The 121,896-nt window shown below is 42.3% G+C and overlaps 3 protein-coding genes and 1 pseudogene across 5 annotated transcripts; 2 read left to right on the forward strand and 2 right to left on the reverse strand.

The window, feature by feature from the left end:
- Positions 1 to 56,725: 56,725 nt before the first annotated feature.
- Positions 56,726 to 75,241, forward strand: LOC143638498 (KATNB1-like protein 1 pseudogene; annotated as a pseudogene).
- A 1,129-nt stretch (positions 75,242 to 76,370) lies between these two features.
- On the reverse strand, positions 76,371 to 91,972 carry Ppp1r3f (protein phosphatase 1 regulatory subunit 3F). 2 transcript variants are annotated; one of them, XM_077107295.1, is made up of 4 exons: positions 90,972 to 91,972; positions 80,478 to 80,533; positions 79,755 to 79,834; positions 76,371 to 78,158 (listed from the first exon to the last, which is right to left on the reverse strand). In XM_077107295.1, the coding sequence occupies exons 1-4, from the start codon at positions 91,961 to 91,963 to the stop codon at positions 76,854 to 76,856; spliced, it is 2,433 nt and encodes an 810-aa protein (XP_076963410.1). In that variant the 5' UTR covers positions 91,964 to 91,972; the 3' UTR covers positions 76,371 to 76,853. The 2 variants fall into 2 exon arrangements, with proteins under 2 accessions (XP_076963410.1, XP_076963409.1); XM_077107294.1 differs by having other exon boundaries at positions 79,755 to 79,837.
- Positions 91,973 to 104,032: 12,060 nt separating this feature from the next.
- Positions 104,033 to 110,587, forward strand: Foxp3 (forkhead box P3). Of its 2 annotated transcripts, XM_077106896.1 has the most exons (11): positions 104,033 to 104,245; positions 104,757 to 104,861; positions 104,951 to 105,089; positions 105,517 to 105,604; positions 105,677 to 105,781; positions 106,641 to 106,728; positions 106,922 to 107,002; positions 108,902 to 109,052; positions 109,399 to 109,475; positions 109,937 to 110,038; positions 110,217 to 110,587. In XM_077106896.1, the coding sequence occupies exons 1-11, from the start codon at positions 104,033 to 104,035 to the stop codon at positions 110,364 to 110,366; spliced, it is 1,299 nt and encodes a 432-aa protein (XP_076963011.1). In that variant the 3' UTR covers positions 110,367 to 110,587. The 2 variants fall into 2 exon arrangements, with proteins under 2 accessions (XP_076963011.1, XP_076963012.1); XM_077106897.1 differs by lacking the exon at positions 104,757 to 104,861.
- Ccdc22 (CCC complex scaffolding subunit CCDC22) lies at positions 110,218 to 121,288 on the reverse strand. The gene is made up of 17 exons (XM_077106895.1): positions 121,139 to 121,288; positions 119,918 to 120,095; positions 116,818 to 116,950; positions 116,013 to 116,119; positions 115,808 to 115,874; positions 115,540 to 115,718; positions 114,884 to 115,078; positions 114,309 to 114,371; positions 114,094 to 114,213; positions 113,566 to 113,685; positions 113,367 to 113,483; positions 113,166 to 113,267; positions 112,977 to 113,084; positions 112,373 to 112,468; positions 112,091 to 112,150; positions 111,936 to 112,010; positions 110,218 to 111,557 (listed from the first exon to the last, which is right to left on the reverse strand). The coding sequence occupies exons 1-17, from the start codon at positions 121,186 to 121,188 to the stop codon at positions 111,444 to 111,446; spliced, it is 1,884 nt and encodes a 627-aa protein (XP_076963010.1). The 5' UTR covers positions 121,189 to 121,288; the 3' UTR covers positions 110,218 to 111,443.
- Between the last annotated feature and the right edge of the window lie 608 nt (positions 121,289 to 121,896).

The following is a 121,896-nucleotide window of genomic DNA, read 5'->3' on the forward strand; positions in this document are numbered from 1 at the left end:
AAATAAATAAATAAATAAATAAATTATAATGATTTAATCATTATGATTAAGATTTAACCTAGATTGATCCAACCATTCCATATTGTCTATATAGATCAAAGCATCACATTGTACCCCATAAATGTATATGACTAGGATTTGCCAATCAGTAATAATATTAATACTAAAATTTTTAGGAAAATGTAATTTATGTCAATATAATGGAATACCATTCACGCATAATAAAGAATAGAGTACTAAAATATGGCACAACATAGCTAAAACTTGAAAACATTGTACAAAGTGAAAGAAGTCAGACACAAAAACCCCAAAAGGCCACATGTTGTATGATTCCATTTGTATGAAATAGCCAAAATAAAAATCCATAAGGACAGAAAATATATTTAGTGGTTGCCAGGGACTGATGGGGGAAGGGGAGAAATGGGAAATAACTGTTAATGGATACAGAGTTGCTTTTACAAGTGACAAAATATTCTAGAATTAGAGGTTACTGACGGTTACACAACATGTTTGTGAATACACTCAAAAGAGACTGAGGCAGGAGGATTGTGAGTTGAAAGCCAGCCTCAGCAACTTAGCGAGGCCCTAAGCAACTCAGAGAGACCCTATATCTAATAAAATATATAAAAGGGCTGGGGATGTGGCTCAATCCCTAGTTTAAAAAAAAAAAAACTTGGATTTTTTGTACACCTTTTAAAAATAATTTTGTACACTTTTTTAAAAGATACTAAATTGATGCAGTGTCAAACACCTAGAATCCCAGCGATTCCAGAGGTTGAGGCAAGAAGATCACAATTTTGAGGCCAACCTGGGCAACTTAGCAAGACCCTATCTCAAAATAAATAATTAAAAGGACTGGGGCAGAAGATCAGTGGTAAATCTCTTAAATAGTGTGCTTGAGGCTCTGGGATCAATCCCCAGCACTGCAAAATAATAATATTCCCTTCTTTAGGGGCACATTTTCCAGTCACCTCTTATGATGACTGAATCATGCCTTAACTTTTGCAGCCCTCCTGAACATACACCCTCAGAACACTCTATACAAAACTGATCTTTTGATCTCTTGTCTGCAACCCGTGTTCTTCTGTAGACACAGCTTCAATGTCTTCTATATTAGCCTATTCATTATAACTACCAGATACAAAGGAGGCCCAAATAGAGGACATGAGGTTTTACAGGCCACTTTGTTATCATAAGGACTACAAAATGCCCTAAATTTAGAAGCTATGTTTTCCCCCCACATCCCTTTCTGCTTTGTTCTCTCTGTGGACTTAGAAAATGTAATTGCCATAGCTTCTGATTAGTTTTAATCCATGGGGTAAACGTGAACGGCTCTAAATTGCCATTCTAATGCCCCTTTAGCTCTCTCTGCTTCACCTTCTAAAAGTATTTTGCCTGTTTGATTTCTTTCAGTCTTCCAAAAGTGTCTGATCTACTAATCTCCAACAAGCTGGTTGACTCTAAGATGGTAAGAGCTTCATGTTTTACATTTCTTATTGCTGCTAACATTTTATTAAAGCCTATTGGCAATGTCTGGGGTTGTTTTGTTTTGTGTTTTGTGGCAGTTCTGGGGATTGAACTCAGGGGTACTCTGACACTGAGTTACATCCCCAGCCCTTCTTATTTATTTTAAAATATTTTTAGTTGTAAATGGACACAATACTTCATTTTACTATTTTTAATGTGGTGCTGAGGATCGAACCCAGTACCTCACACATGCTAGATGAGCACTCTACCACTGAGCTACAACCACAGCCCCTATTATTTGTTTGTTTGTTTGTTTTGAAGCAGGATCTTGCTGAGTTGCTGAAATTGCACTCAGTCTTGCAATCCTCCTGTCTCAGCCTCCCGAGTCATTGACATTATAGGAGTGTGCCACCACACAGGTAAAACTGATGTTTTTAAAGTTATCCCAAGAGTCAAGTATGGTGGTGCATGCCTGTTATCGCAGCTACTCAGGGGACTGAGGCAGGAGGATCAGGAGTTAGAGGCCAGACTGGCAACACAGCAAGAATCTGTCTCAAAAAATAATTACTAGGGCTGGGGTAGTAGCTCAGCAGTAAAGCATTCACCTAGCACATTCAAGGCCCTGGGTTCAATCCTCAGAACCACATAAAACAATAAATAAAAATAAAGGTGTTAAATAATAATAATAATAATAATAATAATAATAACTAATTAATTAATTAAAATTTAAAAATCCTCCCAGGCAATTCCATTAAGCAGCCAGGTTTAATGAAAACTGCATTAAAAACACACCTATTAACTGGGCAAGGTGGGGCACACCTGTAATCCCAATGGCACTGGAGGCTGAGACAGGAGGATCATGAGTTCAAAGCCAGCCTCAGCAACAGTGAGGCACTAAACAACCCAGTGAGACCCTGTCTCTAAATAAACTAAAAAATATGGGCTGGGGATGTGGCTCAGTGGCCAAGTGCCCCTGAGTTCAAATCCCTGGTTACCCCCTCCCAAGAAAACACCTATTAGATGGTCAAAAATCCATACCAGTGACAATACCAAATGTTGGTGAGGATTTGGAGCAACAGGAATACCTATTCATTGTTGGTGGGAATGAAAAATGGTATATTCACTTAGAAAAACAGTTTGGCAGTTCCTTATCAAATTAAACATAATCTTACCATATCATCAAGCAATAATTATCCTTGGTATCTACCCAAAAGTGTATGAAAACATGTCCTGGGACTGGGGTTGTGGCTCAGTGGTAATGTGCTTGCCTGGCATGCGTGAGGCACTGAGTTCAATTCTCAGCACCACATACAAATAAATAAAATAAAGGTCCATCAACAACTAAAAATCATTTTTAAAAAAAGAAAGAAAACATGTCCACACAAAAACCTGCATACAGATGTTTATAGCCATTTTATATGTAACTATTAAAATTTGGAAGCAACCAAGACATATTTCAGTAAGTGATTGGATAAACTGTGGTACATGCAGACAATAGAATATTATTCCATGCTAAAAAGAAATGAGCTATCAAGCCATGAAAAGACATGCAATGCAAGAGTAACCTTAAATGCATATTACCAAGTGAAAGAAGTCAGTCTAAAAAGGCAACATAATGTATGATTTCAAGTATATGTATGACATTCGGGAAAAGGCAAAACTATGGAGAAGGTAAAAAGATCATGAGTTATAAGGGAGGACAGGGGAAGAATAGACATTTAGTAAATCAGACAAAGGGGAATGAAGAGAAAAGAGGGAGAATAGGAAAAGGAAAGAAGTGGAATGAATCCAAAATAATTTTCCTTTGTACTTATATGGATACACCATAGTGAATCCTACCATCATATACATCCATAGAATGGGGTCCTAACCAGAATAAGATATATTCAATGCTTATATAACTATATCAAAATATATTCTACTGTCATGTATAACTAAAAAGAACAAAAAAAAAACCAGACCAGTTGTTATCAAGGTTTGGGGGTGGGAGAGATGAGTAAGCAGAGAGCACAGGGGTTTGGGGGGACAGCAAAGTACTCTGTATGTAAGGTAATGGTAGATACATGTCATTATACAATTGTCCTAATACACAGAAAGTACAAAAACCAAGAGTAGGCTTTGGTAAGGTAAGGTAAACTATGGCCTCTAGGTGATAATGTTGTGTCCATATAGGTTCATGGATTGTAACAAATGTACTATTTCTTGAGGGGGAGGCACTGTTAATAATGTACCACTCTGGTGAGGGAGGCTGTGCACATGTAAGGGGTATATGAACTACCTCTGTACCATCTCTCAGTTCTGCTGTGGACCTAAAATGCTCTGTAGCCCCTGTCTAGCGTGGACTACTGAACCAAAGTCACTCGAGTGAATTTGGGGTGACAAAAAAGACCACACAGATATGGAATACCTTTTTCTGAGCTTCAGGACAGTTTCCCTGGCACCTGGCCTCAGGATCCCACAAACGGGGTGGGTGGGGGGGCAAGAGAAAGACACGAGAGGCTGACAAGAGAGAGGGGGCACATTCTGAGGTTTGCCTTTTATTGGGGGTGCTGTTCCATGGACATTCTATCCGAAAAAGGGCAAGGGGCAGGATTACAAAGGAACAGGTGGGTGTAACTCAGTCCCACTGGGTGACGATGCCCACTCCTGGAGCCACACCTCATTATCTGAGCAGAGGTAAAGTCCAATGTATTGTGGGATGCAATAACTGCTCAGTACCCCTTTACTCGGGACTTAAAGGTGTGCACATAGCTCCTATCCAGAGTGGCTCCCGACATTGCTCTAAAAAATAAAGTCTGTTAATTTTTAAAAATTAATAAATAATAAAGAAATAGAAAAACTATTGATTCCTGGGACACCACCTAGACTCATTGACTCAAAAGTTCCTGAGATGGAACCTGGAAACCTGCATTGTTAAAACAAGCGCTGTAGTTTAGCTGGGAAATTTTTATACCTTTATCTTATTTTTTTAAATATTTTTAGTTGTAGATGGATGTAATACCTCTGTTTGTTTATTTTTATGTGATGCTGAGGATTGAACCGAGTGCCTCACATGTGCTAGGTAAGAGCTCTATCACTGAGCCACAACTGCAACCCCTTAGCTGAGAAAGTTTTAAAAGACATTGACACCTAGGGGTATGAATTGTTTTGCACTAGATCACACAAAATGGGGAATATGGATGGTACGGGAGGCTGTATATGTGTAGGATAGGGGTATAAGCAAACTCGCTGTACCTTCCTCTCTGTTTTTCTGTGAACCCAGTACTTCTCTTTGAAGAGTCTATTTTTGAAAACTGTGCTAAAAAATAATTTTTTTAATCTTGACTACTAATTACAATTATACCAAAGTAATAAAAGTATGAAGTTCAAAAAACCAAGTGGTGTTTACCATGAGGCTTTTTCAAAAACCAGTTTCTTGTCCTACTCCTGCCCATTCCTGATTCTCACTCCCCAGAGGCAACCACATTCAACCATTGTAACTATTTCCTTAAATTCTTTACCTCTATTTGTCTCAATGATAAAAATATTTATTTTCAATTTTATTTATTATTAGTCGTCATTCTACATATTCTCATAAGGGAGCTGGCTCAACTTCAGTGGGATAAATGTAACTCTCAGGGTCTGTGAGAACACATAGTCAAAAATGGGGTGATTTATGGGCTGGGGTTGTGGCTCAGAGGTAAAGCACTCACCTCCTATGCAGGAGGCACTGGGTTCAATCCTCAGCACCACATAAAAATAAAATAAAAATATTGTGTCCACCTATAACTAAAAAATAAATATATTTTTTAAATGTGGTGATTTGGTTGAGGGGTCAGGGAAAACTCCAAAATGAATTGCCAAGGATTTTGGTGAGCTCTCAGATTATGGCAGGTGGCAGGGTATCAAGTGGCAGGGTATCAAGTGGCATGCTACACATTGGTTGGTGATGCTTGGAAATCTAAGCCAGAATCAAAGGCATCTTACAACAGGGAGAAAGACTACGGATACTAGGCTGGATGCTGAAACTCAAACCTGACTCCAACTCCATGGATAGTCAGATTGGGGAAAGGTATTAGGATATACTGCAAAGAAACAAATGGAGAACTCTAATTTGCAAACACTCAGAGGAGAGAACAGGTTGTCATGGAAGACTATCAGGCTTAAGATACCAAACAGAAGCCCAATTCTGTGGAATGGATTTGAACCAGAATCCGTTTGAAAGCAAGAAAGCCCAATGTTGAGGCAGAGGCCCAGACTACAGCCCCTACCACAGGCTACAGGTCCACGGAGGCTCGGGGATGCCATGAGCCCAGGTCAGCCCTCAGAGGGTGGCAAGGACAAGCAATTAAATAAGAATTTTTCAGTTGGATGTGGTGGCACGTGCCCATAATCCCAGCTACTTGGGAGGCTGAGGCAGGAGGATTGTACGTTTGAGGCCAACCTCAACATATTAGTGAGGTCCTGTCTCAAAATGAACAAAAGCAGAGGGGCTGCCTCTCAACACTACTGATGAAGGGATTGGAGAACAGCAGCAGCTGGCACTGTGGACCTCACAGTGCATCTAGGTGTACCCTAGCTGGGCCTAAAGATTAAATTACTGATGTGGATAATATCCATCTGATAATGTCACAGCAATTTACAGGTTGTGAAGCATGTTAATATATATATATATATATATATCACTTCATCTTTACAAATATAAATGAGGTAGGAAACACTACTCTCATTTTTCAAATGAGGCAACTAAGGCTCAGAGTAGTTCCTTCACTTGTCCTCATCACACAGCCCACAAAAGGAGGGAGGTCACAGAAATACCTCTGCCTTCTCAGTGGCTAATATGCTGATGGTACACTCAGTTCTCCTTCAGAGGATGATTAAATAATAGCATTTATTATTGCACTCTGGCAGGCACTTAAGGAAACCTTTGTGGGAAAAGTTGCAAATCAATCTCTCACACCACTGAATTATATAGCACAGTTGGTTTCCTGCCCCAAATGTACAAGAAGTGTGCTTAAATGGAAAGCAGATCTGAAGATGTATGTTGGGTCTGGAAAAGGCTCTGTGTGTACACAACCATATGGCCCCATGCTTGTCACCACGGTGTCAGATTCCACCATGAGAATGTAACATCTTGGGATAAGAGTTTACACTTTCCTGATAACATTAACTCAAGATTCACGTTTTCAAATATCATCACTCCCACAAATGTATGAAAGTGCTTTTTTTTTTTCCACCTGGCCCTGGGGATTTAACCCATGGCCTCCTGCACTGAGTTACATCCCCAAACCTTTTAATTTTTTATCTTGACACAGGGGCCTCATTAAGTTGCCCAGGCTGGCCTCCAACTTGTGATCCTCATGCCTAGGCCTCCCGGGTCTCTAGGATTACAGGTGGGTGCCACCATGCCCAACTGAAAGGACTTATTTAACTGGTTGTCAATCCTGAAAGTTAGCTGAAGACAGAATAGGAAAATCATGAGAGAAGGCCATGGGTGCACGAAGAAAAGGAAAGTCCTGGTCCTTGTAGCCCAGTCCCAGGAGACCAGGTGGAACTGCTGCAGGTGGCAGGAAGCCAAGGCATGCCAGGAGGTGGGGAGGCTCAGAGAGGGGTGACAGAGGAGGAGGTCAATGGGCCTCTGTCAGGACCACAGGCCAAGTGTCACAGAAAATAGAACCCAGAGCAGGTCACCTGAGTTCAGGCTGAAGCGCAGGCACTTCTACATGAGTCAGAGTTTTCTGTCTCCATATCTGGAATCTTCACTGCTTAATGAAAATTATGCTGAGGTAAGTTATGATGTGAATGAAATAAATTGGTATATATGGAAACCATTTGCAAACTTTCAGATGCTCTATAAATGCATATAGATATAGTTGAATGACCAGGGCTTGCTAGAGGTCCTAAGCCCTTGGGGAGGTGGTATATGGGTGTGTGTGTGTGTGTGTGTGTGTGTGTGTGTGTCCACACGCGCGTGCACAAGGGAGGGAGAGAGAGAAAGAGAAAAAGAGAAAGAGAGAAAGAGAAACTTCCACAGGGTCTGTATGTCATTCATTCCACAGGGACATACAGAAGCTGCCCCTGGCCCAGGGACATAGGCCAGTGCTGGGCAGTTTGGAGTATAACTGCCTGCTGTTGTGAATTTACACAAATACAGAATTGGGTCCTGCAGAAAATCCCTACAGGTCAATGTGTCACCAAAAGGGGTGTGGAAAGGTCCTCAGAAAGGGGGATCTCAGGGCTGGGGATGTGGCTCAAGTGGTAGCGCCCTCGCCTGACATGCGTGTGGCCCGGGTTTGATCCTCAGCACCACATACAAACAAAGATGTTGTGTTCGCCAAAAACTAAAAAATAAATGTTAAAAAATTTTCTCTCTCTCTCCCTCCCTCCCTCCCTCCCTCCCCCCCTCCCTCTCTTTAAAAAAAAAAAGAAAGGGGGATCTCAAACCAGCAGCCTTTTTTTCTAATTTAGAGACAGGGTGCTCCCTAAGTTGCTGAAGCTGGCTTTGAACTTGAGATCCTCCTGCCTCAGCCTCCTGAGTCACTGGGATTACAGACATGTGTCACCATGCCTGGCCCCTGGCAAGTTCTTCACAGAATGAAACTTCAGGTCCGGTCATAAGAGGCACAAGTAAGAGATTTATTGAGGGAGGCAAACAATATAGCAGGATACCCATTGAAAGGGAGAGGGTTTGTAGGTGCCCAAGAGGAAGCTTGTGCACTGAAGAGTGAGATGTTCTTGAGCAACTAATAAAAAAAAAGTGAGATGTTGGGCTGTGGCTATAGCTCAGTGATAGCGCACTTGCCTAGCATGTGTGAGGCACTGGGTTTGATCCACAGCACCACATAAAAATAAATAAAGGTAATCTGTCCATCTACAACTACAAAAAAATTAAAACAAAAAAGAATGAGATGTCCATTGGGACGGTCTCAGGCTTCTTCTTTTTTTAATACTTTTTTACTTGTAGTTGGACACAATATCTTTATTTTATTTATTTATTTTATGTGGTGCTGAGGATCAAACCCAGGGCCTTGCACATGCTAGGCGAGTACCGCTGAGCCACAACCCCAGCCCTCAGGCTTCTTCTTTTAAAGGAAACTTTGTAAGTGGCAAACATGAGAAGCATATGGTGGTGGCATCAGCCTAATGAGCTCAATTATTTTTTGATTGTGGAGCACAGGGTGGGGGTCATAGTGGTCTGGTTCTTCTCAGAATCTTCAGATTGACATTACCTAGGGAGTGGATAGTGCTTGTACTGTACCATATCCTGAGTATCTAATAGTATCTGTCTAGGCTACTTTTAGTCAGTCTAAAAATACATTCTGTAAACCAACAAAGTACATAGGCACTAATTAACTGGACCACAGTACTCTACAATTTATTGGACCTTTTAAGAATTTAAGTCCTGGAGAAAAACAGGTCTGGGAGGTGAAGGTAAGGGCACCCATGGAGTTTTTAGATTTAAAGCTACAGTCTTTCTTTCCTTCCCTGTTTGTTTCCTTTCTATCTATTCTTATTTTTTCTATCTATCTACCCCAAGTGAAGTCCCAGTCTTGAAAGTTCTTAAACTCTGAAGCATTGGGATCCATATGCTTGAGGTTTAAAAAAAATAGAGCCCAGGGTCTGGGGCTGTGGCTCTAAAGCACTTGCCTGGTACCTGTGAGGTACCAGGCAAGTGCTTTAGCACCACATAAATATAAAATAAAGGTACTGTGTCCACCTACAACTAAATACACACAGCACCACATAAATATAAAATAAAGGTACTGTGTCCACCTACAACTAAATACACACACACACACACACACACACACACACACACACACATATATATATATATATATATATATATATATATATATATATATATATATATATAAATAGAGCCTTAACCCCTAAATTGGCTGATTGAAGGGATTGAATAAATCCTTCAATACCATCATGACCGATAGTACTTACAGATGTGTGATTTTTGTTGTTTGTTTGTTTGTTGTAATTGCTTTTTGTACCAGGGTTTGAACCCAGGGGCATTTAACCACTGAGCCATATCCCAAACCTTTTTCATTTTTTATTTTGAGATAGGGTCTCACTAAATTGCTCAGAGCCTCACTAAATTGCTGAGGCTGGCCTCAAACTTGCAATTCTCTTGCCTTAGTTTCCCAAGCTGCTGGAATTACAGGCATACACCACTACACCTGACAAACATATGGTCTTTTTTTCTTAAATATTTATTTTTTAATTTATTTTAGTTATAGGTGGACACAACACCTTTATTTTATTTTTATGTGGTGCTGAGGATCAAACCCAGGGCCTCTACCTCTGAGCCACAAACCCAGCCCCAAACATGTGGTCTTTAAGAATGATGTTTGAGGGCTGAGATTGTAGCTTAGGGGTAGAGTGCTTGCCTAGCATACATGAGGCCCTGGGTTCAGTTCTCAGCACCACATAAAAATAAAATAAATAAAGCTATTGTGTCCATCTACAAAAATTTTTTTTAAAAAAGAATGGTGTTTGAGCTAGATGTGGTGGCACACTTAGTAACGCCCTAAGCAACTTGGTGAAACCCTATTTCAAATTTTTTTTTTTAAAAGGCTGGGGATGCCACTCAGTGTTTAAGTGTTCCTAGGTTAAATACCTGGAGCCAAAAAAAAATGATGTTTGAATTCTGAGGAAACATTACTGGGAAAGTGCAATGATGACAACATTGAGAACAAATGATCAGAAGAAATGTGGCTCAAAAAAAGACTCCACTTTGCCACAGAAGTAGTTAAAGACATGCCATCTCAAAATATGCCAAATTGGTATATTGAATATTTCAAGGTGAAATCACTTGAGGGACTGTAATTTTAGAAAGGGCCATTTGGCTTGCCTTTCTCTACATGCAGCAGACCATAAAGATTCTTTAGGGAGGGATGTCCTTCAAATAGCAAGGGTGCAAAATGGCCTCATCACCAAGTGACTGGTAATTGAGGATGCAGTAAACCTACATTAACTAATTCTTTGGAATAACCTTTTTACCCGCTTCCCACCATATGTCCCTTGGTGACATCCCTAGATTTTACTATCCTAGTCCAAATATGCATTTGTGCTGTCATTACTTTACACATTTATTGTTCTTTGTCTAAAAATTATAAAATCAGCATGCCATGGTCATTTCTTCAGGCTTTATTCTCTTTGAAAAAATTTGTTATCCATGTAAAATTAGTAAAAACTCATGAGCTTTTCTCTTTTTAATCAACTCTTGTAGCCAGATATGGTGACCAGTAATTCCAGCAACTTGGGAGGTTGAGACAGGAAGATTGCAATTTTGAGACCAACCTCAGAAATTTAGTGAGATCCAAAGCAACTCAGTGAGATCCTGTCTCAAAATTAAAAATCAAAAGGGCTGGGGATGTTGCTTGGTGGTTAAGCACCCCTGGTTTCAATCCTCAGGACCAAAAACCAAACCAAAACAGTTCTTGTATTGCTGGGGACAGACAAGGCAAGACACCAAATGGGAACAGGAAGAGGTTTATTTAGCTATTGCCAGGTTCAGAGGGTACAACTTTCACTGTAATCAATTACTTCCACTGAACCCTGAGTTTAGATAGTTTCAGAACTTTATACCCAGCATGTAAGGGGAGGGGCTCAGAAGTTCACACAAAAGCAGCTTTTTCTTTCACCTTTCTGGGCAAGTTAACTCTTCAAGGACAACACCTGAGAAGGGGAGAGTTTCTTCTCCCCTTTCTTTCCTCCCCCTGCCAGCTGTTACCATGGAGCCCAATCTGTAACTTATCTTAAAAATGTACACATCTCTGTGAAGCTCTAGCTCAAGGCCAGAGGCCTGGTTAAAGGATTTGTCTCTTTTTTTTTTCATCAAATTTTGTATTTGCAAACACACTTTTACAAACTACTATACTGGGTGTAGTATTTTGTGAAAAATTAGTAAAGGGGCTTTCAGCACCTGGAATGCTGATCTCTTCCAGGCCAGTGACCAAGTAAAATAGAGCAACAGGAAAACAGGAAGTTTAACTATATTGAACTCTTTTGTACAGACTCTTTTGTTGATAGTCCTAAAATCAATTATGGTGAAGATTTCTGCAGAAGCTTAATAAAGATTTTCTGTGGAGAAAGGGGTGCCACTACACTTATATTAATTGTGTTGCTGAATCCACACAATGAGCCCAAATAAAAACTGCTGGTGGTTAGGAGGAATCTCTTTCTCCCCTACACCACCAAATCCAGGTTAAATTTGAGTAGGTGGGTAAGGAAAGAGATCTGACTACCCCACCAGCATGCCAATGATGGTCCCTGCTAGAGACTATATTTTTGTACCTTCTAGAAGTTACCAGCTAAAAGCTAACTGTGATATGGTAATATAATAGGAAATATATATTTAGACTTTGTGGTTCCTGGAACAGAGCTTCTGAAACTCTTGTAATTTCCTGACTGAGAGAGGTGATAGGAGCTTCTTTTATTATAACTTTTGGTTTTAGTACCTGCTTCCTGGCACTAACGCTTCTAAGACACTTGGAATCTCCTCTGGAGTGATTGGTGTCATTTGTATGCTAAAAAATGACTGCTGTTGTGGGGCCCTATATAGTTTCAGGATGGGGGCTGGTTGCCAGAAAGACCAAAGTATGATTAGAGTTAGAATTTTCAGCCCTACCCCCAGATCTCTGAGGAGGGGAGAGGGGCTGATCACCAAAGGCTAATGATTTGATCAATTGTGCCTATGTCATAAAAACTTTAAAAAAAAACTTTAAAGCACCACGCTTCCAGGGTTCTACTCTACTTCCAGGTTGTGTAACTTTGGGTGAGTTATTCAACCTCTCTGTACCTCAGTTTTCCTCTCCATAAAATGGGTAAATACTGGTACCTACCTGACAATGTTGCTTCTCTACAAATTCTCTACAAATTCAGTCTTAATTTTTAAGATGATATATAAACCCAACTTCTAAACACCCCTTTCTTTGAATTACTCATCACCACATGCTCCCATGTGTGTGCACACTGTACTCACTCATAGGCTTCTGCTTGTTTTGCTCTTGCTAATCTTTCACTTAGTGATACTGTTCTTAAAAATCAGGAGGCAAACATAGAAAACAAACTTTGTTTAAGAAAGAGACAAGGCTGGGGTTGTGGCTCCGAGGTAGAGCACTCGTCTAGCATGTGTGTGGCACTGGGTTCCATCCTCAGCACCACATTAAAAAAAAATATATATATATATATATATATATATATATATATATATATATATATATATATATATATATATTGTCCACCTATAACTAGAAATAAATATTTAAAAAAGAAAGAAAGAGACAGAGATAGTAGTTTCCTCTGGAGAAGAGCCAAGCAAGACCCAGAGCTGGTGCCCATGGGAGTGAGGGTGTCTATTTTCATGTGTGTGTGTGTGTGTGTGTCTGTGTCTGTGTGTGTCTGTGTGTGATGCTGGGGATTGAACCCAGGGCCTTGTGCATGCAAGGCAAGCACTCTACCAACTGAGCTATAGCCCCAGCCCCTGTCTTGCTTTTTTATAAACCCCCCACCTCCTTTCTTTCATATGGACATGCCCAAAAGGCAGGAAAGAGGGGCAACTGCTTGCGTTGGAAAGTGCGATCCTTCCCCTCCCATAGAGGTATTAGCTATTCACCCCTTCCCTTTTCTTGGATAATCAGCTACCTATCATTTGCCCCAATCTCACTGGCAGTCTAATTTACAGGTCCAGCCAATGAATCCAAGATGGGTAGAGGAAAAATAAATGTTTTCCTCCCATACACTGCTTTACTTCAGGCTCCAGTCTTGAGATCTGTAAGGTCCTTGTTTAGCATCTGGATGGCCATCTTAAGTGACAGCCACCATTTTAAGAAAGATTTTGCTTCCCCACCAAGGGCGTTTCTGAGAAAGACTCCCCACTCCCTCATACCATCCCAACCCTTCACCGCTCACACTAGGACCCACCCGGCTGTAATCCCTGACCCTTCCCCATAAAAGTCCCAAACCTCACGCCTGTTTTACCTCTCTCCGTCTATGGGGAGATGGCCTTTATTTGTGAGCTCTGACAAATAAACTCTCGTGTGTATCTCTGCCTGGTCTCCGTCTTTCATTTCTTGCTTGCCCATCTCCTGGTTCCTTGCTTTCCTTTCAAGATCCATCAAGGGTCCCCAGATAAACATTAGAGCATGTTTCACATAGGTCTTGCTTGGCCCCCTCAAAAACGTTCATTGTCTTCAAAACTGGATGTTGATGGAGGTTAAGACAAAATCTAAAATCTGGTTCAGATATTCAGGTAGGGACTCAAGTGTTTTAACTTCTTCAATTGAACTTAACACAAAGTTGGGTTCTCTCTCCTGTAGCAAGCACGCATTTCCCCCTCAAATTGAAATGTTATCATCTCTGCAAGTCTCTTTAACTTTGTGATTCTCACTCAGCAACCATGAGGGCTCACGCTGAATCAACTCACACTTCATGATAGTCTGAGCCCTTCAGTGGCTATAGTAGAAATGTACCCTCAGCTCCAGCGTGGGGTGATCAGGGACAGCCTCGTTGAAAGTGACATTTGAGCAGAGACCAGAAGGAAGTGGGTCCCAGGGAGGCACTGCCATGCCAGCATTGTTTTAATCATCTTTATTCTTTGTAGGAATGGACTTTCTTTTATTCTTTTTTTTTCCTTAAGAAATCCTTTGCTTCTATAAATGAGAACTCAAGCAGGAAAATAATGCTTGGGATCATTACTGTTTCTAAATCAGCATATAAATGTGGTTTTTTAAAACAGGTTTGGTTGAATAGAATATATTTATTTCAAAAATATCATTTTTGTGAGGCATTGCCGCATCATCCTAGTGATTTGGGATTGCTGTGGTCATGCCTGACGTGTTTGTGAAAAGCAGGTTATTGACAAACTAAATGGAAAAATCATTGAGTCAACCTTTCTAGCTCGATCCAGCTGCCCATGCAAAGCTTAAATGGGAAATGCCACACCAAGATTTATTTTATTGTGATTGATTCTTTTTTGCAATCTATAAACTGAAGAAGAAGGAAAAAAACCTTTTTCTTTTACCCATGTTAGGCTCACTGGCTGGAGTCCTGGAAACTAGGCTGAAGAATAAAGATTAACAAGAGAAAAATAGTTCAGCTATGTTTACTTATACAGAGGAGTGTCACAAAGAAATGAGACTCAAGGAGGTAGCCAGATGATTGAAGCTTATATACCATCATAAGCTAAACAAAGGAAAAGGGGTTTGGGGCTTCCTGGTGGACTTTTTTGTGGGATGTGGAGGGGAGGAATTATATAGCAAGTAAGGATAGTCTTGTGCAGATGAGGTTTTCTCTGGTTTGTTTGCTCAGTTTTGGTTTTGTTTGTTTTTGCTTTTTGCTTTTTGTTGTTTTGCAGTTCTAGGGGTGAAACCCAGGGCCTACCACATACTAGGCCATGTGCTCAACCACTGAGCTACAAACTCAGCCATATTATTTTTTCCACATTTTTATTGGTGCATTACACTTGTACATAATGATCAGATTTGCTGTTACCTATTCATATATGCACACAAAGTAACAGCATGATGCAGCCTAAATCACTCCCCAGCACTCCCCCCTTCTTCCTCTCCTCCCATTCTCTGATCCTTTTCCTCTATTATACTGATCTCCCTTTGATTTTCATGAGATTCCCCCAACTTTCTTTTCCTTTTTCCTCTCTACCTTCCACATATAAAAGAAACATACAACCCTTGACCTTCTGAGTTTGCCAGCCCTACTCTTGTACAGATGAAAGTTTCTCAAGTGATAAAAGTTGTCTCTGGGAGTAGCTTTCTTCCTGATAAAGAGACACTTTTACAAATGGAAATTTCCTTGAAAAATAGGAAATTCGTATTCTATTTTTAGGCAGTTGGGAGAGGTAAAGAGCTTGTTTCTGTTTCTGCTGGTTCTCAAATGTCCTTCACTTACAATAATCTGCATTAATCAGCTTTGTAGAGCAGTGTTAGAGTCTGTAAACAAGTCTGGATGGCGCCTGGCAAAATGCCAGAAGGAGTGGTTTGTAAAGTAACAAAAGTGAGCCATTAAGTGTGGAGATTCCTGATTGGTTGACTGCTGTATCTAGTTTATGCTAATTAAGATAAGCTGTGTAAAATGTATAAATACCTCGGTTGTCCTACAATAAACAGCTCTCACTCCTGCTGCATCAACGTACACAAGTTATTCGTCCCTGATTCAATCAACTTAAAAGGAGGAAAGTTTATTTTAGCTCACAGTTTCGGGGTTTCAGCCCATGGTTTGTTGGCCTGTTGCTTTTAGGACTATGGTGCAACAATCTATTATCATGGGGCATACATGGGAGAGTGAAGCTATTTACCTCATGGAGGCCAGGAAACAAAATGTGACAGAAAGAGGAGGGGCCAGGGTCCCATTAGCCCCTTCAAAGACACACCCCCAATAACCTAACTTCTTTCAGCTGGGCCCTAAATTTTCCACCACCTTCCAGTAGTGCCACAGACTGATGATCAAGCCTCTAGCATATGAACTTTTGAAGGATATTGAAGATCCACACCTTAGAACTATTCATGCCAAAGAGGCTTATTTCAGAGTTTCACATCCTTCCAAACTTTAATAACCATGCAGGGGGAAAGCCCACAAGAGACGATTCTCATACTCTCATACTTAGGCAGTTATCTCTGTTTCTCTCTCTCTCTCTCTCTCTCTCTCTCTCTCTCTCTCTCCATCTCTCCCTCCCCCCCTCAGATCTGTCCCACTTGTAACAGTATTTTAACATTAGAAACTGACTTTCTTGTAAGGTATGGTGGTACACACCTATAATCCTAATGGCTTGGGAGGCTGAAGCAGGAGGATCTCAAGTTCAAGGGCAGCCTTAGAAAAGGCAAGGTGCTAAGCATCTCAGTGAGATTCTTTCTCTAAATAAAATACAAAAGAGGGCTGGGGATGTGGCTCAGTGGTTGAATACCCCTAGATTCATCCCTGGTACCCAAAAAGAAAAAAAAAAGAAACAGACTTTCTTGGACTTTATTGGGCATTAAGATCAAAATCTGATGGAAGATGAAGCTGTTTGAAAGAGTTGCAGATTATTAGGAGGCCCAAGGCAGAAGCTACAGGAACTCAAGACAGAAATTTCTGCAAATACCAGGGTACTGGGATTTCTTATTCTTACTCCTGATGTTGGAAGATGATACATGGGAACTGAACATGATAGGATTTTAGATTTCCCTAGTCCAGATATGTCATTCAGCAAATAGGGAGACTGAGGTACATTTAATGTTTGCCCAATGTCATATAACCAATACAGCAGACAAACTAAGGTTCCAGAGATGTTTTCAAGCAACCTCCAGGATTTTTAAAATCATGCCCTCTTGTGGCTCATGTCCCCAAAGAAGATGCAGGTGAATGCCTGAAAGAAATCTGATGTCTTCATTCCTACAAAAATTAATTTATTGAAATCCTAATTCCCAATGTGATGGTACTGGGAGGTAGGACCATTGGAGTTGATTAGGTCTGAGGGCAGAGGCCTTATGAATGGCTTTATTGTCCATATAAAAGAAGCTCCAAAGCATTCTCTTCCCTTTCTGCCATATGAACACATGGTAAAAAGATGACCTTCTATGAACTCAGAAGTGGGCCTTCGATAGACACTGAACCAACCAGTGCCCTGATCTTTGAATTCCCAGCCTCCATAACTGTGAGAAATAAAAAAAGCTTCTGCACAACAAAGGAAGCAATTAAGAATGTGAAAAAAAAAGAGCCTACAGAGAAGATCCTTTACATCTGCTCCTCAGATAGGACATTAATAGCCAGAATAATGAAGAATCAAAAAAACCTAACACCAAAAAACTCCCCACAAATAACCTAATTAATAAATGGGCAAAAGAATGAGACACTTCTCAAAAGAAGAAATAAAGGGGCTGGGGCTGGGGCTCAGTGGTAGCACACATGCCTGGCATGTGTGAGGCCCTGGGTTCAGTTCTCAACACCACATATAAATAAATGAAATAAAGTTCTTTCAACAACTTAAAATATTTTTTTAAAAAGAAGAAGAAATAAAAATAACCAACAAATATATGAAGTGTTCAACATCTCTAGCAATTAGAGAAATTAAAATTAAAACTATACTAAGATTGCATCTCACTCCACACAAAACAGCATTATCAAGAATACAATTAATTGTAAGAGTTGGTGAGACTTTGGGGGAAAACATTGCTGGTGGGACTGCAAATTAATGCAACCACTCTGGAAAGCAGTGTGGATATTCCTCAAAACACTAGGAATGGAACCATCATATGACCCAGCTCTCTGACTCTTTGGTATATATTCCACATCAGTGTTGGTAGCAGCAGCATAATTCACCATAGCCAGACTATGGAACTGACATAGGTACCCTTCAACAGATGAATGGATAAATAAAATGTGATACATGAACACACATACACACACACACACACACACACAATGGTGTACTATTCAGCTATGAAAAAGAATAAAATTATGTCATTTGCTTGTAAATGGATGTAACTGGAGACTATAATGCTAAGTGAAATAAATCAGACACAGAAAGTCAAGAGTTGAATGTTTTCTTTGATATACAGAAGCTAGTCTAAAATTGGTGGAGAGGAGAGAAGAAATAGGAGGATTCCATCAAAATAAAAGAAAAATCAGGGGAGTAGAAGAAGAGTATTGAGGGGGAGGGAGGTGGGACAGGATAAGGGAAAAACAGTGGAATGAATCTGACCTAATTTTCCAATGTACATATATGACTATATTACATGAATCTCAACATTATGTATATCCACAAGATACTAATATTTTAAAAACGTAATTAAATAGATCAGTAGAGTAGAGGAAAGGAAACAGGAGTGGGGAGGAGGGTAAGGGTAAGGGTAAGTAGTGGGGACTTAACTGATGCATACTATACTCCATGCATTTATAATTATGTCAAAATAAATCCTAACATTATGTTTAACTATTATGAACCAATAAAAATAAATATTAGAAAATAAATTTCTTTCACAGATTCCAAAACAAAGAAAAAAATGTGAGAAATTTTTCTGTTTATGGTATTCCATTACCACAGTCAGAATGAACTAATACAAAGACATTACAGGTGGAAAAAAACCCACAAATCAATATTTATAATGATACATAAGAAGTATTAAACAAAGTTTTAACACATCAAATACAACAATATGCTAAAAGGATAGTATATTGTGACTAGCTGGGGTTTAATTTCAGAAATGAAGGGCTGGTATGACATTTGAAAATCAGGGGTTGTGGGGTTAGAAGTAATCAAATACTTCTAATGTGAGTGAAGCCCTGGATTCTATCCCAAGCATTGCAAATAAATAGGAAGGCAATATTTGAAAATCAATCAATATATCTCCCCATATTAACAAATTAAAAGATAAAAATACATATTCATCTCAATTTAAATAGAATAAAGCATTCTTTTTTCACTTTATTTTTTATTTGTTCTTTTTAGATATACCTGACAGTGGAGTGTATTTTGTCATATTATACATACATGGAGTATAACTTCCAATTCTTATGGTTGTACATGATGTGGAATTACACTGGTCATGTACTCACATATGAGCATAGGAGAGTTCTGTCCAATTCATTCTACTGTCTTTCCTATTCCCATATCCCATCCCTCCCCTTCATTCCCCTTTGTCTAATCCAAGCATTCTCAAAAATCCCAACAGTCATTCTTGATTTTGAAAAATTCTCAGCAAACTAGGAATGTAATAAAACATTCTCAATTTGATAAAAGGTATCTATGAAAACTTACATTAACGTCATAACTCATAATGAAAGACTGAATGCTTTATCCATGAGATCTAGAACAAGACAGAAATTTCTATTCTCATCACTTCTATTCAACATTTTACTGGATGTTCTAAGCAGTGTAATCAAGTAAGAAAAATAAATAAAATATATCTAGATTGGAAAGTAGGACACCATTGTGATCATATTTATGATTATCTATTTAAGAAAAACAATGGAATCTATGAAAGAGCTACGAGAATGCAAAATTATAAACAAAACTTTACTAAATCTGAAAATGAAATTAAGAAAACAGTTCCACTTGTTGCGATACATGACTAAGTCATTCAGGGTCACTCCAGGTGAACTGGGCTGGCACAAAATAACCACACCCAGACAGAGAAAATTCCTTTTTCTTGGGATTCTTCAGCGACAGCCCCTCTCCTCCAGTTCTCACAAGGGAGGCAGACAAAAATGAGGAAGAGAACCTTCTGAAACCCCTTTTTATTAAGAGGAAAACACGGGAGAAAGTTCCACCCCAATGAGGGAGGTCAGGTTTCAGGGGGTTGTGTCTAGCCTCCTGATATCTTGTGGTCAGCAGATTGACTGACATCTTGGAAGGCCATGCCCATCTCATGTGCTATGTGGGGATCATAGACAGAGCAAGCAAAAAGGACATACACGTCACCAGCCCAAACAGAGAGGCAACATCAGTCCAATCCACTCATGTACTCATGTTCATAGTTCACAAACACATAGCTCATGGCTGGCTCGCCACATCCACTCACAATAGAGTAAACAGAAAGCATTTCAGGATAAATCTAACTAAAGATATGTGAAACCCATTAGAAACTATAAAATATTGCTACATTCCGAACCCCCTTTTATATAATTATGTTCTTTTTTTAACCTTTTATTTTTATTTATTTATTTTTATGTGGTGCTGAGGATTGAACACATTGCCTGACATGTACTAGGCAAGCACTCTACCACTGAGCCACAATCCCAGCCCTAATCCCCCCCTTTTTTTTGAGACAGGATCTTGCTAAGTTACCCAGGCTGTCTTGAACTTGCAATCTTCCTGCCTCAGCCTCCTGAGTAACTGGAATTATAGGTATGTGCCACTGTGCTTGGCAGGATTTTCTAGGACCTGTTTTTATTAATGTACCATTTTCCACAGCAGATATCATGGTCCTGCTCCAGAGCCCCAAGATTCTGAGTTGGAATCTCCCACTGGAGCTTGCTACAAATTATGCATCATCTTTTCCCAGCACTGATACTTCTAACACCCTTGGTTCATATGGCCCAAGCAACAGAGCTGCTTGAACCACATCTTGAATCTGCTACAGAACTTTCCTTATCTGGATTCTATTCAAAGATAGAAGCCTTCTATGTCATTTGTTGTATGGGCTAACGCAATATTCTCAAGTGTCAAATATGCTGCCTCCAGATTCTGAAGAGGCATCCCAGGCATTGTCTTTCCTTTGTGGTGGGAGTCAAAAGATGTAATCATTTGTCTTTTGTTTTGCAGGGAATGTTCTGGCATTGAACTCTGCTAATGTTGAACTCCTAACATTTTTAGGCATTTGGAAGGTTCCTGAATTTTCAGTGTTGTCACCCACACTTTGGAGTCCACAAATCTCACCAAGTCTTCCATTGGGCTAGTCCCTCTTACACACCATGGTTAATGTAGTGAATCAAGGTGATGTTTTGTGTACAGATTGCCTTGTGCTAATTATAACAGAAATAGGAGAGCTAAAATAGCTTTAAGGCAAAACTGTAAATGAATATCATCCATTCTGTGTGACTGTAAACTGTTATTTGATCTTATTTTCTGATAGATAGAAAATAATGCATTTGACAAACCAAGGTCCACATACCATGTACCTGAGGCCATGTTAATCTTCTCTAGCAATAACACTACGTGTGGCTGCTGTTATTTGCTTGAGCTTGTGGCAATCCACTGTCAACTCTCAGGATCCAGCCAGTTTCTCAAGGAGCCAGACTGACAAAATACATGGAGACACAATTGAATCACTACCCCTGCATCTTTTAGATCTTTTAAGGTGGCATTAGTCTCAGCCATAGCCCCAGGATCCAATATTACTTTTGATTTACTATCTTTGCTGAGTGAAGGGTAGTGTCATGAGTTGAATTAAATCTTTGCAAAATTCATGTTGAAGTCCAAACCACCAGTACCTCAGAATGTAACTTTCTGTGAAAATAGGGTGGTTCCAGGTGTAATTAGTTAAGATGAAAGAACACTGGAGTAGATGAGCCCTAATCAATATGGCTATTGTCTTTACAATAAGAGAAAATCTGAACACAGGTACACAGACAGAATGCCATGTGAAGATAAAGGCAGAGATCAGGATCATGCTTTTACAAGCCAAGAAATGCCAAAGATTGCCAGCAAACCATCAGAATCTAGAGAGGGTATAGAACAGTTTCTCCCTCATAGCCCTCAGAAGATACCAACTCTGCTGACAGCTTAATCTCAGACTTTCAACTTCTAGAACTGTCAATAAAATTTGGTTATTTAACACCATCCAGTTTCTATTACTTTGTTACAACAGCCCCAGAAAACCAATTCAGGTAGTTCCAGAGGCTTCTACTTAAGTATCCTCCCTAACAAAGCTCTTACACCAGAGATCAAAGAACCAATGTAGAAGTTGTGCCAACTGCCAATTATGTCAATCTCAATTATTCATTAAAAGACAGGCAAAATGACCACTGATTGGAACTGCTGACCCAATGCCCCTTAAGCTAGATAAAATCTCACTGTAAGCAGGACATGAGTCAGGCCTTCATTCATTAGTTGGTATTATACACCCCCCACTCTAACAGTGAGGCTGCAATGACACTTCAGGTTTCCAGATGTCAATGTCAATTCAGACCCTGTGTCCAACAGTCCTCAGAAAGCCTGGATATATCACATTCCCTAGTGTGATTGTCCAAAACAAGCTGCAATTTGCAAGGGCTATGGTTTACCCCACTAATCTCCTTCTTCTAAGCTACTCCTAAGTATAGTAGCCCACTAGAATTTTTGAGGAACAATTACTGATCATATGTAGAAAAGTGGATCCATGTGGTGCAGGGGTGTGGGGGGGAAAGGGGGGGTCAGGTGTACAGGGGGGGACAGGGTGCGGGGGGATAGGGGGGCGGGGGGCTGTGGGGTGGCAGGGGCGGGGGAAGGACTCTGCAGATATAAGCATATGCCACCAACCGATATGATTCTGCAATCTGTATTTGGGGTAAAAATGGGAGTTCATAACCCACTTGAATCTAATGTATGAAATATGATATGTCAAGAGCTCTGTAATGTTTTGAACAACCAATAAAAAAAAATAAGCATATGCCACCCAGGCCCCCTGCAAGCTCTTTCAGGGTCTGCCTCAGCTTCAGAGAAAGATCTGGCCCAAGGTCATACCCTTCCCAGACAGCCCAAAAGCAGTGACAGAGCCAGGTTGTAGGGGATAAAGGCCCAGCCTCGTTGACCCAACACATGGTACAGGTAGACAATACTCACTGCATTATAAAACACTGTCTTCCTTCAGGCTATTCCTGTCTGCAGCAGCCCATCTAGACCATCCTCCTTCCCCTCTATTAACCACGCGAACTTCACTGTGACCTGGTGTTATGCTTTAGCTATGGCTTGTCCACCGAAGAGTCACATGATAAAAGGTTGATCCCCAATATGGAGGTGTTAAAGTGGTGGAAACTGTAAGAGGTGAGGCCTAGTGGGAGATAATTAGGTCATGAGGGCTTGTTATGGTTTGAATCTGCATCGTCCCCCTTTTGAACATTTTTGTTCATGTGTTGAAAACATGATCTTCAACGAGGCAGGACACTGGAGCTTTTAGGAAATGACTGGATCATCAGGTTAATGGATTAATTAATCAATTAATCTACTTAATTGATTAATCTACTTGATGGATTTGCACAGATCCCTGAGTGGTAACTGTAAGTGAGTGGGGCATGGCTGGAAGAAGCAGGTCACTGGAGGTATATGTTTTAGTCAGCTTTTGCATCAGTGAGACCAAAAAACCTGAAAGAACAACTTAGAAGAGAGAAAGTTTATTTGGAGCTCAAGGTTTCGAAGGTCTCAGTCCATAGATGGTTAACTCCATTGCTCTGGGCCCAAGGTGAGGCAGCACATCATGATATAAGGGCCTAGTTGAAGAAAGCTGCTCAGCTCATGGCTGGGTCAGGAAGGGGGGATATGGCTGCAGGGAAGAGGCACCTTTCCAAGGTACGCCCCCAGTGACTTACCTCCACACCCCACCTGTCTACAGTTACAACTCAGTCATTTTATTCAAACTAGGAAGGATGGATTAGGTTACAACTCTCATAATCCAATCATTTTGGCTCTGAATATTCCTGAATTAACAGGAGGTTTGGGGGGACACCTCATATTCAAACTATAACAGTGTGGCTTTGGGGACTATATCTGTCCCTGGCACCTTCCTCTCTATCTCCCCCCACCTCTCTCTCTCCCTCTACCCCCCCACCTGTCTCCTCCACCTTTCTCCCTCCCTCCCTCTCCCTCTTTCTCCCTCTCCCTCCCTCCTTCCCCCATGCCATAAGCTGAAAAGATTTTCTCTACCACACCCCTCTGCCATGATGTTTCTGCTTTGGAGCCAGCTGATCATGATCTAAGACCTCTGAAACCATGATCCAAAATAAACTTTTTTTCCTCTAAGTTGTTCCTGTCAAGTATTTTTGTCACTTTGACAAAAATATGACTAACACAGGGCTCCACCCTCATGAAAAGATTAATGCTAACTCTCAGCAATTAATCAGTCTTATGGCACTGAATTAGCTCCCATAAGAATGGATTGTTAGGGCTGGGGATATAGCTCAGTGTAGAGTACCATGACTGGCATGCACAAGGCCCTGTGTTCAATCTCTAGCAACACATACACACACACACACACACACACACACAGAGAATATGTTGTTATAAGTGAGTCTGGCACCTCCTCTGAATCCCTTCCTTATGTGTTACTTACCACTTCCACATATGCTCCTGCCATTGTGATGCCATATATCATGAGAACACTGCCAGAGTTCAGCAGATGATGGCACTATGCCCTGATTCTCCAGTACCATGAGCTACATATACCTCTTTTCTTTACAAGGTAGCCTCAGATATATTGTTATAGCCATACAAAACAGATTAAGACACCTGGATCCTCAGCAAAGCTTTTACCCCAGCAACCACCCCCATTCTTCATTACCCCTCTGGATCTAATCCCCTTGTACATGTGCTAAGTGACTCATTAATTTGAGCCACCAAGCTATTATTAGCTACTAATAACAATGTGCACAGTCCCATTCATATGCTTTTTCTAGAATAGCAAAACATGAGGATCTTAGAGTCGTTTTACAGCCAGAAGTGAATATAAATGAATATAATATTCACTTTTTTTTAGAGCCAGCAGACAGTTACAAGCAGAAGCAGCCATAAATCATGACTTTTTTCAGGCACTGTGGTATGGAAAAACAGTGAGAGTTCAGAGTGAGATTCTGAGAAAGCACCATGCTGGGCTATGGCCATCAGAAGTGAGAAACAAGTCACCTGTTTACTTGTTGGAGAAATGGCTGAGTGTGAAATTGCTCCAGCAACCTTCCTAGGAGTTCTGACTCTTGTTTTCTGTGGCAAGATTTTCCTGGTTGCTGCCCTTGTTCTAGAGGAATTGACTTCAGATAAATGTAGCATCCTGATAAAAAGAAACAAGAAGCTTCAGAATTGTTGACAAAAGAGAAAGAAATTTTAAAATGAAGGCTGTGTTGTGAATTATCAATTTAAGCAACAATTACGTTCATATGTGTATGCTTATATTCACCTTTTCCCTCCCATACATTTATATTTATTTTTATTTTTTGAGCATGTGTCTTCTCCTACACTTTCTTATGTATCCTAAGAGGTAATGTTGCAAATATACCCTGCAAAAGCAAAAGGGTTTGTTGTTGCCTTAAGATTCATGTTGTGTTCTAAAATCAGATTGCAGTAAGTTTCTGGGATATTAAACCTGAATCCAGATTCTTAACATATTTCTGGAATTAACCAAATAACGAAAACCCACATAGGAAAATATTTGATCATAAAAGAACCAACTGCTAGGAGACTGGGTTCTAATTGAGCCCTGCCCTGTGGTCCTGCTGTCAGGGACCCTCCACCAGCGTGCAACTTCTGCTTCATGAAGAATTCTGTTAAGTTTCCCTAAATCCCGAATATGATGATGCAATTCTAGCAATACAGGGAATGAATGAATGAACGAACAACGAACGAATGAACGAAATGCAAGAATGTGGAGGCAGAGGCGCCTGCTAGGCGTGTTACTGAGTTTAGGAAGGAATGCGGAACAAAAGACAACAGAAGCTCATATGCGGTCATTCTGTATCATCTGTGTACTAAAAGGCCAAGCATGGCTATGAGCCAGTGATCTCTGTGATCTGCTACATCAGTTACCATCTTTGGTCCATTTGACCACTGAATACACAGAGGCACCGAGAAGGGATTCGAACCCCTGTTCTCGATCCCTAAAACATCGCGCGCACACAGCCGGGAACTTTAACCAAGCAACCATCGCGCCTGCGCTGAACCAGTATCCAATTGGAACTTGGCGCGCGCTGCGGAGTAGGAGGGCTTTGCCCCTCTGGCGCGTTGGAAAAGCTTAAGAATGATGAAAAGTTCGTTTGACCAATCAAATTCTGAGCCTGCCTTACGACCCTCCCCTTGGATCCAATCCACTTCAAGCCACTGTTTCAAAAAAAAAAAAAAAAAAACCACATAAGAAAGGTGGGGCCGGAGAAGCTGCGCCTGAAGTGTAGGAGAGACAGAAGCTTCAGTCCCGTGGTTGGTTCCTGCCTGGGACTCAGAAACCAAGAGAATGGATAGGGGCTGCAGAAGGTCAAAATAGTGCCATTCGTGCCTCCATCAGGGGCTTGTATTTAAACCCGCTTGCATAGGGTGAAAGAGGCCCTTAGTTCCCCCCAACTCACACAATGGTTTATTCCAAAATAGACGCCCCCTACCCAATAGTACCTCCCTGAGGTGACTGCCCAGTCTCTGCTTCCCGCATTGCTTGTAACCTGGAAGTTGTTTCCATTCTGTTCTTTAACCTCATCTCCCGTCGGCCCTCTGGTGGTGTGCTCAAGGAAGCTTTGAAGCAAAAGCCCTGTGAACTAACTGTTCCTTCTCTGCCTCCTCCCGCTGCCCCGCCGCCCAGTGGACCCTTCCATTTCCGTCTTCCCCTACTCCACACCCAATACTCCACACCTCGATAGACTGTTCCAGTCCCTGAACCTGAAGATCTTGAAGAGAGCAAAAGCCAAGTCACCCATGGACTTTACTCAAAGCTCCCACTCCAGGACTAAACTGAGGATGCTGGTAATTGGACGACAATGTGTCATCATCTACCAAAGTAAAACTGGGAAAATCCGGGCTGGGGTTGTAGCTCAGCGGTAGAGCACTCGCCTAGCACGTGCATGGCCCTGGGTTCGATACTCAGCACAACATAAAAATAAATAAGTAAAATAGAGGTATTGTGTCCAATTACAACAAAAAAAAAATGGAAAAATCCTTCACTAGAATGGTCAGCTCCACCAGGGCAAGGACATGTGGTTTGCTAGTTTCCTAATGTCTCCACAGCACCTAGAACATGCCCTGCACATAGCAGGCACTCATTAGGTGTTAATGTTAAATTGCTTTTTTGAAGCAACAGTCCCACTTCTAAGAATATGTCCCAAAGAAACACACATGAACAGAAACACACATGAACAGCATGGTAGACCCAAACCACTGGGGGAAAAACTCTGAAAGTCCACATACCGCCAATGACTTGCAGAGTAAAATTAACTATGGGGTTTATTGGGGCAACCACTGAATGTGACACAGTGGGTGAGACCTGTGTGTACCTGCCCGGACTGTGGTAGAGGAAGTGCCTTCTACAAGACGTGGCACTGAATAGCAGATGGGACATCTGTGTATGTATGCAGAGAAAACTGTCCAATCCCAAGAGGCCAAAGCCTCATCCCTTGGGAGGTTGGAGGGTGCCCGGCCAGGCTTCCTTCTCAGGTTTGTCACCAGATCAGACACAGGGCTCTCTCTGATGTGCAGGCTTGTTAAGAGGCTGGCTCAGAGAGAAGGATAAGCCATGCCTTTCTCTTCATTTAGTCACTCTTCACTCCTTCATTCATTCACAAGTGCAATGGGCTGACACTTGCCTTTATGACTTTGATCAAGATGTCCTGAAAGGCTCATACATACTAACAATGAGAAGACAAGAATCCCCAGATCCTAACAGTGGGGGTCTGAGAAGAGATAGGCCTCCTGGAGTGACTTTCATGGGGCCCAACTTGAACTCCTGAAACCAACTGAGCCCTTGCATAGCAGGGAAAGGGGACTCTAAGTCAGTTCAGGAAGGGACCTTAGGAGCCACAGGGAAATGTAGGGATCACATTAACAGGAATGCCATCCAGAATGAAGTGCAATCCTCTGACACTGTTCAGCTCTAGACCCATACTTTCAAGATGTAAGAAGTAAACACAACAGACCTTGAAAGGTAGTACTGTTGTCATTCCCACTTTATATGTCTTCTTCCCTTGTACCTATTTTTGTTATTTCCATGGACTGTACTTCTAATCTAAATGTTTTTAAATGTTTCTCTTAGCAAGCACTAATAAGAGCATTTATAATATGTCAAGACCTATTCTCAATTCTTTACAAAAATTAATTTATCTAATCATCCTCACAACAATCTAATGAGGTGTTAGTGTTATTTTCTCCATTTTACAAATGAGGCATGTGAGAAACAGAGAGTTTTAGTAACCTACCAGAAGTCACACAGCTGGAAAATCATGGAGTCTGGATTTGAGCAAAAGCTATGTGAATCCAGAGTCCCATCCTTTTAACCTCATGCTGCAATGCCCTTTCTTTTTATTTTTGTTGTGTGTGGGGGTGAGTGTCCATGTGTGTGTCAGCCTTTATCCCCAGACTGCGTGATGCATGAAGGTCAGTAAAACCTGTGTGACTGCCAAGTTTCCAGCAGAGAGGATGTACCTAACCTTGTATGGGCACCATTGGACAGATGCTGAATTGATAGATGGACCTCTTTCACTTTCATCATGGAATGGGCATCCACCCTCAGGGTGAGCACCATGGAATGTGACCATGCACCTGAACTCAGAAAGATTTCCTGGGCAGCTGGGAGAGGCTGAGGCATGACCCACAGTGTGACTTTGGCAATGCTTCTTGGACCTAGCCACTTATACCCAACCTGAGGGATCCTCCCCATCCTGACTCCATTCAGACTAATACAGTCATCTTAAATTTTCCCTAAGATTAAATCTCTCTCATTCTTGTGTGTGTGTGTGTGTGTGTGTGTAGATTTAACGTAGGGACACTCTACCACTGAGCCACATCTCCAGCCCTTTTTTTTTTACATTTTTTTTGAGATAGGGTCTTGCTAAGCTGCCAAGGCTGGCTTTGAACTTGTGATCCTTCTGCCTCAGCCACTGTAGTCACTGGGAGTACAGGTGTGCACCACAACAGGACCCTATTATTTTAAAATAAAATATTTTTAAAAGATTCTATCACAACACAAAATTAGAAACAACATATTACCACAGATGGTAACTGAAATTGAACAATGAAAATGCCCTTCTTAATAAATTTCAATAAGTCTTAAATCAGGAATACATCATGCAGACACTGGGATGAGAAGGCAGTGGATCATAATCTAATCAGCAACATCCTTTCTTTCTTAGGGTTACCTAAAATAGTGGTGTGACACACAAGTTTTAGCATCAGAGATTTAATGATATATTGTCAAAGTTTAGGAAACTTTCAGTATTAAATTTAAAGAATAATTTTAGATGAGGTGAAGTTCCCAGAAGGCCTGGTCCAGACATACATCATCCACACTCTGCTGCCTACCCACTCCCAAGATATCCACAGGAAGCTATCATTCTCCCTGGATGTCTCCTGCTGATCTTCAACAACTGAGGCCACTTTAATGGGGGACAGGGCTGTGGGTGTTTCTACACTTGCTCAGAGCTTTGTGTAAGACATGTCCCCACATATTTGAGGGTAATTATCCCCATCTCATTAATATGTAACCCCTGAGTTATACAGATTGAACCATGAATATAAGATACCACAATGTAACAACAAATTCCATCATTTGTACAACTCTAACCCACCAATAAAAATGTGGGGGAAAAAGACACCACCGGGGGTGTGTGTATGTGTGTGAGAGAGAGGTGCATGAGAGAGAGAGAAAAAAAAGTAGACCCAAACAGCCTCCCTGTAAATCCAGACATGATTGTGATTTGGCCACTACCAGATTGCTAAAATCCATCCTATAGTGCTAGCTTCATAAACTATCCACTCAGAAGAGGTTTCCCCGATGCCCCCAGGAGTAATATTTGTGACTTCAACTAGTTGTTAGGGAAAGGCTCTGGAGAAATCCCAAGTTCCAATCCTGGCTCCACTACTACTTACCATCTGCATTACACAGGGCAGATCATATTACAGGGCTGGGCTTCAGATTTCTCATTGTAAAACTGGGATTGTAGAATTTATAATCCATACAAATGGTTGGCACATGCCAAGCCTGGGGTAAATGGTAAATGTAATTATCAATATTCTCAAATTTATTATTCTCTTTTGTTAGATTTATTATCCTTTTTAATTTTTTTTAGTTGTTGATGGACATTTATTTTATTTTTTATATGTGGTGCTGAGAATCAAACCCAGTGCCTCACACATGGTAGGCTACAACCACTGAGCTACAACCCCAGCCCCTAGACTTATTATTCTTAGTGCCATTGACTGTCACTGTATTTTTCTCCATTATGGGACAGGCGAACTAGGCCATACCTGTCCATTTCTATTGTCTAATATAGGAATTAGTGGCATTAATCACAAAGGCTTGGAGAGGGAAAGGCTATGTGGTACACAGAACATGGCCCCCAGAGATATCCGTGTCCTAATTCCCCAATCCTATGAATATGTTACCTTACTTCATTAAAAGACTTAGCAGTTGTGATTAAATTAAGCATCTTAAGATGGTGAGATAATCATGGATTATTCAGGCACAGTATAATCACAGGATCTTTTTAAGTAGAAGAGAGAGGCAGGAGAATCAGTGTCTATATGACTATATTCTAGATCATAATATAAAAATTTTAACAAATTTAAAAGAACTGAAATCATGCCCACTGCTGAGAGCCATTGCCAAGTAGGAATGACACATGGCAATTTCTTTGTCAGCCTACCCAATGTTGCTTAGAGGAAGGACTCTCCATATTGGACCCAGGTCATTTGCAGTGACATTGCATGTAAGGTGACCTTGCTCAAGGACCAGGGCAAATCCGGGTTTAGGGCGGATCAGGGTTTAGGGCTCTCCTTGGGTTTATGGCGGTTCCAGGTTTAAGGTGTACCCTGCTGGGAATAGGGCGTATCCTGCTGCCTCAGGCGTGCCCGCTCCTGTAGTTCCCGTTGAGTTCTCACGGGATTCAGAGAGTATTTGGGATCCAGAACGTGGAATTTGGCGGAGAACGTGGATTTCCCCAGAACGTGTTTGTAGAGTGCCAGTGTGAGTTCAGGAATAAAGAACTGCTATTTGAATCTACAAAGCTGTGAGTGGCTCATGATTTTGTGCCCAGCCAGACTGCGGCAGCCCACAGTGTTTTTTGTTGGTTGGTTGGTTGGTTGGTTGGTTGGTACTGGGACTGAATTTGGGGTCTCATAACTACTGAGCCACATCCTCAGCCTTTTTTATTTATTTATTTATTTATTTATTTATTTATTTATTTATTTTTAGTTGTAGATGGACACAATACCTTTATCTTTATGTGGTGCTGAGGATCAAACCCGGGGCCTCATACATGTGAGACAAGCACTCTACCACTGAGCCACAACCCTAGGCCCTGTATGTTCTATTTTGAGGCAGGGTTTCACTAAATTCTTAGGGCCTTGCAGAGTTGCTGAGGTTGGTCTCGAACTTGCAATCATCCTGCATTAGCCTCCCAAGTAGCCCTATTTATTTATTTATTTTGAGATAGAGTCTCGTTAAATTGCTTATGGCCTCACTAAGTTGCTGAAGCTGGCTTGGAACTCATGCTCCCCCTTCCTTGGCCTCCTGAGTTGCTGGGATTACAGGTGTATACCACCACACCCAGCCCCATGATGTTATTTTAACTATCATGGAACTAAACTAGAAATCAATAATCAAATTAATAACAAAACTGGAAAATATCCAAGCATTTGGAAATTAAACACATTTATAAATAATCTACAGGTCAAAGAGTAAATTGCAAAGAAAATTAGAATTTTTTAAATTAATATGACACTGGGCATGGTGACATGGTGACGCACACCTGTAATCCCAGCGGCTTGGGAAGCTGAAACAGGAGAATTGTGAGCTCAAAGCCAGCCTCAGCAAAAGTGAGATGCTAAGCAATTCAGTGAGATCCTGGCTCTAAATAAAATATAAAATAGGGGGATCTAAGATAGTGGGCCAGAGGGAGACAGCATTCTATGTCACTCCATGACTTGGAACTCAAGTAATGAGAATCCTGCTTCTCTGCCAGCAATATTTCTGCTTCTGTACAGGAATCATGGTCACTGTGCTGGTGCAGGGCCCCAGGCCTCAGCTCAGAGTAGGTCTCCCAACTACTCGCCCATACAGGACTACCAGGTGCCAGAGTGGGACCACTGGCAGCAGCACCCCACAGAACTTTCAGCCACCCACCGGAGCAGAAATCAGGGACGCCGCTCCCACACAGGACACCTGGAAGCTATGCATGCACAGGATCTCCAGCTGCCACTTCCCTGTGGATCCCCACCTACCAATGTGGGGCTCCCCTGGGTCACCACCATCTTGGGACCCTGCAGCAGCGCAGATAGGCCCCTACCCACAGTCACCTGCCTGCACCTGAAAATGTCACACAGGCTCTGAAGTCAGCCAGCAGCCACACACACTCGTCTCTCAACTCATCGTCCAACACCATCGCCGGGCTCCCCCCACTCGGCCCAACACCCCACTACTGAAAGCAGGCACCTCCATCTTGGGCTACCTTCATCACCATCTTCAGTGGGGGCAACTCCAAGTTTAGAACTCCGGCTGGCCAGGTACCCAGTTTCTAGCCCCCCTCTCCCCAGCATCTCCCCAGCAGCCGCTAGCCCAACACAGTGACTGACCAAAAAAAAAAAAAAAAAAAAAAAACAGCTCTCAGCAGGGCAGGTGTGGAGCACGCCCAAAGTGCCACACACAAGAGCCCCAGAAAGAAAGGTCCCTTATTAGGAAGCAGTAAGAGAGAGGGTGAGTGTGATACAGTTTAGAGACTAACAGAGTCCAGGAACTGGGAGGTCTTCAGGTGAGATAAGGAGATAAGACCTGGCACTCACATCACAGGAGCAAGCCCAAAAAGAGATCCCTGAGATGCAGTCTCTCTTCGGGGACTGACGATTTCTACACACCACTTCCAGGTGCCCTCTACCCAAGAACAGCCCTCCCTCCCTGGTTACCTTCACCATCCTGAGAGCGGAGATACCAGCTAACAACAAAGGACCCTACCTATTGGATGAGAAGGGAAGGGGGAAAGATATTGATCTCCAACCAAAACAATCCTTGTTTCTTCCTTCATATTTTTTTCTTTTTTTCTTTCTTCTCCCCCTCTATTCTCCTGCCCTCACATCCTGCAAGATATGTGAAACCAAGTACTTTGCATTAATTAGGGTATCCAGGTCTGAGACAACTGAACAGTATATTACCATTGTGTTATATATTCTTTTTTTCTTTTTAAATTATTTTCCCTTTTTTCTCCAATTTTTCCTATTTTAATATTTTTTATTTTTCTTAAAATATATGTTTGTTTTCTATACTCTACTGTCTTCCCACATACTTTTCTACCCAGAATTACTTCCTGTCTATTCTCCTGATACTAACCTTCTTCTTTAGATTTCTCTTTCACACTTCCTAAGATATAATAACTCTATATCCTCACCTCCTACCTCCTCAGCATATCATCCTACTCTTCACCCCCAGATCTTTGTCCACCATCAGAAACTGTCAACACTTTAATAAACCTACTGGTTATATTGTGGATAATAATTGAATTCACCATTTCTGTACATTGTGACAAAACTGTAAACGTCTACTAACAACTATTTGTTTTGGGGTGGTATATTGTTTATATTGGGATCTGTTAACATTGTCCTACCCCTCAAAGGAGAGGTATTGAAACCCTTCAGGCGCACTATAATCCTATAGGGTAAAAATAGTAACACCTTGGATCCACATTGCCAGCAGGGAAGACACACAAGCAATATGAAAAGACAAAGGAAGAAAGTGCCCAAACAAACCAAGATACCACATTATTAGAATCCATGGCCAGCACAGCAGAAGAAATGACAGAGAAGGAGTTAAGGATGTACATAAATGTTCATAAATGTTAAAATGTTCTGTGAATTAAAGTATGATATAAGAGAGCAAATACAGGCAGTAAAAGATCATTTTGACAAAGAGATACACAAACAAATACAGGAAGCAAAAGATTATTTCAATAGCAAGATAGAGGTTATAAAGAAAAACCAAATAGAAATCCTTGAAATGAAAGAAACAATAAACCAAATTAAAAGTTCAATTGAAAGCATCACCAACAGATTAGACCAGGACCTCAGACAATGAAGACAAAATACATAATCATTGAAAAGAATGTAGGGCTGGGGATATAGCTCAGTTGGTAGAGTGCTTGCCTCACATGCACAAGGCCCTGGGTTCAATCCCCAGCACCACAAAAAAAAGAATGTAGATCACATAGTGAAAATGTTAAGAAATCATGAGCAGAACATTCAAGAAATATGGGATAGCATAAAAAGACCAAATTTAAGAATAACTGGGATAAAGGAAGGCATAGAATTCCAAACAAAAGGAATGAACAATCTATTCAATGAAATAACATTAGAAAATTTTCCAAACATGAAGAACAAATTGGAAAACCAAATTCAAGAGGCTTACAGGACAACAAATGTACAAAATCACAACAGATCCACACCAAGGCACATTATAATGAAAATGCCTAATATACAGAATAAGGAGAGAATATTAAAAGCCACGTGAGAAAGGAATCAGATTACATATGGGGGGGAACCAAATAGGTTATGTACAGATTTTTCAACCCAGATCCCGAAAGCTAGAAGATCCTAGAACAACATATATCAAACCTTGAAAGAAAATGGATGCCAAACAAGAATCTTGTATTCAGCAAAAATAAGCTTTAGATTTGAAATAAAACCTTCCATGATAAACAAGAGTTAAAAGAATTTACAGCTAGAAAACCTGCACTACAGAACATCCTTGGCAAAATATTATAGGAAGAGGAAATGAAAAACAACAATGAAAATCAGCAGAGGGAGGTATTACACTAAAGGAAAAACTAATCAAAGGAGAAACCAAGTCAAGTTAAATAACAAAAATGGCTGGGAATACAAATCATGTCTCAATAATAACCCTGAATGTTAATGGCCTAAACTCACCAATTAACAGACATAGACTAGCAGATTGGATCAAAAACAAGATACAACAATATGCTGCCTTCAAGAGACTCATCTCATAGGAAAAGACATCCACAGACTGAAAGTGAAAGGCTGGGAAAAATCATACCACTCACATTGACTGCAGAAGCAAGCAGGGGTTTCCATCCTCATATCAAATAAAGTACACTTCAAACCAAAGTTAATCAAAAGGGATAAAGAATGACATTTCACACTGCTCAAGGGAACCATTCATCAACAAGACATAACAATTATAAATATATATGCTCAAAGAATGAAGCAGCTATGTTCATAAAACAAACTCTTCTCAAGTTAAAAAGTCAAAATGACCACAAAACAATAATTTGGGTGACTTTAACACACCTCTTTCACAATTGGATAGATCTTCCAAACAAAAGCTGAACAAAGAAACTATAGAACTCAATAATACAATCAAAAACTTAGACTTAACTAACATATATAGAATATTTCATCTTCAATGAGCTTTCTTTAAGCAGTCCATGAATCCTTCTCTAAAATGGACCATATATTATACCACAAAGCAATCTCTTAGCAAATGCAAAAAAGTAGAGATACTACCCTGAAATCTATCAGATCACAATGGAATGAAATTAGAAATCAATGATAAAATAAAAAAACTACTCCAACATATGGAGAGTAAATAATATGCCACTGAATGAACAGTGTCTTACGAAAGACATCAAGAAGGAGATTAAAAAATTCTCAGAGGGGCTGGGGGTGTGGCTCAAGCGGTAGCGTACTCACCTGGCATGCACGGGGCGCTGGGTTCGATCCTCAGCACCACATACAAATAAAATAAAGATGTTGTGTCCGCCGAAAACTAAAAAATAAATTTTTAAAAACTCTCTCTCTCTCTCTCTCTCTCTCTCTCTCTCTCTCAAAAAAAAAAAAAAAAGATTCTTAGAGGTAAATGAGAACACTGATACAACATATCGAAATATCTGGAACATATGAAGGCAATACTAAGAGGAAAGTTCATTGCATGGAGTTTATTCCTTAAAAGAAAAAAAAGTCAACAAATAAATGATCTAACTGAACAAACCAACACCAAAAGTAGTAAAAGACAGGACATAATTAAAATCAGAGCTGAAATCAATGAAATTGAAACAAAAGAAACAATTGAAAAAATCAAATAGCCCAATCAATAAATGGGCCAAGAAACTGGACACCTCTCAAAAGATGATATACAGTCAATCAACAAATATATGAAAAAATGTTCAACATCTCTAGCAATTAGAGAAATGCAAATAAAAACTACTCTAAGATTTCATCTCATTCCAGTCAGAATGACAGCTATTAGGAACACAAACAACAATAAGTGTTAGTGAGGATGTGGGGGAAAAGGCACAGTCATATATTGCTGGTGGGACTACAAATTGGTGAAGCCATTATGTAAAGCAGTATGGAGATTCCTTGGAAAGCTGGGAATGGAACCACCATTTGACCCAGCTATCCCACTCCTGAGTCTATATCCAAAGGACTTAAAATCAGCATACTACAGGGACACAGGCACATCAATGTTTATAGAAGCACAATTCACAATAGCTAAACTGTGGAACCAATCAAGATGTCCTTCAGTAGATGAATGGATAAAAAAATTGGCATATATACACAATGGAATATTACTCAGCAATAAAAGAGAATAAAATCATTGCATTTGCAGGCAAATGGATGGAGTTGGAGAAGATAATGCTAAGTAAAGTTAGCCAATCCCAAAAATCCAAATGCTGAATGTTTTCTCTGATATAAAGTGGCTAATTTATAATGGGGTTGGTAGGGGGAGCATGGAAGAATTAGACGAACTCTAGATAGAGCATAGGGATGGGAGGGGAAGGGAGGGGGCATGGAGGTAGGAAAGACTGTGGAATGAGATGGACATCATTACCCTAAGTACATGTATGAAGACAAAAATGGTGTGAATATACTTTGTATACAACCAGAGATATGAAAAATTGTGCTTTATGTGTGTAATATGAATTGTGATACATTCTGCTGTCATGTATAAAAATTATAATAAAGTATAAAATCTGAAAAAATAATTTTAGAATTTACTATATATAAAATAGAGCTGAGGATGTGACTTAGTAGTTGAGTGCCCCTGAGTTCAATTCCCAGTACAAAAATAAATACATAAATAAAATGACACTGGGACTGGGGACTGAATGAGAAGAAATTATATTAATTATATTTTAAGCTCTTATAATTATGCCAAAATGAATCCTCATGTCATATATAACTAAAAAGAACTCATAAAAAATTTAAAAATAAATAAAATAAAATGACACTGGGGCAGGGGTTGTGGCTCAGTGGCAGAGCACTTGCCTAGCATGTGTGAGGTACTGGGTTCAATTCTCAGCACCACATAAAAATAAATAAAGAGCCACCAACAACTAATAAAATATTTTTTTTTAAAAAAAAATGACACTGGGAACACAAAATACCCAAATTTAAGGCATGCAGCGAAAAGCTTTGCTTAGAGAAAAAATGATGACATGAAAAATTTGTTAGAAAAGAAAGCCTCACATCAAACCTAAGTCAAAATTAGGGGAAAAATACAAATTAAACCTAAAGGAAACTAATAGTAATAAATAATAAAGATAGGAAAAGAAATCATCAAAACAGAATAACAGGAGAAAAAAATCACTAAAACCAAAACTGGTGCCTTGGAAAAATCAAGAAGTTGATCAAACCAGCCAGACTGCAAGTCTATAAGCAAAAAAAGAGAAAACATAAATTACCAATATTGAGAGTGAAAGAGTGAGACAGGGGAAATGTGGAGTTATAGATTAATGGATTCAGGGTTTCAGTTTTACAAGCTAAAAAAGTTTGGAAGACAGATAGTGGTGTGAAATGCATAATAACGTGAATGTGCTTAATGCCACTGAACTGTGCACTTAACCAGATTTTAAAATGACAAATGTTATGTTTTATATATTTTATCAAAAATTTAAAATAAATAATTCTTTAGAACTAATCAGTGATGGTAACAGTATACCAAAGTAGACTATTTTGGTGAAGAAAGAAGAGGCGCTCTTATCCACAGCCGCCACACACAACCATCCTGAGAGTCCTGAAATTCCAGATGTCCATGGCCTTCACTAACCTGAAACTCCTGGTCCAAGCAACCTGATGGAGCTGAAATCTCTCTGAATTCATTGTAGAAGTCTTAGCATCCTGGTAGACTCCAGGAAGATGGCTTGAGCGCAGGAATTCAAGGCCGGCCCGAAAACATAGCAAGAACTCATCTCTCTTTTCTTTTTTTAATATTTATTTTTTAGCTTTTGGCAGACACAACAGCTTTGTTTGTACGTGGTACTGAGGATCGAACCCAAGCTGCACGCATGGCAGGCGAGCGCCCTACTGCTTGAGCCACATTCCCAGCCCACAAGAACTCATCTCAAAAATAAAAACCTCTCTCCATGGACCATCATCCCTTTCAAAAAAATTTATTTTGTTATCAAGGCTGGGGGATTGTCAGGGCTTATAAGTCTATGTACAGCATACCATTGCAGTGCTAACTAAACCCTCCCACCTGAGAGAGAAAGACTGAGTCTCCAATATTTTATGGAAGATGCCTTTATAGTGGAATCAAAACTCATCTTAGTTAGGTAAGCTGTATGTTTATGTTTTAGGAATCCATTAAGTAAGAAAAGAAGGAAAGTAGACTGGTTTGTTTTGACTTTGCTTTTTTAAAAAATATATTTTTTAGTTGTAGATGGACACAAAAACTTTATTTGTTTAATTATTTATGTGCAGTGCTGAGAATAGAACCCAGTGCCTCACACATGCGAGGCAAGCATTCTACCACTGAACTACAAACTCCAGCCCCTTGACCTTGCTTTTTATATATTTAAAGATTTTATTGAGGTAAGAGAAAAATAGATTTTAAAATATCTCTTGAAAGTCAGGTAGCTAACAAAATGCACTCAGTGGAAAACCAAGAAAAATGAGTTATTCCAGAAAGTTGAATAAAAAAGCCAAAAGGAGTAAAGCAATAAAACATAAAGTCTTAATTGGTAGTCTAGAGTTAGATAAGAAAATTTGGGAATATGGGAACAGAGGAAAAAGCAATGATGCAAGAATGTGCCTAAAAAACGAAGGTCATGCCAAGTGTGGTGGCACATGCCTATAATCCTAGTGGTTCAGGAGGATAAGGCAGGAGGATCACAAGTTCAAAGCCAGCCTTGGCAACTTAGAGAGGCACTAAGCAACTCAATGAGATCTTGTCTCTAAATAAAATATTTTAAAAGTGCTGGGTATGTTGCTCAGTGGTTAACACCTCTGGGTTCAATCCTTAGTACTAAAAAAAAAAAAGAAAAGAAAATGAAGGTTATGAGAATCCAGCACAAATGAATATTAGACAGACAAAGAAGTATTACTGTAAAATTTCAGAATATCAAGCAAAATAAAAATAAATAGTAGGGCTGGGGTAGTGTCTCAGCAATAGAGCACTTGCCTGGCATGTGTGAGGCACTGGGTTCGATCCTCAGCACCACATAAAAATAAATAAATAAAATAAAGGTATAGTGTCTATCTACAACTAAAAATAAATAAACAAATAAATAGTAAATCCTTTTAAAAAGAAGACAAACAGCCAACAAAATATGTACAGGAAATCTTTTTTTAATCTTTTTTTTTTTGAGAGAGAGAGTTTTTTTTTTAATATTTATTTTTTAGTTTTCGGCGGACACATCTTTGTATGTGGTGCTGAGGATCGAACCCAGGCCACACGCAACAGGAAATCTTAAGAGACAAATCATTTACAACCACAAGAATGGGAACCTAATTAGAATACATTATACTCTATGTATGTATAATATGTCAAAATACACTTTAATGTCATGTATATGTAAAAAAAATAAATAAATAATAATATAATCCAGATGCAGTGGCGCACGTCTGTAATCCCAGTGGCTGGGAAGGCTGAGGCAGGAGGATTGTGAGTTCAAAGCCAGTCTCAGCAATTTAGTGCAGCTCTAAGCAACTCATTGAGACCTTCTCTCTAAATACATAAAGGGCTGGAAATGTGGCTCAGTGGTTAAGCACCCCTGGGTTCAATCCCCAGTACCAAAAAAATAGAATATATATAGATGAAAATAAGCACATGAAAATATGTTCAATGTGACGACACGTAAATTGAAACCCCTAGGAGATATGGCTATACCCCTATTAGGATGGCTAAAATTAAAAGGACTGACTATATCAAGTATTCATCTCAACTCCCCAATCACAAGATACAAGACAATATTAAGAGCAAAAAAAAATTATATTGAAAAGTACACAGGTGTTCCAAGAGTCCTAGGTTTAAAATTGGCTGCACAAGATTTGACCTTGAGGTAGATACTTATCTTCTCTGATCCTCAGTTATCTCATCTCTAAAATGGGGATAACTGAACAGGGAGATTTATATTTTTATGAGAAGGGGATAATGAACAAGGAGATTATAATTTATTTACAGTGAAGCAAAACCTAGAGCACACATACATGATCCCTAGGAGAAGCTGCTCCTATCAGCTGGTCTGTGTTCTAGGTGTACCCTGGCTCACCTCTACCATAGCACTCCATCAACTTGTTATGTCATAATCTTCTAAATGATTCTCTGACTCTGAGTGCTTTGAGAACTCATGTTCTGTCTAAATCATTCCTATGTTCTTTGAGTCTTGCTAGCCCAAAGTCCCATGCCTGCTTCCTAGCACATACTCAAACAAGTTTTTGTTGTCTTTATTTTTGAGGGATGATGAAACATGCTCCCCACATAATCACGTATAGTTATTATTAACCCAGCAATCTATTTACTGGAAATACCACATTGTAAATGAATAATCATAGGAAATTCTGAATACAAGGATATCTAAAACAAACAGGAAGGAACCAAACTTTATGTTTGTTCTCTTAGAAGAGGGTGTATAGGAACCACTTAACTCAGTAGGCCTGGACCTTGGCTGGCTCTAGGACATAACCTCTAAGCCCTTGGAATATTCTGCCTGATGAGAAGAGTGTTTGTGGTGCTTGCAGACCTTATACCTTGTTGGGCCCAGATAATTTTATCCTAACAATATGATTTATGGTGAATATCTGGTTTTGCTCTGGAGGGCTGGGGTCTGAGTAGCTGAAATCAGTCGTTCGAACTTGGCATACCTTTGTGGCTCCCACCCAATAAAAATTCTACCTTTTTCCATTTCTGATCAGGGATAAGACAAGGATGCCCACTATCACCAGTTCCTTTCAATGTTGTATTGGATAGGTCTATCAAATGCCATAAAACAAGAAAAGGAAATAAAAGGTATAATATTTAAAATGGCAGAGACATATGTGTACTCATTCAAAGATGATTTGTGTATGTTGAAAAAGAGCCAAAGGTAAACTTTTAGAATTAATAAGCATATTTAACAAGTTTTCTGGACAGAAAGTCAATATATAGAAATTATGCCTATATATACCAGCTCAAATAGTTGAAATATATAAAATTTCAAAAAAGATACATGTTGTAATAGCATCAAATACCTAGGAATAAATTAAACAAAAATATGCAGTTCATCTTGGAAGACAGCTATAAAACTTTACTGGGAGAATTTTTATAGTCAAGTTTCCAACATAAGCAGCCTGTCATGTTTGTATAAATATATCAAAATATGCTGTACTGTCATGTATAACTAAAGAGAACAAATTTTCAAAAAATTTAAAGGAACAGCCTGCATGATTGATTTCATCTTGTCTTCTTTTAAGCCTATGGTTGCCCATCTTCTGTAATATAAACATAACCATTGGAACACTACTTAACAGAACTTCATTTAGATGATATTAAAGGCATACAAAGGCTACTACAGTTTGTGTTTTCAAAAACAGAGCCAGGTGCAGTGGCACATGCCTAGCAAACTAGGAATACTAGCAAACTAGGAGGCTGAAGCAGGATGATCATAAATTCAAGGTCAGCCTCAGCAACTTAGTAAGACCCTATCTCAAATTTTTTTTTTAAAAAAATGTAGCTCAGTGGCAAAGTGCCCCCTGGGTTCAATCCTCAGTACCAAAAGAAACAAACAAAAACAGAATAAAACCAGAACCATAGGGGTAATCCTATGGCTGACATCAATTACAACTCTATAGAGACTTTGAGGGTAGGCTTTCAGGTATACTAACATTATGCTATGATTTTCCCTAAAAGTACATTTTATCTATGTTGTTGAGCACACCACTCTTTCTAGTAGTACAAGGAAGCATAGACTGTTCTAGTTCAGGACAGATTAAATCTACAGAATGTATTTAAAGGTAGTTTTAAGTAGAAAGTAAAAATTGTACATACTTTAAGTAAAAAAAAAAATCCAAACAACAGACAATAAAACCCAAGAGATGAAAGAAAACTATTTTAAAGTGTAATTTAAATGTTTTATTTGATATTTTATTCTGAATACAAGGATATCTAAAACAGTAATGTCATACTTGGAAATGATTAATTAAAGTAAACAGTAAGTCCAGTATTGCATTTATTTTCTTTATTGTGGAAAGATGTAAAAATTATTTGGGAGCTAGCTTAGCTCTTATATGGCTGTTTTAAGTAGGATCACCTTTGTTCCCATTCTTAGCAATACCCCTAATTTTAATTATGAATGGGGCTTCTTTACATGTTTGTTCAAGAATGGGATCAAAATTGTAATGGATCATGCCTCATGTGTGTATAATATGTCAAAATATACCCTACTGTCATGGATATGTAAAAACAACAAAAAAGTGTTTATTTCTATAGTGAATTACATGTTCACACTAATTTGAAGTCATTAATATTATAAGCAATATCAAAATGTGAAAGAGATACAATTTCTCAAGAGTCAAAAAAAAGGAAGGAAGGAAGGTGGAGGGGGAAGAAAGTAGAAAAACAAATCTGGAAAGCCCAATATACACACATACAGATAATCATATAACATAAAATACACTCGATATATATTAGTGTCTGACTCATGTTTCTTACTCATGTGAATAATGTGGTTTTGTCTATTTTCTAAAGACTGTGTAAGTTAGTGGATCCTCTTTTCAGATTATTTCATAAAAGAACAATCTCTATGAAGTATGTATTAGTTGGCTTGCTTTTCCTTTCCCTAATGATTCATATTTATTTTATTATCCACCTCTTTCCTTTTCCCTTAGGTTTATTTTCTTGCTTTATAAAATTATTTTGTATTAGATGCTCATATAATTTATCCTCTTTTTCCTTTTTAATAACATGTATTTAAGGTTATCATTTTCCTACAAGTACATTTTAGCTGTGTTCACTAAGATCCTGGAAGCAGTCAGAGAACTTATCTTCTAATGTAAGTAGTCTACTGGAATAGGTTAGCAGTGTAGAGGAAAAGCATTTAGAAGGCACATTGTTCCCAAACATCAAGTGCTTCATTAAATCAAGAATCTCTTGTAATTAATGGTCAGCAATTTGGAAAACACATTTATAAAAGATACTTAGATTAATTGGTCAGAAAGTACTATATTGTGGTCTTTGAACTTCAAGTTCTATCAACTGTTATCTCAAAGCAAAAACTTTTAATGTTTTTTTGGATTTTTGGTTTTTGTTTTGGTATTGGGGATTGAACTCAAGGGCACTTGACCACTGAGCCATATCCCCAGTCCTAAATAAAATACAAAATTCCTAAATAAAATATCCCCAGTCTCTAAATAAAATACAAAATTTTGTATTTTATTTAGAGACAGGGTCTCACTGAGTTGCTTAGCACCTTGCTTTTGCTGAGGCTGGCTTTGAACCTGTAATGTTCCTGTCTTAGCCTCCCGTACTGCTAGGATTACAGGTGTGCCACTGCACCCAGCTAAGGTAATTCTTTCAAATACTGTCTACTATCTTACTAGAAATAGTAGCCCATGAAGACTGAGAGAGGGGCAGAGAGTGTGCTTTGCACAAGCATTTAACTCACACCCACCTTGAACATCAATGACCTACATGCCCTCTTACTACTTCATCAGTCATGGGAAGTAGAAATTCGGCCATCTATTGCCAATTTATTATTCTGTCCTTCTAGCCTTCATTGGAGGGAGGATTTAAAAGTAATTATTCTCTAACAGCCATATCATTCAGAATTTGATAGAATCTAAGACCAAGCATTCAGGTCTGCATACAAAACAAACATCAAGCAGAGTATTTACTAATTTGCTTAGTAATAATAAAATCTCAATGTTGTAATGTGACCCAGGCCAGAGGTCTGATTTATAATAAATAACTCTTTCAAAGATATGTCCACTGTATCCTATATAGTCTATTTGACAGAACCAGAGTATGAAAAAAAATAAGCTGAAAATGGTTTTAAAAATCTGATTTTAACCATTTTTATAAAAGTAAAGAAGTTAGAAGTTAAAGGATTCATCAAGAATCTCACAAATTATGTAAGATCTATTAGAACCTGATTTAGTACTTCAGCATATTTTACACAAGCTGATGTGTGTTACAAAGGTTATTATGTTCTTGTTAAAAGCAGATCTCTATATAAGTATCTGAAAACTATTAGCTAGTGGTTCAAGAACTTATATTCAAAAGTAAGAAAATGCTTTCATATTTTGTAATTCAATATGGCCTTGACCCAATTTGTATCTATATCTGATAAGTCTATAAGTCATGCATTTGGGGGTCTGAATACATTTTGAATAATATTTATTTAAGAACACTGCTATTAAGTAGCAGTAACATCACCACTATATTATTAAAAATATAATACTGTGGAAGGGATAACCTATAATTTGTAAGTTTAAAGGATAACCTACCTGCCTCCGGCATTTTAGTATAGTCTACACTACATAGACACTTCCTCTTGACATTTGGACCATCTCCACGCTTGTGTCCAGAATTCTGCTGACCCACTTCCTGGAGATCTCCCTCTAGGTCATGTTCTTACAAATAAAAAGGCTATAAATGTAAGTAGTAAAATATGAAATATGAATTAGAAAATTATAATATTCATATCCTCAGAGTTAATAAAATAAAAGCCTTATAGTAGTATAATAATAAATGTGAGACATAAGAATTCCAAAAACTAATTTCAGGAGTCCGTTGCCAGAAAACAAGAAAGCAGTGTTTTCCAAATATTACCCTCTTCCTTTCCTAAGATTACCCACCAACAATTTTCTTACCCCTGGGCTTATCTGTTATTGTATTTGTCATTGTCCTTCTCACATTAATTCAGGAATTTGATTCTCTCTGGCTAAAAGCAGAAATCCTGTCTCTCACTAGCCATCTTAGAACTCCAGCAACTAGCATGTTACATGGCATAAGCAGGCATCACAGAACACTAAGTGAAAACAAAATTATCCTAAAAAACACATGAAAAAGCTCAAACTGATGATAAAAATTCTGCAAACCAACTGGTCCCTTCTCTTCAAAATATGTCAGTGCTATGAATGACAAAGCAAAGCTGAAAACTATTCCAGATTAAAGGAAACTAAATATTCATGACAACTATATCTTTTGTATACCCTAGACTACACTATGGATTAAGAAAAAGAATTCTATGAAAGAAATTATTGACAAATAGGGAAATTTCTAGGCCATATATTAAATGATTACATTTTCTCAACTGTCGTATTTCCTGATTTTGATCACTATACAATAGTTATCAAGGAGAATGACTTTTTCTTTATTCTGAGGGGAGATATATATTTATACACTATATATATATATACATATATATGTATATATACAGATATACTACATATACATACTATATGTACTATATATACACACACTACATATAGTATATATAGTATGTGTATATATACACACACACTACATATGGCATATATAGTGTATATGCAATATATACTATATAGTATATAGTATATATAGTATACACTATATAGTATATATACTATAGTATATACTATATATACACATACTACATATAGTATATATAATATATATGTAATATGTATATATACATATATACTGATGTATACATATATACTGATGTATATATACATATATACTGATATACTATATATACTATAGTATATATAGTGTATATGTAATATGTATATACATATATACTGATGTACAATATCTAAAACTTTATCTAAACAATTCAATATTAATAATAATAAACACAGTATCAATAAATGTGCATGTGTGTGTGTAGGGGAGGTGTGGAAGCAAAGGAAGATGATATGAAACAATCATGGCAAAAAACAACTAGCAGTTGGTGAATCTAGGTAATCTTCTAGGTAAGAAGCATATGAGTTAATTATACTATTAATTATACTATGCTTGTACTTTTCTGTAAATTTTATTTTATTCAAAATAAAAAATTATGACAACTAGATGGGGCCTCAAGAAGATATTTGTTTTAATTGAGGTAAAAAACACACATAAAAGTTACCATCTTGGGCTGGGATTGTGGCTCAATGGTAGAGCGCTCCCCTAGCATGGGCGGGACCTGGGTTCAATCCTCAGCACCACATACAAATAAAGGCATTGTGTTGTGTCCATCTACACCTAAAAAAAAATAAATATTAAAAAATTAAATTTTTTTTAAAAGTTAGCATCTTAACCAATTCAAGTGTACAGTTCAGGAATTTTGTAATTTTGCAAAATTGGAAGCAATTAGGAATGTATTCACACATATATTTTCCTATATGCCTTTATTTTAAATAATAATCTAAGAATAAGCCACAAAACAGTTATGATTTATATTTTTTTTACAATAGTGAACTAAAATCACTATGCATCAACTATTTAGAAATCTGAATTCTATGCCATGGGTAGAATTTCAAATATAAGTAAAATATCATTTTCTGAAGAATTAGCTATATGGATTTAAGAAAATAAAGAAAATCTTACAGTTATGATATTACTACCTATTGAGGTAAAGAAAAATTTACTTTATTAAAATAAACTGCAGTTATATTTAGGTCCAAAGGTCCTAAACATAATATTCCAGAAATGAATCCATTGAAAATCAAAATACCAAAAATAACAATAAAATTATTTGTGAAGCTGGGTGCAGTGGCTCACAGCTGTAATCCCAGCAACTCAGGAGGCTGAAAAGAAGGCTCACAAGTTGAAAGCCAGCCTCAGCAGATTAGCAAGGCACTTAGCAACTCAGTGGGACCCTGTCTCTAAATAAAATATTAAAAAGGGCTGGGGATGTGGCTCAGTGGTTAAGCACCCTGAGTTCAATACATGGTACAAAAAAAAATATTTGTGGAACACAGAAAATGTATTCTCTTACGCTGGTGACATGGAGCAGGTAGAAAGAAATTAATAGGGGTTGTAGTAATCGGAGTCTAAAAACCCTTAACTGTAAATTTCTAGAATAATCTATGAACTTGAATTATGTAAATGTTTTACTTCAAAATACTAAATCTGAAAGAAATCATTTCTGTCTCATGTTAATCAAGAGAATTTTTTTTATTCTTCTAATTGTAAAAGGATTTGACCACATCTTAAAAGCCACTTAAAAAACCATATTAAACCATATATCTGTATGCCTAATACTGCTAATTCAGTATATTAAATTATCCAGCTTTTGTCAAACTTATCATATAAAATATCAATCAAAAGAAACATTTGGGGCTGGAGTCATGGCTCAGTGGTAGAGCACTTGCCTAGCACATGTGAGGCATTGGGTTTGATCCTTAGCACCACATAAAAATAAATAAATAAAGTTATAGTGTCCACCCACAACTAAAAGAAAAAGAAAAGAAACAGTGGCCATCATCTACTTACTCATTTCTGGAATTGCTCCTCTTCCACTGAAGGTCTACAGTTAGGCTAGAACTGAGCTACCTTATGGTAGCAACATTCAAGCTTTGAGCACTTAAAACTATTCACCTTAAAAAAGGGGGGGTCTTATTAAATTGGCATCAAACCTGTGATCCTCCTGCCTCAACCTCCCAGTAGAAGGGATTACAGGCATTTACCACTACACCTGGCCCATTCACTTTTATTTTTTACAACATGGATGAAGGAAAATAAAAGCTTTGGAATAAAAAACATATTTAATATTCACAAGTCACATGTTATTTGATAAAACACAATCCCTGGTCCTCAGTTCTCTCATTTATAAAATGGAAAATTTTTATAATAGTAAGGGATTTCCCTAAACTAAGCTGCAAATTATATCCTATTTACTGTTACAGTCAATTTGAGGCATTGTTTCTACTATTTTCTTTCACTCTACTTCTGGTATGTGCATGAGGCACATATGCATATATACACGCAAACACCCCCAATAAGCACTCTTTCCCTTGCCTTCATTTTCAACTACAGGTTCTTCTTCATCTCTCTGACCAGGGGTGTCATCTGACTTTCAGGTGATTCCTTTTGTTGAAGTTTTTTATCACTGGGCTGCTTGGCCTAGAAGTGTGTGTTTAAAATGTTTAATTACAGGTCACTAATATAAATATACAGAATACATAGATATTTCTGATTCTAAGTAAGTCAAAGGCTATTTCCCCAACACTGTTTTAAATATTTCTTTTAAAAGTTACTTTTCCTACACTCAGGTTAACCTAACAAATGTTACCTATAAGGACTTTGGAAGCTATTTTGATTTATACTAATATATGTGTGCAATCTATTATCAATAAACATGAGAAGAACGCCATAGGCAAAATTAGGGGGCCATAAGACCATCAATCCAGACAAAACCAAAATATAATTTTCCTGGATCAATGTTTCTTTCATAAGATTCCATTATGGTTTTTTTATCATCATGGAAGACCTCTATTGTATCTATACTACTAGTTCAACAACAACACTACCACACAAATATATTTCTGCTAATAGAAAACACCAAACATTAGGGGCTGGGATTGTGGCTCAGTGGTAGAGCACTTGCCTCGCATGGGCGGGACCTGGGTTCGATTCTCAGCACCACATAAAAATAAAGGCATTGTGTTGCATCCATCTACACCTAAAAATAAATAAATATATATTTAAAAAAGATAAACCTCAAACATTAAAGCACTCACAACCACAGGTGCAACAGGCTGAGAAAATCCTTGTTCATCACTTTGTCCTCTAGATTTAAATGTGGATCTTACTTGCTTGCTGATTTTTCACACTGAAATCATAATAGTGTGTTTTGAAAGACACATTTAAGAGGATAACTATATTTTTGACTGCTTCCATCAATAAATAGTGGCATGTAATTGTTTTCAATAGTAAAAATATTTTCAGAATGATTTTCAGGGTAATTATAAGTACACATGCTTTCTAATTATAGCATATCTGGCAGCTTAAGAAGGCAATTGCATATGTTGTAGCCAATCTGACAAAAGAAATCATCTTAATTGTTTTAAGGCTCAGGGTAAAAGACAAAAGAGGAGGACTGGTTTCACAACTAGATTCTCCATCATGAAGGCATTTAGAAAATACCTAGAGAATTAAAACTCAAGTGACTTTTGCTTTTGTCACACTCCCACTGCCTAGGCCTATTTATTCCCTAAAATAAAGTTTTGTTGGAAAAAGGGTCAAATGGCTACAAAATTCTCATCAGAAACCATTGGGGCTGGTAAGAAATGTCTCAATATTTTCAAAGTGTTGAAAGAAAAAAAAATAACCTTTCAATCCAGAATTCTACAACAGTCAAATTATCCTTTAGGAGACATGAATGGTGTGACTCTACCTTGTGAATAACCAGAGACATTAAAAATTGTTCTCTATATGTGTACTATGAATTGAAATGCATTCTGCTGTCATGTATAACAAATTAGAATAAATAAATAAATTAAAATATTCTTCAGGAAGGAAGGTGTCAATATGATATTCATAGATTAAGAAAAACAAAGAGAATGTGTTGGAAGTGAGCCCAAAAGGATTACAATGGAAATTCTTCAGACAAAAGGAAAATGAAACCAGGAGGAAATCTGTAACATCAGGAATTGAGGAAGAGAAATATAAATAATAAATATTTAGCCAACTACAATAGACTATTCTTCTTTTAAATTAAAACATATTTGAGGATTTAAAACAAAGCTTTAAACATTGTCTGATGGAATTTCAATGTATCAAAACATAAAATAACTATAATACAAAGAGTGGATACTAAAGAGAACTGTGTGGTGGTAAGTTTTCTACATCACATTTAAAATGGTAAAATGGGGCTGTGTGTGTAGCTGAGTGGTAGAGTGCTTACCTAGCATGTGTGAGGCACTGGGTTCCATTCTCAGCACCATATAAAAAAATTCTGTCCATCTAAAACTAAACAGAAAATGTTTAGATAAATAAAATGGTAAAATATTGATTCTAAGTAGACTATGGAGAATTAATTATGTATTTTAATTCCTAAAAAATCATATTAAAATATACAAAAATACAGTTGAAACACAATAGATAAATTTTAGACGTATACTAAAAATGTTCAGATAACCCAAAGAAAAGGAAAATAGCAGAGAAAAACAAAAAACAGGAAAAAACAAAATAAATAATAAAATGATACATGTAAATCCAAATGTTAAATGCAAATAAGTTAAACATACCAATTAAAAATCAAAGATTTGGGACTAGTGCTAGGGCTCAGTGACAGAGCGCATGCTTAGCACGAGTGAGGTACTGGTTTCTATTCTTAGCACCACAAAAAAAATGAAAGATTTTTTGTGTCAGACAGTCTAATAAATAACTTGGAAAAGAAAAAAATCAAAGAGTATAAGAATCAATTTTTTAAAAGAAGGAAAAAATCCAATATATGATATATTTTTTATTTAGAGCAAATTATATTCCTTGCCTTTATAATTGTGTCAAAATGAATCCCAATGTCATGTATAACTAAAAAGAACAATAAAATGAAAAAAGAAACTTCAAATATAATGATATAAGTATGTTAAAATAAAAAGACGAGCCTGACACAGTGGTGTACACCTGATATCCCAGCAACTCAGGAGGCAGAGGCAGGAGGATTGCAAGTTCAAAGCCAGCCACATCAAAAGTGAGGTGCTAAGAAAGTGAAACCCTGTCTCTAAATAAAATACAAAATAACTTTGGGGATGTGGCTTAGTGGTGAGGTGCCTCTGAGTTCAATCCCCAGTACCCACTCCCCCTAAAAAAGAGTTGGAAAATAAAATAACAATATTTATGAACAATGAAGTTTGAAATGAATGTGCAAATGGAGATAAAACTAACTGAATTTCTCAGAAGTGAGAACAGTCAGTTGAACTCTGTAGAGGACAGAGTTTGCATATCTACAGACAAAAATTATTTTGCATCGCTATCAGTCATGTGCAAGTTTCAGAGTTGTAAAATAACTCCCATAGACTCAGAATTGCCAACATTTTAAATTTGCAACAATTAGAAGGATCATTCTGTACAGAGTACTAACATCTTCTATTGTGCACAGGAACTTGGCCTTCACATTTTTTTCTAACAGCCACAAGGAGGTGGAGCACACCAAGAATGTTCAGCTTAGAGTAATTCCTACTAAGGAACTAAATCTCTTCCCAGTGAGTTCACTCATCTAATACATTTCACAATTACTTCCTGATAATGAATACTTACAAAAGAGTCTTTTATTGTACCCATCCTGAATATGGAAAATTATATCACTTGATGAGTCATGTCTTCAGCATTTTCTTAATTTTAACTTTATGGCCTGTTTTGTAGTATTTAATTTTTTTGAGAGAGAGAATTTTTTTAATATTTATTTTTTAGTTTTCGGTGGACACAACATCTTTATTTTATTTTTTTGTGGTGCTGAGGATTGAACCCAGTGCCCCGCACATGCCAGGCAAGCGTGCTACCGCTTGAGCCACATCCCCAACCCTTTTTATTTTATTTTCTTTTAATATTTTACTTACCCCTCATTGTTATACAAAATTACATATAAGAGGAAGTGAGGGGAAAGGGAAAAAAACAAGAGAGAGAAATGAATTACAGTAGATGGGGTAGAGAGAGAAGATGGGAGGGGAGGGGAGGGGAGGGGGATAGTAGAGGATAGGAAAGGTAGCAGAATACAACAGACACTAGTATGGCAATATGTAAAAACGTGGATGTGTAACAGATGTGATTCTGCAATCTGTATATGGGGTAAAAATAGGAGTTCATAACCCACTTTAATCAAATGTATGAAATATGATATGTCAAGAGCTATGTAATGTTTGGAACAATTAATAATAAAAAAATAAAATTATAACAAAAAAATATTTTACTTACATTTGTTCCAACCCAAGTTATGTACAACATAAGTATTCAAATTATAAAATGTAGCTTCTCTATTTTATTATCTCTCTAAATGTTTAAAATTCTAAATAAAATTCTCCAAAAGGGGGCTGAGGGTGTAGTGAAATGGTTGAATACCTACCTAGCAAGTACAAGGTCCTGGGTTCAAATCTCCACACTGCAAAGAAAAAAAAAAATCTTCCTAAAGGTAAATGGATCTATTTGCTTACATTAACCTTGAATGATATTTTTCTCTTCTCTTGATTTTATATTCATTTGGTTTAAGGCCTGTGTTTATATACTATTTTATTAATGTGTAATAACATTTCTTAAATATATTTATACTTTTAAATAATAATAATAATAATAATAATAATAATAATATAACAGATTAACATTAATAAAAGAAATTTCAAACTATTTATATCTGAAAAAGTAGACTACAGAGCAAAAAAATTACCAGGGACAAAGAGAAACATTACACACTGATTAAAAAAAAAATCTTCATCTAACTCCAGTCAAAATGGCAATTATCGAGAATACAAGCAATAATAAGTGTTGGAGAGGATGTGGGGGAAAAGTACACTCATAACATTGGTGGTGAGACTAAAAATTGGTGCAACCAGTCTGGAAAGCAACATGGAGATTCCTCAGTAAACTTGGAATGGAACCTCCATTTGACCCAGCTATCCCACTCCTCAGTCTATACCCAGAGGACTTAAAATCAGCATACTATAGAGATGTAGCCACATCAATCGTTATAGCAGCTCAATTTACAATAGCTAAACTATGGAACCAACCTAGATGCCCTTCAACAAATGAATGGATAAAGAAAATATGGTACATATACACAATGGAATATTACTCAGCCTTAAAGAAGAATGAAATTACAGCATTTGCAGATAAATGGATGGAACTGGAGAACATCATGCTAAGTGAAATAAGCCAAACCAAAAAACCAAAGGCCAAATGTTTTCTTTGATAAGTGGATGCTGATCCATTATGGGGGTGGGGTAGGAAGGGATGAAGGAACTTTGGATTAGGCAGAGGCAAGTGAGGGAAGAGGAGAAGGTGTGGGGGTGGAAAGGATGGTAGAACGAGACAAACATTATTACCCACAATCAGTGTGACTCTGCACCATGTACAGCCAGAGGAATGAGAAGTTGCGCTCCATTTGTGTACAATGCATCAAAATGCATTCTATTGTCATATATAACTAATTAGAACAATTTTTTTAAACACTTCACCAGGGGGGCTGGGGATATAGCTCAGTTGGTAGAGTTCTTGTCTTGCATGGATAAAACATTGAGTTCAATCCCCAGAACCACACACAAAAAAAAATTCACCAGGAATATATAATAATCCTTAATGTGTGTGCATTTGCACTGGGAGTCTCATGACCAACTCAGCCAGCTTCAATTATGCACTAAAAGGGTTCACAGAACTCAACATATAATTGAACTGATGCCTGGGATTTATTACAGCTTAAGAATACTAAATAAAACTAGCAAAGGGAAAAGTGCATGGGTGAAGTCCAGAGAAAACTAATGCAAACTTCTAAGAGTCCTCCTTTCCCAGTGGGGTCACACAATTCACTCCTTCAGCAATGAATTGTGACCTGTGTGAAGTGTTGTCCTATCAGGACAGCTTATGAAAGACTCAGTGCCAAGGTTTTTAAAAGAAATACATATGCAATCTCAGCCTAGTACATATCAAGATTCCAGATCATAGAAGGAAAATAAATGTTCAATATAAAGCCTATAGTTTGGATGTACAGTTTAAGCAGAGTAAACAAACAATCCTTGTCAGCTAGGAATTGATGGGAACCTTCTTGACATCCAAGTTCACAGACTCCAGAGAAAAACCAACCTCGCAAGCCTTTCTAAGGATAACCATCTCAAGCCTGCTATCATAACACTTTTTCATAAAGCACTAAACAACAGAGCTTCCAAATACATAAAAACAGACAAAACTGAAAAGAGAAATACATGAATCTACAATTGTAGTTGGAGACTTAAATACTCTCTCAGAATTTTGTACAACTAGGGCTGGAGGTGTAGCTCAGCGGTCATGCTCTTGCCTAACATGTGCTAAGAACCTAGGTTCAATCCCCAGCACCAAAAACTAAATTTCAAATCCAGAAATATGTAAAACTAATAGGGGGATAAATCAATAACACAGAGAAGTATTGAACAATAGCATATACCAACAGAGTTTCATTGACTTGTATAGAACTTTCCACAAAACAAGAGCAAAATAAATATTCTTTTCAATTGCATATTGACATTTTACCAGGATAAGCCATATTCTGGGATGTAAAACAAATCTTAACAAATATAAAATAATTGAAATCATACAGACAGTGCTTTTTAACCATAATGGAAATAAACTAGAAATCAATAAGAGAAAATTAACAGAAAAATCTCAAACCCTTGAGAGTTAAATAATACACTTTTGGGTTTTTTTTTTTTTTTTTGAGGGTGATACAAGGAATTGAACCAAGGGGTGCTTTACCACTGAGCCACAACCCCACCCTTTTTATTTTTCATTTTGAGACAGGGTCTCACCAAGTCACTTAGGGCCTCACTAAGTTTCTGAGTCTGGCTTTGAACTTGAGGTCCTCCTGCTTCAGCCTCCCAAGTCACTGGGATTACAGACATTCATCATCGCACCCAGCTAAATAATACAGTTCTAAGTAATCCATAGGTCAAAGAGATAATCTCAGGGATGATTACAACATATTTTGAATAGGTGTACATGGTGGCACATCACTGAAATCCCAGATACTCAGGAGACTAAGGCAGGAGGATTGCAAGTTTGATATAAATCTGGGCAATTTATCAAGACCCTGCCCCAAAATAAAATAAATATATCTGAGGATTAGCTCAGTGGTAAAGCACTTGCTTAGTTATGTGCAAGGTCCTGGGTTCCATCCTCAGCACCACAAAAATACTTTGAATAGAATGAAAGACAAAATAACAGCATACCAAAATTTTCAGAGTACAGTTAAATCAAGAGGGGAGTTTATAGCATCAAATGCTTACATTAGACCAGAATATAGTGTAGTTCCATAGTAGACGATTTGCCTTGCTTGCATAAGGCTCCCAGCACTGTCAAAAAAAATCAATAAGAAAAGCTTCCCCTTTCAAAATCTGAACAAATAAATAAATGAAGAGCAATATAAACCAAAGCAAGCAGAATGGGAGAAACAATAAATATTGGAGCAGAAATCAATGAGATTAAAAAAAAAAAAGAATTAATATGGGGCTGGGAATGTAGCTCAGTCATAGAGCACTTGCCTGGCATGCATGAGGTACCACCAACACAAAGAAAATTGAATTCACACTGGAAAATCTTTTACGATAAGAGGTTGAAGAATGGGTCTGCATTTGAATGGCTCTGAGTGGGTCCCAGGCTCGTAGCCAAGGGACACTCTAGGCTGCTGGGTGCAATTCATCAGTGCTATTGCTGAGCTACAATGCCATGACACCATGAGGTTATTTAAGAGATTACAGCATCTGAAATCCACAATGTTAAAAAACAGAATTTTCACAATATAGAGGATCATTCTGAAATAGGGATTTAGGATAAAGAGTGAGAGAAATACTGAGTCTTAACGGAAACATCCATGAGTCATTGAGATGCAGAAATCACAGTTGTAAATCTTGAGCAACAGGCCTTTGGCCCATGCCCTCATAAAATAAGGGAAATGCACAAGGACAGGGAAAATTAACTTGAAATTGTTCGGCTCCAACGTGGCCCCACCTTCAGTCTTATTCCCAGTACAGCCCTTCTATAAATATTGGACCTCCAGCCCAAAGTGGGGGTGCTTCTCACTCTCAAGATAGCCTGTATTCTCCCTTAAATGTGTATCTACCTTCCTAAATCAGCTTCTGCCCATGCCTTTGTCTGGCTCATGCTGAAATTCTTTTTGGTCACTTATACCAAGAACTCCAGTGGTCCTGAGTTGAATTCCCCTTGTTAGACCCTTCTCCAGAAACATCTCCTCTCTTCCTAGAAAAAGAATCTCTAATTTCACTAATAAGAACATGGAGAAGATTTTAAAAATCTCCAAAACATTTGCCTGTGGACATAAGTAGAACATTTGGACAAGCTGGGAAGAGCCCAGATAAACTATATAAGGAAAGAGTTTGTGAATGTGGCTGAGTGGTAGAGTGCTTACCTGGCATGCACAAGATCCTGGGTTCAATCCCCAGGACAGCAAAACAAACAAACAAACAAAAGTATATAAGGTGATCTATCACTAAGAGTTCATCATCCCTTTCCAAATCCTTGTTGGGATTGAGGGAAAATGCCCTAAAAGTGGAGGACATGACATGGAAAATAAAGACAATAAATTGGGTGCAGTGGCTTACACTCATAATCCCAGCAGCTAGAGAGGCTGAGGCAGGAGGATTGCAAGTTTGAGACCAGCCTCAGCAAATGAACAAGACTGTAAACAACTTATCAAGACCCTATCTCAAAATTAAAAAAAAAAAAAAAAGGTGGGGAGGGTGGGAGCCGGGCATGGTGATGCAGGCTTGTAATCTCAGCTCCTCAGGAGGCTGAGGCAGGAGGATGGAAAGTTCAAAGCCAGTCTCAGAAACTTAGTGAGACCCTATCTCTAAATAAAATATTTTTAAAAGGGCTGGGGATATATATATGGCTCTGTTTCAATTTCTAGTATGAAGGAAAGAAAGAGGTAGAGGAGGAAGGAAGAAAGGAAGGGAGAGAGGGAGGTAGGGAGGGAGTCAAAAACTGGCTTGTGCAAGCCAACTCCTGGGAAATTACACCAGGATTGAAAATATATGATTAAGTCCAGTAACTTGTTCTTCACAGATCCATCATCAAAATACAGTGCCTTTTCCCCACACACAGTTTCTCAGAACCATGAAACAATGGCACAAATTTTATTCCTCAAGAATTTGAGATAGTGCCTTTAAATTTCTAGAGAAAGAGAAGTATAAATTAAGTTGTAGCTTATTTGATGGGAATGGAAGATACTGGAGTTGTACTAGATTGCCCTTCCTGTGCTCACCAATATTTACTAGAAGAGAAACAACATATCTCACTTGACTACTAAGTAGAGTTGTTGCCTCTTGTAAAATCATTATTTAAAAGCAAATTTGAAAATATGTAGTAGTTGGTTTAAACTGGCTTCAAGCAGCAGTTAAAATGTGGTGATCAGAACTATTATCCAAAACAGAAATTATAAATGATGGAAATATTCAGATTTTAAAACAATAATTCAGTGGATAGTGGGAACAGAAAAACCATCCTACTTTGTTTCTGGGATATGCTAGTTACGTAGCCTAGAATGTATATGCTTGTTTATTACAGTTGCACGGACAGAGTTTGTCTATTAAAGAGCATTTAGTTGTTCAAAGTATCCTTGGATTATATGATTTCCAAAAGTATGTCTCTTCTGAGAACTGTGAACTGTGGAAGAAATCAAACTTTTTTTTAAAGCCACATGATGAGAGGCTGAGGCTGTATCTCAGTGGTAAAGTGCTTGCCTCCTATGTGTGAGTCACTGGGTTCAATCCTCAGCACCACATAAAAATAAATAAAGATACTATGTGTTCATCTACAACTAAATAAACATTTTTTTAAAAAGCCACATGACCAAACTACTGTAAAACCTAACAATCTACTTCACATTGAAGTGGAAAAATATCCAAAAGAAGCAACTTCAATTTCAATGAGGTAAAAGTACACTATGAAGGGGTTGGGGCTGGGGCTCAGTGGTAGAGCACTTGCCTTGCACATGTGAGACACTGGGTTCCATCCTCAGCACCACATAAAAATAAAGCAACAAAATAAAGATATTGTGTCCGTTTACAACTAAAGAAAATATCTTTTCAAAAAAAAGTTCACTATGAAGACTTTGTTCATGTTTGCTGCATTTGGGATTTATATGGTCATTTAATAACATCGTGCAAGATTGTCTGGATCTTAAATACTATCCTTCATAAGAATATAATATATAACACGTGAAAGAATAAGGCATAACTTATTATTAGGAACCACAAAGACCACTCGTCTTTTTGTTTATTTTTTCATTTAGTTAGTTTTGGTGGTGCTGGGGGTGGAAAGCAGAGCCTTGCAATATGCTAGGCGAGTGCTCTACCACTGAGATATATCTTTCCCTTCATCCTAATTCTTTCAAGACTGTTTTATTAAAAAAAAAAGAAAACTTACCCAGGAATGGTGGAACACAACTATAATCACTGCTACTCGGGAGGCTAAGGCAAGAGGAGCACAAGTTCAAGACCAGCCTCTACAACATAATGAGGCCCTGTCTCAAAAATAAAAAATGAAAGGTCTGGGGATGTAGCTCAGTGGTGGTGAGGCCCTGAGTTCAATGTCAGTACCAAAAGTACTGCCTCTACTTTCATATGCTGAGAAAACTATAAGTTTAAAACATCATAGCAAACAATATTTTAAAGAAATTTTCCATATTGAGATTCTGTATGTGCAAAAGCCTTAATTATTAATATGCCAATGTTTATGATGCCAATATCTGTTCTAAAAATTAAAACCTACCTAGCATGTATAAAGCCCTGGCTTTGATCCCCAGCACTGAAAAATAGATAGATAGATAGATAGATAGATAGATAGATAGATAGATAAATGCTTTTGCATGATAAAGTCGTGGAATTACATCAGGGGTTTTTGCTCATGTAAAATGTTGTTGTTGAAAATATTCCACACTATTTTTACAAGTTAAGAATATTTTTAGTATCTCTGACTTTTTATTTTTTATCTTTCTAGTTTTAGCAATCTTTTTTTCCTTTTCATTGATTTACTTTTTATTTGATGAATCAGTTATACACAAGGTGAAATTCACTGTGATATGTTCATACATGCACATGACATAGTTTGGTTAATTTCCTTCTGTTGCTCCTCCCCTTTCCTATCCCTTCTCCCCTCTCCCTCATTTCCCTTCCTGTACTCCACTTTTCTCCCTTCCATTTTCAAATATTATTTCTGATACTTTTTCCAGAATCATCATGTCATATATGTATGTGTTATCTCTATATAAAGAAAGTTGTGAATATGTATTTCTATGAATGTTTATCTGGAAATTTCCACGGATTTGACTAGTACATATTCATTTATATTCATTTTGATTCATTAATATATATTCATTTATTTTATTGCATATAGATTTCTAATATTTTGCATTCTTATATCATTAAGCTACCTTCATTTAAGTAAATTCATCAAATTTTTTGTTTGAGTAAATTCACTAAATATTCCCTTAAAAATCAACAAACAAAATAAGAAGTTGCAGGGGATGGGGGATAGTAGAGGATAGGAAAGGCAGCAGAATACAACAGACACTAGTATAGCAATATGTAAAACAGTGGATGTGTAACCGATGTGATGCTGCAATCTGTATACGGGGTAAAAATGGGAGTTCATAACCCACTTGAATCAAAGTGTGAAATATGATATGTCAAGAACTATGTAATGTTTTTAACAACCAACAATAAAAATTTTAAAAAAAATAAGAAGTTGCAATAAGAATGAGCTACCACTACACACCTATTAGAAGGGCCAAAATCCAGACCAGCAACAACACCAAATGCTGATGAGGATGTGGAGCAACAGGAACACCCATTCATTGTTGGTGGGAATGCAAAATTGTACAACCACTTCAGAAGTTTGGCAGTTACTTATCAAATTAAACATACTCTTACCATACCATCCAGTAATTGTATTCCTTGTATCTACCCAAACTAGATGAAAACTTATGACCACACAAAAACCTGCATACAGATGTTTATAAACATAACTATCAAAATTTGGAAACAACTAAGATACATTTCAGCAGATGATTGGATAAACTGTGGTATATCCAGACATGAAACATTATTCAGCACTTAAAGAGAAATGAGCTATCAAGCCATGAAAAGACATGGAAGAAACTTAAATGCATATTACTAAGTGAAAGAAACCGGTCTAAAAAGGCAACATATTCTATGATTCCAACTATAAATAGAACAATCTGGAAAAGGCAAAACTATGAAAGCAATTAAAAGTTCAGTGGTCACCAAGGGTTAGAGGTGAGGGAAGGATGAGTAGGCAAAGCACATAGGATTTGTACAGAAGTAAAACTATTCTGTATGATATTATAATGGTGGATACCTGTCATTATACATTTGTCCCAACCACAGAATGTATAACACCAAGAGTGAGCCCTAATGTAAACTAAGGATTTGGGGTGAAAATAATGTGTTGGTGTAGGTTCATCAATTGAAATGAATGTACCACTCTGGTGTAGGATGTTGTGGGGAAGGCTCAGCATGTGAGAAAAAAGGGATAAATGGGAATTCTCTGCACTTCCTGCTCAGTTTTGCTGTAAACCTATAACTGATTTTAATAATAAAGTCTTTTAAAAAAGAAGTTTCCAGGCCTAGATAATTTCACTGGCAAATTGTACCAAAACTTTAGGAAAAGAAGGACACTTCTCAAATCATTTTATAATATTAGAATTACCCTGATACCAAAACTAGAAAAAGGACTGTATGGGAAAAGAAAACTATGGCCCAATTTCCCTCAGTAATGTAGATGCAAAAAAAAAAAATCCTCGATAAAATATTAGTAAATCAAATCCAATAATACACATAAAGAATAATACACTATGACTAAATGAAACTCATCATAGGAATGCAAAATTGGCTCAATATTAAAAATCAATCAATCCAGTGTACCATATTAACATACTAAAGTAATTGAAACACATGATAATATCAAGAGATGCAAAACAAGTATCTGAAAAAAAACTTAACATTAATGTATGATTTTAAAAATTCACTTAACAAGCCAGGTGAGGAAAAGAACTCTCACAGCCTGTTATAAAGCATCAACAAAGAAATTCCCACACCCGAGAAGATGTTTAGTAGAGAAAAACTAAATGCTTTTGCCCTAAGATCAGGAATGAAACAAGAATGTTCACTCTCACTCCTGCTATTCAACATTGTATTGGAAGCCCTACCCAGTTTAATAAAGCAAGAAAAAAGAAATAAATGGCTTACAGATTGAGAAGGAAGAAAGAAAACAGCCCCAATTTGTAGATGACATAATTTTCAATGTAGGAAATTCCATGGAATCTATAAAAATATCCTTAGAACTAAAAAGTGAGTTTAGCACTTCTGAAGACTACAAATTCAACACATCCAAAAAAATCAAGCACATTTCTATATACTAACAATGAGCAATCAGAAAAAAATTACAGTACACATATAATACTATTTGCATTGTTCCTCAAAAAAATCTAAAAGAAGATGTGTTGGATCTGTATGCTAAAACAATAGAAAGCTGATTAAATAAATAAAAAAGACCCAAATAGACTATTTTCATGAATTCATAGGCTTAATATGGTTAAGATATCAATGGTCCTCAAATGGATCTATAGATTTAATACAATTACAGGATATTTTTGTAAATACAACTAATTGATTCTAAAAGGTGTGTGGAAAGACAAAGAAACTAGAATAGTCCAGATAATTTTGAAAAGTATGAACAACCAAAGGAATAACACACATTTTAGGAATTACTACAATCCAGGTGCAATGGCCCACACCTATAATCCCAGCAACTCAGGAGGCTGAGGTAGGAGAATCCCAAGTTCAAGGCTAGCCTGGGCAATTTAGCAGGACCCTGTCCCAAAATAAAAATAAAAAAATAAAAATAGATGGGGATGCAGCTCAATGTTTGAGTGCCCCTGGATTCAATTGCCACTATAAAAAAAAAAAAAAAAAAAAAAAAAAAGATCTCCAAGGTGCACTTATAATCCTAGCTACTTGGAAGGCAGAGAGGCAGAAGGATCAAAATGTTTGAGGCCTGGGCAACTTAGTGAGACCTTGTCTCAAAATAAAATTTTAAGAAGGCTGGGCATATACTTCAGTGTCAGAACATTTGCCTAGCCATGGGTGAACACCAAGGTTCAATCTTCAGTACCACAAAGAAATTTTTAAAAATTACTCCAGACCTACATTGTGTTAGTTATATTTCATTTTCTGGGGAAAAATACCTTAGAAAATCAACTAAAGTGGAGGAAAGGTTTATTTTGGCTTCTGATTTCAGAGGTTTCCATCCATAATCATCTGGTTCTGTAACTTTGGGTCTATGGCGAGGCAGTACATCATGGAAGAGAGAGTATAGTGGAGCAAAGTTTCTCACGTCATAGTGTCTGGGAAGCAGATGGGAGGCCTGGGTCTCCATATCCTTCAAAGGCACATGCCCAGGGACCTAACTTCCTCCCATCAGGCCCCAAGGTTTCTACGACCTTCCAGTAGCACCATCATCTGGGAAGTGAGCCTTCAACACATGAGCTATGCGTGGACATTTAAGATCCAAACCATGACACATAGTTATAAAGATAATGTGTTATTAACAATGTGGTAGATCATTTCTCTCCTTATTTTTTCCCATTCCCCTCACAAACTCTTATATGTAATTTTGTATAACAATGAGGATCTCCTTCCATTTCCATGCAATTTCCCTTTTCTCTCCCTTTCCCTCCCACTTCATGACTCTGTTTAATGTTAAACTTTTCCTCCTGCTCTTCCTCCCTGCTCTGTTCTTAGTTGCTCTCATTATATCAAAGAAGACATTTGGCATTTGTTTTTTAGGGATTGGCTAGCTTCACTTAGCATAATCTGCTCTAATGCCATCCATTTCCCTGCAAATTCCATGATTTTGTAATTTCTTAGTGCTGCGTAGTACTCCATTGTGTATAAATGCCACATTTTTTTTATCCATTCATCTATTGAGGAGCATCGGGGTTGGTTCCACAGTCTAGCTATTGTGAATTGTGCTGCTATGAACATCCATGTGGCAGTATCCCTGTAGTACACTCTTTTGAGGTCTTCAGGAAATAGTCCAAGAAGGGCAATAGCTGGGTCAAATGGTGGTTCCATTCCCAGCTTTCCCAGGAATCTCCATACTGCTTTCCATATTGGCCCGAACCAATTTGCAGTCCCACCAGCAATGTACAAGAGTACCCTTTTCCCCACATCCTCGCCAGCACTTGTTATTGTTTGACTTCATAATGGCTGCCAATCTTACTGGAGTGAGATGGTATCTTAGGGTGGTTTTGATTTGCATTTCTCTGACTGCTAGAGATGGTGAGCATTTTTTCATGTACTTGTTGATTGATTGTATGTCCTCCTCTGAGAAGTGCCTGTTCAGGTCCTTGGCCCATTTGTTGATTGGGTTATTTGTTTTCTTATTGTTTAATTTTTTGAGTTCTTTGTATACTCTGGATATTAGGGCACTATCTGAAGTGTGAGGAGTAAAAATTTGTTCCCATGATGTAGGCTCCCTATTTACCTCTCTTATTGTTTCTCTTGCTGAGAAAAAACTTTTTAGTTTAAGTAAGTCCCATTTGTTGATTCTTGTTATTAACTCTTGTGCTATGGGTGTCCTATTAAGGAATTTGGAGCCCGACCCCACAATATGTAGATCGGAGCCAACCTTTTCATCTATCAGACGCATAGTCTCTGATTTGATATCAAGGTCCTTGATCCATTTTGAGTTAACTTTTGTGCATGGCGAGAAGAGGGGTTTCATTTTGTTGCATATGGATTTCCAGTTTTCCCAGCACCATTTGTTGAAGATGCTATCCTTCCTCCATTGCATGCTTTTAGCCCCTTTATCGAATATAAGATAGTTGTAATTTTGTGGATTGCTTTCTGTGTCCTCTATTCTATACCATTGGTCCACCCGCCTGTTTTGGTACCAGTTCCATGCTGTTTTTGTTACTATTGCTCTGTAGTACAGTTTGAAATCTGGTATCGCTACACCTCCTGATTCACACTTCCTGCTTAGAATTGCTTTTGCTATTCTGGGTCTTTTATTTTTCCATATGAATTTCATGATTGCTTTATCTATTTCTACAAGAAATGCCGTTGGGATTTTGATTGGCATTGCATTGAACCTATAGAGAACTTTTGGTAATATTGCCATTTTAATGATGTTAGTTCTGCCTATCCATGAACAGGGTATATTTTTCCATCTTCTAAGATCTTCTTCTATTTCTCTCTTTAGGGTTCTGTAGTTTTCATTGTATAAATCTTTCACCTCTTTTGTTAGGTTGATTCCCAAGTATTTTTTTTTTTTGAGGATATTGTGAATGGGGTGGTTTTCCTCATTTCCAGTTCAGAAGATTTGTCGCTGATATACAGGAATGCCCTAAAAAACAAATGTCAAAAGTCTTCTTTGATATAAGGAGAGCAACTAAAAACAGAGCAGGGAGGAAGAGCATGAGAAAAAGATTAACATTAAATAGGGACAAAAGGTTGGAGGGAAAGGGAGAGAGAAGGGAAATTGCATGGAAATGGAAGGAGACCCTCATTGTTATACAAAATTACATGTAAGAGGATGTGAGGGGAAAGGGAAAAAAATCAAGGGAGAGAAATGAATTACAGTAGATGGGGTAGAGAGAGAAGATGGGAGGGGAGGGGAGGGGGGATAGTAGAGGATAGGAAAGGTAGCAGAATACAACAGTTACTATTATGGCATTATGTAAAAATGTGGATGTGTAACTGATGTGATTCTGCAATCTTTGTAATGTTTTGAATAACCAATAAAAAAATGTGGTAGAGATAAACCTTTATGAAAAATCAATTGGCCATATTTGTGTGGGCATTTCAATGAAGAAAGAAAAATCTCTATAATGAGTAGTGTTGGATCAATTGGACATGTATAGTATTTCTTATTTATAGTATTTCTAATTTGTTATATATGAGAGCAAAATGCATTTCAATTCTTATTACACATATAGAACACAATTTTTCATATCTCTGGTTGTATACAAAGTATATTCACACCAATCGTGTCTTCATACATGTACTTAGGGTAATGATATCCATCTCATTCCACCATCTTTCCTACCCCCTGCCCCCTCCCTTTCCCTCCCTCCCCTTGGCCCTATCCAAAGTTCCTCAATTCCTCCCATGCCCCAATCCCCATTATGTATCAGCATCCACATATCAGAGAAAACATTAAGCATTTGTTTTGGGGGGATTGGCTTACTTCACTTAGCATAATATTCTCCAACTCCATCCATTTACCTGAAAATGCCATGGTTTTATTCACTTTTAATGCTGAGTAATATTCCATTGTGTATATGTACCACAGTTTCTTTATCCATTCATCTACTGAAAGGCATCTAGGTTGGTTCCATAATTTAGCTTTTGTGAATTGTGCTGCTATGAACATTGATGTGGTTGCATCACTATAGTATGCTGATTTTAAGTCCTTTGGGCATAAACCAAGGTGATTTATAAACAGATTCCAAGTTTTCCAGGGAATCTCCACACAGTTTTCCATATTGGCTGCACCATTTTGCAGTCCGACCAGCAATATATGAGTGTGCCTTTTTCCCCACATCCTCACCAACACTTATTGTTTGTATTCTTAATAGCTGCCATTCTGACTGGAGTGAGATGAAATCTTAGAGTAGTTTTGATTTGCATGTCTCTAATTGGTAGAGATGTTGAACTTTTTTCAAACAGTTTTTGATTGATCGTATATCATCTTGAGAATTGTGTATAGTGTTTCTGTTAAATAAATGAAAACTTATGTTCACACAAAAACAAATACACAAATGTTTAAGGCAGTAATGATTGCCAAAAACTGGAAACAACCTAATTGTTCTTCAGTAAGTGATTGGATAAACACAACTGTGTTACATGTATGCAATAAAATAAAAATAATTAATTATTGATATACTCAACATTGTGAATTAAACTCAATGTAATTATGCTGAGTGAAACAGCCAGCCTCAAAAGGTAACAGGCTGATACAAGTAATAATAAATGTTGGCAAGGATGTGAAAAAGTTATACTCATACATTGTTGGTGGGACTGCAAGTTGGTGTAACCACTCTGGAAAGCAGTATGAAAATTCCTCAGTAAACTTGGAATGGAACCACCATTTGACCCAGTAATCCCACTCCTCGGCATATACCCAAAGAATGTAAACTCATCCTACTACAATGGCATGGCCACATCAATGTTTATAGCAGTAAATTCACAATAGCTAAGTTATACAACCAACCTAGATGCCCATCTACAGGAAATTGGTACATACACACAATGGAATATTATTCAGCCATAAAGAAGAATAAAATTATGGCATTTGCTGGTAAATTGATGGAACTAGAGACTATCATGCTAAGTGAAATAAGCCAATCCCAAAAATCCAAAGGCCAAACGTTCCCTCTGATTAGAGGATGCTAACACACAATAAGGGACAGGGAGGGAAGAATAGAAGCTCATTGGATTAGACAAAGGGGAATGAAGGGAAGGGAGGAGAGATGGGAAGGGGAAAGAGTAATGAATTTGACATAACTTTCCTATGTTAATGTATGAACATATGACCATTGTAACTCCACATCATGTACAACCACAAGAATGGGAAGCTATACTCCATATATGTATGATATGTCAAAATATACTCTGCTGTAATGTATAACTAAAAAGAACAAAAAAAAAAAATAACAGGCTGTATTATTCCATTTATATGACATTCGTGAAAAGACAAAATTACAGTGATGAAGTTTTGCAGAGGCTTTGGTGTGAAGAGAAGATGTTACTATAGGCAGCATGATGGAGTTTTTTAGGATGACAGAACTTTCTGTATCCTGATTATGGTGGTGAGTACTTGAACATTTACATGTGTTAAACTTCATATAACTCCAAAAATACAATTATACTGTATTACAATTTTAAATACATTTTTTTCAATGTTGCCAGTCAAGCACATGAGAATCCTCATTTTCTGTAGAACTATTTGACATATGTGTGTGTATACTTGAACATTAGGTTTATTTGCTTTTACGTCATTCGTAAAAGGAATTGTAAAGCACAACCCCTTTTGCATTTGGCTTCTTTCACTTAACATAATCTCTGTGTGTTTATTCTATCTCATAGTTGTGTAGTATTCTATGGGATAATATAGCAAAATTCACTTTCTCAATGGAGAAAGGAAAGTCTTTACAACAAACAGTGTCAGAACAATTGGACATGTAGGATATTTCTGTTAAAGAAATGAAAATTCATTTTCACACAAAAACACACGCAGATGTTTATGGCAGCTGCTCCAAACTGGAAACAATCCAGATGCTCTTCAATGGGTGATGCGTAATTAGGTCGTTTTTGTATAATTCATTTATTTCTCATTCTTTGCTGTTAACAAATAGTTTACATTACATGAATATTGCTGTATTTTTCCAGGTTTATATGTATGGACAAGAATGTACATATCATTTGTTTTAAGATGGTAAAAAAATAAATAAAAATATATTCAAAAAAGGTAAATCAAGCACTACCTAAATATCCAATAGGAGAAAGAGTGAACAAACAATGATGATTATCGATAATATCATATCATCAGAATCATCTCAGAACATGTGAGCCACTGCTGGGTAAATTACACAAGTGTTCCCCTGGTGGCCGTCGTGATGATGGCTCACAGCTCTAACAATGACCTGTGGGTCACAGTAACCAAAGGGGCAGTTATCTCTCTGAGCTCATCTCAGGATTCCAGTGGGCACAAATAAGGACAAACAGGAAGGAGTCAGTGACACCAGTAGCTGGCCATCCCAGAGCACTACAGAGCCAACCTCAAATTTTCTTTGGCCCATGGTTCCCGTCAATGGCCTCAGAGCTTTCCCCTGCCAGGCTTCCCAGAGCACTTCTAGGAAGATAGCCCCTGGAGATGCCTGAATTGGCTCAAGTCAGTCCTTCTCCACCAATTCTAACCTCTCCTCTTCTTGGGCCAAATCTGCTTTCTTTTTTTTTAAAGAGAGAGAGAGAGAGAGAGAGAGAGAGAGAGAGAGAGAGAGAGAGAGAGAATTTCAATATTTATTTTTTAGTTCTCGGCAGACACAACATCTTTGTTTGTATGTGTGCTGAGGACGGAACCTGTGCTGCACGCATGCCAGGTGAGCGCGCTACCGCTTGAGCCACATCCCCAGCCCCAAATCTGCTTTCTTATGGCTTCAGCTCCCCTCCACTCAGGAGCATCCCCTGTATTCTGAGAGTATAATTATGCCCATCGATCAGGTTAGGAGACTGAGGCCATAAACGTCAGGAACTGGGTCTGTAACAGCACAGCAGGTCAGTGGGTGGGTGGCGGGTGGCCCTTCCCTTAACCCACAGTTGTACATCCCCTCAAGCCATGTACAGATTTTCTGCTGCTTTCTCCCCTGAAGGGACCTCCTGGGTCATCTATTTGCACCAACTAGGGCTTGTAAACCCAGAATTAGGCCCTGGGTGGGAACTGGGTGAGGAAAGGTGCCCAGGATGTGGTTGGAGGCTGATGGCCTTTTCCTAAACCCCAGGCTCTGTTCAGAGTGTCCCAAGTATCTTCATGATCTAAGCTTGTTCCCTCAGGACTAGTCACACTGTAACCTGACCCGCTTGTGGTCCAGGTCACAGAATCAGTGCATCTTACTGGGGGAAAAAAACTATAATAAAAGTTCTAAATGAGAATAAGAAGATTAAAAATATGAGAACTTCCGTTTAGTCATAGAAATGACCTGCTGGTAGGAAGAACACGAGGAGGAGGAAGGTCATCCATAGAAGAACCCAAACAGTACCCACTAAAACCTCGGCCCTCCAGGAGGAAGGAGCAGAGCCTATCCTAGGCTGCCCCATCTGTCCACATGCAGAGGGAGGGCCCCAGGAACACCCCGTCCTAGGGGTCAGGCACCCTCAGAGGCCTGTAACCCCACTAGAAGTAAATGCTTAAAACTGCCTCTCCTGCCCAGTAAATCCTGCCAGGCATAGTGGTATATGCCTGTAAGCCCAGCTACTAGGGAGGCTGAGCCAGGAGGATTGCAAGATCAAAGCCAGCCTGGGAAACTTAGCAAGACTCTGTCTCAAAATAAAATTTATTTTTAAAAAAGGGCTGGGAATGTAGATCAGTGATAAAGTGCCCTTTGATCTCCAGTACTGTGAGCAAGTGGGATAAAGAAAGATTGACTCTCTTGGGTCTTTTCTGAGGCCTTCCTTGACTAGGTGATGAGGTGCCCCCTGCTGGCAAAGGTGGGTATCACTATAATGTGGACAATCCTAGTGACATCACCATGGGACCACAACCACCACGGAACCACAGGCTACATTTAGGCCTCCCTGAATGATAGGAAAATTCACTTCAATTTATCTAGAACTTCGAGTGGGAACCTGGCCTTATTGTGGGCCAGAGATACCAAAACTAGGTAGAGAAGGGGTTGTAGGATGTGAGCAGGTGACAGATGGCTGAAGGCTAAGAACAGAGAGCAAGGGCCACTGGGAGATTCAGACTCTGGGCCTCTGCAGAAGATGAAGGCCCCTGCAAAGGACTGTGCTCAGGGATGATAAGAACACAGGAGGCCCCAGGGCCTTAGTTTCCTCATCTGTAAACTGGGGATACAAGTAGAATTTACGCACAAGGGTTTCTATGAGGAAAGCAGAATTCATGGAAAGTGGGGAGTCAGTGTCTGATACAGACTAACTGAGGTAAATGCCAACATATTGTTATTGTTATTATTACTAGAATCATTCTATGTCCATTGACATGACATGTTATTGGCCCCCACAGGATGGGCACCAGGTTCAACGGTCCATTGCTGGCTCTGAAGATGGAGAGAAGGGGCACCAGCAAAAGGGGCACCATGGACAGATTCTAGAAGCAAGAAAAGCAAAGGAACAAATTCTTCCCTCTAGAACCTCCTCAAGGAACATACCTGCCAAACTGGGAGACTTCCAACCTCCAGAACTTCACATAATAGATTTGTTGTTTTAAGTTTGTTGTGAATTTGTTCCATCAGCAACTGGAAACTAATTCAGGTGGGAACATGCATCCACCCTCCCTTCCTCCCTCCCTCCCTCCCAGGGCACTTGTGTCAGAGATATCCAGCCCTGCAGCCTACACATGGTGTCACTTGGATGTTGAGGTGGTGGCCGTGCTTCTTTAGCAGCCTCAGTGTAAGGAACCAGGCCTTCATGAGTGGTCAAGCCAAGAAGGCACCTGGAGCATAGGGAGGCCCCACTCTACACACCACATACCATTAAGATAGTCTACACTAGCAGGTGGGGCAGGTGTCATGGGGAACAGGTTCTGGTGAGAGGTGGCAACAGCAGGCATGTGCTCAGTTTTGCTCTATGCCAGGTGCTGCTCTCAGTGACTGACAGAGCATCTCACTTCACCCTCACAAAACCCTGTAAGGAGGGAAAGTTACTACTCAGGACAAATGAGCCGAGGGAAACACAGAGAGCCTAAGTAACTTGCCCATTGCATGACACAGGGGCAGTTCAGCCCTGGACTGTGTTGCTCCAGCCCCTGCTCTTGTCCACTCTGCTACATTGCATTGACCACTAGACCAATTGAACATGGTCCTGGGTGAAGTGACATTACATTTGTTTCCCTCAAATCCCACAGTTACCCTGCTCTCCTATGAAAGTGGAACTGGGCCTCAGAGAGGACAAGTGACTTACCCAAGGTCATACAACTAGGACTTGTCCCCCTAACCAGGGTTTTTGTTTTGTTTTGCTTTGTTTTGTTACTGGAGAATGAATCCAGGAGTGACACATCCCCAGCCCTTTTTTTGTATTTTATTTAGAGACAGAATCTCACTGAGTGGCTTAGCACCTCACTTTTACTGAATCTGGCTTTGAACTTTCGATCCTCCTGCCTCAGCCTCCAGAGCTGCTAGGATTACAGGCATGTGCCACCACTACCAGCCACACCAGGGTTTTAAATAAGGATCATAACCCACCTGTCCTGGGTTATGATGGGTGTGATAAAAGGCCCAGTGGAGGTGAACTCCAGCATCTGAGGTCAAGTTGGGCAAATCCTGTCCTTGCCCTGAGAAATGGGTGTCCCCTCTCCACAGCTGCTATCAGCTTGATCCCATATAGGATCAACAATTCCCCACAGCATCTTCTCCACAAACAGGGTTAAGGGAGCCTCTGAAGCCTTCATGAAAGCAAGAGCCTGAACACAGAGGAGGTTGAGAAGTATGTAGACCAGGAAGCTAGGAATGCTGGGAAACTGTGTGCAGGAGCCCCAGACAGTCACCTTACTCCCACTTCTTACCCCACTTGGTGATTTTTTTTCTGCCTGAGGGCATATAAAACATAAAGGTACATCTTAATGAATATTAATAATTTGTACATTGCCAGGCTCCATCGTGCAGGGCTATAATCCCAGAGGTCTGTAATCCTTCTGGGAAAACTGAGGCAGGACGATCATAAGTTTGAGGCAGCCTGGGCAACTTAGCCAGACCTGTCTCAAAATTTTAAGAAAGGGCTAGGAGTATCCTTTCATACAGTTGCTCAGTGGTAGTGTCCCTGGGTTCAATCCCCCAAAATACATAAAGAGCACAAAAAAGTAAATTGAACATTCATGAACAAACCACCCCAGATGAAGCAGTAGGCTATACAGACATCCCAGAAGTCCCAGAGACTCCATTCCAGCCACATCCCTCACCCCTGCAGTGAGAAACACTATAGTGACAATGAAAATCATCCCTTCACCTTTCTTTATAATGTTACCTCTCATGTGGTAATACGTTAGTTTCACCTGTTTGTAAACTTCCTGTAAATGGGTCAGTCATACAGTATGAAACTTCCGTTTGGCTCCTTTTGCTCAATATCATGTCTGTGTGATTCATCCAGATCCTTTCATACAGTTATAGATCTTCCCTTCTCGTTGTGTAATATTCCTTTTTGTGAATATACCAAAATTTATTGGTTCATTTATTAACATGTCTGGTTTTTCTCTGTGGTTTTTAATATATTCTAGGTGTGAGACCTTTATCAGTTATATATGCTTCCATTTTCTTCTCCCTAGATGTCGCTTGTGTTTTCACTCTATGGTGTCTTTTGATCAATAAATATTTTTTTTATTTTAATGCAATTGAATGTTTTATAATGTTCATTTATGCTTAATGCTTTTCTGTCTTGAGCAAAAAACTTTTCAACCACAAGTAAGCAAAGATTTTCTGGGGTTAGTGATAAAACTCTGGTCGAGCATGCATAAGGTTTGAACCCCAACATTAAAAAAAAAAAAACTTTTCTGCCATATTATAATTTTACAGCTTGTTAACTTTGCCTTTCATATGTAGGTTTTGAAATAACCAAGAATTATTTTTGTGTTGTAAGACAGGGATCCAATTTCATCATTCCCTTTTTTCAAAATAGAACCAATTATTTCATTTACTGAAAGTCCAACCATTTCCCACTGGTCTACAATACCTCCTCAGTCACTTATTTAATGTCTACATAGGAGTGGATCTATTCCTGAGAGCACAAGTCTTTCATTGGTCCACTTATCTACTCTTGCATCAATATTGCACCACCTTCTAAAAATTTTTTTCAAGTTGTAGATGGACATAGTACCTGTATTTCATTCATTTATTTATTTATTTATTTATTTATTTATTTATTTATATGAGGTGCTGAGGATCAAACCCAAGCCTCACACACAATAGGCAAGCGCTTTACCACTGAGCCATAGCCTCACTCCAATATTGCACCATCTTGATTGCTATGTGTTTATAATAAGTATACTTCCACATAATTTTATGAATTAATTAGTCAAAACCTACACATATGCAAACATCTATTGGAATTGAGATTGGATTTGCATTGAATCTACAAAACAGTTTAGAGGGTAATGACAGATTTATGGTTCTGACTCTTCAATGTATACAGCTTTCTATTTAGGTTTTGTTTGTTTGTTTGTTTGTTTGTTTTGTTTTGTTTTTTTGGTACCAGGAACTGAACCCAGGAGTGCTTAACCACTAAGCCACATCCCCAGCCCTTTTTTATATTTTGTTTAGATACAGGGTCTCACTGAGTTTATTAAGACCTCCCTAAGTTGCTGAGACTGGCTTTGAACTCATGCTCCTCCTGCCTCAGCCTCCCAAGCTGCTGGGATTACAATCATGTACCACCACACACAGCTCTATTTAGTCTTTTTAGCCTTTCAATCAGGGTTTATATTTTTCCACAAAGCTCTTGCCCTGTTTTTCAGTAGGTCATAAACAGTATCTTTTTTTTTTAGTTGTTGACAGACCTTTCTTTTATTTATTTATATGCAGTGCTGAGAATCAAACCCAGTACCTCACACATGCTAGGCAAGTGCTCTGTTACTGAGCCACAACCCAGCCCAATAAACGGTATCTTTATTTTAAAAATACTTATTGGGGCTGTAGCTCAGTGACAGAGCACTTCCCTTAGCATGTGTGAGGTACTGGGTTCAATCCTTAGCAACACTTAAAAACAAACAAGGGCTGGGGCTGTAGTTCAGTGGTAAAGCACTTGCCTTGCATATGTGAGGCACTGGGTTCGATCCTCAGCACCACATAAAAATAAAGAAAGATACTGTGTGTTCAAAAAAATTTAAAAATAAAGGCATGCTGTCCATCTACAACTACAATTTTAAAAATATTTCTTTGTTATGACAAAAGCAATAGTTTTATTTGGGGTTTTTTGTGGTTTTTTTTTTTTTTTTTTTTTTTTTTTTTTTGGTGCCAGGGATGAAACCAGATCTTCACATGTACTAGGTAAGCACTCTACCACTGAGTTACATCCGTAGCCCAAGCAATAAATTTTTATTTTATTACTATTTTGGGAAGGTGGAATGGGATTCAGGAACACTCTGCCAAACAAGCTACACCCCACCCCCAGCTCTTTTTTATTTATTATTTATTTATCTTGGTACTAGAGATTGAACCCAGAGACATTGACAACTGAGGCATATCCCCAGCCCTTTTTTGTACTTTATTTAGAGACGGTTCTTGCTGAGTTGCTTAGGGCCTTGCTAAATTGTTGAGACTGGCTTTGAACTTGAGATCCTCCTGCGTCAGCCTCCAGAGCTGCTGGGATTATAGACATACACCACCATGCCAAGCCAAATAAAATTTTTAAGTATAGATTTTTGTACCCATAAATCTTTCTAAATTCCTAGTAATTTTAATAATTTACCCATAAATTAGTTTATATTTTCTACATATACAATAGTATTGCCTACACATAATGACAATTCTGTTCCTAATATCCAACCTTTAAGCGTTTTCTTTCCCTTACATTATTATACTGGCTATTAAGCCAGTGCAAGGCTCAGTAGAAATGGCTGTAGCAGATTCCAAATGCCTTGGCCAAGGGAATGCCACATTCCCAATGCCAAAGCTATAAACATTCAAATATGCAATGCTTTGTATATACCCTTTAACCTAAAAATGTCCGTTTGAATGTTTTGCTAAGTTTTCTTTGTAAATCATGAATAGATGTCAAATTTTATCTAACCCTATCTCCCTATCTATTGAGATGATTGGAGGTTCTCCTTTAATATGTGAATGAGGCCAATTATGTTGAGTTCAAATATTAAAACAAGTACATTTTCGGACTAAATCATACTTGGTCATATTAAACTTTCTAAAATACATTGTGCCCAGGCAATTATCATTTCATTTAGAATATGTGCATCCATTTTCTTGAGATTGTTCTACTGATATTATTTTTTGATTCATCAAGTTTTTAAAATATTTTTAGTTATACATGGACACAATATACTTATTTTGTTTTTTTATGTGGTGGTAAGGATCGAAACAAGTGCCTCACATGTTCAAGACAAGTGCTCTGCCAATGAGCCACAGCCCCAGCCCATGATTCATCAAGTTCTAAAACAAAGATTATATCAGCCCCATAAAATGAATTTGGTATGCTCCCTCTTTTTCTACACCCTGGAAGTGCTTTGGTAAAATTTGCATTTTTTGTTTCCTCAGTATTTCAACAGCAAAGCTATCTGGGAAGATAGTGTTTCTGTATGGGAAAACTGTTGGCTCCCAGTTTCTTCTTCAATTGTTATGGGCCTATTCAAGTGTTCTATTCCTTTTGGAGACACTTTTGGCAAATTATATGTCTGTAGTCATTTGTCCAGTTGACCTAATTTATCAACCAAATTGGCATGAAGTTGCCTTTTTAGGCATCAAATTAATTACCACATCAATGGAAAGACAAATATATCTGGGTGTTGATACGGGACAGTCACAATATCCTCCTTGAAAAGCAGATGAGATGTGTGGGTGTTTAATTGTTCACTAGCTGTTTTCTTCTTCCAGACTCTTCGGTGCTATTTCTTCTGATGAGTCTGCCTCTCCTCCCCCCCCATCATCTCGTGGATTCTTTCCTAGTTTTGAAAACCCAGTCCAGGCACTAGATCCTCCAAGATTTCCAGACTCCCTGAACTGGGCCAAGCATCTGTCCTGGGCTCCAACAGGACAGATCATTGTTGATGCACTGGCCATGCCGCACTGAAATTCTTTCTCTGTCACCCCCACTGGACTGTGAGCTCCTTTCTGTGTGTCCACAGAACAGAGAAGAGGTGGCCAGTCAATACTTGTGGAGTTGAACTGAGCTTGTAACCACTGAGTGACCAACTAAGCTTTCTGGCCATGTTTCTGTGTATATCCCCATGTACATTTGTTTGTTCCTTCATGTATTTCACTCAATGGGTACATGTTGAGCAGTTACTAAGTGCCAGGGGAACTGTTTTACAAAAGTAGCCAGTGAAAGAGGAAAGCTAGGAGCATGTGGCATCCTGGAAACCATGTGAAGAAAGGGCTGAAAATAGAGATAACCAAGTGTGTAAAATGCTGCTAAGAGGCTATATAAGATGAGGTCTGAGACTTAACTGTAGTTTGGTCAATGTGAACATCATCAGTAACTTCAGCCATTTTGATGAAGTGGTTGGGCAAAAAAAAAACTGGGGTAATTTCAGAAAGGCATTGGAGCAATGAAGAACTAAAGAAAGCTGCTATAAATATATGAAAAGTTTTGCTGTAAAGTAAATACATATATGGGGTTTTGTTTTGCTATGCAAAGAGTTTTTATTTGCATGCAATAGATATATGTACCCTTTCTTTCAAAGCTTCTGGGTTTCCTGTTTTGAGTAGAAATGTGATGTCTGTGAACGGCAACTCTGGTAAGAATTTTTCACAGTACATTAATTCCTCTGTCCTTTCTGAGGCCTCCCCTGTTTGGAGGTTGGAGGGGTCTTCCTGTTGGGTCTAGGGCTGTTTTTTCAGTAACCTCAAAACCTTTTGACTGATTCACAGCTCATATCCCCATAACCAAAAGTGACTACAGTCAACACTGCAGCCATGTAACTGACACCAAACCCTGATGTGGCCACAACTCTTCCTCTCTGGATCCCACCACCAACCTTATACACACAGGCAGTTTCCCACAGGCAGAATGTGGAAAGACCAAAGGATTATACGTATTAGGACCATGACATGAGGAAACACAGATACCCAGGGACATATTGAAGTGGTAGCAGCAGACAGGGTCACATCCACCACCCATTCCCCACCATAATCTTCCTCCAGAATGTGACCACCCTGTACACTCGGACCCAAACAGGAGACCATTGCACAGCAAGACACATGGTTTCTCATAGAGCTCTATTGTGGCATATAATAATAGGTACTCTATATAAATTAAATTAAAAATAAAGCTCCAGCAGGTTGCACAGGTTGGCTGTTAATAAATATCTCTCTGGGTAATTGTGCCCCAAGACCAGCTCACGACCACTCTCCCTCGTCCAGAGAATTATACAAAAATAAATACAGGCTCGGGGTGGGGTGGGGGAGGACATGCCTGGTTTCATTCTAAAAGTCCTTTTTTCTCACATCATCCACTATCCCTTCCTCTCCATGGATATCACTGCAGGGAGTCCTGTGCTGACTGGACAGCTCCAGGACAAGGAAGGCTCTCTCCAATCGAGCATTCTCAGAAGCAAAGGACCAAGGTCCCTCACTGCACAGGCCACAAATCTCATATCAACCCTGTGGGGTGGTAGAGGGACTGCCCCTCCCCAGACCCTAGAGAGGGGGAAGCCTGTTATTGCTGATCCCACAAGCATCCCCTACGAGAACCAGGCCAGAGAGAGGCACAGCGCAAGCACCAGGAGGGACACACCACTGTTCAAAGCCACAGGGACGACCACCAGCCCAGCCAGGACTCCCAGAGTCTGGGTCAAGGGCCCCCGGAGCTGAGGAGGTAAGCCACATACACATTCTGCAGGGGCTGCTAGGGTGGGAGACTTCTTTGAGGGCTCAAGGTTTGGGTCTGCACCCTTTTCATCCTCGGAGATCACATGAGGTCTGGCCACACTAGAAAGACAGACCTCAGCCTCCACAGGACCAAGGAGGGTGGGATTCTGCTCCTGCAGAAGGACTGGAGCAGCTGGTTCTTTGCCAGATAAAGAAACCAAGCTGTCTGCCAACTCACCAGTGACCTCCATCCGGGCTTCTGTCCCGGCTTCCCCTGGGGACCTCGTCACCCCATCTATGATCCTATTCATGTGCAAAGAAGTGGTGTTCTTACCCACCCCCTTCTCTGGATCCCCAGTAAATTGGCCCTCTGTACCCAGAACCACAGGGCTGTCACATCCTGAGCCTTCTGCCCATGGGAGCCACACATCTCCCATAGTGGCTACCATAGAGTGGGCCCCAGAGAGGATTTCCGGAGGCGATTCTTTGGGGCTGTCTCCTTCAGGGCTGGAGGGAGTGATGGAGAGCCCCTCTTCACCCTCCCCATCATCATCAGGGTCCTCGGTGTCCTTGATGAGCTCCACACCACGCCCCAGGCGCGCATAGTGCAGAGTGATCTCCTCAGCCAGGGCACTGTTCAGGGCCCTCTCAGGGCCAGGCCACTTCAAGATCAGGTCACGGTCCGTGAGTATGCCCAGGGGATGGCTGGGGGACATCCCTCCATCTGTGGGGCCCTCCCCACCACCCCCTGCCCCACCTGCAGCCACAGCAGCCCGCAAGCGGCTCAGGTGGGATAAGTAGAGCTGCTCCAGCTCCTGGTCAATGGTGTCTTCGCCAAGCAGCTCCTCCAACCCACTCACAACCTCCAGACCCCCAGAAGGCTCATCCATAATAGCCCCCACCATGGGGTCCTTTCGACCCCCTCCACTCTCACTCAATACTTCCCACGTGGTCTCAACTTGTTGCTGGCTGGGTTCCAGGAAGGGCCCCGTGGCCCCCTCACTTGCATCGGGCCCTGAGGCCTGGTCCCTGGGGAAGCCACCCAGACCACAGAGAGGGGTGGAGGGGGGAATCCTGATGGCTGGTGCCTGGGGGACTTCTGTAAAAGCCACAGGTGGACTGCTTCTGGGGATGTCACCTTCTTCTGGGGGTTTTCCAGTTGCAGTAGCTTCAGAAACCTGGAGCCATGATGGGAATAGGGAGAGAAAAGGAAGGGAATGAAGTAGAGGAGGGGAGGGATAAGCAAGACAATAAGAATGAGTGACAGCCCACACCCAGCCCAACAGGAGTTTCTGGATAATGCCTTAAAGAGCCCTCTTGAATTCTTTAAACTCCAATGACTCTGTCATCCAGATAGGTATTTACGTAAGTAAATAGGTAGGTAGGTAGATTATTAGATAGATAAATAAATAGATATAGATAGATATGGACATGTATTGGTACTGGGAACTGAAATCGGGTACTTTACCACTGAGCTATATCCACAGCCTATATATATATATATATATATATATATTTTTTTTTTTTTTTTTTTTTTTTTTTTTTGAGACAGGGTCTCGCCAAGTTGTGAAAGTTGCTGAGGCTGGCCTCAAACTTGCAATCTTCCTGTCTCAACCTCCCAAGTTCTGGGATTACAGGTGTGTACCATCACACTCAATTTATGTCTAAATTCTTTTTCAAAACAATTCCATAGAAAATGAGAGGGGAGGCAGGGAGTATGGAAAGTAGGAATGGACACGTTGATATTTGTTGGAACTAGGTGATGGTATATGTGAGTTCATTATACTAGTCTCTTTACATTTATATATATTTGGAAATTTTTATAATAAGAAGTTAAAACACATACACATACACACACATACACACACACACACACACACACACACAGCTCTGAGATGTCCCTTCCTCTCCTGCCACCACCATCAGGGCTCTCCCAGACCACTGTAATGGCCTCCTCCTCCTCCCTGGCATCCCTGTTTCCATCCTCCCCTAACAGCTTATTTCCAGGTAGCAGCCAGAGGGAGCTTGTTAAATCCAAGGTCAGACCAAGTCCCTCCTCTACTCACAACCCTCCTATGGCTCCCGCTCTCACTGTAAAAGCCTAAGTCCTCACTGTGACCCACAAAACCTTGTCCAATCTACCCCCAGCCACCTCTCTTAACCTTAACTCCCACCATTCTGCCCCCCACTCACTCTGCTCCCTCCACAATAGCCTCCCCTGTCCCTCACACATCAGTCATGGCCCCACTTGAGGAACTTTGTACTTGCCTGGAATGCTCATCTAGTTATCCCCATGGCTCACTCTCTCATCTTTAGATCTTCTCTCAAATCTCAGTCTTTGCTAAGTCCTTCCCAGTCCACCTGATCTAAAGCTGTAAACATCCATATCTCTCTCTGTGTCTCTCTCTCCTTCTCTCCATCTCCCTTCAGTTTTTCCCTTAGTGTTCATCTTCATATAACAATATGCTATGTATTTTAACTATTATTTTATTGTATCTCACCTAACATGTAAGCCCCATGCAAACAGCATTTTTGTTTACCACTGTGTTTCCAGTGTCTAAACACAGAAAGCACCCCTAAATATTTGTCAAATTAACGACTGAAATTTCCCTAAGCCCAGGTAAATAACTGATTCTCCCCCTCCCCTATCAGCTTCTGGTTTTTGCAAACTCCCTCTGACCTAGAATGAACCCAGAGTTACTTGGCTCCACTACCTAGTCCAGCTGAGATTACACTTTAGGCTGTCTACCCCCAGGATGCAAGGGCCTGCTTACCTGAAGGGTCATCTGGGGCCATGGACGGAGAGGGGTAGGGGCCACCAAGGGGCCCATTGACTCCTGTACATCAAGATGTTCTGCTTAAGAGAAGAGAAGGAAAGTGTTGGAGCAAGACAGGTGTAAAAGCATGTGTCTTATTTTATTAAGAAAATCTACGAGTGTGGCCAACTGGCAGTTTGTCTCTGAAGCTTTCTATGGCAGTCTAAGGCAGAGGGTACCTCTTCATTTTTATAGAAAGAAAAAGGGTAGGAAGAACAAAATGACAGGAGCTTGGGATGTGGCTCAGTGGTAGATCACTTACCTAGCATGCACAAAGCCCTGGGTTCAATCCCCAGTGCTACAAATAATAATAATTAGTAGTAGTAGTAGTAGTATTTAATATTATTGTTGCTTCACCAGGTGTGTCAGCACACACCTGTAATCCCAGTGACTCAGGATCCTGAGCCAGGAGGATTGTAAGTTCAAGATCAGCCTCAGCAATTTAACAAGTTCAAAATAAAAAAGGGCTGGGGACGTAGCTTAAGCTTTTTTATTTTGAACTTGTTAAATTGCTGTAAAGCACCCTTGGAAGAAGGAGAAGAAAAAAGAAGGGGCTAGAAGACCTGAAGGTAGAGCACTTTATGTACAAGTCCCTAGGTTCAAATCCCTAGTACTGCAAACAAGCAAAAACAATTGAGTTATAAAAAGCGACTAGAACTGCAAAACTTGCCAGGTGCTTACCCATGGCAGGGGTATTATCATCCATGTTCTTCATCCTCAGCTCCTCTTCATGAGGCCTGTGGGGCAGAGGAGAGAGCACATAGATCTCACGCCCTGAGAGACCAGTTCTGCCACCCGTGGGTACCTTCTGCACCTCTGTGGTGGCCTATCCTCACCTGACAGCTGCTACTTTCTGCTGAAAAGTCCTACACGCTTATGGAAATTTTGCAAAATACAGGAAAGTATAAATATACAGGAAACAAAGCAATCACACACATCAGATAGAGGCTACCACTATTACCATTATGGAAAATTTCATTCCAGACATTCTCCGAAACTGTTTAGATTCTACATACTTTTACAGCTGGCTTTGATGATTTATCAGTAAGAAACATTACAGGATTTTGTAAACATTGAAAATGGCTGCTTAATAGTCATATCTTATGGCTTGTTATAATTTCCATAGCTATTCCCTTTCTGCTGAGCAAGTAGGTTGTTTCCTTTACTTTTGGGTCAAAAGCAGACTTCAGCAAACAGTCTTGTGCACAGCTTCAACATGTTTGGTTCACTATGCATAGTGGAGCTTGCCCATAATCCCAGCAACTTGGGAAGCTGAGAGAGAAGGATCACAAGCTCAAGGCCAGCCTCAACAACTTAGTAAGACCCTGTCTCAAAGTAAAAAATAATAATAAAAAGGGCCAGGGATGCAACTCAGAGGTACAGTATCACTGGGTTTAATCCCACAATAAGAAAAAAATGGATCATTTGTTTATGGTCCATTCCTGTCTGAGGACAAAGCCATCTTCTCCAAGAAAGGGCAGAGGGAAAAGACTTTGGGACACAGGAGTCAACAGGGGGAAGAAAGAAAAAGTAAATGGAGAATGGGAAAGGGGTCAGAAGGGCCTGGGTCCCTTTACCAGCCTTTGCCCATGCCCAGATCAGTCTGCCATATCATGTCACCTTCTCACTTGTAACATAAGCCAGGACATGCACATCAAGCACAGGGAAATGAAGAGGAATGAGAATGGAAAGCCATATATCAGGACCTGGCACACAGCAGGGCTAAATCAATAGGAAGTAGCTATTGCTCCTTTGCCAGCCAAGTCTGACTTAAATGACATAAACCAAGTATATTTCAACCAGATACCTCCCTTGCCAGGGTTGGTGTCTCATCATGAAGAAATCACTATTCTTACTTTCTTATGAGTATCAAATGTGTACAGATAAGGTGAATGAAGGAAGCACTGATTACAGTTTCAGAGACTTGAGGGAAGCTTAGACTTTTCTTCCTGAGAGGCAATGGGGTGATACTGACATTCCTAGAAATAGCTGAAACTTTGTGAAAACACCACATCACTTGCCTTCACAAATAAAGAATATCAAGTTGAATGTGGTGGCACATGCATGTAATCCCAGCAGCTCAGGAGGCTGAGGCAGGGGCAGGAGGGTCGTGAGTTCAAAGCCAGCCTCATCAGCTTAGTAATGCCCTAACCAACTCAGTGAGACCCTGTCTCTAAATAAAATATAAAAGAGGGCAAGGGATGTGGCTCAGTGGTTAAGCACCCCTGAGTTCAATCTCTGGTACCCCAAAAAAAACAGTATCACTAATTGACCTGTGTGTATGTACTATGGCATTAAGGCACTGATCTGTGTTCCTCACATATATTAATTTAATCTTCTCAGTGCCCTCAGATAGGTACTTCTAATCTTTTAAACTAAGTAGTGCTATTATTCCCATCCCACATATGATGATCTGGAGATGGTGTAAGTGGCTTACAGTCATGCAGACAGGATTGAGACACAGGCCTTCTGGTTTTGAATCAATATGCTGCCACTTCTTAGAGGAGAAAGACTGGGGTCTTACCCAATTTGATTTCCAACACTTTCTAGAAGTAGATAAAGGTATCAATAATAGACAAGATTTCTCCCTACTCCTTCATCCAGCCTTTTCTTTGGACTTGCCCTTTGCCCTCCATACTCATTCCCAGTTTCCCTGCCTCCATGGTCATGTGGGCTAGAAGACCAACAAGGACAAAGGTTGCCAGAACTTTTTATTATCACCCTTGAGGAAGAAGCCTGAACCATGTATACAGATCTAGAATCTGGAAAGTCTTGGAAAGGAGAGTCTATCATTCTCTCTGGTCTAGGGCTTAAACATCCCACAGAGAGGCATCTGAATCAGAATACTACAGGACCTCAGATGGGTGATGCTGGGATCCCAGAGATCAACTCCCTATACCTCACAGTTGAGAAACAGGGATTCAGAGCAAATCACCATAGGCCTGTACTAGTCCCCTCAGTAGATTTAAAATCCAGGCCTATGAACCTGTGGCTCAACATGATCTCTGCCCAACAGGTCGAAGTCAGTGCTTGTTAAAAAAAAATAAAAATAATCTTCCTAGGATCTTCTAAAGCAAGCCGCTTCAAAAATACTCCTGAACAGACAGAAAGCCAGCCCGCCCTCCCAGGGACAGGACTAGGCAAGCCTTCCTGCCATCTGGCCCAGTTCTGACATGCGTGACAACCAAGTTTCTAAAAGCCACTACAAAGTGGCTTAAATGTGCAAGTGAAAAGGGAAGAACTCAGGAAGCAGTCAGCCAAAAGGCAAAGGTCTCTACAATTCAGCTGGAGGAATAAATGGGGGAAGAAAAACAAATACAAAAGAAATCCTTCAACTGCCAGAGCAGCACTTTGACAAGTCTAAGAGGAACATCTAAAACTCAAGCAACTGAGCCTATCCCAGGGTCCACAGAGTCCACAGAAGCAAACAAGTTGTTCTCCTAAACTCAAAGTCAGAAAAATGAAAGCAGGAGGCACCAGCATTTATTGTTCACTTCTCCAAAAACAGGCCCTTTTCATTGATATACCAAGTCATTTGAAATGCAGAAAGTAAGGCTTAAGGAACTGTCCCTATGCACACTCACTCCACACCACACTAATAACATACAAAGGGGGCTCCATTTTGAAGACAGTATCTGAAATTGGAGGCCTAAAATATATATGTATCCTTGAACTGTCGTCCACGATAACAATTTTAGAGGCAGCTCTGACTACAATCAAAATGAGGACAGTAAGGGAAATCAAGAACAAGTGTATACTGACTCACTGATCAGTAACAGAAGAAGGATTCTTAGAAAAATGGGGAGAGATATTAAGAACAAAACTGTACCTACAGTGCGCCTGCTAATTTTCAAGAAGGAAACCTGCTCTTTTGGCACCAGTCCCACAAATGCCACGTGGCATCCTCTCAAGGGTTGTAGGCAGTAGAAGGCCATGGCACCAATTGCTGCGGCTGTCTCGGGCAAGAACCTTGGGAGTTGCTTGTGAGCAATAGCCAAGTCGGTGTTATTTGGAAGGGGCTAAGGCCTGCACACCAATCTCCTGGGTGTGAAAATTTCTCCTGCAAGGAACTGCTGAACTCACAGTACCTAAGGAAATCAGGGAGAGAGATCTTAGAAAGAGGTGGTACCAGCCTCTGCCTAGGCCAGCAGAGACACAACAGAAAGATGAATTGCCAGGGTTAGACAGTGAACAAGCAAGAGAGGGCTGGCAAGCCTCATGGAGAAAAGCAAAGCAGACTCTCAAGAACAGTCACATCCCTGCTACCACCAACACCACCCAAGAGCTGAGTGCCCTCAGAACTCACATCTTCAAAGAGTGTTGCCAGCCCAAAGTGGGTCAGGCACTGAAACCAAAGGGAAACTCAGCAGTTCCCGGCTCCCATGGACACAATCTGATGCTGCTGCTGACTCTCAGGGTGGGGGAGGGGGATAAAGGCAGTTTCAGAAAGCTGCCCTGTGATACTTGGAATCACAGTTACCCTAGGCCTTGCTTTCAGGAAAGAATGGGGTTTGAAGGCAGATGTGAAAGCCACCAAGTTATGTGGGACACTGCCTCACCTTCCCCAAGCAATGTCAGCCTCAACTTTGAGACTTATAATATGGCAAGGTGGAGGGAGGAAAGCATTTATCATGCCGTGAGTTTCACTTATTGCTGTGACAATTCCCTAGCCATAGCCCACCAGTAAGGAAACCATTTTACATCATAACCCAGCACACCCACTCATGAGTAAATATATTCACACATATAGAACTGAAAAAATGGTTGTTCTTTGAATTTGACAAAATACTTACCTTTCCTGCATAGTGTGACATGCTTGGTACTTCTATGCCACTTTTTAGTATTGGTTAGAACCCAATAAATTGATTTCACATCTCAATAAATGGTCAGAACATGCAAGTTTTAATAATCCCAGCTCTTCCACCTATTAGCAGTGTAACCTGGTGCAAGTTATTTAGCCTCTCTACGTCACACTCTTCTCATCTATTAAGAGCGGATAATAGTGATTTCCTCCCTCAGTCAGTTAAGTGAACTGAAGAAATATATGAAAAGTGTCTATAAAAGTGCTTAAAAGTAATTCTCTTCAAACTCGCACTGAGGGAAACTGAGGATCTGAAAAAGAAAGCTACATGCCCAGTGGTGCCCAGCTGGTAAGACACACTCCCCAGCCTGGTAGAGCAGTTAAGAACTGGGGTACCAGAGCAGAATCTCCCAGGCTTAGTTCCCAGCTCTGCCACTTTCTTAATGAAGGACCTCAGGCCCACATCCTTAATTGTGATGCCCTATCAAATTTCTATGGAATAAAATGGGTGTCATTTTTCATTAAATCCTCTCTCCAGACACCTCTGATAACCTCTGACCCATCGTATTTCAACTCTAATTGCTCCCATTGGCCTTAAGGCTGCCAACTTACATTATCAAGTTATTATCAAGTTGGATCCCATCCATTCAGTTATAGGTGCACCTAAAACCCACTGAGGCCTTATTGTGCATCATCCCAGTGACCGACCCTGGACATACACCGGTGAGCAAACCCAACTAGGAAGCTTACAATTCACTGTGGAAGAAGACATTAAAAAAATACTCAAACTCGTTCTTTCAACAAACATTTATTGAGCACCTGCTAAATCCCAGGCACCATGGCAGGCCTGCAAAATACAGTGGTGACCAAAAGCAGACTGTATCCCTACCCCTCACGGAGCTTACAGTCTATCAGGGCAGAGTTATCCAGTAACCCCTTAATAAATGTCTAACTACAAACTGAGGTCAGTGCCTTAAAAAAAAAAAAAAAAAAAAAAAAAAAAAAGGAAAGAATGTTCTAGAACAAGGGGCCTTGGCCCAGACCACAGGGATGTTGAGGGCTTAAGAATGCTTAGAATGAAAATAAGCAAGGGAGGGATCAAGGGAGTAAGAGGCTGCTCTGGAGCACTGAGAAGAGGAGGGGATGAATGCAGCCCTGAGTAAGGTTTAATTTGAGGAACCATTAAGACTCAGTCAAGTAGAAATACCAAGTTCAGATACAAGGCTAAAAAAGCAGGGTGAAAGAAAAGGGCCAGAGAGTTCAGAGGAAAAGTAACAGAGTGTGATCCCAACGCCAAGGAAGGAAATGACTTCATTAGGAGTGGTCAGCCACTTCAAGAAAACCGAAAAATCTCCTATGGAATGTTGCTGATGCAAGGGGCTGACGAATACATAGGGGTGAGCAGGGAGAGAAAGGGCATGTGGCCAATCCTTCCCATAGGGTGGGAGTGAATGGGGAGGGAGATTACTACAGTGCTGGCCAGGAGCCAAGGGCAGAGAGGAGATCAGTAAAGATAGCAACACTGGCAGGGGGAAAGGTCAACAGAGAGAGAGGATCAGGGAGGGCAGTAGAAAAGCTGCCAGGACAAAAAGAGGGATTGTCGAGTTCATATTCTGCAGCAGGTAGCAGAAAATTGGAACCTGGAGCATAGGCAGAGGAACTGGCCTAAAGGTGAAGGGACTTTTCCTCACCTGTAACACAGGAGAGGAGAACTTGACTTAGAGGCTGCAAATTGTAAGGAGTTCCATTCTTATGGTTTCTATTGTGTTCTGGGAAGCAGGAGGAGAAATGTGAAGATAAAGAACATTTGAAAAAGTTACATGAGAAAAGCGACAACAGTGGGTCAGAAAAATACAGCAGCCTTGCAGGGTAGAAAATGATCGAGAATTTGGGGTGGGGCTCATCTGCTGTGCATGCTATAACATGGCATGCCTGCTAGGCTTCCCAGTACTATGAGAAAAACTGGGAACCCAAGGAGCTTGAAATGGATGGGTTTCCCTAGGAAGCCCTCTTAGAACTGCAGGATCCACTCCATGAGACTGCTAGAGACAAACATTACCAGTAAAGGAAAGAACATGAGCAAAAGTCCTGAAGCAGGAAAGAGCTAGGGCCCTGGGAGTGACAGAAAGACCAGGCTGAAAGAACTCAGGAACAGAGTCCAGTATGAGGAAAGCCTAGAAGCCAGCAGAGGCCAGATTGGGAGACTAGAGTGGAAGGTGCTTGAAGGCCATGGTTAGGCTTTGTTGGTCTTTGCTTTTAAGAGGAACAGGAGACCTTCTTGGAGTGTTAAGCCAAGGTAGACCAAGAGGGCTCCTTTCCACACCGGCCCTGGAACTTGGGACTCTAGGAACCTCAGTTTGCTCCTCTGAGAAAGAGGGATTAAAAACAATGCAGTGGGGCTGGGGTTGTGGCTCAGTGGTAGAGCACTTGCCTTGCAAGTGTGAGGCACTGGGTTTGATTCTCAGCACCGCATATAAATAAATAAATAAAATAAAGGTCCATCAACAACTAAAAAAAAAAAAATCAAAACAAAAAAACACAGCTCACAGGGTCTGCTGTCAGGTGTAACTATAATTTTGCACAAAAATATTTGGCAAAGTGCCTAGCAAAGAGCAAGGTCTCAGCCAGGTCTCACATGACAAGTTCTCCACACTGCCCCTCCCTCCCAGCTCCACCAAAAGCCCTTGGTTATGTTAAGACCAGTCTGAATCTCCTTTCCCCTGCTTGAACCCAGCACTGTGCCCAGCATGCAGAAGGTTATCAATAAACACTTGTTGATGGATTATCTGTAAGCCTAATGGGGAATTGAAAGCCTGGTCCCACAACCCAGGGAAAGCAGCCATTGGGGCTTTTGAATTACATCCCAATGACCACCAGACTTCTCCCATTTCCCCCACCTGGCATGGTGGTATCCAGTGCATAGGGGGTCTACAGCCAGTATTTCCTGAAGCCCTCTTCAACGGGGCTCCCACAGGTAAAGGATATCCCCTGAGATCCTTTACTATTTCCCCAGAGGTCTGGATCACGGGGGTGGCTCTTCAACAGCGCTCCAAGTAATCAGCAGCACACAGGTTTTAAAACAATAATAAGTTGAAATGTACTCGCCAGGAAAGCCACCAACCTACAAAGAAAACCTTATCGCTGATCTTGCAATGAGCACCAGCCTCCCCTTTGCAAGAGCTGAGATCAAAAGATAAAGAAACTATCAAAAAGCCATCTGCCCACTTAAAATAATATCACAAGTCATGTTAGGAACCACAGACCTGGAGCCACCTACCAAAACAATTGTCTAAACGGGCTGCTTCAATTTCTCCTTAAAACCACCCATGTATTTTAAAAGAAAAACACCCTTTCCACCCACCTTGCCCTAGCAAGGTTTTGATTTCTCTGTCCCTTGCTTTTCACAACCCTTAAAAATGACCAAACTCTGTTACTCAAACTGTCTCATCTTATAGAAAGGGCTCCCATGACAGCAGGTTGAGATGACAACTTGGGAAAAATGATAGAAATGAAAGCAATTCTGGGGCACTAGAACTACTGGATCTCTTGATCTGGGAAGTGGTTATATAAGTGCATACATATGTACAAATCCACTGGGTCGTATGCTTAAGCAGTGCATTTTCTGTAGGTATACCTCAATAAAACACAAAGGCAAAAGGAAACACATTGAGAACACCAAGAATGAAATCCAGAATTTTCCCTGAACCCTGCCAGAACTTCAAAGAGGATCAGCACTTTAAAAAAAAATAATGTCCTTAGCATTTCTACCTGGTCCTGTCATTCACTAGCTGAGTGACTTTGAGCAAACTGGCTCACCTGAGTTCCCCGTTTCCACCCTTAAATGGAGACCATCATTACAGCACCTACACCATATACATGCACACTTGGCCTCAATGAGAGAATGGACCTGGAACTCTTAGCAGAGTTCAGTAAATGCTGGCCACTCTTATGTAGCTACTACCATGCCTCAGTTACCTTGGCCACATTTGCTGTATTTGACTCAACCACACATGATGGTCACTCCCCTTTAGCAAATTAGGGAACTGAGGCCAGGCCACACAGCTGGTGATAGGAGTTGAGTCTAGTAGGGGAACTTAGAGAACTGCATGTGAATAACTAAACATCAATATAGCTAACATCTCTATGGCACTTTGAATCCGGCTTGGTTCTGAGTGCTTTTATTTGCATCCTGTAAAGTAGGTGCCCATAATCGCTTGTTTTACATAAGACAATACAGTCAGTTGAGGCACAGTATGGTTAAATAAGTTGGCCAAGGGGCTACGGTTGTGGCTCAGCAGTACAGTGCTCACCTAGCATGTGCAGGGCACTGGGTTCAATCCTCAGCACCACATAAAAATAAAGATTAAAAAAACACAGCTGAATCAAATGTTTTAAAAAAATAAGTTGGCCAAGTTCACAAAGCTGGTAAGTGAAATGGCTAGGATTTGAACCCAGGCAATTTGATGCCAGAATCCACACTTTTGTTGTTGTTGTCGTTACTGGGGATTAAACCAAGGGGGCCTTAACCATTGAGCCATAACCACAGCCCATTTTATATTTTGAGACAGGGCCTCATTAAGGTGCTGAGGCTGGCTTTGAACTTGCGATCTTCCTGCCTCAGCCTCCCAAGCTGCTGGAATTACAGGTGTGTGCCACAGTGCCTGGCCAAAATCCACCCTTTTTTTATTTTTATTTTTTTGTAGTTGTAGACGGACAGCATGCCTTTATTTATTTTTATATATGGTGCTGAAGATAGAACCCAGTGCCTCACACATGCTAGGCAAGTGCTCTGCCACTGAGCCACAATGCCAGAATCCACACTCTTAAAGTAAGTAAGTAATCATGCTGCTGACCTCCTTTAGACTAAATCTCAGGTATGGTGCTGGGGTGGGAGGGGGGGTGTCACAGGGTGGTAAGCAGGCACTTGACTGCTTGTTCACTCACTCAGGCACATATGCCCACCAGCCGTGAGAAAGGCCTTTCTTTTAAAATTTTTTTTTTAGGGGGAAAGGACCTACTTTGCCCAGGCTGGTCTCAAAACTTGTAGGTTTGAGTGATCCTCATGCCTCAGTTTCCCAAGAAGCTGAGAATACATGTGGGCATCACAGTGCTGGGAACGAGGTATATCTTTCTGAACCATTCACAGCCTAAAGCTTCCCCAGGACCAACAGATCCCACAAACACCTCACTGCAACCAGCAACATCTAGTCAAGCATATACAAGGTCCAAAAAAAGCATTTTCCCACTTCCAGTCCTTCCAGGAATGGGGAATTGTATGCATTTTAGAGAAAACCTACTGATCACAAGCTATACTTAGATGGCCACATAAAGAATCAGGCCTAGTGGCTGTCATTAAAACTTATATAAGTTAATGGAGGAAACCTACGAAGATCTTGGATCAAAGCTTCCTGGGATAGAACTGGCTCTTTCTCCCAGTCCCTGAATGGTTACTGGAAGTGTGGCAATAAAAAGGGACATGAGCTTCAAGTCTACTCCCCATCTGGTTCTGCCTCTGCCAAAACCACTGCTTCTCTGAGCATGGCCTCAGTCCCTCACCTGGGCAGGCCTCAACCTAGATTACAGAGCATAATAGTAAAGAACGTGCACAGACTTCGAAGTCAGACAGGGCTGGTGTCAAAAAGCCAGGTGCCATCACTTCCTCAACCAGTTTCTCCACGTTTGGAACCCTGATTTTTTTTCTGTCAGATTGGGATCAGATTCCCTATTCATTACTTGCAAGGCTGTTGGTCCACACTACCATGTCACTTCAGTTCTCTCCATTCCAGCACACTGCCCATTCATTCACACCAAATTCATTCCAGCCTCAGGGACTTTGCACTTGCCATTCACACTATCTAGAATCTTCCTTACCTATATGTACATAACTGTTCCTTATCATTCAGGACTGTTTAAATGATGCCCCTTTTCTACCAATTCTCTTCCCCCCCATCTCCTTTCTCATTATCCAGGGCTCACCTAAAAGGCTCTCCCTGAACACAATCTCTAATAACAACCATTCCCTCCCAATCTATCTCCTCATACTTCTTTCCTCTCAGCAGCTAACCTTATCCCTACTTATCTGCTTACTTGTTGTTTTTTCAAACTGTCTCCCACAGGAGCCTGTATGATCCTTGAGGAGAGGGAAGATGTCTGTTTTGTTTAGGGCTTTACAGTGGAGTTCAATAAATGAATAAATGAAAAATCCCAATAATTAAAACAATTACTAGCACATGTTTGGCCTCCACAACTATTTGACTGACTGCACTCTCCTCCCTGTTCTGAAGATAAGGCCTGAGGGGTTCCTGGGCAGGAATGCTTGCCCTCCATTCTACATACAGCCCTGTGTTGGCGGAGGTGGCGCTGGCAGACATTACCTGCGCCTCACCGGCTTCATGCAGCTCTTCAGCTGCCTGGCCTCAGCCTCCACCGGACCCTGGCACTCAGGCTGTGGCTCCAGCTGCTGCTGCTGGAGCAACCCTTCGACATCACTGGGTGTGGGAGCGGGTGCGATCCGGAGCAGGACTGTGTAGTTGCGGCCGTGGTTGTTGGCCCAGAAAGTGCCCTCGGGGGTCTCATAGCGCACCACGAAGTCGAGGCGTGCCCCATCACCCGCGCCCTCAGCAAAGGGCAGCTGGAAGGCAAAGCGGTCGGTGCGGCCGCCGTCGTCGGGTGAGGAGGCAGATGCCTGGCCAGGGCCCAGGCCGAGACCTGGATCCAGAATGGGATCTCCTGCTCCTGTTCCTCCTGCTCCTGCACCAGGCGGGCTGCGCGGGACGTAGCGCGCTGGGTGGTCGCAGAAGGAAGCCCAGCCGTCGTGTGAGGCCCGCACGTGCACCGCTTTCTCGAAGGAGCGGTTCAGCACGCGTACCAACCCGCGCAGCACCGGCGGGCGTCCCCCAGGCACCCACACCCCGGCACCCCCGGGAACCGCTCCGGGAGGCGGCAGCAACGCCTCCAGCTCCACCATGACGCGCCCCAAGCGCTCCAGACGGCCCGGCGCAGGCGGCAGCGAAAATGTGGGCACCAGATAAAAACCCCCGCCAGCAGGGACAGGACACAGCGGCGAGGGCTCGGGAATAACCTCGTCTTCCTCCTCCCCTTCATCCCCATCCTCGCCATCGTCGTCCTCATCAGCCCCGCCGCCGCCGCCATCTTGCCCGGCCGCTGCCGCCATCTTGCCCGCCCCGGGCCCGCCCCACGGCCGGTAGCGGCGCAGCTGCGCCAGCGGCAGCCCCAGGGCCTCGTCGGCGAACAGCACCCTCCGCGGGGCCACCGCCGCCTCAACCGAGGTGCGGGGCTCGCCCGCGGCCGGTGATGGGGGCGCGGGATGCCGCAGCGGGGGCTCCACAGGGGCCGTGCGCGCCATATCGGCGGCCGCGGCGGCACCGACGGCACCGGCGGCGGCACCGGCGGGGGCAGGGCCTGAAGGGGCCGACAGCCAATGGGAAGGCCAGTGCGAGGGGGGGGTACGGCTCACGGAGAGCGTAGGCGGCGAGATGAAGACAGGTGTAGCAGAGAGCCAATGGGCAGCCGCGCACGGATGACGTAGGTGGTGAATGGAGAGCACGAGAAGGGCACAGCCAATGGGGATGCTGGAGAGTGGGCGGTGTGGGAGGCGGGATGATGGAGAAATCAATGGGGAGGTGGGAATGGGGGTGGTGCGGGCCCAGGAGGCCAAGAGCAGGAGTAGGACAGCTAATAGGGAAGTCTGAATGGGAGCGGCATTGTGGGCAGCGGGGAGGTGGAATGGCTTCAGGCGATGGGAGAATAAGGGAGCGAACCCACAGATCCGAAAAGTGGGAGATCCGCGGGTTGCGTAGATAGTGGGACGTAAGACAGAAACAGAGAACGGCCTATGAGGAGACGCGCAGAGGTGACGTAAAGGCAAGATGACGATACTAGCCGAAGTGAGCCAGTGCAAAGTCTTGTAAGCCTGCTCTATGGCTTCAAGGGGAGGAGCCAGGGCGGAACTAGCCAATGCAGAGACCAAAAGGAGACCACGAGGGGGTGTGTGAGCCGCCACAGAGGTGGGACCGAGCAGGGCAAAGCCAATGGGGATGGGGATGGGGATGAAGGCAGGGGCAAGGAAGAGAGATGGCAGATAGCCAATGGCGGGGCTGGGTGCAGGGGGAAGCCAGTGAGAACTCAAAGGGCAGTGCTAGCGTGGGATTGACCAATACCAAAGCTAGATAGTATAGCGGCAAGAGGAAAGAGCAGAGCCAATAGGGGCGGGGCAGATGGTGCGAAGGAAGGCAAGAGTAGCGAATAAGGAATCTAGAGAGGGGGCTAATGCTTAGGCAGAGCCTGAGCTGTTGGGTGGTCTAGCAGCAGAACCATAGAATGCAGGCATCCAATAGAAAGGGTATGCCTCTGGGGGGCATAGATTTTCCTTTCGCCCTTACCATCCAGGACTCCCCATTGTCCTGGAAATGCCCAGAGAGCCTGAAGGCCTAGACAGCACCTTAGTGTGAGACCAAAGAAATCAAAAAGGATTTCCCCCCACACGCCTACCTCCCAGGCTTTGCTTTGAACCCCATTCACTAGCCAAGAATGCCCCTGATTATTCGTTAATGTCCCAGATTGATCATTAGCATTCTCCAGGATTTTGCACCACTGTTGAATGAATGCCCAAATCGAAAATGGAAATTTTTGAAAGATTAGCTTTTTCTAACTTCAGCAATGCTGAGCTTGACTCTATGCTACCAGGAGTCAATTGGGCATATTGATAGACACTGGCTAATATAACCACAAATCAAAGCCCTGCCTTTCTTGCCAACTGTGATACTCCACACCTCTTAAGTGGCCTTACCTTCCTTCTTTTTGTTCGAATCTCTGCTCCTACTATTTCTTCCCCCCAAGACTACTATTCCTTCTGCTGCTTCTATCTACCGAACTGTTTTCACTCTCCCTTTGAGGTCTTATCTCCTACTGAACTGTAGCCTCTGTCAACTGAATATATACATGCATATATTCCCCCTCCACCCTGGGAGGATTTATCAAGCACCTACTATATGCCAGGTTATGGTCATGCCATTGTCTCATCTAATACAGCATCCCTAGGAGGGAGGCAATTCCCCCCAGCAGCCTTTCTTCTCTTTAGGTCTTAGAGTCCAGGATGGAGTCATGGATCAGGAAAGAATATGTAATCTACAAGTTACAGAAACATCATTAGATCTTAAACAAATAAAATTTTATTTCCTCACCTAAAAGTTCAAACTGGCAAGAAGTCCAGGGACGCCATTCCTACCCATGCATTTTGAGCATCAGCTATGTCCTGGTCTAGCCCCAAGACTCTCATTCTTCAGCAAATTCTGTGGGTTCTTTATTCAAAATATTTCCCTAATCCACCCTCTCACCTCCTCCTTCACTGCGAGCACTGTCACCAGTCACCTAGACTACTGTAGTATCTTTCCCCTTGCTGATTCTCCTGCCTCCACCCTCGACCCCAGCACTCCATTCTATATTTGGCCTTCCAGGGCATTCTGTTAAATCCTAAGACAGTTTATGTCTCTCCTTTGCTCACAAGCCTCCCATGGTTTTCTCTCACTAAATGTAAAAGCCAAGGTCCTTACCATGACCTACAAGGTCATGTATGGTCTAAACCCACTAGTGCCTTTTCGGTCTCAGCTCCTAAACCTCTTCTTCTCATTCACTCCACCCTAACCACACCAGCCTCCTTGTACGCATCAGGTACACTCTTCCATCAGGGCCTTTGCACTGGCTCTTTCCTCTAGAGTTCCACAGATACATACATGATATCTCACCTCCTTCAAGTTTTTGTCAAAGACCCTCTTCTCTGGGCACTTTCCCCAACCTGTTTAATCTTGCTCATTCTCCCCAAATTCCAAGTCTTTTCAATGTCCTTCCCCCAGAATCCTTCTATGCAATAGGGTATAGTCCAGTTTAGGGAGGAGGTAGTGACCTCAGCCCCTCTGCTCACCTGGCCCTGGCTTTCATGCTGCAAAGATCCTGACTTTCAGCATCACCCCTGCCACACTCAAGTGACTTCCTAAGATCCTTGGGACCACCACCCTCATTCACTTTTTCTCCCACCTCTATAACCAATCTCTCACAAAGTAAGTGACAGTAGGGAGAGATGGTCATGGGTATCTATAAGAAGGGTTCAGCCCATACTTCAGACCCTGACAGAAAATCCCAGACCCCTCTCCCAGGAGGAGAGAAGTGCTAGGGCAGGGAAGGTGGTCTCATCTTCTAGAATTGGTGTGGTGTATAATTACTGAGAGACATGGGAAATGTTCAGACCCAAGTCTGCAAGGAGCAACGGGTCATCAATTTGGGGGGCCTCCCCGGGACTTGTTCCTTATAAGCATGCTCCTTACCCCCTCCCGTGCTCTCTCTCACAGGCAACAACGGATCTGTTAAGCACTTGCTGTACACACAAGGTCCCTGAAGACCTTAAAGCTGGGAGGATCTCACCCCATCTTGGTGTTTCCTCCAGCTACCCAGAACACACATAGTTCATCTTTGTGTCATAAACATGTCCCACCAACTCTAAAGCCCCAACCAGTGAAAGTTTTGTTTTGAACTAATGATAGGGAGGGTTGGGGTTTTTATTTTAATTGTTGTTGTTGGGTGTGTTTTTTAAGTCTTTTTTTTTTTTTTTTTTTCTATTCACTCTTTTTTTTTCCCCTTGTCTTCACAAAGACAGGCCATCAGGTCAAATATGGGCTTTTCCAGAAAGGTGAGTCGAGTTAAGAAAAGAGACCCTCCCTTTCTTTTGAGAGATTAGAAGGTGAAGGGAGGAAAGGGGATGAAAGGGCAAAGGGGCAAAAGGGTAAAGGGGTGGGTCTTGGTCACTAGATTTGTATCATATGAATTAGAAGCTGTTTTCAATTTCTCTTCCCCAGGTCTGAAACCAGTCTTGCAGAAAAGTCGGAGTAGATGTTGGATGACTAGAACCCCAGACCACACAGGGCACTGGACAATGCATGGTGGGGCTGGAAGTCTTAGCCATGGTCAATCAAGAGAAACCTCTGGAGGATGATCTCCCATGTTGACCAGTGGTTGGAAGAAGGGAATGTGCACTGAGATGAGGAGACGCGGCCACTGAATCTTGGACAACCTAGAAACCTCACAAGCATCAAGCCCCCAGAGGAATCTCCAAATCCCAGAACCTCCCTTTCCTGGCATCCTAGAATTTAAAACCTGAGACTACTGGGATCACAGAAACTGCGAGTTTCAAAATCTAGCACTAAGGAAACAGCTCTCTGATCTTCAGCAAATTGGTCTGCTTCTCTGCGCCTTCATTTTCTCCATCTGTATAACAGCGATACAGTAATGATAATAAGATGGACCGCAGAGGGCTCTGGTGAGGATCGGACACAACTGATTGTGGGAAATATTCAGTGCCGAGTACGGCGTGTGGAAATTCAGGATAAATGTCAGCCACCAGGATGATAGGTGATATTTGGAAATCTAAATCCTTGGAAACTGGGGCTTTTGCAAGTATAAAATCACAGAGTCTGAGCACATCGAAGCATCAGCTATGGTGTTCATGACAGGAGAGTCCCAGTGTCCCAAGGAGCCTCTGGGTTTCATTGTGAGATTTGATTCATTCTACTAGGGGCCACTGGGGACCTTCCCAGTAGAGTGGCCACTGGATCAGACCTCTAAAGCTCTGGGACATAATGAAGTGAGACTTTTCTGCCTTCCCTAACTCAGTGATTCCTTGTGAGTTCAGGGAGTTAGTGATTCTCAGACTCCTCAATTCTGTGAATGGGCGGGGAGGTAGGGATGGACTTCCCGCTTTTTTTTCATGAAATACCTGACATCCCCCTCACTCTCCGTGGGAAAGAGGGCTGCAGGGGTGTTCAAAGCTCCCTGTCTCTGGACAGCACAAATAATGGTAACCGTATTAGTTATACCTAAGAGGAAAATGAGTCCTGAAGCAAGGTAAAGCCTCTGGAAACAGGGTTCTGTTTTATCCCTTTCCCTAATGTTTTCTGTCCGCACATAGGACTTCACATTCCCTCTTAACCCAGACAGCCTCAGATATACTGTCACACACAGAATGGTGTCTCTGGTGCCTCGGGATGCCTCTGTGATTTGAGTTCTTTTCCTTTATTTTTTTTCTGACTCTATACACCTTTGCTTAAAAAACTGTTTTCTCATGAGCCCTGTTATCTCATTGATACCTCTCACCTCTGTGGTGAGGGGAAGAAATCATATATTCAGATGACTCGTAAAGGGCAAAGAAAAAACCCAAAATTTCAAAATTTCCGTTTAAGTCTCATAATCAAGAAGAGAAGAAGCAGAGCAGAGAGAGAGAGAGAGAGAGAGGAGAGAGAGAGAGAGAGAGAGAGAGGAGAGAGAGAGAGGAGAACTATGAGAACCCACCCCCCGTGATTATCAGCATATACACTCATCGAAATTGGATTATTAGAAGAGAGGTCTGTGGCTTCCACGCCGTGGTTTTTCTTCTCGGTATAAAAGCAAAGTTGTTTTTGATATGTGACAGTTTCCCACAAGCCAGGCTGATCCTTCTCTGTCAGTCCACTTCACCAAGGTGAGTGTCCCTGCTCTACCCCACCAAATGGGTGCCCTCATGGAGGAGATGGCAGGTAGGTAGGCACTTGGGGGGTCAGCGGCCCTCCAGTACAGTCAGATGCACTCAGCCACCATGAGCCCACTCAGGTAAGATCTTTTTAAAAATAATATAATAGTCATAATAAATACTAGGTAGGTGAAGTACTTAATCGGTGCTTGGGCAGGGACAAAGATAAATAAATGGATCAATTGATACACAGATGGGTAGGAGTTTTTAAATATGTCAACTGCCAGTCTTTATGGATTTCAGGGTTTTGAACAACTTGAAATGCTGTCCAAATGAAACTGGAAATCGCAGCTGCATCTCTCTTCATCTCTTCCGTCTTGATGCCTCCCATCCTTCTTGTCTCTTTGTTCACCCTGTCTTCCTTTTTCTGTTTCTCTACCTCTCTCTTTCGACATGACATCTCTCTGTCTCCCTTGAACTCAGGCTCTATAGGCTTTGACCGCCTCCCCGTCTCCATCTCCTCCATCTTGGCAACACTACATCATTGCCTTTCCTCTACCTCTTTCCTACCAGCGGCTCTCTTGTCTCACCTTTCCTCACCTGCCTTTCCACCCGGCATCTAGCACAGAGATTTGGATACAGCTGATGTTTATTAATAGTGGGTCAAGTAATGTCGCTGAGGACATTTACATTTTACAAGAATGCGCATCAGTTCTGTTTGCCCCAGCAGCAGGAGGATTTTGAGTTGTCAGGAAAAGATGAGAATTTAACTTGAATGTGTGCTTACATCACATGAGAGGAGACCCTGTTGGGGGGCACTTCATGCTGTCATAAACCATGGTTTACTGTATAGTGTGCATGCATGTGACCAGACTCTGTGTCCAGGAAGGCAGGCTGTTCAGGACTGTGACAAGTTCATTTCTTCAGGCTTAGCACAATGCTTGGTACATAGTAAGCACTAAGTATTAGCTATTAGCATTTTAACCAAATTATCAGCATGCAATATATTGTTTTTGTTCCTGCTTTATTCAAGTAATAGCACTTTTGCAGTCTGCTAAAAATAAATGTTTGAACACATGATTGTTCATGGCTGTCATGACTGTCCTCACATCAGCATGAATTCTGATTTGACCAAATGCCAATTATTGGACACTCAGGACATTTCTAATTTTTCTTCATAAACCACCGTAACTGGTTCCTTGGACTCCTGAAAATGGAGTTTCTGTGGAAAAGAGATGTGCATTTTTAAGGTTTCTGACCCTCTCTGCAAATTGTTCTTCCAAAAGTTTGTCCTATTTCATGCTTCCTCTACTCAAGCTAATCCTGGGTGGGTATTATCATTTTTTAAATCATTTCCCACTGGGAGCAATGGCACATGCCTGTAATCTCAGCAGCTTGGGAGGCTGAGGCAGGAGGATCGAAAGTTTGAGGCCAACCTCATCAACTTAGTGAGGCCCTGTCTCAAAATAAAAAATAAAGGGGCCTGGGGTAGTGACTCAGTGGTAGAGTGCTTATATGAGGCACTGGGTTTGACAACATAAAGGCATTGTGTCCAACTACAACTAAAACAAAACAAAACAAAACAAAAAACTCCATGGATGTTGAGTTATTTTTTTAATAAATAAATAAATAATATACAAAGGACGGGGGATATGACTCAGTAGGAAAGGGCCCCTGATTTAATCCCCAGTATCTCCTCCCTCAAAAAAATAATTTCCCAACTTAACAGGTAAGGAAAAAAACATTGTCATGTTGTTGAAATTTACATTTGTTGATTATTTTTACTGTTTATCATTCACTTGTACTTTGGGGGTTGTCTATAATGTCCTTAGTCCTAATAGGGTATTCATCATTTTTCTTATTGATTTGCCATAGCTCTTTATTTTTGGAAAAGATATTAACTATCAATCATATGTATGCAGCACATATTTTCCCCCAATTCATAATTTGCATTTTCTATTTGTTTATGGGTTTTCTGTGATACTCATGATGTTTTTAAATAGTGAAATAGGTTAGTCTTCACTTGTGTGGTTTCTGTCTCTGGTTTTGTGCTTAGAAAGTTCTTTCCCACTTGAAAATGAGATAAATGTTCACCCTGTGTTGGCTTCTAGTCTCCTTTATGCCTTCATTTTTTCCATTTACTATAGAGGTTAAGAGTGTGGGTACAGGAGCCAGACTGTCTGGGACAAACCCAATCTCACCTCAAGCCATCGGTGTGATTTTCAGCCAGATACTTAACTACTCTATACCTCCATTTCCTCATATGTGCTATGATGAACATAATAGTACTTACCTCAAAGGGTCTTTGTCAAGATTAAATCTATTAATCATGGTAAGTGCTTAGCACAAGGCCTGACACACAATAAACCCAAGATCAATATTAGACATTAAAATGTATCTCTGTAATGGATCTGGAATTTATTCTAGTGTATAGGGTGATGGTGACATTTCAAACTCAACAGGGAAGGGTCAGTGGGAACACGGAATGATTATTTATTCAATAGCTCTTTTTCCCCAATTGTCTCAGAAATATTTTTTAATATTTATTTTTTAGTTTTCGGTGGACACAACATCTTTATTTTATTTTTATGTGGTGCTGAGGATCGAACCCAGTGCCCTGCACATGCCAGGCGAGCACACTACGGCTTGAGCCACATCCCCAGCCCCTCTCAGAAATATTTGTTAATGTATCCTCCACCCTCCCCCATGTTGAGATGCTGTATTCATCACAAACTCTATTCCCTCTATGCACAGGTCTTTGTCCATTCTTTCTCCTATGATCTGTTTCTCTGTATCTGTTCTTGTACCAGGGCCACACTGTTTAGCTGTACATTGCTTTGCAATATGACTCAATACCCAGCCATAGCCATGGGCATCCCTAGCACCTTGTTCTTCCTTATCCTTTCTTATTTCAGGCAGCATCAGTCCTCCAACCAGAGGTCAGTAACTGTTCTTATTTGGGGCAATTCTCTCTTCCCTCTTTCTTTCTTTTCTCCCCCCCCCCCCGACCCGTGCCATTCTCCGTCACTTTTTCTCTGTGACTTTCAGTGTCTCTCTGTGTGAACATCTCTGTTCTCTCTCATGTCTGTCTTCATATCTCCCTGTATCTGTACTCTATGTCTCTGTTCCCTCACGTCTGTCTGTTTCTTTCTGCATTTGTATCTGTCTGTCTTTCTCTGTCTCTTTGTCTTCATATACCTCTGTCTCTCAGCCAGTCCCCTGGATAGAGGGGCAGTTGTCAACTCAAATCCCTGTAGACACCTAACAACTCAACCAAACACAGGAGAAGGTCTCAGGCCCTCTTCTGCTGCACACCTCTCCCTTACCACATGTAGAAGGGTAAACTGAGGCCAAAATATAGGCAGGAGAGCCCCTTTCTAAGCCTCATAGAGACACAATGGCAGAGAGGAGATACAAGATCAGAAATCAGGCCTCTCAGTGGGACCCTGACTCTGTTTCTCTCCCCTACTATGGGCCTCAGTTTACCTTTCTGCACCATGAGGTGGAGAAAGTGTGATCTAGGTTGCCTTTCCCTTTTCCGCCTTCTCACAGTTTGGATCCTGACTTAAGCACAACAATCCATGATCATAACACAGGGCCTAACCTAGGAAGAGCAGGGCTGCGAGGGGTCATGGGCCCCATGTCAGGAGGCTAAAGGATGGTGATGATGGAAGAACATCAGTCAGTTTGGGTGTCCATAGAACTGGCACTGATTCCAGGAGCCTCTATCCTGAGGCTCCTCCAGAGAACCTGGTGCTGGGCTCCCTTCATGAGGCCCAAGCCAGAGACTGGATAGCTTCGTCCTCCTCATCCTTCCATCCCTATCTCTACCAGAGAGCTCTGAGTTTTGAGACATTGTCCCAAAATGAACAGAGAGACTGAGGCCACGGAAGTGTCTATTTACTAATCATTGACATTTTGCTAAGTGTTTCATATGGAATTACTCTGGAAAATAGCTTCTATTCCTATACCAATTTATACTAAACTTTAGAAGCATTAAAGCCAGTCAATGGCGAGATGGCCCCAGGCTCAGAAGAGGAGGAGGGCTACTCTGACCTCTGCCTTCATGGACCTCAGGAGGGAAGCTGAGGGGACACTTGCTGCTATTCTAGGCCTAGTAGGTGAGAGGCCCTCTGAAATAGTATGCTTCCTGTCCTTCAGGCAATTCCAGTTGGTTTGTATGACAGGGACATTGGTTTATATACTGTGGACCCATAGAGTTTGTGGTTTTTCTATCCTGGGCCTCTTTGAATCTAAAAAATGATGTCCTACAATTTGGAGATGTACTTGTGTGTACTCTATGAAAGACCCCAGGAATCCCAGTATTTGAGGGGCCACCCCTAGCACTCCCAGAGCTTCCAACCTGGGACCTCATTGCGGCCCAAGAAAGGCCAGTTCTCTAGAACCCAGGGCTTGTCATGGTGGCCAATGGACGTCACCCACCACATCCGCCAGCACCCACATCACCCCACCTGGGTCGGCTGCAGGATGGGCCAGCCAGTTCTCGGAACGAAACCCGTGGGGTGAAGTCCTGCCCCCTTCTCTTCCTCGTTGGTGCGGATGAAGCCCAGCGCATCCGGCCGCCATGACGTCAATGGCAGAAAAATCTGGGGAAGTCGGGGGCTGTAAGAATAGGGCCCAGATGCAGACCCCGATAGGAAAACATAATCTGTGTTCCAGAAACATCCTCCATGCAGCTTCTGAGAAAACTAGTCAGAAAGGGACGCCCAAACAGACAGTGCAGGAAGCCGGCTGGCCAGCCCGGCCCTCCAAGTACCCCGCCACCAGACAGACCATATCCAGGTCTCCTTTCTGAGAATGTATTTAGACTTTCCTGAGTCAGACCACTCGAGATGTACTGGGGGAGGAGATTTCCTATAAGCTCTGGCCAAGTGTCCAGGTAGCTTCAGAAGTGCCAATGGGCCAGCCATGTGGGCCAGGCCACAATGGTGGAAAATATCTAGTCACTCACCAAAATCAGTATTCGTTTGTTCAGGCTGCTATAACAAAGTATCACAGACAGTATGGTTTAAGCAACAGAAATTTATTGTCTCATAGTTCTGGAAGCTAGAGATCCAAGATGAAGGCGTCGGCAGGGTTAGTTCCTTATGAAGGCTATGAGAGAATATGCTCCAGGCCTCCCTCAGCTTCTGGTGGGTTGTTGGCAATCTTTGCTCCTCCTTGGCTTCTGGAAGCATCACTTAATCCCTGCCTTCATTGGTTCACTCACTCATTCACTCACCTCCTCATCTCTCCACCTTTCTCCCAGACCCTTGGTCTGAGCTTCCACAGACCTGGACTTCGGATTCTCATACTAATATTCAAACCCTGGAGAGACTAGGGGTTTAATACTCAGACTCTCACGCCCATCTCCCTCAGTGCTACAGCTCTGACAGCCCCCATGAGGTGACAGCAAAGAAAGGAAGGACAACTGCCCCTCCCAGAAATCTCCTAGACTCTTCTCAGCAGCTGTGTGGCCAACCCAGTGCTGTGTAGCAGGGCAGGGGGTCTCTCACACGCAGGCACAGTACGGGAGGTTTGTGAAAATGTGCACACAGGAACACATGCTTCTTGGAGAAAGAAATGGAGTTCTCAAGTCACCATGGGACCATGGAACTCTGTACTTGGGTGTCCCTTTCAGTAAAATGGGGGTTGGACCAGGCAGTCCCTATTAGTTCTGGCTTCCTTGCTGACTGGGATTATGGGATTCTGAGAAACTGAGGCCATGAACTTTGGGGAGTGTAAATGCTAGGGGTCAGTAGGGGGGCCTAGAGTCACTATGGAAGGCTTTCAAGTAGAAAAGCAAGCATTTGTGGCTTAGATAGGGAAAGAAGAGTGACAAATAGTATGAGCCAGGGCCTGGAGGTAGCCTTTGGGGAGTAGGAATTGGGGTGACTACTAATGGGGGCTGGGTTGAGGAGTTCACACAGGCTCTAGCTCAAGAAAGCATGTCCCTGGTTCTCTCTGGCATCTGCCATGCCACCTCCATTCAGGACAAGAGCTCAGAAACAGACTCTATCCTGTCCCTGAGCACCACACTCCTATACCCAGCTGCCCATCTGGCACGTCCATCCATGCGTTCAATGCCAGACTCTTCATATCCATCCACACTTGATTATCATCCCCAACCCTGTTTGCCACATGTCCCTGATAATATCAGCTCTGTTCGTCTAGCTTCTCAGGCTAAAACCCAGAAATCACCTTGACCCTCCCTCTCTCACCCACCATGTCCAAGCTGCCAGCAACTTCTCCTGACTCCACCTTAAAAATAGTCTCAGAATCCAGCCACTTCTAACCATCTCCCCTGTCACCATCCCAGTCAGTGCCAACATGATCACCTGCCTTGACTGTTGCAGTAGCCTCCAAACTAGTCCCCCACAGAGTAGCCAGATGAATCTTGAAATCCATACCCATCACTGGAGTAAATCAATGCCAATTATAGTCTGTGACCAATTCCAGCAGAAACAGCAAAGACTGTGCCTTATGCAGGGTGCAGGGGTTACCAGGGGTGAGATTTGAAGACACGAGTGGTAGGAGGATGGGCTGAGACCTACCCTAGCTAATGTCTCACAAACCAACTGCCCGTTGCCCTCATGGGGGAAACTCCCACAGCAGGGTGGTACAGGCATGTGCTGGCAAGCTGGCCGATGGACCTGTGCATATGGGGTATGTGGGCACACATGCCTATTCCTGATAACCATATGTATGTGTGTGTGTGTGTGTGTGTGCGCACGCGCATGCGCGCACATGCATGACTAGAGCTGGGGTGCGGTTGTGGGTCCCTTTATGACATATCCCCAGCCAATACCTGTTCTGACCAGTAGGGGTGTCCATGTGGTTCAGAGGATCTCACACCAAACCTAGCACACGTGTGACTCCTTCCCACTATGTCCCTGCAGACTGCCCTTGGTCAAGGACCCAATGCCCAATCCCAGGCCAGCCAAGCCCTCTGCCCCTTCCTTGGCCCTTGGCCCATCCCCTGGAGCCTCGCCCAGCTGGAGGGCTGCACCCAAGACCTCAGACCTCCTGGGGACCAGGATCCCAGGAGGAACCTTCCAGGGTCGGGAACTCCGAAGTGGGATCCATGCCTCTTCCTCCTCCTCCTTGAACCCCCTGCCAACATCGCAGCTGCAGGTGAGGCCCAGGGCCCAGGATGGGGCAGGCAGGGTGGGGTACCTGGGCCTACAGGTGCCGACCTTTACTGTGGCACTGAGCAGGAGGGGTGCAGGCTGGGGCACAGGAAGTGGTTTCTGGGTCCCAGGCGAGTCTGTGACTTATGCAGATATTGCAGAGTCAAGAAAGTCCCCACCTGCCAGACCTCAGAGATTTGAGGCTCTCTCCAACCTCCCAATCCCTGTTTCAGGAGAGGAGGAGACTCTATAATGATCCATGGGCACAACTATGTGTCCTTATCCCCATGTGACAACAGGAGATAGCTGGGGCCCAAGGAGGTGAGATAATAGGGTTGAGGCCAGCTCTGCCACTTATTAGCTATATGATCTGAAAAAAAATCACTTAGTCTCCATGAGCCTCAGTTTCCAAGTGTGGAGACAATCGTGGTACCTACGGTGGGGGACTTCGGAGAGGGGCATATGAATTAGCAAGGATGAGGGTGGTACCTCACACGCCTGCCTTCTCCCTCCAGCTGCCCACAGTGCCCCTAGTCATGGTGGCACCCTCCGGGGCAAGGTTGGGCCCCTCGCCCCACTTGCAGGCACTTCTCCAGGACAGGCCACATTTTATGCACCAGGTATGGACCCTAAATAGACTGGGAAGAGGGAGCCAGTGGGAGAATTTGGGGGAGGAAATCCTGAGCCATGGCCCATATGTGTCCCCCAGCTCTCCACAGTGGATGCCCACGCCCGGACCCCTGTGCTACAAGTGCGCCCACTGGAAAGCCCAGCCATGATCAGCCTTCCACCACCCACCACCACCACCGGGGTCTTCTCTCTCAAGGCCCGGCCCGGCCTGCCACCTGGTAATACCTTAGCCTGTACCCCAAAACTTTAGAGAAGCTCAGAGTCCCCAAATCCTTGAACATGTGCAATACTGACTGTTCTAAATCAAGGCCCTGTGGGGGTCTGAGGGCTCAGGTCTTAGTGACATAGAAACTCTAATCTCCAAAAAATGTCACATTAAGAACCTTCAAGATGCAGAATGTCAACATCACGGAACCACAGATCTTTGCAAAGTTAGTCAAAATGTCAGCACCTGCTGATGGCTGTCTTTGAGCTATTCTGCCAGAAGCCCTGAACTGTGGGGACAGCAGAGTCCTTTGGGAGTCAGGATCTTTGAAGCACAGGAGGGTGTGAGGCCTTTTGGGTCAAGCTGCAGAGCCTGGCCCCCAGCCCCAGAGGTGCCCCGTCTCTACCCATAACAAGTATGTGCCCTGTTCCTATCCACAGGGATCAATGTGGCCAACCTGGAGTGGGTGTCCAGGGAGCCAGCACTGCTCTGCACCTTCCCAAGCCCTGGCACACCCAGGAAGGACAGGTGAGTGTGCAGGGCTGGGGAGGACCCTTCGCCTTATTGTTCCCCTCCCCTGAAACCCTCTTGTCCCCTCAGCACCCTTTTAGCTGCACCCCAGAGTTCCTACCCACTACTGGCAAATGGTGTCTGCAAGTGGCCTGGATGTGAGAAGGTCTTCAAGGAGCCAGAAGATTTCCTCAAGTGAGTGACCTGGTTAGTGGGTATAGGTCTAAGATGCAGATCTCCACTCAGGCTTCCTCTCAATAAAAGTAAGATGAAACTGGTAAAAGCTGAGAGTGTGGATTCAAATCCAGCCTTTGATGCTCAACAGCTGTACAAACTTGAACAAGCCATTAACTTTTCTGGGCCTCAGTTCCTTCATATGTATAACGGGGCATGATAATAAAGATGCATACTAATATTTACCTCAGTCTTACAGACAAGGGAACTGAGGTCAAAGAGGGTGTGTCTTGATCAGGATTACCCATTTCCCTTGTGACAGAGCTTGGATGTGAACTCAGGCAGCCAGACTCCAGAATCCAAATTACTAACATTTTTGCCCTATTAGGCCTCATGCCAACACATCACATTATTGATCCCCAAAGTCCCAGGTCCTATAGATGGCTGTTGCTGCCTTCCCTTGGGCCTGTCTCAACACACACATACACACACCCTCCTCTACTTCTGTAACATACCCATCTAATAGCAACCAGTATGTCCTGCTTTCTTCACAGCCAAGCCTTTGCAAAAGCTGTGCCCTCCACCTGGAATGCCATTCCTGGTCTTACCTGCCTGTCCCACTAGCCACTCACCCCCATTTTCAACAACATCTCTAACACTCTGGCCAGGCTCAAGGGGCAAGATCAGGCCTGGCACATAGTAGGTGCCAAAGGGCATGTGTTGAAGGAAGGGCAGATGTGACAGAGGGCTTGAGGGAGGGGATGGCAGCTGAGGCTCTAAGGAAAGACCTCCCAGAGGGAGTGGCCATCCCCAACTGAAACATTGAGCTAGAAGGCCAGGCGCACCATGGTCACCTGCATGAAATCTTTCCCCTACCCAGGCACTGCCAGGCAGATCACCTCTTGGATGAGAAGGGAAGGGCACAGTGTCTCCTCCAGAGAGAGGTGGTGCAGTCTTTGGAGCAGCAGGTAATGCCTTCAGGAGGAAGGTGGGTGGTGGGTGGGTGAGCCTCATGCCCATACTGTGCCAGGAACCAGGATAATCCAGGATAAATGTTGTGTAAGGGAAAGGAGGGAGGGGACTCCAGGGAGGAACATAGCCGGAAAGGTATGGTGGAGAAAGGCCAAATGGAAGCCCCATTTTTTGTGCCCATCCCCATAGCTGGTGTTGGAGAAGGAGAAACTGGGCGCTATGCAGGCCCACCTGGCCGGGAAAATGGCACTGACCAAGGCTCCAGCTACGGTAAGCTACCCCAGACCTGAAGGCAGAACTAGAGAGCTGGGGGACAACTGAAGGGTGCATGGGAACCTGTCCTCACACACAGCCTCTGGAGTCTATGAGTACCTGCATATGTGCCACACGTGAGAATCTGTCCTCTTCCACTTGCAAACCCTTTGACCTTACCCATCCTGATTCTGAATTTCCAAAGCAATAACAGGGGCTGGGGGTGGGGCTGAGGCTCAGTGGTAAAGCACCTGCCTAGCATTCAGGAGGCCATGGGTTCCATCCGCAGCACTGCAAAAAAATTAAATTATGCCGAGGAGGTTGAGGCAGGAAGATCACAAGTTTAAGGTCAGCCTGGGTAATTTAGTAAGAAGACCTCGTATCAAAATAAAAAGGGCTGGGGATGTAGAGTATCCATGAATCCAATCCCCAGCACAACAAAAACATTTTTTAAAGCAATAGGGCCAGGTTGTGTGGCATGCCTGTAATCACAGCTAGTCAGAAGCTTGAGGCAGGAGGATAACAAGTTCAAGGCCAGCCTCAGCAATTTAGCAAAACTGTTTCAAAATGAAAGATAAAAAGGGATAAGGAAGCTGGGCGGGTGCAGTGGCACACGCCTGTAATCTCAGCGGCTTAGGAGGCTGAGGCAGGAGGATCATGACCTCAAAGCTAGCCTCAGCAACTTGGCAAGGTGTTAAGCAACTCAATGATACCCTGTCTCTAAATAAAATACAATAAAGGGGTGGGATGTGGCTCATTGGTTAAATGCCCTGGAGTTCAATCCCTGGTACAAAAAAAAAAAAAAGATAGGGATGTAGCTCAGTGGTTAAGCACCCCATACTTAATGAAGTTAGACCATGTGATCCCTAAAGCACTGACTACATAACTTGGAGGGCCCAGTGCAAAATGAAAATGCAGGACCCATGTTCAAATTTCAAGATGGCAACCTCAGTACATTCAAGTGTGGTGGTGCACGCCTATAATCCCAGCACTTGGGATGCTAGGCAGGAGGATCAAGAGTTCAAAGGCAGCTTCAGTGATTTAGTGAGGCCCTATGCAATTTAGTGAAACTCTGTCTCTAAATTAAAAAAAAATAAAGTGTTGAGGATGTGACTCAATGGTTATCTGTCCCTGGGTTCAATCCCTGGTACAAAAAAAAAAAAAAAGGTGTGGGGTCCTGTGTGACTGCAGCACAGATCACACTCACAAAACCAGTCCTGAGTGCCAGGCACTGTTTCGGAGCACTTTGCTAGTGTTTATTCAAGCCTCAGGATTCCACTGTAAAGTAACTACCACTATCATCCCCAATTCACAGATGAGGACAATTGAGGCCAGAAAGGTTTAGTTAACTCTCCCAAAGTCATAGTTGGGCACTAGAGAAGCCCTATCAGTGCCACCTCATGATCCCAGCATCTGTGACTACACACCATGCACACACCAGTATGGCTCATGCTGTTCCATGGGATTCCATGTCAGGCTAGAATTAAGAGGATGCCCTTAAACACTGATTTAGCCAGGCATGGTGACATATGCCTATAGTCTCAGCTACTCAGGAGGTTAAGAGGACCACTTAAATACAGGAATTCAAGGTCACCCTTAGCAGCATAGCCAAACACTGATTTAAATATAAGAGTGGAGCCCGGTGTGGTGGTGCATGCCTTTAATCCCAAGGGCTCAGGAGGCTGAGGCAGGAGGATTGCGAGTTCAAAGCCAGCCTCAGCAACTTTGTGAGGCTTTAAGCAACTCAGTGAGGCCTTAAGCAACTCAGTGAGACCCTGTCTGTAAATAAAATACAAAAAAAGGGGGGAGCTAGGATGTGGCTCAATGTTTAAGCACCCCTGAGTTCAATCTCCAGTGCCAAAAAGAAGAGTGGAAAATTTAAACCTCTGCGTCACCACCCCCTCTTGCCTCCCCCAGGCATCATCTGACAAGGGCTCCTGCTGCATGGTAGCTACTAGCACCCAAGGAAGTGTCGTCCCAGCCTGGCCTAGCCCTCGGGAGGCATCTGACAGCCTGTTTGCAGTGCGGAGGCACCTCTGGGGCAGCCATGGAAATAGCACATTCCCAGGTAAGAGTGGTCTGTGCCCTACCCACTGACCTACACTCCTAATCCCACCTGGTGCCAGGCAGGGATGCAAAGGATCTCCACATTACCACCACCCAGCTTTTGAAAATGCACATGCTTGTAAAAGCTTCCTCTCAGAATTTTTATGGCCTGAAAGTCCCCCATCATGGTCACAAATGACCAAAGAGCAAGGGACAATTTATATCAAATACTCAGTAAGTGGTACCGATGTGTGACCACAGCCCTTCCCCTTGGGTTGATGATGGGATTTCAGGCACCTGTGGAGGAGGGTGGGACAAGGAGGGAGAAGGTCTTGGACAGGGCCTGATCTGTCCCCACCCTCTACCAGAGTTCTTCCACAACATGGACTACTTCAAGTTCCACAACATGCGGCCCCCTTTCACCTATGCCACCCTCATCCGCTGGGTAAGCTGGACAGCTCAAGCCCAGAGGGGAGGAAGATGATGGGGGACTACCAAACTCCCACCTTCCTCTGAACAACTTCAGAGTTCATGCTTCTCCAGTAAGAAACCCCAGCCCGGAGGAGCCCCAGCCATGCCTCCAATGTGATCCCTCCTGCTGGCTGTACCCCAATCCTGTCCCTGAACCCAAACCTAAACTGCCAGTCAGGCCAGTGTAAGCCAAACTATGAACCCAAAACCCACCCCTCTCTAGATGTCCATGCCATTTCTGATGCCACCTTGATCCCATGCTTCACCCTATGTCTAATCCTGTCCCTGATCCTTCACCCTGTACGATCTCTCTCCCTCCCCTCCCCTGCCCCACAATCCGACCCCCAGACCATAAGGCCCAGGGCAGGCCACTGCCCCTCTCAGGCCCAACTTTGGGGGAATGATCCCCTTACCCGACTCTATCCCAACTTCCAGGCCATCCTGGAAGCTCCCGAGAAGCAGCGGACACTCAATGAGATCTACCACTGGTTCACACGCATGTTTGCCTTCTTCAGAAACCACCCTGCCACCTGGAAGGTGAGTGCCTCTTGGAGGTGGTGGTGGCTGGGATGGACACAGTGCCACACAGTGTAGGAACAAGCTAACTGGGGGCTGGGTTCAGAGGCATATGAGAAAGGAGCAGGTCAGTGCTGACGGGGGATGCTGACCTCAGGCCACTGACCTGCCCCATCTCTGACTGATCCTCCTTCCACAGAATGCCATCCGCCACAACCTGAGCCTGCACAAGTGCTTTGTTCGGGTGGAGAGTGAGAAGGGGGCTGTGTGGACCGTGGATGAGTTTGAGTTCCGCAAGAAAAGGAGCCAGCGGCCCAGCAGATGCTCCTACCCTACCCACAGCCCCTGACCTCAAAACCAAGAAGAGGAAGGATGGACAGGAGCCAAAATGGGGGGCAGAGGTGCCCAGGGCAGGGGTGACAGGACCTGGACATGCCCACAGAGACCAAAAAGTGAGATGTCTACTGTCTTGCCTGCCAGGGCCCCTGCTCCCCAGCTGGCTGCCATCCCAGATCATTTCTTCTGCACCAAGGCTGCTTGGAGGGGCCCCAGGACCAGCCCAGCTCCCACTTCCATTCAAATCCCCCAGTCAGATTCTCCAGCCAATCAGAGGCCTCACAACTAGCCATACATACAGCCTGTCTCAGCTACTCTCACCTCAGGGGTGGGGGAAAGTCACACAGACACAGTCAATATCCTGTCCCCTATATTCAACATAAACCCTAAATCACAAATCCCACCTTAGTACATTCAAACACCCTCAAAGCTGCATAGTTACACATCACACATGAGTGCAGCTCTGTCAACCTGAAAGCACATACCCACTGCCAGTCTCTGGGCCCCCAAGTTCAGGGTCACACAAGAGTGTTCCCAGAGCCCCGCACAGAAGTAGCATCAGTACCCTCAGGATAGCAGGTTCCAGAATGTCACACAAACACACAACTGGTCATACACAGGCTTATACAGCGCCTAACCCATGTGCTCACTCACACACAGCCTGTTGGATTTGCCTGTGTATTTCACATGTGTGCTCACACAGCACCACCACCTCGGTATCTCCCAAGTCCCATGAAGACTCACAACAACTGACAAAAATGTACCCCATGTCTCACTTGCCACCCACCCCACTCCCATGGCTGAGCCCGATCCATGCCTCAGCCTAGACTGCAGAAGAGCCCCTCCTTTATTTGGGATCCAAGGCCCCCAACCTCCAGTGCCCTCCCCAATAAACTGCAGCCAAGCTCCCACATGCTGGACGATCACCCCAGATCAGAGTTGGGGTCAAGTGAGCAAGTGTCTGAGACTAAGACCACAGCAAGAGGAACTGGTGGCAAATGGAGGGAGTAGCTAGGGCAGCAGCACTTGGCTACCACCTCCAGCACCCCACATCCCTGTCTGTGGTTGGGGAGCCCTCCACAGGAGCTCCTCAGGCCTCCCGCACCCGGCCCAAGAGGCCAGCATTCTCCTGGCGAAGGGCTCGGTAGTCCTCACAGATCTTCTCCAAGTTGCTGTGGGTCTTCTTACCCATCTCCGTCTCAATCTAAAGGAAAGTGAACACACTTGCTCAGCACATAGATCCCCTTTCTTCCACAGCTCCTCCTCACCACCCCCTCCACTGCAGCTGCCCTGAACCCCTCCCACCCCCTGTCCCACTGCCAGGCCTCTGCACGTGTCATTCCCTCCACCTAAAGTATCCTTAAGCCAAAGCCTCTGCCAGCAGCCCTGGGAAGCAAGTTTGAGGACCGCAGGGTAGAAGCTAAGGCTCAGAGAAGGCCACCAGTCTGTTCCAGGCTTAGGTACCAAGTGACATGGCTGAGCTCCAGCTATAGGCTGTCTGGTTCCACAGCCTCTCTCTGTATAAGTCAAGGAGCTGTCCCCTGACCTGTTTCAGTTCCCCTCCCATATCCAGGCCTCTCACCTGCTCCTCAAGGTCTCTAACCTCCCGCATGATAGTGCCCGTGTCCTCGATGGTCTGGATGAGTTGGCTACAGTTCTGGGGATGGCAGGAACACGAGGCTTGCACCCAAGTCAGTCCCTCCCCAACCATCCCCCCAAGCATGCTGCTCTCCTCACCTCATGCAGCGCAGCTAGATACTTGTAGGCCTTCCGAACAGCATCATCTTTCTTGGCATCCTGACCAGGCAGAGGGGACCTTGAAAAAATCAGCTATCCACTGTCCCCCACCACCTCCATGCCACCACCCCGCTGCCTTTATCCTTCATGAAGCAAGTTCTGAGCATTATTATGCCTACAGGGCTCACTGAGGGCCTGGGCCAAGCTGGCCCATGAGCAGATGGGCCGGCAGCAGGCTAAACCCCACGCCAAACCTCATGCCAGGCCCAGCCTGCCCCACACCTTGAATACGAGCTCATCAGTCACTGCAAACGTCCGGTCCAGCTTCCCAGAGAGGGAGTTGATTTCCTTCTGAAGCTCCTTCGTGTCAGACAGGATCTAGCAGATACCAGGATGGCCATGAGCTCAGGGCAGGGTGTCTAGGGCAGGTTGGCTGGCCAGCCAAGGGTATTCATGTGCATGCACTCACATCAATTCAGGGCCCGTGTCACTACATCAGGGAGGTTGGAGTGGACTATTCTGTGCTGGGGTGTGCTAGACAGCTCTGCCTATCAGAGGCCATGAGGTCCCCATGTGGCCACCCTACTTCTGTCTGCCCACATGACCCACCCAGCCAGGCGTGGAAGCCTGTAATCCTAGGATCTTGGGAAGCTGAGACAAGAGGATCACAAATTTGAGGCCAGCCTTAGAAAGTTAGCGAGGCCCTAAGCAACCTAGTGAAAACCTTGTCTCAAAATGAAAAAATAAAAAGGGCTGGGGATGTGATTTAGTGGTTAAGCAAGCACCCCTGGGTTCAATCTCTGGTACATATATTTTATATATATATATATATATATATATATATATATATAAAAGAGACCCACCCACCAGGGCCACTGCAATGCACCTTAGTGATCTCTTCCTTCTGCTTCCGGATATTGCCAACAATCTCCAGGATGCGCTGGGTATAGGCCAGCCGGGACACGTCTCTCGGTAAAGTCTCCAGTTCTGACACCTAGGTAGGGACACAGCAGGTATTTCCCAAGGACCCACACCCCACCCATCTTTGCCACCAGGGCCCCTTCATGGGCCTTACCAGCTGCTTATAGACTTCCTCCTTCCTGCGGGCCTCTTCAGCAGCTGCCCGAACACTCTGGTGCAGTTCCTGGATTTCTGCCATCCGTCGAGAAGATTCCAGCTACCACGGACCCACAGGCAGAGGCAGTGAGCAGAGCTCAGAGGCAGCCTCCTAGAAGGGCACCAGACTTGCCCCATGGTCCCAGACCCCACCACCTACCTCCCTGCAATCCTGGAGCTTTCGAAGGTGGCGGTACTCAGCAAGAAGTGGAACCCGGTGCTTTTCCCACTGACCCGCCAAATGGATGACCCGCTGTGCACTGCTCTCCACCACAAGCTATGGGTGGAGACATGTCAAACAGGCTGGGCCTATCCAACCCTGCCCCACCAGCCCAACCCCAGAGTCAGCCCCAGCCCACCTGCAGTTTGGCGAGATTGGCAGCCCCGTCTGGTAGAAGCTCCACTGCCCGGCTCTTCAGGCGCAGGGCCTGCTCACGCTCTGCCATGCTGAGCTTACTCTGCCGACACTCTGTCTCCACCTGGCACCACATCAGCCCCACCCCCAGTCACACATCACAGTCCCCAGTGACCCCAAGAAACCCTGGCCTAGCCTGAGGCCCCCACAGGCCTCTCTGATCCTCCAGATCCACACTGATGCCCAGGAGCCCTGCCCACACAGACCCATCTTGCCCCGCCAATGCTCACAGACCCTCAACACCACCTACAAAGCCTGACTGATGCCCATAGGTGCCTCTAACCCCAATAGGTCCAAGAAGCACTCAAACCCACATCCCCTTTGGCTCCCACCAACTCAAGAGCCCCAGAGATTTCCAATATCCGCCATGAACCCTTCTAACATCTGCAGACCTCAAGAGACCACCTCCAGGTCCCTTCAAGGCCCTACTTCTGGCCTGACCCAGCCCATGGCCCTTGCCACAGCCCCTCACCTGCACAAGGCTGATTCCTAGAGTCTTCATGTTGGCTTCCACTTCTTCAATGTTGCGGTTCATGCCCTCCAGCTGCTCCCGAAGGGACTCTAGCTCCTGTTCTTGAGTTGCCCGTGTGTCCTGGGAGGCATAGGCCAGTCAGGTGGAAATGTCAGACCCAGTAGACAGTAAAGGGATCAGGAACCCCCCGCAAACACATGGACTGCTCTGCTCACCTGTTCAGGCTGACTGGAGGTAGTTGGTACATCTGATACTGGGGCAGCCTGGGCCTGGTGCTCCTAGGGGGCATGAGGAGGGACAACCTGGATATCAGGGAAGGCCCTGCCTCTTATGGCCTGGCCTCAACACCCCAAAGCTCCTCCTAGTGCTGTACCGACATCCGTTCAACTACTAACAACTGTCAGAATGTGACTGAACAAGGGGAAGGGCAACTAAAATGTCTGCTCTCAGAGAAACCTCCCTGGTCCAGATGTAGCAGCCCTAAATGCCCATGAGAAGGACGACGGTCCCTCTGGGTGAACATCCAAGGAGAGAAGATATTTTCCAGAGGAAAATGGGGAAAGGTGGGGTTTGTACCAAAAGCACCCCTCTACACTTACATGGTTCCCACCTGTATGCTCTTTCTCCACTGATGTCCCAAGAAGCTAGGGAAGCCCTCTGAACATCTTCCCTGAGGAAGGAAGGGGCCTACCTCGTGGGTATATGGGACCTTATGTGAATAAAAGCTGCATTTATATATAAAGCAGCCCTCACCAGATCAGCACCCCCACGTCCACTCAGGCCCACCCACCAGATGAAAGGTGAACTTCTCTGAATGTGTGAAGCGGGATCCCTTGGGGGCGCCAGTCCTGGCCCCAGCACCCCAGCCCTGAAGCAGCTCTCCCAGGTCTCGGGCTTGTGTGGACGCTACAAGTGGGCCCCAGGTCTGGCGCAGGTGCTCAGCCAACTGTCTGTGGAGCCGCTGCCGTGGAGCCTGGGTGTCCTCCTGGAGAGAGCAGGCAAGGGAAACAGGAGGATGTTGAAGCCTACTGGACCAAGGCCCTGCCTCCTCCAGAGACCACCTGATAAGTCACACCCTTCTTCCAGCATTTCCACCGAGTCAGGTCCCTTCCTCCACAGGCTTGTGAGCTCCCTGAAGACTGGGAGGGACCTCTTCCCCACAGCCACACTTTTCTCTACCTACTTGCTCCCCACCCTGGAAAGGATGTGGGTAGAGAGAGAAGCCTGGAGCCCCTAATCAGAGAGACCCACAGAAAGGGATGTGTGGGACAGAATAAAGACAGAAAATCAAAGAAGCAAGGCAAACAGTTAGAGAGAGGAGAGATAAGGCAAGAAAGAGACAAGAGAGAGACAGAGTTAGAGAGAGGAAAGATAAGGCAAGAAAGAGACAAGAACATAGTTTCAAGACAACCGGGGAAATTTGATTTGAAAAGCACTGGGCAATACCTGGGGTGGGACGCGAGGTGCCCGGCATACCCAGTCCTCGTCACCAGGGCGATCCCGGCCTACATGCTGACAGAGCTGGATGGCATGTTGTTCAAGGAGTGAGGCCGCCCTCCCGGAAGGCCGGAGCACCTGTGCAGGGACTGGCAGCAGAAGGGGACTCGTCTGGAACTCCCGTGTCTCTGGAGACAGGAACAGAGTCAGCCAGCCCTCCTGCGTAAAGACCTACCTCTGCTCTGCTCCCCAACCTTCCCCAAAGCCTTAGCCTTACCTCCTCTGGAACTCAACTCAGGTATGACCAGCGTGCTGGCATGGAAAGGATGCTGGAGGGCTGAGCCCTGGAGGAAGAGCAGAGTCAGAGTCTCTAGGACAAAGTGGGACGGGGTCACTGGTGGGGGGGCCAACAACCTGGGCAACCAGATGGGGATAAGAAAGGTAAGGTGGGGACAAGCACAGACAGGAGTCGGGGATCCCACCTGGAGGTTCTGTAGTTTGGGTGTTCGAAGGAGAGGTGGGACCCAGGGCAGGGCCAGCTGGTCCCGGATTTGGCTCCCAATGGCCCGCAGGAGAATAGCTGAGTCACCTATGGGGGTTGGGGAAGAAGTGTTCAACAGATGACGATGCCACAAATCCAAAAGTAAATACTCTGGGAAATCAGCCATGGCTCCTGATTCCTCAGCCAGAAATGCAGATCAGTATCACAGTCATTCATCAAACACTGACTGAGCACAAACTAGGTACTAATCACTGTTTTGGACAGTAGGGTCACCTCAGGGAATAAAGTGAAAAAGGTTCCTATCTTCATGGAACCCACAAGCTAGTAGAGGAGAAAGTTCATGACGAGAATCATAAGAATGATCTAGATCAAGATGGCAAGCCAGAGAGAAGGTCTGCTGAGAGGAGGCTGGAATGTTCCACAAAATAGTGAGAGAAAGGCCTCCCTGAGGTGATGTTGGAACAGAACGTAGACCTGGGGGAAGATTGATACAGGGATACAAAGGCCCTGAGGCTGCAGCATGCCTGAAGCATCGCACTAAGGAAGGTGCAGGAGGTGAGTTGGGGAGGCCCTCCAAGTACACACTCACCACCTGGGTCACCCAGCCCCCTGTCTCAGAAGACCTGCTATGCTTACATCCCCTCCAGCCCCAGTTCTCCTGCCTAGCTCTCCCAAACACACACACACACACCCACTTGGCAGGCAACAGTTTTGCCATCTCTTACAGCCCCTCTCATCCCTAGTACACACTCCACTCCCCCACCCCCATCCCCTAGACCCTATACCTGCAGGCTGGTCTGCATCCTCAGAGGCATCGGTGGGCAGACGCTCAGCCAAGAAGAGAAGCAGGTCCCTGAGGTCAGGCTCACTGGGGTAGAGGAAGTTCTGATAGCCAAGCTCCAAGGGATAGCCCAGGTCCTGGGGGTTATCAGGTATTAATCAGGGGACACTGCCTGGCTGGAGAGGTTGGCCCCTATCAGCCAGGTAGGTAGGATCCTCCTGCCCTGGGAGCCCTGGCCTAGGTCATACCTGCTCACACTCTCTCACCAGCCACTACCCTCTCCACCTCCTCTTGGCTTCCCAAGGCCTCCAGGGCCCCCAGGGAACCCCAGAGTAATTACAATCAATGCTACAGAGAGGGAGAAAGGAGATTAAAGCTCTGACCTTGCTAACTATGAGTCAAAATCCAGAGGCCATAAAAGAGAAGATGGGATTTCTGCCTATATAAACAAATAAACAATTTCCAGAAAATATAATTAGCAAAATCAAGAGTCATGACGAGTTGGGAAAAAAGTATTTGGAGCCCCCTATCATTGGCAGTAGTGAATCTACCTATTATATAAAGAGTGCCTAAATATAAGCAGGCAGGGCTGGAGATGTGGCTCAGCTGGAGAACACCTGCCCAATATAGATGAGGCCATGGGTTCCAACCCCAGCACTGCAAAACATAAAATGATAAAAAAAGGCAAAAACAGACCAGCAGCATAATAGAGCAGAATGAAAGGTCTCCTGAGAGTTCTAGGTGGGACTGGGAAACAGGCCCAGAGAGAAAGAAAAACTTGTTCTGCCAGAGATGCTGTTGCTCTAGAGCTTCGTGGATCCTGAAAGCCAACTTCTAGGATTCAAACCCAAGTACTGCCTCTTATAACCTTGTAACCTCAGGCCTATCACTTATCCTCTCTGTACTGCACTTTCTCCATCTGAAAAAAAAAAAAGAGAGAGATACCAAAAATACCTATCCCAGAAGATTGTCATAAGAATGAAATGAGTCATCACAGTGCCTGGTACAGAGTACACTCTAAATGCATCCTTATTATATATGTATGTGAGTTCTGGGTCACTGTGTAACTTCTTTTTATTTTGAAGGGTCACAGTCCAAAAAAAAGTGTGAAATCCACTAGCTCTTAAGCTACCTTACTCCTTTGTGGTTTGTTGTTGTTATTGTTGTTGTTGACATCTGCAATCAAATAGTTCTGACTGATATGGAAACTTGTTCCAGGAGTAGGATATGTGTGGTAGCAGATGCCAAAATATGGAAGTGGATGAGGCACAGAAAGGGGTACAAGGAGAAGGGCACATGCAGAGGAAGAAATAAGAATGCAGCAATAATGAGTAAGAGCCTTTCTGTCTGCCACTGACAAACCAAGGCTGGACAATCCCAAGTACCTTTATGACCACCAAAAAAGCTATTCTTTGCCCCACACTAAAGTTAGTGTGAGCCAAAGTAAGTCAACATGAATCCAGTGGCAGTCAGCCCTGAAAAAAAGAGAAGAACAGAGAATTGCAAAGGTCTGACACCTACTTGGCATTTCCTGCTGTGCATACTCCATGCACCACAGACGACATAATTTTTCACCTTAAGAGTACCATCCTCCAGGACATAGCCCTAGGCCAGAGGACAGACTGTCTGCCTTATGAGGCCATCAAGAGCACCAGATAGAAGATTCTGAGAACTCCTGACAGGTAAGTAAACTTGAGAGTGAAGAGATGAGAAAAAGACAGAAAGTGCACAAGCATGGTCCAAATGCAACATCTCTGACCACCCTGTCCCTTTTGTCTAAATGGAAGTTTTCACTGAAGCTATTCTACTGTCCCTCTGCCACCATATACTTACTAGGTATATTGGAAGTCTTTACGATCACCATGTTGCCACAGGTTGCTGAAATGCAAGCATCCCCATCAGACCTATCCATTAATGCCACTGACACAAAGCTTATATATCCATTTATTCATTTCATTAATTCAATTTTACTTTTTTGTGCTGGGGATTGAACCCAGGGCCTCGTGCATGCCAAGCACACTCTAAAACTGAGCTACATACTTAGGCCTCCCCACTTTTTGGTGCTACTTGGGATTGAACCTAGGGGTACTATGACTGAGCATTCCTTTCTATATATTCTTTTACTTTTAAAACAAGGTCTTGCTCAATTGCTTGAAGGTCTTACTCAATTGCTGAAACTAGCCTCAAACTTGGATCCTCCTGCCTCAGCCTGCTAATAGCTGGGATTATAGATGTGCACCACTGTGCCCAGCCCTAGCCCCTTGTTTTTAATCCTCATAGCAATTCTACATGGTAGGTACAATTCTCACACCCATTCTGCAGATGTAGAAAATTAGGACCAAACGAGTTAAAGAGACTGGCCCCAAGTCACAGAGCCAGGGAGCCACAAGAAACTCAGCCCTCCAGAATATAGTAACTGGACACAGCTCTGAATGGGGAAGGGGGGAGGGCATCATTGGAAAGGTGCCTTATTTGATCTATCAGAGAGACATTTTTAGAATTGCTATGAGAGGCAGGATGCATGAGGTTGCCACAGGGGGAATGTAAGAGAGATTGTCTGAGTTAACTAGTATATCTTTCTTTGGGTAACCATCCTTCCCACAAATCAATGGGATCCTGAAGGAGCAGCCAATCACAGCATCCTACCAAATGACCATGGGATTCAGGATGGACCAACAAGGGAACACAGTGATTAGTTTAAAAGACAGCATGTTACTTAAGCAGGGCCTTTCCTGGAACTGATAAATGGATACTATAGGGAGGAAAATATATTGATGCTAAGCTTGAAGCGTGGAAGGTAGGGACAGCCCAGGTGTAAACAGGATAAACTCATTTAATATTCATAACAACTTTACTTTTATAATCTCCACTTCACAGATAAGAAAACTAAAGCCTAGAAGGGTTAGAGTCACACTGTTAGCAAGTGGTACAGGCAAGGTCTGAACTACTCACCAGTTTGGTCACTAAGCAGCAACCTTAACCACTAATGAATGCTAAGCCACAAAGAGAGATGGCAGAGAGGAAAGTCAAGAGTTTCAAAGGAGCATGGTTACTTTGTGAAGGAGGAAGGAAGAAGATGTGTATAATGGGGGGAGGGCACTCACCATGCAGGCCTGAGCCAGACTCATGGCCAGGCGGAACCGGGCAGACATGGCCAGAGGCAGCAGGGGGCTGAGGCCAGAACCCACAGCAGGGTTGATCACTCGCAGGCAGCGAACCACAGCCTCTACCACCAGCTCAGTGGTGAAGGCTCGTAGGGTCTGCACATCTGGAGGGACCACCCTGGAGAAGAAAGAGACAGAATCTATGGAGGCAGTAATCAGGATACAGTGATCAGGATGCAGCCTTCTAAAAGCTCTAGAATAGACCCGGGTTGGAAAGGATGCCCAAGTTCAAAAATTCAAACAAATCCTAAGTATTGGTGACTGTGACTTCCACTTGGATAAAAAGAACTAGCTTCATTCTCCAGTCCTTGTTGTAGGAGAATGGTAGATAAGACAGATCTCAGTTTAAAAAAATCTCAGATTTTCTCTAGGCTTCAAAGCCTCAAATTTTGGGAGTCTATGAAGGTGAAAGAGCTCACGTGGCATATTCTCTGTATTTCTGGGTCCCCAGAATTACATTCTCTACTTGTCAGAAACTCCTAGATACTGAGCTACTAGGATTTAGAGAAGACTTCATGTTGCAAAGTCTGGGGTTTTCAGGAGTTTCAAATGTCAGGTCCCTAGGTATCAAGATCCCTGTATATTAAGACCTCTAGTTTCAAACAAAACAAAAATCAGGCACCCTATATCCGCATCCTGAGTCTTTTAGGACCCTCAAATGGAAGAATCTTGATGTGTCAAAAGTGACCAAGTGCTGATGTCACCAGATGTGCTGATGTCCTGGGCTTTTAAAAGCCCAAGGTGTTTGGGAAACTAAGAAGGCTCCACATTATGCAGTTCTAGGGTTTTTGAGTTACTCCAGTGCTAGAGTCTGGGGATTTTAAGTTCCCTGGTTCTCAAGGTGCAGGTGTCTCAGAGTCTGAAGGTATCAAGTTCCCAGAGTATTGATATCAAGATCCATACATTTCCGTGTCACGGATCTTGAAATTCCAAAGCTTTTAGGTCTCCGGGCATCTGGGTGCCAGAGTCTGGGTTTACCAAATGTTGAGGTAAAAGGGCTTGGGAAGACCCTATGGTTGGGATGTGTGCGTGGGGTCTTAGATCCCTGGAAGTTGGAGCCCTAAATATAGTCCCGGGTTTTAAGGTTCCCGGGTAATGGGGGTCCTGGGTTTTGGAGTCCCGGATGTGGTCATTTGTGGGCGAGGGGGGCTGCGTACTTACGTGCCAGCCTGGCGCAAGGAATGGATGAGGATTCGGTCTGCCTCCTCCATGGTGGAGCCGAGTAGGAGTCGGGGGGGCTGGATCCAGCACTGAATCTGAGAAAGTGGGGCGCAGTTGTTGAACCCCCGCTTCGCGCTCAGGGTGCAATGAGCGTCACGGGACGAGCGGGGAAAATTGGGAAGTGTAGTTCCGTGAGCGAGCGCGTCGTGTGCGGGATGCGAATGCGCGCGCGCAAACCTTGAGAGCGCAATGGCTGCTGGGAATTGTAGTTTTACTAGCGGTCCCATGGTCTTTTTAAATGGGAAAAAACGAACTGTATTGGGAGGGGAGACGGGAGCTTCATTTAAGTCAGCATTCATCTTCTAGGCTATAAAAGAGTATAAGTGAAGGGCAGGGGTTTATTTATTTATCTATATTTTTTGCCGGGCTGGGATTGTACTCAGGGCCTCAGGAATGTTAGGCAAAAGGGCAGGGGTTTTAACTGATTCCCTGCGTCTTGCTTTCCCCATCTGAAAAATGGAACTATTGATAGTACTTACTTCCTGGGATTAAAACACAATTACTTTTTGTAAAGCATGTTGTACTATATGCCTGACACATAAAAGAGCACTACTAAAGTTATAGTTTAACTAAGTTGTTAGTATAATTATTCATGGATTCAATACATGCCTCATTTTACTATTTTATACACACACACACACACACACACACATACACACAAACACACACACACTTTTGTACTCTCCAAAGAATAATGA

The sequence above is a fragment of the Callospermophilus lateralis genome, chromosome X, assembly GCF_048772815.1.
Source record: "Callospermophilus lateralis isolate mCalLat2 chromosome X, mCalLat2.hap1, whole genome shotgun sequence".
Lineage (NCBI taxonomy): Eukaryota > Metazoa > Chordata > Mammalia > Rodentia > Sciuridae > Callospermophilus > Callospermophilus lateralis.

Bases quoted from the DNA above. Each gene is read 5' to 3' on its own strand.
- Ppp1r3f (XM_077107294.1), bottom strand. From the start codon at position 91,963: ATGGCGCGCACGGCCCCTGTGGAGCCCCCGCTGCGGCATCCCGCGCCC. The intron at 79,838-80,477 runs GTAAGCACCTGG...TCTTCTCTTAAG, and splicing joins TGATAATACCCCTGCCATGG to CAGAACATCTTGATGTACAG. The intron at 78,159-79,754 runs GTAAGCAGGCCC...TCATGGCTCCAG, and splicing joins GGCCCCAGATGACCCTTCAG to GTTTCTGAAGCTACTGCAAC.
- Foxp3 (XM_077106896.1), top strand. From the start codon at position 104,033: ATGCCCAATCCCAGGCCAGCCAAGCCCTCTGCCCCTTCCTTGGCCCTT. The intron at 105,605-105,676 runs GTGAGTGTGCAG...TTGTCCCCTCAG, and splicing joins GGCACACCCAGGAAGGACAG to CACCCTTTTAGCTGCACCCC. The intron at 109,476-109,936 runs GTAAGCTGGACA...CCCAACTTCCAG, and splicing joins ATGCCACCCTCATCCGCTGG to GCCATCCTGGAAGCTCCCGA.
- Ccdc22 (XM_077106895.1), bottom strand. From the start codon at position 121,188: ATGGAGGAGGCAGACCGAATCCTCATCCATTCCTTGCGCCAGGCTGGC. The intron at 113,686-114,093 runs GTGAGGGGCTGT...ATGTGGTGCCAG, and splicing joins TAGGAATCAGCCTTGTGCAG to GTGGAGACAGAGTGTCGGCA. The intron at 113,085-113,165 runs GTAAGGCCCATG...GTCCCTACCTAG, and splicing joins AGGAAGTCTATAAGCAGCTG to GTGTCAGAACTGGAGACTTT.